At 42.3% G+C, this 116,405-nt stretch overlaps 7 protein-coding genes and 1 long non-coding RNA gene across 19 annotated transcripts in view; 2 read left to right on the top strand and 6 right to left on the bottom strand.

Annotated features, from left to right (window-relative positions):
* The first annotated feature begins 8,267 nt into the window (after positions 1–8,267).
* cirbpb (cold inducible RNA binding protein b) lies at positions 8,268–12,601 on the top strand. Of its 3 annotated transcripts, XM_029000458.1 has the most exons (8): positions 8,268–8,361; positions 9,132–9,252; positions 9,340–9,446; positions 9,539–9,659; positions 9,749–9,935; positions 10,034–10,095; positions 12,069–12,152; positions 12,267–12,601. In XM_029000458.1, exons 2-7 carry the CDS (start codon positions 9,153–9,155, stop codon positions 12,071–12,073), a joined length of 582 nt encoding a protein of 193 aa, XP_028856291.1. In that variant the 5' UTR covers positions 8,268–8,361; positions 9,132–9,152; the 3' UTR covers positions 12,074–12,152; positions 12,267–12,601. The 3 variants fall into 3 exon arrangements, with proteins under 3 accessions (XP_028856291.1, XP_028856290.1, XP_028856289.1); XM_029000457.1 differs by lacking the exons at positions 12,069–12,152; positions 12,267–12,601 and adding an exon at positions 10,366–11,271; XM_029000456.1 differs by lacking the exons at positions 12,069–12,152; positions 12,267–12,601 and having other exon boundaries at positions 10,034–10,359.
* Positions 12,602–15,841: 3,240 nt separating this feature from the next.
* Positions 15,842–18,306, bottom strand: LOC114802536 (mast cell protease 1A). The gene is made up of 5 exons (XM_029001542.1): positions 18,209–18,306; positions 17,815–17,977; positions 16,502–16,631; positions 16,155–16,373; positions 15,842–16,073 (listed from the first exon to the last, which is right to left on the bottom strand). The coding sequence occupies exons 1-5, from the start codon at positions 18,258–18,260 to the stop codon at positions 15,903–15,905; spliced, it is 735 nt and encodes a 244-aa protein (XP_028857375.1). The 5' UTR covers positions 18,261–18,306; the 3' UTR covers positions 15,842–15,902.
* Positions 18,307–27,656: 9,350 nt separating this feature from the next.
* On the top strand, positions 27,657–30,210 carry LOC114802417 (Rieske domain-containing protein). The gene is made up of 3 exons (XM_029001302.1): positions 27,657–28,075; positions 28,394–28,509; positions 29,344–30,210. Exons 1-3 carry the CDS (start codon positions 27,892–27,894, stop codon positions 29,440–29,442), a joined length of 399 nt encoding a protein of 132 aa, XP_028857135.1. The 5' UTR covers positions 27,657–27,891; the 3' UTR covers positions 29,443–30,210.
* Positions 30,211–30,264: 54 nt separating this feature from the next.
* Positions 30,265–43,535, bottom strand: cilp2 (cartilage intermediate layer protein 2). 2 transcript variants are annotated; one of them, XM_029001300.1, is made up of 10 exons: positions 43,329–43,535; positions 39,144–39,239; positions 38,376–38,645; positions 38,062–38,244; positions 37,573–37,728; positions 37,158–37,475; positions 36,752–36,860; positions 36,502–36,659; positions 33,198–35,620; positions 30,265–32,525 (listed from the first exon to the last, which is right to left on the bottom strand). In XM_029001300.1, the coding sequence occupies exons 1-9, from the start codon at positions 43,390–43,392 to the stop codon at positions 33,210–33,212; spliced, it is 3,765 nt and encodes a 1,254-aa protein (XP_028857133.1). In that variant the 5' UTR covers positions 43,393–43,535; the 3' UTR covers positions 30,265–32,525; positions 33,198–33,209. The 2 variants fall into 2 exon arrangements, with proteins under 2 accessions (XP_028857133.1, XP_028857134.1); XM_029001301.1 differs by lacking the exon at positions 39,144–39,239.
* Positions 43,536–44,688: 1,153 nt separating this feature from the next.
* Positions 44,689–63,713, bottom strand: yjefn3 (YjeF N-terminal domain containing 3). Its single transcript, XM_029001747.1, has 6 exons — positions 63,498–63,713; positions 49,650–49,758; positions 46,850–46,960; positions 46,038–46,151; positions 45,814–45,964; positions 44,689–45,734 (listed from the first exon to the last, which is right to left on the bottom strand). The coding sequence occupies exons 1-6, from the start codon at positions 63,554–63,556 to the stop codon at positions 45,538–45,540; spliced, it is 741 nt and encodes a 246-aa protein (XP_028857580.1). The 5' UTR covers positions 63,557–63,713; the 3' UTR covers positions 44,689–45,537.
* A 2,124-nt stretch (positions 63,714–65,837) lies between these two features.
* gatad2ab (GATA zinc finger domain containing 2Ab) lies at positions 65,838–83,253 on the bottom strand. 6 transcript variants are annotated; one of them, XM_029001642.1, is made up of 11 exons: positions 83,067–83,252; positions 72,624–72,882; positions 71,330–71,468; positions 71,088–71,219; positions 70,917–70,988; positions 69,844–69,966; positions 69,432–69,605; positions 68,963–69,233; positions 68,283–68,698; positions 67,984–68,194; positions 65,838–67,750 (listed from the first exon to the last, which is right to left on the bottom strand). In XM_029001642.1, the coding sequence occupies exons 2-11, from the start codon at positions 72,872–72,874 to the stop codon at positions 67,617–67,619; spliced, it is 1,923 nt and encodes a 640-aa protein (XP_028857475.1). In that variant the 5' UTR covers positions 72,875–72,882; positions 83,067–83,252; the 3' UTR covers positions 65,838–67,616. The 6 variants fall into 6 exon arrangements, with proteins under 6 accessions (XP_028857475.1, XP_028857476.1, XP_028857474.1 ...); XM_029001643.1 differs by having other exon boundaries at positions 69,432–69,602; XM_029001641.1 differs by having other exon boundaries at positions 69,432–69,626; positions 82,999–83,251.
* A 2,323-nt stretch (positions 83,254–85,576) lies between these two features.
* Positions 85,577–92,151, bottom strand: LOC114802084 (MAU2 chromatid cohesion factor homolog). The gene is made up of 19 exons (XM_029000735.1): positions 91,911–92,151; positions 91,526–91,543; positions 91,336–91,401; positions 91,136–91,231; positions 90,935–91,029; positions 90,468–90,495; positions 90,210–90,365; positions 89,985–90,131; positions 89,790–89,880; positions 89,607–89,710; positions 89,397–89,474; positions 88,577–88,642; positions 88,406–88,489; positions 88,136–88,185; positions 87,951–88,028; positions 87,492–87,603; positions 87,270–87,360; positions 87,055–87,182; positions 85,577–86,496 (listed from the first exon to the last, which is right to left on the bottom strand). Exons 1-19 carry the CDS (start codon positions 92,142–92,144, stop codon positions 86,422–86,424), a joined length of 1,797 nt encoding a protein of 598 aa, XP_028856568.1. The 5' UTR covers positions 92,145–92,151; the 3' UTR covers positions 85,577–86,421.
* Positions 92,152–96,641: 4,490 nt separating this feature from the next.
* Positions 96,642–116,405, bottom strand: part of LOC114802282 (uncharacterized) — a 30,568-nt gene continuing 10,804 nt past the window's right edge. For all 4 annotated transcript variants that reach the window (XR_003751703.1, XR_003751702.1, XR_003751701.1 and 1 more), the window contains exons 2-4: positions 114,075–114,121; positions 105,263–106,127; positions 96,642–97,069 (exon numbers count right to left, since the gene is read on the bottom strand). This is a non-coding gene — a long non-coding RNA (uncharacterized LOC114802282). The remainder of the gene's footprint in view (positions 97,070–105,262; positions 106,128–114,074; positions 114,122–116,405) is intronic.

Below are 116,405 nucleotides of genomic sequence, written 5' to 3'. Positions count from 1 at the left end.
GACGTGTCACATTTCAGATTCTGAACACCCTCTCCAATATTATGACTCACTACATTAAAGGATCCCCATTATGAAAATTTCACTTTGTGAGATTATTTAACCCCAGCCTGTCTACGGTCCTGCCGTGGCTAGAAATGGTCATAGGAGCGCTTTGGTATTTCTGCTTTACCGTTCAGAGGGCGGCAGCTCAGACAATCAGATCTGGAATGTGTCCCCTTATGTTGGGAAAGGTTTCATTTACATTTACATTTACATTTACGGCATTTATCCAGACGCCCTTATCCAGAGCAACTTACAATCAGTAGTTACAGGGACAGTCACGCAGGAGAAGGGACACAATGGTAGTAAGCGGGATTTGAACCTGGGTCTTCTGGTTCATAGGCGAGTAACTCCACTGACCGTCATGGCTTCCAAATGTGCAAAGCATTGCAGTTGCATGGTGATTGAATGTGAAAATGCACACAAATGTTTTTTTTCTTCCTGGTTGAGCCAGACATTGTGGTTGGTGAATGGCATTGGTGATGCCATTTTTGCAAATGCCCACTCACTTCTATAGGTCGCTCTCCTCCTCGTCCCGCCTCTCTCCTCCTCATTAGCATTTAAAGCTGCAGACACCGAAACGGCACGTCCTGGGAAATCCCATTGTGTGACTGGTTCAAAGTGGCTGTAATTCTGCACCACGGCTGAATTTTGGAAAGTAACTTCGGATATAGTACTTGGAGACCACGAAGACAGATATAAAAGTAAAAACAAATCATAATAGGGGACCTTTAAATGCAAATATAGTGTTGTAGCTGCAACTGACAGAAGAAGGGCATTTTTGTTTTTTGGGTTGTGGGTGTTCTTGACAGGGTCATTCACACTGAGCATGTTTTCCCAGGCTCTTACAGAGCGTTACCCCAGCAATAGCCTGCTCTTTGTCAGGGACAGCTCCTCTGCCTGTGACCTTGGGTCTTGCGAGGCCTCTGAAGGTCTGTTTAAATTATTTCCAGAAGCCCCTTGGACAGAAACTGCAACCTGAGTTCCAGAGGTCTGCCCTGCAGACCATGTGGCCTTTTTTTTAAGTTTATGACTCCCCCAACCTTAAGTCACAGGCCCACCATATTTCACTGTAGTTTTTACAAGTGAAGTCACCCTTCTCTGCCTCCTTCTGTTCTGTTCGAGGGCCCCTGCTCCCTTTGTCTACTCCCCTCACGAATCATCCCACTCTTCTGCTCCCCTCTGAACACCCCCAGCATGGCCCAGTCCCTGGGGCTCTGCCCACCTCAAACATTCTTCAGCACTGACTTGTTCTGTTTATACAGACACGGTTTTTGAAAAAACGTTCTAGGATTCTGCCCTGTCAAAATCTGAGAACGGTCGCACAGGCCTTAAGTTGTTCGTAAACTACTCTTTATGTTTCCTTTCTCCTATATGATGCATGTGGGAAGCATATGTATGTAAGGTTGGTAAAGCTTACCTATACCTTGATAAAAATACATCTAATAAAAATACAGGGAAATATAATGGTTGAATAATGTATTTTACAAGGAACCTGAATACTGCAAATGTGAATGCTTTAAACATTTTGAGGAGCTCAATAGAAAAATGAATTAATTTAACATTTTGATGAATGGAAATGGGGTACATGGTTGGTTAGCAGAAGAGAGTAAAATATAGGCCAAGATAAAATATGAGCCACCTCTGTATTGAGAAGGTCACCGTTTTCCACCATGTGTCACCTGCACGTTACCTTCAATAAGGGAGTCAGCACATTGAAATGTCATTGGGTGTTTACTTATTGCATAACTCTGTCTTGATGGAAAGGGCTGAGCTGAACACAGTGCTCTAATTCCCAGCCGAGATTTGTTGTGCAACAATTGTTCTAGTGTTCTTTGCTCCATTTTTAGGTATTATTTGTGCTACGGTGCCATTTTTTCTCAGTGGCGGTAGATTTAAGCTTACTGGCACAATTGATTTGTCATGGTTCTAACCTAATACACTAAATAGTCTTGCTCTCACTGTAGCCAAAACATGCACCTTCCATGCGCAAACTATTTTTATTGAATTTTTGTGGCAAGTACAAATTCTGTTAAAAAGGCTTTCTGTTGTATTGCTATTTTCACATATCAAAGTCATTCTCCATAGTCTTTATTAATTACACATTTATATTAAGTATTACCCTAAACTTTTTTTAATGTTATATACAGCCCATGCTGGACGATCTTTAACTGGTTGTAATATTGTGTTAATAAGGAGGCTGATGAGGACGCTGGGAACATCAGTGAATGCAGTGACGACCATGACTTCAGTGCGGCCGAAACAGATCCGAGGAGCGAGTAGGAGTCAATGAGGTCAGGAGTCTGGAATCAGGAAGAAGGCACATCTCTTTACACCATGCAGCCCACGCCTTCGCCCACACTTCATGCCCTTTGCTCTGGCTGGAACACCTGGTGCCTCTATATCTTCTGTGCTTAATTTTCCCATTTCTTTGTTGGGAATCTGGTACTTGTTTATTGAGGTTAGCTTACTGGTTTCAGGGTGAATATTTGGAATTACCTAAGGATTTCGTCTTAATTATTTAAAAATGGAGAGTGTTCTATTATGTGTTACTCTGTTTTGTCCTCACATGGAACATATTTCCCAACATTAACATCATTAACCAGGGAATAAAAGATTCAGGTTAGTCAGGTTAGTATTTGCATTTTAGACAGAACAACGGTAACTCTCCGATAGCAGGGAACTTTGGTTTTCCCGTAGACCTAAAATAGTGAGAACAGCTGAAGTGTGAGTGGGTCAGATTACCTTTGCAGCAAACCCGAGACAAGGGCATGTATACAATTCTTAATCTTAGTAAATTCTGATGCCATCTCTAAATTGTTATTGTCAACTGAAACCGATTCACTCCAATCCTGCTAATGATAATACTGGTATGAAGGGGGCATCTTGTTGGAACATTTTGTTTCAGTGTCACTCAAAATCTCATTAGGTTAGGTCGAACCCTCCCGTTGGTGGGGGATTAGTGAGGAGACGCTCCATATAGAAATACTGAGTCAGTATTGACAGAAAAAGAAAGCAGCGAATGACGCTTTTAGAAAGAACAATGAGAGGAGCTGACTAATGCGCAGCATGGAATGCAGTTTGGAAATATCAGTTCATCGCGTCCTCATCTCTAGATCAGGCACACAGTGTCCCACACTTTTTTTTACAGGATACTCTAAAGGCCGAATGCATGTGGGACAGCTGCCTCAAGGTGTGAATGCATTACTTCATTTGTGGGGGTGTCAAAATGTCAACACATTCATGTACGTAATCATCAATGTGGATGATTTCTGTATATAAAAACCTGCTCCATTACATTTGAACTGTGCACAATTTAATTTGTGCATGTTAATTTGAATGACAATTCAAATCATATGGCTATTGATGGCTATATGTCTATGTTTTTTTTTTTTGTTTTTTTTTACAGCCAATCTATGTGCAATTGGCTCAGCCATTCAGCATCCCTTCCAGGATCCACAGCAGATACTGAGATCTTGAAGCTTTCTGCCTCCCTTGCATGGCCCCATAGACAGTGCCGTTGAGTGGCTGTGGTATCTCTGAGAGTGTTTCACAAATCCTCTCTTTCCAGCTGCCTCCTTCTCCGCCCTCTCCCCTGCTTCCCTGACTCCCCTCTTTGCATTCCTCCTCGAGTGGGCGGAAGGTTCAATAGGAATGCTGAAGCCCAGAGAGCCAGGGGTCACCACTCACCACAGGGACACTGGACCCATCTTCTCCTGGGAAATACAGAAGAGCAAGAGGACAGAAAAGGCCCAGAGGCAGAACAAGGCTATAAAGCAGTCAGACTGTGTACTGAAAGGCTTCCTTTGCTGTGTGCTGTCAGGCACCCAGCTCTGTTACGCACATGAGTGAAGTAGCAGTCTGTGAGGGCCCTCTGCTGCTAGGTAACTGCAACATCCTGGGACTTCATGACGCTTACTCATTTCACTCATCTACACAGCTACAGCGTTTGACATTTTTTTCTTCTACATTTCTAACAGTCACCCTCAAGCAGCATTGGTTTTAAAGAATGTCCTGCAACAGGGTGGTGAAATAACAGCTGTTATGACGGTTCAGTTGGTTACAACTTTCCCCAATCATATTAGGGGGAAAGTAATAAATAATAAAAAAAGACTGTACATTTGTGTGCCACCACTTGAGTTTCCTTTCTTCGGACTGGCAGCACAGACTTCAGGAGCACTTCATCAACAGAATAGTGCATCCTGAAACTAGGCTGATTACCAAAACTATGGGCCTTTAGAATTGGGCCGTTAATAGGATTTGCTTGTGGGGGGGTTATAAGCTAGTCCTGCTATGGTGGTAGGTCCCTGAGAGGCCTATTAAACCTGAAAAGCCTCAGTCAGCAGAATTAGCATGACTGTTGTTGAAAACCATGAAACCATGTTCTTCAGAAAGTTTCTCCACACCCACGGTGTCATTACTATTTTAGAGATGCTCAGTATGGTTTTTCAGAGAATGACCAGTATTTGAGGATAGTTATATGCAGATTTTCGGTGTTGGGGACCAAGAGGGGGAATCCTCATTCCCATGCCCTGTGGTTCATCTGGATCTCCCACAACTGAATAGCCTTCACTCCCTGGTGTCTTTTGTGTAAGAGACAGGAAACATGATGAAGGGATGGAAGCAAGTGAAATTTTGTCTGCCAGAGAACTCCTTCAACAATAGGCTTCTACATTAAATGCTTTAGCTCATATTGTCCATCTGAATATTTTAAATCCCATGACTTGGGTGGAACTGCACAAGCCTAATGTCTGGTTAAACTATATTGGTGCACATAGTGTACTGATCAGCATTACATTTACACTGATCATAATTTTGCTACAGTACTATGAACAGATATATAAGACATGTCTTATTGCATTACCATTGAAGTTATAATATGTACACATTAGCTGCAGTTATTAGAAGAGGAAGGATCATTTGGGATTATATTTGTGATATTAGCATGCATGGTCTTTTCATGTGTCCAGCGTATAGTGTAAGTGAATTAATAACACCATGGCATTGTTTAACATATAGAGCTATTCCAGCTTTTAATGAATTTGCTTTAAATGCCTGTTAAAATCTTATTAGTCTAACAAGTTGCAGGGAAGTAAACATGTAGAAATAATTATCATATCAAATGCATAATCTGACAGGGAGATGATAAACTAATTTGATGAGTCCTTTGTTCCTGCTTTTCTCCCTGCCTTCCCTCTATCTCTGTCAAATAATTCTGTAGCTATTAACCCACAAAACAAAAAGATAGTGTCTCATCCATTATGAATTCAATACAATCTGATCTGAACTGTGATGAAGATAATTGTGTTTTGTTTAGTTTAAATATTTTAGTGACATTTAAGGTAAATTTTCTATCCACACTTGTATATAGAGATCTGATGCAATGTCTTTCATTGTCTTTCAAAGTCATTACTAATGCTACTAAAGTACTTGTAGCAAACATGCACAAATGTCCAGTGCACCTTGTCCACTATATTCACAATCACAGTATCAGCAACAACCAACATATCATGGGGGCCCTCTGTGTGTTCCATTTAAGTGTGCTATTGCTGTTCTTTGACTTGGAACCAAGCATATGCCAGAAATGCACAAAGAGTGACTTCACCGCCATGCATGCAGACACATGTCCATGTTGTCATGACAGTCTGCCTTGCTCAGCTTGCCTGATTGGAGCCCTGTGTGTATGGGATACGGATATGTGCCTTCAGCAAAAGGGGGTGGAGTGCGTGTGCGTCAGCAACTGAACAGCCAGCGCACACCCACGGCAACCAAAGCTGTTTGTATCTCCTGTGCCAGGATACAGGCGACCGCCGTCCTAGACATCCTTTGGCGACAACAGAACAGCAAAAACAAGGTCTTTCCTGCAAACTTCTTCGCTGGTCAGGCCCCTGCCAAACATTTCATACAGCTTCGGGCAAATGCTTTCAAGAATTCAGATTTGTGACTGATAAATCTACGTGTGACACACGTACCCCTATTTTTTTCTAGATAGATGTGAATTTTAGGGCAAAGACGATAGAGCTGGCCATTTATTCAAAATGATTTTAAAATGGGAACGTGAACAGACGGAGAAGTGCTCAGGTTAGCAGCATTCAGTGCAGATGCCCCAGCTCTTTGGAATACCCACCCTTCTGAACTAAATTCTCACCCCTCAAAGTGTTCTTATATAAGTTGTTATTGTCCTTGAAACACACTTTTCCACTTTTTTGCCCAAGGCTCTTTATTAAACTGTCTGCTGCCATCTCAGAGTAGTCATCTGTATTCCGTTTAACACTGGCATGCATATACCACCCCCTGCAGAGCCTGAGGCACTCAAAGCCATTGTCCTGTTAAGTCATAAGAGGTGTCTCTCACCTCTTTTTATATGTATGGACCAGGGTCAGACCAATGGCTGTGATGGGGAGATGGGTGTGGCTGAGGTGCAAGGACAATAGAGCCTGCTATGCTTCCTTTCAGACAGTATGCACAGCAGGCACACATTTTCAGGGCCTTGCACCTCCTTCACATAATCAAGTCTGTGGGAGTCTTGTAAGTCTCTTCAAGTGCAGCATCGCTGCTCATTTGTCACAGTATTTTCCTGAGCTCCTGCCAGTTGAGTAAGCCAACCCACTACAACGCTTTTTGCTTTTAACCCAGAGACATAATTTCTGAGAAGTGTTTTCGTTTTCTTGTGCAGAACAACGAGATCTGAAAGTTGCTATGGTCTGCAGAGATGATCCCCCCACAATGTACATCAGGAGCGGGTGTGAATGACATACTGCTGAATTACAGTGGGTTGCTCTGATTAGTCTAAACTAAAGCAAATTCAATCGATTCCAACAAAGCAGCCCCGAAAGTCGCAGGCCATTGACAGGCAAATGTTTAAAAAGTGACACCCAGCAGGTGACCCGCATTCGCATGTATGCAGCAGAAGGTGAAACTCAAGCTGTGAGCGCAGCAGCAGTAAATGGAAAACTGTGGTAATGAACAGGAAGCCATGGAGTGTGTGTGTGGGAGGTTAAGGCAGAGGTGTTCTCATAGTGGCCCACCGGCTCTGGTATTTTTAGCATATCCCTGCGATGCAGCGATGGCTCTGTTGGCTTTCTCTAGTCCAGTTTCTAAAAGCGGGACTCTATTTCTGGTGGGTTGCGCACATTGGTTTTGTACAGTAACCTAGAAATTCATGTGTTGGTGTTTTCAAAGTGAAAGTTAGGTACCAGTGTACCAATACATATTTCTTGATTCAAATGATCAAGAAAGCACTTATTCGTGTCATTATCACACCACATTTTTACAATGTGGCTACAATGGCAGATTGGCAAAACTCTCTGTAAAGACCAAACGTTTAGTATTATATGAAATTGATAATGATGAAGAACTGGGAGATTTATAAGAATAAACATTTTGAACTCCTGTGTGTCACATTGCACAAAAAATGATCTCGAATAAAATGCTTTTCCATTTTGCAACATAACATGCTAACGTGCATTTTTTTAGTCTAGGCATGAAAAGTAATGCGCTCTGAATTAATAGTCAGTCATCTTTCTCACATAAACCTGTACTTTCTTTGAGACAGACCGGTTTTGTGTTGGCATTAAAAGACCAATAGATGGCGCTGAAGTACTGTGAAACTGGACAACCAATAACCAGTGAAGATAGACTCTTCAATAGACTCTTCAACTCACCTTTTATTTCTATACCCTCCTTGCCAGTCTGCCTTCTTTTAAATCGAGGTCGGGTTTATGGGGAAACCATATTCCCGCATCTTTACTTCCGTAAATGTTGTGTTTTATAGCTTGCTGTACAAGAAGACATGTATTTATTCTAATTATGGGCTGTATGCGAAAGACCGTAGGGAAATCGAGCACAAAATAAACAGCAAAATAAACAGGGGGGGGCTGTCCCTGTAACTACTGATTGTAAGTCACTCTGGATAAGGACTCCACTTGATTTTATATTGTTAAGGACTGTAAATATAAATGCAAACATCCAGATTCTGCTGGTCTCGGCGCAGGCTCGACTTTGTGTCCACGTTTTAAAAAGTAGTTTTGCAGGTTAGCTGTTTGTTGCTTAGAATATTTTTTGCAAACCAAAACGTTCTTTTCTTTAGTAAACGATTGGGGGTGTCTTTGAGAAGAATCCTTGGCGCTTAAATCTTAATTTGATTAAATATTCTTTCCTTTCCTGCGAGACGGGGTGAGATTAAAAAAAAAGACTCAAATCTGAGTAGACACGCCCTTCCTATTCGTATTCATGAGGCGCAGCTGCTCATAAGGCGGCGCCATGTTGGCTCTTTCTCATTCTGCGCCACGCTGCTGCATCACGCGTTTCTTCTGTCTCGTGGTGAGTATTTGCTACATTTCAAGACGAAAAAAACTCCTGTAAAACACTGTTTTATACGACGTGTTATACTTACTGTTTCGTGCTGCTACCTTCAGACACGACCGAACTTATGTATTTTTAAAAATATATTTTCGCAAATGTCGATGTGTATAATATTTTACACGGAGTTGTTTTGTCGATCTAGTTGCGTAGAGAGTTATTTTTGTTTGAAAATGATTGGAGAATGTTCCTTTTTTTTTTTTTTTTAATCTGCGCGGTGCAGAAACCCTCTCGGGGAAAATGGCGGCAACGTGGAGACAAAGAGCTTTTCTGTTCGACCTGCCCGCCCGGTCGCGCCGGAACCGCAGCCGTGAAATTCACTGCCGGTTTTATTAATTTCACGATAGTTTAGCTATTGGGCAATTTTGAATGCTCCTTTTTTTGTGTAAAATGCGGGAATATAATGCTACTATGGAAACTGAATAGCAGTTTTTCCATTTTACCGAATCAATTTAGTTTTTTTTTTTCTACCGTATGTCGCACGTGCGTTTTAATTTAATTTTTTTATATATATTTTTTCGGTCGCAACGTGGTCGTTCTGCCCGGAGAAGTAGGTCAGGAAGATGGCCGCGCAGGCGGGAAGATGGCGTCCGCCATTATCACGAGGGGCGAAGCACGATGCCCGCGAAATGGCCGTGGCCTTTGTTCGCGGCAGGGTCGAAATAATCGTGGCTTCGTGGGCTTGAGTGTTCGCGTTGTATCAATTATTTAACCAAATGTTTCCTCGACAGTTTCAGAATTTCTGAGGAACCATGTCTGACGAAGGAAAGCTCTTTGTTGGCGGGCTCAGCTACGACACCAATGAACAGTCTTTGGAGGAAGCCTTCTCCAGATACGGAACCATCGCTAAAGGTATGATCGTCTCCACACGTTCGTGTAATGATTAATCTCATTTTATATATTTTTAATTTGTAATCGGATTTATTTTTATTTCCGTAGTCGACGTCATCAGAGACCGGGAGACTGACCGGTCCAGAGGCTTTGGCTTTGTGACTTTTGAGAACCCAGAAGATGCTAAGGATGCCATGGTTGCCATGAATGGCAAGGTAAATATTTTTTTGTCTGTTTTGTGAAAGTTGCTAATTCAAAAGTGCGTTTGCTGTATTTTTATGCCCTTTATTTTTTTATTTTTTTGTAGACCGTTGACGGCCGTATGATTCGGGTTGATGAAGCCGGAAAGTCTGGAGGACGGTCTGGCGGCAGCTTTAGGGGCGGTTCCGGAGGAGGTAGGGGATTCTTCAGAGGAGGCAGGGGAAGAGGTGCGTGTCTTCGTATGCTCTTTACCCAAAAAAAAACGGTTCCGTTTCTTGGCCCCTCCCAATGAGCCCTTTCCTGTCCTTTTGTCTAGGTGGTGGAGGGTACGGTGGGGGCGACCGAGGCTATGGGGGTGGAGACCGAGGCTATGGAGGGGGTGACCGTGGCTATGGAGGAGACCGCAGCTATGGTGGCGGTGGAGACAGGAGTTACAGCGGCGGCTACAGGAGTGGCGGCGGATACTCTGGTGGTGGTGGCGGCGGTGGCTACAGAGACAGCAGGTTTGTCCCTTTAACTCGTTGCCGTTTTTTGTGAACACTTTATTTAACCTGTGTTTGAGGTACGGCATGATTCCTGACTTTATTTTTTATTTTTTCAGTAGGAATCAGGGAGGATATGACCGTTCTGGCGGTTCCTACAGGGACAACTATGACAGTTATGGTAAGCATAGTATTTTTTTTATTTTAAGTTCCCCGAAGAGTGTTGGTCATTCCACCTGTCCAGTATTCCAATATGCCCTGTAATGTGCTAAAGTGTTAACTCTTTGACCATATTCACTTTACGATGACTGTCAGTATGCAACCCCAACAATGTTTGCCTCTATAAAGCTCCTTAGGCTCACTTTTATTCTCATTTGGTTAAGAGTTCATTTTGTGGAAGAATGTACATGCTGCAGTGCCTTTACACTTTTTGCCTACTTCTTGTCCTCAGCTACACACGAGTAAAAAAAACTTCCTGATTGCAAGATCCTTCCTTCGCTGGCTGTATTTAAAAGATGTGCTGTTCGAAGACTTTGGTTTTTCTTTTCTTTCTTTTTTTTTTTTTTTCTTTTTTTTGCTTTCTTTTGTATCCTGGTTCCAGTATTTGATCAAAAACATTTTTTTTTAAAACAGTGTATAAAGCAATACAGGGTTTCCCCTGAGACGTTATCTGAAATCCTGTAGAACTGAGTTAATGTAGGCTCTATTGCCAGTGAGAATTTCCTGTACATTTTAGATTTCATTTCCCCTGAATGGGACACAAACCATTTTAATGGCTTTTTTTGAAGAGATGTATGCTTATGAACCATCCAAAAAGCATAAGATTCGTAACTTCAGCACAGCCTGACAGCTTCTAAAACCTGAATTTAATTTGAACAAGTGAATTTCTCAAAGGTGATTCTTTCACGAAAACGTGTCATTTTGCGCATTTCTGCCTTGAGGGAAAATCAATTGAATAATTTTCATAAGAAGCCTGACGAGCTGTGGTGACCCTTTTCACCATCTGTAATGCATTCCTTTTGTTATGTGAATTTTCTGGGAGCACGTCTCCAACAGACCTCCTTAACCATGGCAAACCATTTGTAAATATTCAGTATACAAAGAGTGAACTCTCTCTGGTGAGATGAAAAACATGGGTTTGTTATTTCCCACCCACCACTGGTGGCCCGAGGCACTTTACTCTTTGTCGTATTGAATTATTATTTTTTAAATGTGCTCTTCTGTGATGTCTCATGATACTGTTCCTTCTGGGGCGGGGGGGACTGTGCTCTGTTCTGTAACAACACCTTTAAGACCATTTTTCTTTTTTGTAAAAATTGGCTTCATGAAGCCTATTAAACAAATCGTTTGAAAAGCCCTGACTGCTTGTGCCTCTAAACGAACATCTACCTGTGCTCTTTCTGCTTAAGACTTAGTTTAGTGGTGAGCTCAACATTTGTGTCTGGGGTGGGATTCTGGTACTGTTCATTAGAAATGCAAATCTCTTGTATGACAACGGGTGGGTTAACTTTGGAAGATTTACATAGTACAGTGTAACTGCCAGTGCTGGTTCTGTATAATGCCTCATTACATCCAAGAGTCCATCGCATTTTGGAAACGTCAAAGTCCTCGGAGAACTTAGTGTTGTGCTGACACGAGTCCTCTGAGATGAAAGCTGCTCCTCTAGTACATATGTGGAGATAATGTGAGGTAACCACTTTTGCTCTCCTGTTTGCATTCAAGTCCTCATTTTTAAGTGTCATTCACTCCTCAAATGCTCAAGTAACGCAGTATTTCCCAGTGCACTGGTCCGTTCTCATGGAATTTGCACCCTTTTTTGGAATTTCTGCTCTGCCTTTTGTTTAGAATCAACATAATGCTCATTTTTTCTTTGAGAAACGATGGCTAATTCAGTTTGACTGTCCTGTGCATGTACTATCATCTCCTAATGCTGGAGAATTTGCCATGCCTTTTTTGTTTTGGTCTCTTTTTCCAAATTTGCCCCAATATGTACATTAAGCCCATATATTTTATATTAGAAACCTTTTCTTTGCATCTTGATCATTGAGAGGGCTGACTTCAAAGCTCAAGTGAAAATACATTGACATTAATATATAATACAACCAAAACTTTGTAAGATCCATTGCTCAAAAAGATCTTTGTTTTTGCCTGCAGGTTAGCACATCCTGGAGTGCATACTGACTGGTATTCAAGAGTGTAGCTCAGTGCTGACCTCAGTTGCCTGTACCAGATGTAGTGGTGAGTTGATTTTGCATTTTGTGTTGCAAATGTCCAATGTATTTAAACTAATCATTTGTATGCATGCCAAAAAGTGAGCCTTTTGTATTCATGGCTTTTATTTACCTTCCCCAGGGCATCCATGAGTTCTGATTTTTGGAAGTTGCCCTACTGACACCTGAAATCACCACTAGGTGGTCATGCTGAGTGGTAAACCGATCAATACCGAAGATCCAGTGTCCCATAAATGGCACATGAGTAGAATGGCAGTGGTAATACCACCAAATAACAGCAGTTAGCATTTGTGGGAAATGCCATCCATTAATGGCTCAATTTTGTTGGTGGTAAAAGCAGATTTACTTACGATTTGATTATTTTTTTTTTATTTTTTTTTTTTCCCCTCTTCCTTAATGTGTTGTGATTTTACAGACCAATTCTTTTGTCTTTTTGAAATAAAGTTTTTATAGATATCCTTTTGCATTTATTCAGCGCTCAACAAGTTAGAAGCAACTGGAACATTCTTTTGCAGCCAAGTTTTCCGATATTTATTGGTCTTACTAAATAGTGGTCTATGTTTAAAAGTAGTCATTTTGTTATGCCACTGTGGCTTGGTTTCAAGTTCATATTGCAATATGATCAACTATCTAGGGTGGTAGTAGCCTGGTGGGTAATACACTTGCCTATGAACGAGAAGCTCCAGGTTCAAATCCCACTTACTGCCACTGTGTCCCTGAGCAAGACACTTAACCCTAAATTGCACTGGGGGGTGGTCCCTGTAACTACTAAGTCGCTCTAGATAAGGGCTTCTGACAATGCTGCAAATGTAAACTCTATAAAACCGAAATGTTAGTTCTTTATTCTGTTAAGCTTTGGTTTAAATCGAGTCTTAGGCTTATCAAAGCATTTAAATAGTTGCCTTCATATCTGTATACAAATATATTAATCACAGGTGAAATTCTTAAGCAGTGTTGTGCAGGCTTTTTCTTTGGTCCCCTGTATGGTGACTTATCCTCACTGCATGAGTGACGTTCTCTTGTCAGAATGCTAGTAAAACTGGAGGGTTTTGCTCAACACGTCAGCTATCTACCTCCCTGATACTAAACCACATCACTTCTTTTTGGAAAGGGATTTGTTTTTATTAAGTGTTAATGTTACAATTACAAATATTTAAGTGTATTAGTTGCATTGTTAACTGAATCAATCTGAAATAGGCGATCGAAGTTGGAACACCTTTTTGTTCCAGTGACATTTAATTGTTCTCAGCAGGTTATTGAGTCATAGCTTCATTCCTATTCCAGTAGGGGGCGCATTTGTACCACAATTCTGAAAGGCGTGCCTCACCACTGTGGTTTGTACGTGTCTTTCGTAAAGGAGATTATCTAAAAAAAGCAGAAGCAGCACTACATGATAAATACCACCGGAAAAACCATTTAACTTGAATGTCACACACCTATTCTCGCAGTTTTATCCACGTCTTAAGTGCCATACAGCAGCTCGACTGGTCTTTAATTGTCCCCAATTTCCCCACGCCACCCCTACTGCTACGTTCCCTCCACTGGCTCCCAGGAGCTGTCCGCATACAGATGCTGGCCTGCAATGCCATCCTACCTCACAGCCGTTGTTCTTCCTCGTCTGGTCCCTCCACCGCTGAAGGTGCGAAGAAGACACTCATCTAGATTCTGTCTTGGCCCCTAGGTGGTGGAATGAACACCCACTTCTGACCCAGAACTGACTACTCTGTAGATGGTCGCATGAAAGCATGTTGTAAGTTCGCTGGATGAGTCTGTCCGCCAAAATGCTGATAATGTAAATCCTGAGTGTGTTCTCCTGTCCTGTCTTTGTCCAGCGGACACTGTTGGACCCAGCTCTGTTCATGAGTGATACACGGCTCCATCATCAAGATAATGCATCACAATGCCAGAGTGGAACATTTGATGAAATTTTGAAATTTACTCACTCTTAACTGTTCCTAACCGCTCATCCAGGGTGGGGCACCTGCCCTCTACATGGTGTGCACACACACACATACACACACACACACACACCCCTTCACTCACACCGCCGGTGAATGTAGAGTTTCCAGTCTACCATGTGTACATGGCTTAAGACGGCAAGAGGAACCCGGAGAACCCAGATGTCACCCACGGCAACACGGGGAGAACATGCAAATTCCACTCGCACAATGTCCAAGGATTCACAAGCTATTTCATGTTCCTGTAGACAACAACATTTCTTGAGTGAAGAGTGGGTGGAGTCCAGTCCTTGTAGTAGTAACCTGGTGAGTAACACACTCGCCTATGAACCAGAAGACCCAGGTTCAAACCCCACTTACTACCATTGTGTCCCTGAGCAAGACATTTAACCCTAAGTTGCTCCAGGGGGAGACAGTCCCTGTAACTACTGATTGTAAGTCGCTCTGGATAAGGACGTCTGATAAATGCTGTAAATGTGATTCGAAATTTGGTCATAGCTTCCGTCTGTGGGCCTATCACTTAGAAGAGTCAGGAACCACCCTTAACGCCCCCATTACAGCATGATAAAGACCCTGCAACCTAAGTAAATAGTCTGTACCCATTTATAGCAATAGGTCTGCAATTCTGGTATATACATAAGTTAAATGAATCATTACATTTGAATGAATTTGGTGAAATGTGATTCAAGGTCAGCATCTGGGTGTGTTGTTATTTTCACTCATTAAGAATGAGCGTTGACATTTTATGAAGGCAGCTTCCAGGTTTATTGCTTCATTATTTCCGCAATAGGGGGCGCCATTGTACCACCTTTTAACTAAGGAGGAGTTGGTAATGATACACATATACTGTAGAAGTAGCAGTACACGAAGTAAATAAATACATGTATTTAGTGTGGCCATGTACCTTAAATTAAATGTTCTTCAACCTAATGAGCATGAACTGCACTGAAGCAACATCATTTTCTAACTTTATGAATGTGCAGTTTTTACTTGTTCTCCTGAGCAAAATACTGACACCAATTATATGTACAGTATATATGTACAGTATATATATCATTCAATGTGTTTTCTTTATTTTCAGGACCATTTACGTTGGTAGATTTTCACTGAAGGCATCAAAACTATGAATGAACACATGTGGAGTTATGTACTTAACAAAAAAAGGTGAAATAACTGAAAACATGTTTATATTCTAGTTTCTTTGCTCTGATTACTGCTTTACACACTCTTGGCATTCTCTCAATGAGCTTCAAGAGGTCGTCACCTGAAATGGTTTTCCAACAGTCTTGAAGGAGTTCCCAGAGGTGTTTAGCACTTGTTGGCCCCTTTGCCTTCACTCTGTGGTCCAGCTCACCCCAAACCATCTGGATTGGGTTCAGGTCCGGTGACTGTGGAGGCCAGAACTCCACTTTTTGTTAAGTACGTAACTCCACATGTGTTCATTAATAGTTTTGCTGCCTTCAGTGAGAATCTACCAACGTAAATGGTCATGAAAATAAAGAAAACACATTGAATGAGAAGGTGTGTCCAAACCTTTGACCTGTACTGTATGTTATGCTCTTATAAACATTTCGCAAAAAAAAAAGTCATGCTACTCTTACTGTTACTGTTCACTATTTGGTGATTCAGAGGCAGCAGACTGAACGGTTCAGTCCCCTGGTTCGTTCTTCAGGGTTCTGTGTTTGTTTGGGGACTCAGTGACAGTGGTGAGGAGGGAATTTGCACGAGTTGCTGAAGGTCAGTGTCAAAACAGAATTTTATTGTATTGACTGAAAGGTCAGGATAATTCAATTCCGGTTTTAGGTGTACACATTGGCTTGTGTTGAATGGTTCAGGAATTTATTGATCCAGGCGAGGTAGTGGGAGATTCGAGTGTAAGTAAAGAAGTAGTCCGTTTCATTTTCATCTCTGCGAGTTGACACCACCCCGTATGCTACACCATTGCAAACCAGTGGACCTCCAGAGTCTCCCTAAGAATGAGAAATAATATCTTATTAAAACACATATCAGAATATAGGGAGAGAATGGATATTGCACAACGGCGTTCTTACGTTTCCTGGTCCGTTTGGTCCGTCTGTAAGGATGAGGTCTGAATATATATCACTGACTGTAACATTGACCTCTTTGAGCACCTCGGGTGTGGGGAGTGTACAGTTGGTGTCTTCACATCCCCACCCAGCTACCAGACAGTGTTTTGGGACCCCTTCATCCTCTGTCTTAGGAAGGTTGATTGACTGAATGTATTTATTCAGGGTGATGTTTTTTTGCAGCTGTGTGGAAATTATTCATTATTGCCATTCAGCAATATTTTTAGGTCACTTAGGGTATATATATATATATATATATATACACACACACACACACACACACACACACAGAAGAGCTGCTGGCGGCTTACCTGGAGCAACATGATGTCATTGTCATAAAGGCTGTTAAAATCCGCATGTGGAAAGGTTTCTTCAACAGCAACACTCTGAATAGAAGAAAGGTCTGATACATCGTGGGCTCCAGAATAAGCTGTAATTGTGCTAAAAGTGTACAAGAGGCATTAGAGAATGCAAAAATGTTCAACTCAAATTGAGAACAGGTGTTTTTTTTCCCCATAGCTCAATAAACCCAATGTAAGTATTCATTATATTTTTCTGATTTTTGTTCAAAATCAGACAGTGTTAAGTTCACCTTAGTGGTAGCAGTACCCAGTAGTGGTAGTACTGGGTGGTAGTAGCCTAGTGGGTAACACACTCGCCTATGAACCAGAAGATCCAGGTTCAAATCCAACTTACTACCATTGTGTACCATTAACCCTGAGTGTCTCCAGGGGACTGTCCTTGTAACTGCTGATTGTAAGTCGCTCTGGATAAGGGCGTCTGATAAATGCAGCAAAATGTCAAAAAGTTAGGGGCCACTGTTGCACTAATATACCACTATACCCATGTATTTATGTACCAGCTGTAGCTGTACCAGTTGCACACAGCTAAAGCTTCAGGGATCTTCAAATGGACCAGTGGCATTATAATGGACACATAATGTACACCATGACACTGGACTAAAAATCTACTCTGCACTGTCCAGCACCTCCAAACATGGGCAGATGATCTATGCTGCACTTTGGACATTTCCATCTCTACAACTGTAGGACTTTTTCTCTTCTTGGACAAATCATCAGCAACCCTCCACTGACACCAATTGCAGGCTCACGCTACCCTGCAAGGGGGTCCTTTTTTCTCTCTCTTAGAGTTTTTTTTCTGTGGAGTTTTTCCTTGTGTGCAGAAGAGTCAAGTGTGGGGGGTGTCAACTGTAGGGCCTGTCAAAGCCGATTGAGACACACTGTATGTGATTACGGGTTATATAAGAAATAAATGTGGTGGGTGTTGTTAAGAATGATTAGTATTTGTAGATTGAGGGTGCATTTGGAAGTGTTCACTTTCAAAGCCACTAAGCCCAATCAGACATGCAGTGCCGATATGGCAGGGATTGTGGAGTGTCACAGTAACAACAGTCCAACAGTGTAGACTGATTTGCACCTCTCCAAAAAGCCACATGCTACCATGCAGTCCCTGGTTCCAGCTGATGTACATATTTAATTCACCAGACTGTGCATTATAGAATAAACTAAACAGACTAAGTAATATAATCTTAATGACAAAATTAAAATTCATTAACAATACGATGAGGTCGTAAAGCTGCAGAAAGGTTTCTAAGTGTGCATACCGTCCATCACAGTGGGCTGCAGTCATGACGTAATTCTCACTCACAAGAAAACCTTCACATGGTTTCCCATCAGGTGGGACGCCTTTCCACAGGTAGACCATGTACGGATGGCTATGTGGCACTGCCGCATGTCCACCAATGATCCCAGCTCTCATGCAAGCACCTTAACATGACAGCCACAGTTATAGCATGCATGATGCAAAAATGTCAATCTTGTACATGCAACAGTTCTAAGAAAACCTCACAATACATAAAATTAGTGGCAAATATGTTCTACTCAAGCGAAACCATTTTTCCTCTTGCAGTTTTATTTTAGGATAGTGCTGATACAGGAATTAAGCCACATTGCACTGATGTTAGATGATGAGAAACAGAAGAACCTAGCTGGATTTACCTTGAGTGAAGAGCAGGTACAGTGAAGCACTCATGATCAGTCGACCGGCCATGGCGAAGTGAACTCAGAATGGAACGAGCGGCGCTACCTTCCTGTTTGTGGGCTTGTAGCTTAGCAATATCAGGAACTTCTCTACACCCGGCTTATCACCTGTAGGAAACCCAAGATGTATTACAGCAGACCATCTGCAGCTTCCTAACTTAATAATGGTATAAACTCGTCTAATACGCCTTATATTAAGCATAGCATAATTTTGACTTAGATAACCGGACTATATACATGACAGTTTTAGAAAAGAAAACATTTTTCTGTAATGCAGACCATGGCATGAAGTTCATACAGCATTAGCCATGGGTCAAGATTTAGTTTGGCTCTAACCATGTATTTACTTTCAATATCCAAATGGACTAACCAACAGCACAGGCAATGTCTCTAAAATTCCTTTCAGAGTCTAGACGAAAATATGCCTCTTACATACCTGAACCCCAACCCTCTATTATAATTATTTTGAATAGTCTGCACCAGTGGTTTTTGTGAGGCAAGAGGAGGGAAAGCTGAATGGGTTCGGAGTAGGAAGCTGGATCCTGAACACTAATGGGAATCGCAGGAAAGGGCTTGGAGACGACGCATGTGTGTGCTGAAGGAGGCTGGTGGGAAGGCTGTCAGCTTTATGGTGACCAGGGGGTTTGAGCTAAGGATGGTTTAGTGATTGGATGTTTCAGCAGAAACTAATGTAACGATGACCATAAAATGTCCATCAATCCAGCCGAAATTACATATTTAATCTATAGAAAGGGTAATGACAACAATAAAAGGTCACATGCATGGCACACACTGCCATGACTTCACTGGAAGAGCTAAGAGTACTTCAAAAGTGCAGAGTGTCAAACTTCTTAACATTTATGGTTCAAAATACATTCTCTCAGCAGATCTTGAAGTGAGGTGGATTTTTGAGATCCTGTATCATTGTGATCAGCAACCAGACTCCTACTCACACAATGATTGGAATTTACTGATTACTGAAGTAAATAAATGTACTAAATGTAAGATATTGAAATCTTAATAGAAAAGTGTTTAAGAATTTTATTTCTATCCCACTCATCTTGAATCATCCCAATTAAATAATGAAAGTAATGAACTTCACTTCATTTAACATTATAATTATGGAGAAAAGGACAAATTGTCTCCCCACAGCTCCTGAGGCAGTTTCCTGAACTTTCCAGACTTATAGAAGAATGCACGTCCATTGTTTGGAAAGCAGTTATGACTATTATTTTCTAGACCTGTACATAGTCATTTTCAATTCAGTTTAAGACTTACTGCTAGGTTGATTAAAACGTTTAAACACTTTCTCAGGTACTCATACTTTAGCAAAGAAATGTATGTGCATTTTTAAGAGACCTGCTTAAGAAAGCAGCGGCCTGTCCTCAGCATGCCAAGAGGTGTGGATATGCACACAGCTCTGCCAGAAACAAGGAAGGCCAGAGAAAAAGAGAAGGGGACAGCAAAACAATGTCCCCTAACAGAGTTGGCCAGGCACACAATCCCCTTTATTATCTGGAATCTTTTTAATTTTTCATGCTTCTGTGCAGATTTAAGGTCTAGATTTAATTTCTCGCAGATTCTAATCCATTCTAACAAATTCACGGATGTTAGTGCTTTGGATTTCTGGATTTTCTGGCAATCCTTTAAGGTTGTCATATGTGCAGAATTCAAACGTAAGTATTCTTTATATACCCATCTTGACAGATTCTTCAACATAATACTTAAATAATAATATCATTTAGTAAAGTCTTAGGGATTCTCTTTACCTGGTAAATTGACATGTATTTGCACATGTGGCACAAAATATATACATCCCTCAAATCCCTAAAATGTTTAATGTCTTTTCACACTTGATGGCCATTTTCCATTTAAGCTTTCCATTGACACTCATGATCACTTAGATCTTTAAGTGCTGTTTTATAAAGTTTTATAAAAAACTTTATCAATTTAGTGACTGTGTTGTGCACATATTCCCAGATGCTCGAATCCACACTTGAGGAAAGGTGTACAGAGAGTACTGCACAGCCTCCCCAAAACTTTCAGAATGAGGCGAAATCTTAACTGATGGGCTGGACAGTTGCCTAACCCCTAACCTTTCCATCATGATAGAGTCTGGTATGGTCACTTTACTGACTGCACTGCATGCAGATTATTTTGGAAAATAAACCATTATGGTTACGTATTGCCATTTTTTTGTAATTTTGAAATACTAACTGCATTATCGTTCGATTCAATTCCCCAAAACATTGCAGCTTGTCTCCAAAATCTGTTTCAAATGGCTTAGAAAAAAAGAGCATCTGTTACAAATGATCTGTTATATAGACCTAGTCTACATGGGCTCTCACTTTCCGTAGCCGAGTTTGATTAGAATTTCTCCTTAACTTGCTACCTTGCATAATTGTTTGTCTCTTTGTTCCCATAATGGATGGTTTATACATTTTGACATGTTAATTGAGGAAGGTCTTGCATTTGAGAAAGATTCTCACAGCATGCATTTTTAGCATTTTTAGTTTTGTATCTATAGTTTAGATTCAAAGGAAGACTAAAAGCAAATGAAATGTAGCTTAAATCATGTAAACCTAGGTTTATATGAATAAATGTAATAACTGTATGATGCAAGGTTCCATCTCCATCAGGCTACTGTAATTCAATCTCAATTTTGCTGCAAATTAAAGTAGCATGTGGTGTTTACAGATCTTGTGCCCCTGTACATCCAACAATTTCTGCATGGCCCTGTTTCTGACCGAAATATACAAGACAGAGACTGAAGATTCTTTAAATAAACTTAAGTTTCTTGTCTCAAAGATGCAGTCACATGGACAGATGATAAAGATCTTTGAACCTTCCAAACCATTTCAGAAGCCAGGATGTTGCATCAAAATGAGAGATGGTGTGAAATGACAGTCAAAATGTGTTATGATAAACATAGTTGAGAAATGAAATGAAATATATTTTGTATTTAATTATTGCAATTTTATTATGAGCTTTTCTGGCATCATCTAACTGTATTTAAAGACATTTTAGTAAAGGTTAAATCGAGATATCTTCAAGTAAGAATATATAACAAGATATTTCATGTAATAATTCCATGTAACATCTAATAATGCCACTGAAAAAGATTAAATTATCAAGATGCATCTGTAATGTTTCTGATACTTATAACTTATAAATATGTTATTTCACTCTGTGACCAGAATAATTGAATCTAATTACAAATATATTCTGATCATTCAGCGATGGGGAGAATTTAGGATGGAATGGTGGCTAAAGGACAGAGGGAGGAACTGAGTGGGAAAAAAAATATCTTTAGAAAGGTCTTGTGAGGGGGCTTAAAGAAGCAGACAGCCTGTGTTGGTCATTAAAGGTCTGGGGAAGGATGGAGAAAACAGACCTGGGGTCTGAAGAGGTTGGCGGGTTTGTGGGAACACAGTGTACTTCGGTCTCTGTGCAATTCATTCCTCCCAATGTCCACTGCTACATGTGGCATCATAGCAGGGTCAAATGTATTGATTACATGTTGCATTGAACCTGGTCATTGCTGTAAAGGCATACGTTTCACATACATTTTAATCACAATGGTGTTCGTTTAATTAATTTCAATTCATTTTAGCCCAACAATTTTTATAAGTAAATTTATATAGTAAATTCTTAGGCATTTTATGTTTCATCGTATTAATACTGTATCATTATCAATTTGTACTGCACATGACCATTTGCACTGTGTCAATACTGTACAAATGGTCAAAATCAGCATTTGTGTGATATTCAGAAACTGTTGTTCTGCACGTCTGATGTCAATCATGTCAACCATCTAAATACGGTTGGATAGCCTGAGTGATTAGGACCCTTGCCGTTAATCGGCATTTGTTTCCACTGAGAATGACTGCACTTTTGTTTTCTGCACTTTTAAGTAAGAAGGAGAGACGGCATCCATACCTCAACCACTTTTCCATGCTCAACTGAACATGGCAATTTCCTTGGTAGCCCTTGCACATCAGGAGTGAATGAAGTAAAAACCCACGTAATTCTGCTGAGTTCAGGGAAAGCATTTTATTTGGGGAAATGAACAGTGATCAGGTATTGTTTGTGGAAGCAGGGTAATGTGAGGTAATGTTGTGGCTAGACTTTGGTCCGACTTACCGTCACCATATGAAAATGCTCCCATATTTTGTTTCACTGGGCCGGTTCCTATTCCTCAGATTCTTCCAGAGAACCCCCAAATCTTTGACCAAAATAATAACTGTAACTGAAATGGAAAGACAGTGGAGAATCCATTACTTTTTCACAGTATTGCTCTTGAGGGTCTAAAGGCTTATAAAACATGAACATCTTCTTTTCACTAACATAACAGGCCTCAAGTAATGCTGACAGATAATGAGTTAATGATGAAATGCTGCTGAGGGTTATGTTGGACCATCACAAGATTGATATCAGCATGCTGATCTAAAGATATGATTTGTGTGTAATACGCTGGATGTAGATTTCCTTGGTGGAAGTGCAGCTCTCTTTTCACTGCAAGTCACAGAGCACCATCTTCTTCATTGAATTTTTCATCAGTAGCGTCACGTCTGTTTCTATAATTTAAAAAGTTAAGCTTCAGAAAACACACATGAAACTGTTTATTCCATCCCAACAATGCTCCTGGAACACTGTCAAAGGTTTGAATGCCAGATGATTTGAAGCATTTAAGTGCCCTCACTGGTAATGAGGTAAGACATCAGTAATGAACGTTTATTTGCAAATTATTTCAGTACAGCATTCAGATTAAACAAGGTAATGGTAGTTACTACAGCATCCAGGTTTTAAACAAATCGGTGCTAGTGCAGTTATATGGATGTATGGAGAGGAAGCCGCTTAAGAACGTGCATTTGCATCTGACTGTAAGTCCTTTATGCCAGTCAAAAGTTTGGATGCAAATAACAAACAGAAAAAAGATGCATTGGATTCTTCAAAATGACCTTCATCTTAATCTCCTTAAATGCAACACAGCAGGTGTAACAAAATTTCATAAATACCAACATTTTCTAAATTAATTCACACCCGAATGACAGAAAGAAATGAACAGCTAGAAGGTTCAAATTTGATTAACTGAGATGTGGTGGCAGGAACACACTTGCCAATGAACCATAAGACCAAGTCAAAGGTTCAAACTTCACTTACTTCCGTTTTGTCCTTGAGTAAAATACTTAACCCTGAGTGTCTCCAGGGGGACTGTCCCTGTAATTACTGATTGTAAGTTAGTCTGGAAAACGGTGTCTGATAAACGGAAGAAATGTAAATGCGGTATAACTCAAACAGACTATACTTTCAGTTATATATTAAATGATAAAAATAGCAACTTTGACTTTTGTGAAATCGGCTGCATTGTCGTTTTGAGAATGCTTCCGGTGAAGAGGCTGCTGATGGCTGCTCACATCCTGCTGCAACACTTTTGCAAGGTTTGCATGTGTAAAATTAAGATTCTTTGACAAGATTAGCTCAAATTGAATCACGTACAACACTTGGGTCAACACATGGTCTTGACATGGCCTAATACAACTTAACATTTCTGAACATTATGAAAGCAAGACAAATGGGCAGCCCCTCTAAATGAATTAAACTAATCAGAGGACTGATGGAGGCCTTAATGAGTACGAGCTTTGGCAATCACAGGAAACAGAGGTGATTAATGCTCTCCTCCTACAGTATGGCCTCTGGAAATGACCTCAGCCATATTTGCTGTGTAGTAATGATCAGATGAGTAATCTTAGCCACTGTGCTTTGAGGTACAGTGTGGTACGGTGTGTATTTCAAATGCTTGATGTTCCCGAGGAAGACATCATAAGAGATTGAACCTTGGGGAGAGAGTAGGAATGTAGAATCCTAAAATGCAAAATGATACAAGTAAGATTCATCCCTCAACTTAGTGTTTTTCTTTACATAAATATACATAATAGGCATTCTTAATCTAAGTAGGGCCTAAAAAGGGAGGTTTTCAGCTTGCATTTGAAGAGCTTCAGTGACTCAGCTGTTCTAACATGTAGTGGAAGTTCATTCCGCCACTCTCCAAGAGAGAGAAGAGTCTAGATGAATGCTTTCCTAGTACCTTGAAAGATGTGGGTACCAGTCGGGCACTGCTGGAGGATCGGAGGGATTGAGGTGCAGAGCAAAGTGTGATGAGAGGTCTGAGGTAGGATGGTGCTGCTGACCCTTCCTTGGCTTTGTAGGCAAGCATCAGTATTTTAAATCTACATGCAGTGACAGAAGAATAGATTGGTTCAGGGAGATCTGAAGGTCCTGTTTTGGGGAGAAATCCGCTGGGATGTATAGCAGTTCAGATGATGAGCTGCCTCCAGGATGAGATGTCAGATGACAGGCAAGCAGAGATCTTGATGGATGCGTAGAAGAAGAATTGGGTGTATTATGAGTCTATTCCACTGGACCTGGGATATAGAGACCAGAGGGGTATCACATCTATAATAAATTAGCCAATATTACTTATCAGTGTCAAAAGAAGATCAAGCTCTCAGCATTTGCTGTGCCATAGTACTGTAATAAATACAACCTAACATTTCTGATTAATGCCGATCTGTCCCCAGAAGCTCTTCCAGACTTTTCAACTGACAGCCTAATGTTGTTTTGTGGACCACAAATCCCTGGTAAAAAAATGTCCCTGTCCTGTTCTGTCCATGCCGATGGGGCCTAAAAGCATTTCCCACAGTGAGGTCCACAGTGAAATGTACCAGCAGAAGTAACAGAGTGTAACATCTCATGCAGATATTGCTTGTGAGAATGATGACGTATCACTTTTGACACTGTGACCTACTGGCTACATTAAACTGAGAATGAAAATGAGAGATAACAAAGCACATTTTATATTATATGAATGATAATATCACAATAACAAAATGTTCTACATGAGAAAGTCAACATGAAGCAAATATACCTTTTGGACTGACATCTTGAACTGCCATGGTGGTCATGACCACCAATCAAATGGTGTACATGAGACAGGCTGCAGCTGACCCTGTGGAGCAGTAGACGGGAACCGGAGTAACACCCCTCAGTGGGACTATTTTCAAACCACTCTTTCGTATTTTATGGGGCTGCAGCACCAAACCGAGAACAATCCGGTTTTATGGTGGATCTCATTCCATACAATATCAGACATGTGAGGCTAGCGCTTCACATGTTAAATGCTTTTCTTGGCACCGCATCTGTGTTTTGAAACTGACAAGATCATCTTTACCAGAGAGTTTGTATTAACAAAAAATGTATATACTAGTCCCCATTCCGCAGCAGCGAGAGCTCAATCCATAACTCACATACACATGACAACATTTATTTACACAGATCCTTCTGAGCCTCGGGCACAATTTACAATTACAGTCCCAGCACTACGTTAACCTCGCATCAGGCGTGCCAGACACCGGCCTGGAAAACAAGCTCCATTGTGTCTGGATAGAATCACGAGCCATGAGAGGATGAGTCAAGAATGTTGCACAAGCAGCCCGGCTTCAGACGAAGGTCGCCGCAGCTTTTACCCTCGAACGTGAACTCCGCTTTACCGCGTTGTGCAGCAACCCCGCAGGAACCCCGTCTGAGGGACGGTCCCTGTGCTTCGACCCTGAAAACATCTTTGGGAGGTTGTCAGGAGGGCACTGCGTCTCATCACTCATGCGTGTAGGGGAAATGTCAGGCAATAAACGAGCGGGGGGAAGCAGAAGAAGGGAGTAAAAGAGTTTTATCTGAAAGATGAAAGGCTTGCAAAAAAAAACAAAGGGCGATTCATGCGAGGCGGAAAAACATGCGGGCGCATGACACGGAGTGTCCAGTTTTATTCAAATGCTACCTAATCAAATACATGTTGGAGATTCATCCAGTGTCCTTGTCTCTTGATTTTTTTAAAATCTTGTCAAGATTATGTGAATGATGTCAATGTTGTCAACTACCTACATAAATATAGAGAGGTCCATTATCAGCATTGTTATTTTTTTTGCTTGAAATATTCACTTTTAAATGTTTTCTATTCAGACTCCTTTCACACATTTTGAATGTTAGTACAGTAAGCACTCATAAATAGTACTCCGTAATAGTTCCCCCAGTCAGGGTTTTGTTGGAAATGACATATGGACCTTGCTATAAATAAAAAAAAAAAAAAAGTCTCCATTGATTTCATAGATTGGGTGTATGGTGTTCTGAAGGCATATTTTAGTTTTCTGAAGCCATATTTTAATAAGACCACCTGATCGGTGTTGGCCTGACGTTGAATAAAGTGTTTCAGGAAATGTTGACACTAATGATGGATGAGCCTGGGTCAAGCTGCCAGTCCCATATATTGTCCATGGGAGTTCTCATACTTTGTCATACAAAAAAGTGACTTTGCAGAGACCGAAGCACCCTCAGGGCAAAACAACAAGTAACAAGATCATGTCCGACCAAAAAAAAATGTTCACCATAAAATGTCCGTCTTGCTGTTTTTAAAAAATTCCCTTTGCAGTTACAAGCCCCACAAACAGCATGCATCCCATCCGTCATCGTGACATGCCATGAATGCTTTTGGCAAAATACAAAGCTGGGCAGCAGCCTATCATGATGTCATAAAGTTGTGGTGGTCCTGCATGCATAACTGAGATGTGAGGAAAAATCTGTGGTGAATGTCACATACGCTTGTCCAAGTTTAAATACCGAAATACTGAAAAAAAATACTGAAATAACAAAGTGTAAAAAAACAAAACATATATGTTAGAAACTAATGGTAATAATATGTAGCACTGGTAGTGGCCTAGTGGGTAACACACTCACCTATAAACCAGAAGACGCAGGTTCAAATCCCACTTACTACCATTGTGTCCCTGAGCAAGTGTGTGTGTGTGTGTGTGAGTGTGTAACTATTCAAAGGTTATATAATTATTCTCCAGAAGGTCCAGATGACATGCTGAAGCAGCCAGAAGGTCCAGATGTCTTGGTGGGCCTGTATGACTGGCTTCTTAGGACATGTTGACGTGTATTTGAATATGTCTCTATGGGTCAGTTTCTGGGATACGTCTTCTGGTCTGCGGAGTTCAGTTGATAGCAGCAACTTGGCTCCCGTGTCTGGAGTCTGATCCGTGCTTCTGGTAACAAGAGGATGTGTTCCTCTTTGTAGAACTGACCAGATCCGAAGTCCTCAGTGAACTTCAGATGTTCTATAGGCAGTTAAAGAACTGAAATACATCATCAAGATTGTCCTCAGACTTCTAATACCACACGCACTAGATGACAAACGGCGACAATGAGGAAATGTGAGTGAGGAGAAATATTTAATCACCCAAATTACTGAAACTGTTTTTTTTTTTTTTACTTGAAAGAGTGTCAAATGAAATAAAGGCAGTGTGATGACGAAGAATAATGAAGAATGTTCTAAATTATGCTAATAACACGTGGCAAAAGACTCCATGGGCACCAGTCCTGCCAAACACCAGACCTGGTTTATTTCAGACGGAGAAGGCGTCATTTTCTTAATCCTAGACGGATTATTAAGGGTTTTACTTGCCAAATGGTAAAACCCCGGCCGCCTCCAGAAGCCAGAATAATTTCCACATTTCTTGGATAGATTTCTGGTCCACGATCGCGTCGCCGACCCGGGGCGGGCGGAGGTGGCACCGCGGCACGCCGCCATGGCTTCGGCCGGGGAGGAGGACGGAGCCCGGCGCGCCGTGTGGAGGCTGGTGGGCCCGGCCTCCGAGCTCTCGCAGAAGCGCTGCCGCCTGCTCTACTCCTCCTTCGGCCGCGACTCGGACGTCTGCCTCTTCCACGCCGGCGGCGAGTTTTTCGCGCTGGACGCGCGATGCGCCCACTCGGGTGAGAACCATTCGGCACGTGGTTTACATGTTATATATATATATCTATGTATATGTATGTGTGTGTGTGTGGAGATATATTATATATATATATACGTATACAGGCCCTTGCATTAGAGTAATTCGGGGGCGAATTTCCAGGATCTGGTGTCGAACGTCGCCACTGGAACCAGAATGCTGCACGACGCACGTCCGGTTCGCGGGGACTCCCCGTTTCACGCGCGCGTCTCGACCTTCCCCGACAGGGGGCGCTGCGCCCAACGCGGCCGAACTTGCGGAACATTGTCTGGGTTTCTGCCACTGATGCATCTCCACACAGGTGGACCGCTTTGTGAAGGAGACATCGAGGACGCCGATGGGGCTCTGCAGGTCTTCTGTCCCTGGCACGATTATGACTTCAACCTGAGAACAGGACATTCAAGTACGGGCTTACAGGTCGGTATGAATGACACACTGGGACCATCTATATAATGCTGTAAATATAATTCTATAATTCTTCTGATTTACCGAGCCTCGTGTCAAATTGGAATTTGTGTAGTAGCCCAGCGGGTGCCACTGAGGTGCCACATTGCCCCCGGGTGCCCCTTACTAAGGGGTGATGGGTTAAAGACCCACCTTATGGTGCAGTTTATCACAATGACAATCACTTCACTCACCTGGAAAGCAGAAGACCACAAAGTCACAGGTTGAAAGCCCGCCGTGTACCAGAGCAAGACACGCTGAGATGATCCAGGAGGACTCTCACTCGGATAAGGGCGTCTGATAAATGTCGTATATGTAAATGAACCACATTCATCAGCCTTTCAGTCACACATTAATACTGCATCATACTACTCTTCATCTTCTGAATCTTCTTCATGAAGGAAGTGCTTCATTATCCTCTTTAATACACTTGGAGGTTAATGAAGGTCATTTTGCTTTTGCCCCTACTGATAATTATCTATCTCTATATCATATGCTGCATGGTGTTTTTCTTTTACTTATAATAGTCAGTTTCAGTCTTTTTATTAAGACTTCATGTCCATTGCATGATTCAAACACTAAAGAAATTTAATGTCTGGTGAATGAACTTTGTTGTCATGAACACCACAGTCTTCACTCGAATGTCTGGTTTATAAAAACAGTAAAGAAAACAAGGCAAGGCATGCATCTCAGCCAGACAGCTTTCCATCCTTCGTAATGGGCATTGCTCAACACTGAGTCAACATGCCACGCTCTTCCAGCTGGCTCAAAACAGTGTCTTATGTCTCCTCGGTTTGTCTGTTTTAGCAACAAGTGCATGGAGTGAAGTTGGAAGATGGCAGCGTCTACGTGAAACATGTTAGTGTTCTCTCGCTGCAGCCCTTCTCCTCGGCCCAAAACGGATGAATTACACCCGCAAGCTTGGGGGCTGCCTGTAAGCGGAGTATTGCCAGCGATTAACTACAGGCCGGAGGACACCAGTGACAAGCCCGAGTTGTTCAAGTACAGACATGTTGCCGTCTGGTCATCACTAGTTTAACTTTATGCAAGGAATGTCTGTCGTGTATCTTTTTTTTCTGTGAATGTTGTATTGTTCGCCAGCTTTATACAGTGACAGTTTATTGCTTTTTGGACATACCATTTATTAAGGGCACTGCGTCTGCATGGATAATTACTCTTCAAACTGAGTCAAAACTGATTCAAACTGAAAGAATATATATATATATATATATTCATTTTTTAACCTATATAAAAAATTTCCAGCAGTAGCAGTCGTTTGCTGGTTAACAAATGAACGCATCATTTGTACATTTATAGTTATAGTTTTATAGCCCAAATGCTCTTTCATCATCCATAAAAAGACCAATTGGAAATGAGTACGAAGAAGTAAAATTGTTTAACTGAGGGTTAGTTTGTGAATGAACTGCATCCTGCAGATAAAACGTTGGCCACCCAGTCCTGGCAAACTGAAAGTTCATGTCATCATTTCGAACTTTATTGCATCCATTTAACCATAATTTGACATTATCAGAAAGTCAACATCATTGTGATTTTGGTCATTTTTGTAAGTGCACTGTTTCATAATTTTCTGTTAATTGATCTATTTAAGTGAGCAATTTAACAAAAAACATATTTCTTGTAAATTAAATACAGAACCTTCTCATCTCCCATCAATAGAGATATTAATACAGTGTTGTTTTGTATGATTAAAAGATGGAGGTAATACACTTTTCAGAAAAGGGTTTATTTACAATTTCTTCAAACATAAGACAAAATCAGCTCAATGTTCAATTTATACATATAACTATCAAAATATTGAAGAAATGATCAATGTCATGCACTACATGTTACATAATGAGTTACACTGAATTCACAGAAATCGATTTATGGTTTACTTTTTAAGGCCCCAAGACGTCTTCCAGAGAACAGTGGCAGCTATACAACGTTCGTTTTATTGCCCGACAATGGTGGAATGGTCCAAGACTTGTTTTGCCAGAGGATATTCCTGAATAAGTTATAGTCTCCCTGAGACCAGTCAGGCAGCTGAAGAGTAGACAAATGCTTCTGCTGAGAGTAATGGCACAGATACGGTCAAAAACAAATGGGGGCCAAGTCGGATTCTGCATTTTGTAAGTCTGATAGCATAATATTACCTCACTATTCCAAGAGGCAGGTAACACACTGGAGCGTCTCCTTTCTCCTTATTCGAAAACAATCATTTCCATTTACAAAGTGTAATTAACAAGACGTGACCTGGCCAGTTTGCCCAAATACAGTACAATTTTTTCTAGATTTAATTTATAAACATTGAAAAATGAAGAGTGTCCCACACTGCTTTCTGGCACTAGTAACCAACATTAGTAACATATTCTGTACATTGAGGGATGTTGCATCCAGCAGGTGCTGAATTGGCTTGAAATTTTTGGAAATTTGAAGGCCAAGGCAACAGCTGTCATATTCCCTAAAAACCATTCCTGAACATTTCCCACTGGGGGAAACCCCCTCAGTACGTCCATTCTGTAAATGTCTGACCCTTGTCTCTCAGATACCGATGTCCATCCTACACATCAGCCTCAAAAAACAGATTATTTTCTGTTTGATTCCAGAGTATAAATATGTTATAATGTTATACATTTATCCCCTCAGGGGTTTTAATGTTATAGCTAATGCAGTTCAGAAAATATGCCTTTATTGATTTATAGATATTCCAGGGATACATGGACACATTCATAGACATTTTAAATGAAACATTTTAATTAGAAAGTTGTTTGTAAGGATTTTTTTTATCTTTAAATCTTTAAATTATATTCTAATTAATTTTATTTGTCTGCTCAAGTTTTGTCCCAAGGGGACCATATGTCCTCCTCAGTGTCCGGATTAGTTTAACATTGTGAACTTCTCCACGGTCCAATGAGGCATGAAACAATCCACTATAAAGGTAAACAGTTTTGCCCCATTATCTCTAATTAACTTGATCCTAATTGCTGGCCGCAATGTGTTTTCCTTCACTGAAAATCCACCTAAATTGTTGGGTACAAAGCTCTGGAGAGCTTATTAAAGTAAAGGGCAGTGGAAAGAGGACATTCTCATAACTATAACTTCTCTGCTATGTATCATCAAATGGCATGAATTAATAGGAAACAACAAAAAAAAGAAAAAGATTTTTTTTTGGCAATTTGTCAGTATGGCTTAACATTTGAATATTCCTTTACCAATGAGACTGAGACTGAAAGTAAAGAACATGCAACTGCAAATAGCATAGGATAAGATAAGTGTGCAGCAGCTGTGTTTTACATAAATTATGATTTCTACTAACATAAGAATATTGATACATTTCAAATATATTCTATTTTTAACAGGTTCTCAAGTCACAATTGGAAAACATGTATTGCACTTCACAAGACACAGAAATACATTATACATAAAAAAAAAAAAAAAATACAGTTTAGCCAGAGAATCAGACTGGCTAATTCTCTCTGATGGATTTCACACTTTTATAGGCTTGTTGTAAATCCCTGACAACAACAATTGAAAGCTGTCGTAGTGAACAAGCAATATTATATTATGCATTGTGGGTAGAATGAAAAGTCATTCATGAATGTTTTCTCATTTTCTTATTCTGTTTTGCAAGGCTTCCATTGGCTGAGGCTCTAGTGAAAGCTGAGGTTACATCAGACTGAGATTGTGGACTATGTCTATGATGGAGCCATGTTCTTTTTACTTAAAATGTGCTAGTGCTCTTTAAAAAATCATTTTGGGTCCGCTATTATGGAGCAATTGCAAATAAATAAATAAATACCAACTGTTACAATCCAATTTGATGACAAAACTACCATGATATGACAATGTTTGTAAGATGAATTTTATGTGGCCTTTATTTCCAGTAAATTAATCTGAACCAGGACTTTAGAAAAGATCCAACGTGACCAATCTTACAGAGTGGGATTTCCATATTTGCTATTTGTAACCGTCCTCATCATCCCATAAACCTAAAAAATGTGTAAAGACAAATTAAAATATGATATATGCAGACATAATAAAATACAGAATTATATTTCCTTAGTCTATGTTTCAATTCAATGCATCCTTCTGAGCCTGCAAATTTGTCAGCAGTTCTGTCACAGCAGGATGGTAAGGCTATCCCAATTCAAGCCAATTTTTCTTAAATTTGTCTGCACAAGCAATTTTTTTGGCCCAACCTGAAATGCCAAGATTGAATCCATTCCAGTGATGCAAAAAGTTAATTACTGTCTCTTTAGATAATGCTCTCTGCCAGTGACGTTTGCTAAACACAGTCCATGAAGGCCTAGGCCTCTTGGAGTGCATCCTCTAAAAGATCCAACTAATTATGTGGGACATATCTAACATAAATCCTGACTACAGAAAAGTCACAAAAAAGTCATTCTAAAGAAATGTCTCTGAGTGTTTCTGCTGTTTCTTCCACTATAATTATCTGTATGGCTGTATCTACTCTCAGTGTTCAGAGTACTATGCAACTTGTTTAATAATGACCGTGCAGAATTTATACATGTTCTAAATTTCAGTTGCAGTTCATGCCATGTTTACATGCTACAATTACTATAATTGCACCATCATTGCTGGATGCTGGTCTTTTTTCATTCACAGGTTTTATGAGTCTAACAGCTAAAAAATGTACTCACCCAGCAGCATATCTACAGCCTGGACCGAGTTCGACGCACAGGTCGCCTCCTGCTGCTGACTCTCCGGGGCCGAGCCCTTTCCTGTTGCCCTGAGGGATAAGGCACCACCTGGCTGGATCCCCTCCTGACCTGCAGCCCCTGTGATTCTCTCATGTCGCGGGCCATTTGTGTCAAGGTTTGACCTGGGTTTGTCTGCAGCCTCTGGAAAAGACTCTCACGACTTACAGTCCTCTTGGGACAGCTGAAGGTCAAGGCAACTCCAGCGTCTGACTTCATCTCTCTAGAGAAGCCATCAGAAGTCCCATCAAAGCAACGACCGATTGCAATTTCCTTTGCGACCCTTGGATTTTGGTCCGTTACTGTGTAGATGCCATAGTTATGGCCCAGAGGATCTACAGGTGCTAACATGTTAAAGGCATGGGAGTCATTGTTTTGGAGAGTAGGTGGGTGTTTGATGAGATATTCTTGCAGAAGACTGTTGATGCCAGTGCGGCGACAGTTGCCTTGGGGTAACACATTTATGAGTGATCTGTCCACAATGCTTTGGTCAAAAAGCATTCCACTGCATTTGAACTCCAGACAGGCAGACGAAGTGTTGGGATTGTGCACGTCACGAGTACTGCGGATGTCTCTGATACCATAGAGTTGGTCTTTTGTCTGTGGGTGTGTGCCACCAAAATTTCTGGACCTCACCATGACCTCATTAGCACCATTGATTTTTACTTTGATGTAGCAAGCCCTGAATTCCTGAGGGTTTGGCCACCAGGAAAGGTAGTCACCTGTCCAAGTGGTCAGGTCACTCTCCTGAAATGGCACAACATTGTACTCATATGTGTCCTTTTCCACACGAAAAAAACGGAAGTGATTGGCATCAACTGGTGCATTTTCACAAGCTATCAAGCTCTGAAATGGATAAATTGGTCCATTCGACTCATCTACATTGTTGGGGTTTGGTTTTGCTAAGTTTATTCTGAATGCAGTTTTTTTGAGTGCAGGATCTTCATGATCTGATCGTTGGTAGTCTATCTTATCTAAGTATGGCTGGGACACACCAATGATGTTTGGATTCATTTTGGGTGTCGATGGTGCTGCCTCTAGCTCCTCTCCACCCATAATAGCTGTGACATATGCTGTGTAAGCATCTGGCCTTTGAGCATCACAGAAGGCTGGCAAACAAGCCCCATTGGGTCCTGTTATCACACTGTCAAACCGACCCCAGGCCCTTGGGTTAGAGGTGTAGCCTGGTTTGGGCTCCAGATTGATCAGACTGATGACAACACCTTCCAACTGTTCGCTTGGCAAAAACTTGTCACTCATATATGCCCGCACCTTGACGTAGCAACGCCGGTTTTCAGGCACGTCTAGGTTAAAAAGTCTGCGCTCCCTTATCTCCATGTTTCCTATCAAGAACGTACGTTCTTCTCTTTTCTTTCTCCCATTTCCACCAGCAGCTGCTTGGGTGTAATGAAAAAGAGTCTCTTCTTCCCAGATCCCAGTGTCTGGATTAAGGGACCAAAGCTTCATTTTTGGGATATGCTCTGGCATTTTGACATGCTCTGTGTCTAGCAGCACTTGTACAGGCCCTGCTCCGAGAACCTCCTGATTTGCCTCATCTCTGAAGTCCACTGAAAACATCCCATATGTTCGCAACGGTTGAATGTCCCCTCCATCACTGACAAAGTTGAGGTCTCCGGGCGTTGCAGCTGCAGTGGTAATGTTCCTTGGGTCTAGAAATGTGACACTGGCCTTCACTGTCCCCTCGTATACCTCCCCACTGGATTTGTGGAAGGAGTTTGGAGGTATTACCAGTTGGCCTATGGGGTCCTCACCTTCCATTTCTCCCAAATAGATGGTATTAGTTTCCCTTGCATCGATATCAATTGCCTCTTGTTTTCGCATGACCTTCACATTGTGGTAGACACAGCCACCTTTTTTGTCAAAGATGAACACTTTAACAGTGTCAATAAACTTTTGTTTGGGATCTACAAAGTTCACAACCAACCTTTCTGTATCTGGGGACACATGAAGGGTGAAACCGCCTTGGAACCCAGTTGTTCCCACTCGTTCTTTTCCCATAAAGATGTGGCCAAAACGCAGCGGTTCATCATTATCTACAGCAACCACTCTGCCGCGAACTAAAATCTTTGGCTCCACACACTTCTGGCAGCCACACTCAGTCACAGCCTTGATAGGTAGGGAGTAACTGCCACAATTTATCATTCTGGTCTCCATGCTTTTAACTCCACAGCAGAATCCGCTTCCATCCCTGCAACGCATGTCAAATTCCAGGGGGCCGGCACACTTGTTATGAGGACATCGCCCAGCATCATAGAACTTGGAATTTGTTCCAGGCTGGAAACAATCCATTGGAAGTTTGACTAGGTGACTCTCGGGAAAGCTGGTACATGCTGGTGTTCCCTTAGCTGTGGAACAGAAAGGGACTGCTGTCATCATATTTGTGCATTTTTCCATTAATTTCTGACGTTACACCCAATACCCTGTTCACACAAGATGAGAAATCCCATGATATGTTGTCACTAATTCCGATGAGAGGTTATTAACCAAAGGTTACACAGATCGAAATGAATGGAAGTGAATCCTGGCAAAATGTTAAAAGCATATGATATCATTATAGACTTTACAGTTCAGTATTGCTGTAAAACTTTACCATCCCGCAAATTATGGATTACTGCACACAGATGGGAAGACCTACTTAGCACACTTTCAAATTTAAGAAAAAGACTGTATACGTATCATAATGAATCTCTGGTCTGAATGAGATTGGCGAACACATGAACCTCCGTGATTTTCTTGTTAAAATAGGCCCATCGTTTCCCGGTGATAACTGTTTTATTCACTTAAACAAATGTCTGGTGTTGCAATGATTCAAAGACGAACTGATCCCTCTGTGGAAACACGGGCCTGATTGCTTTACCACACATCTAAGCAGACTCTTTTTGTCAATCTATATTCTGAATAACAAGCATCTTGGGAAATTTCACAATGTGGTGTTATGCAGGATGGATGTGGAATGCATACTTCACCGAAAAAAAAAGAAAAGAATTTATTCACAAGCTAAGATTTCAGCTTCAGTAAAGTGCACTGAAGTAGATACTGGAACATTTTTTTTGTATTTAGTGGTAACTAAATGAATGGTTCAAACCAGTGTAAACATAATAAAGTGTCCTTTGTTCTCAGACCTGTCTTTTTTCCCTATGAACACAACAGATCCTCTGTTTTTGCCTCATTCAAGCAACCATGGCAGTCTTTGCAAGCATTTTGAAATGTGTGTTTTGGCACCCACCTATAACTGTAAGGGAAGCTAGAGCAGACTTGATGCTGCCAGTTTGACTGATGGCTCTGCAGTAATATTGTCCAGATTGCTCTGGCTTCAAGTCTCGCAGGACCAGGTCCTCTTCATACTTGTACACCTTCCAGTCTAGCAGAGATCCGTTGTGATACCTGGAAGACAAGAGCGCATGCGTGTCACTGCATTTTCCTCCGAGTGAAAGGGCCATGTGTTGTAATGGTAAATCCATCATCACCGAGTTTACCACTGATATTTCTCAGGTTTGGGACTTCCCGTGGCCTTGCAGCAGAGGATAGCACGTTGTCCTTCATATCTCACTTTGTCCTCTGGGTGCTTAACAATGTATGGCTTCTCTGCAGTACAGCAAGAAAAGAAGTTCCCAGCTTCTCAGTTTCATGAAACCCAGCCTGACTGATGGCAGTTTAAGCATTTTGGTTAAGTACTTATGAAATATTTTTGGTAAGGGAGTCTAGTTAAAATACAGCTGTTCTGTGTGTATATATATAGTTTCAATTTATGCATGTATTACAGTTCCAGCAGCTACTTACTTTTCTCTCGTGGCCAATTTGGTTGTGTTATTCATGGTTATTGCTGCCTGAATATTAAAGGCTGAGTGTGCTAAGTGAGAGTTTGGAATTTTGAGGGCTCACCTGATGACTGTAAGACAGCCCGTACCCAGGATTTGTGTGTGCCGTTGCTAACGCTGGAGGTGGTGACGGAGGCAAATTTCTCTTTAGTGATGATGAGTGTGGCTGTGGAGGTGGAACAGATCCCAGGGATTCTGAAGAGCCCTTTGTTGTTAGTGTGGGCTTGGGTGACCTTTGGCTGGTTGGCTAAAGACACTCTGGCTCCAGCCACCGGCACACCAGTCAAGCTGAGAACCTCTCCATGTAGAACATGGCCTTCACATACACAGCGACTGCAGTCTTGGCTGGGGTGTCCATCACTGCATACACGCTGACATGGCACTATACAGATATGCACACACACAAACATGAACAAATTCAGAATTTTCTGCATTACAGTGAATGATAAACCATCTTTTCTTGTTGTTATTTTACAGACCTGGACATGGTTTTTTGCCACATTTCTGAACCTCAGCAGGTCGTCCAACACATTGCATCGTTTCGGATGATCTGACGCATGTCCTCCTCCTGACCCTGCGACCTCCTCCACATGTCACTGAACAGGCTCCCCAAACACTCCAGGGACTCCATTTGGCTGCTCCATCACAGAAAGCATGCAGAGAAGGGAGTGAGTTTAGAAGTATGAGATGTAGTGCTTTTTACCTTGGATGCAGCATGTGTAAAACTTATAAAGCCGGGCTTTGGTAATGATGAAAGCCTTTTGAGTGCTTTACTCAAGGCTAAAGATGTGGGGGAAATACCTGTTGAAAAGAAAATTCTTTATGTATTAAAGAGTGATTTTGAGGCTCAAACAACCTCCCTCCCACGATTGAGAACTTGAACCAGACCTGGCTGTGCACCTATTACTCTGTGATTCACTGTTCTCACATCTTCCAGGAGAGTAAAAGCATCCATTGATTGACTGTACCTTGGCAAGGAGGTGTGGCACACTCTCTTCTCTCAATGTGGTGGCCCTGGCACGCTGGGCTGAACAGCAGTGGCACCGGGTCTTTGCTCACACATTTTCGCTGTCGCACTTGAATTCCAACATCGCTGCACACCGTGGCTGAGCAAGTACCCCAAGCTGACCAGTCTGACCAATAGGCCTGAACTAAGAACACATGTTTGAATTTGTGTGAATTTTCAGACTCACTCATGTCTTCGCAAACTCTCAACAACTGCACTGTGCCATGTCTAACACTACAGCATGACCATGATGGATTGTCTTATGATGAATGGTACCTGGAGGACACTGGAAGCGCACATGGTAGTTGGAGCAGCTACGTCCATATGGCTGTTCCTTATTGATGCACCAGAAGCCCTTGTCCAGGCTGGAATGCACCACCTCCCCAGTGTCTGCAGCTGCAACCCAGTCAGTGGTGCGGGCCTCAATGGCTACAGGCCGGGTACACACTCTCTCTCTGTAGTAGAAACGAATAGCCTCTAGGCGCTCATAGTCCCCGTTGCCTCCAGGATGGTCTATGTTGAACCAGGACGTCCACTCTGTCACGCCTGTGTTACACAAGAGTGGGAAGTGGGTCAGGCAGGAGGTAAAGTTTACTAAGTTTAAGAGCGGGCATCTGCTACTGCCGTTTCCATAAACGGTTCGGTCACCCATGGGAGGAAGTGGACAAAATACTTCTCAAGATGTTCTTAACAAGCACTTAATCATTTTTCTTATCAGGGTCGCATGTTTCAATAAACGCCCCCATATGTGAAAAGAACCTTTGATGCAAAACACTGTGCATCTTTTAGAAAATGACTGCTTCAAATACAATGCACCCCTGGGGCACATGATCTACATGACGTGATATACCAAGGGAAACACTTTGGCTGACACTATGGCTTCACTCTGACACAGTTTGCAGGTTGATTTTATGCTGAATAGAAGTTGTATAATTGTATGCTTTCTCCAGATCGACAGATTGAGAAAAGAGAAAATCCTGCTCCAATGAAAAAATTACAGCACCAAAAAAAGTCATTTCATGGTGGTATAGTCTGGAGACTGACCTGTGGTCTTTGGGTCAGTTAGGCTGTTATAGGTCAGTTTCCTGCTCCTGTCTGCCTGACTCCACTTCTCAAGTCCCACTGTGCTCCTTAAAGCACCTGCATGAATGAAACAAAGAAATCATATAAAGTTCAAAAGGAGCATGTTCTTTGAGGACGTTCCGTTAATTGGAAACGAAAGATTTATGGCTGCAGATGGATTAATGGTAGTCAGGCAGACTGACAAAATAGTCAGTCAGCGTTATGCATGATGAGGTTGCATGAGTGTCTGTGAATGTAAGCTGTCAGTGAGGGGAAGTCTGCGGAGGACACCCAATCCCCAGCTGATGCCCCTCGGGTGTCTACTCTTTCAGGGCTTTCTGTCAGGGTACCACCAGGATGCAAATTGAGAGACCTGGCCTACTGTAACCGCCCCCACGTCCAGAGGTGTCAGCCGACTGGAAGGTCTCCCAGTGGATTCCTGGACATTTCATCCCCAGTAACTGGGCACGTCCAGCACACGAGTCTGCATCGCTGACCGGTCTCATCAGCCGGCGCGGCACATGTGGAAAAGCTGTTCCGACTCCATTGAAACCGCAGGCGCTGCACACTGCGCTGGAAACGCTTGAAAGAAGGAGTGATGGAGCCGAGGGAGAGGAACGAGCTGAGGTGATTGGCCGTGCTCTCTAAATGAGCCATGTGCAAGACCACGAGTCTCCAGAGCTTGAGGGGAACCTGCTTAAGGATGCCGCCTCCAGTCCTCAAAGGTGGCTCTCCTGCTGCGAACAACATGGGCCACCGATACTTGTCCAAACCTGATAAAACATCTCAAGTCAAAGGAAGGTTCAGTGACTCATTCAAAGCTCCTGGTGTAACCGAATTTTTAATGTTTGATTTTTCGCCAAAAGGGTTCCTTGCCTACTAATAAAAATAGTAATACTCTGGAAATTTGAATGTTGCCAGGACTGTGCAAATTTTCCAGCCCAACTGCTTTCCCCCCGAAAAAGAAAAACCTCGAACACAATTGCCTGAAAAAAGGTCCCAAAAAATGTGTTGGTCGTCGCTGACCGTACCCTGAAAGTAGCTTCACTCAATATAAATTATTTACATGACAGTAAAAGTCCATGTACTGTTGGTAATTTATATGCAGCACAGATAAAAAAAAAAAGTTATTAAGTGCTAGCAAAGCCCAGAAATACTGATCTGCATACTCTATTTCTACACTCCTCGAGTCCTTTATCTATCTACCCACTGTAGTGTTATAAAAGTACACACATTTTGCATGAAAAGCACAACCGCACATGCGGTTCCGTCAGAGGGCACAAGTATGGTCACCTCGGTAAAGGCCATCAAGACTTTTTCTGTAACAGCTGATGTTCTGTGTGAAAACAGACTGGGCAAAGTATATTGAAACTGTGTTATAGCTATGCATGTGTACCATAACACAGACTGGTTTAGCTAAATCGTGAGATTTTTGGAAAGTAAACTGGAGGCAGTTCAGCCTTGTTTCTGATTCATTTACTTTACCATCTCCTCTGTTTAAGGCCTTCTTTTGGCTGATTTTTTCCCCTCTGACTTAAACCGACAACAGTGCTGAATGGAAAAAGAGATGAAGCCAGCAGTTGTCAGCTTCAAAGAAATTCTTCTCTACAATCTACCAAAGGCATTACACAATTTCCTTTAACGTCTGGTAAATTTCTCGGGATTCAAGAACTTGATTCAAAATGTAATGTTAAAAATGTGTCTGGTGTAATTGAGACTGGATGTGACGATGTGTGTCACCTACAGGGGAAGCTACTACAACATTGCATGGCCTTTCTTACACTGCACACACGTTGCGTGTGGGGATGCCTGACAGTGATGAGGACAGATTTTTGTTATGAGGAACAAGACTAAATATACTTGACTACTGTCTCCGCAGGCACGGTAACAGGACACTGCAGGTCAAAATACCCCATGCAATGGAAACAATAAATTAGCGCATGTGCATGAGTCCTAAAACAGCCTGTCTGCATCCTCGGTTTCTTCGTGATGTGATGGCTGCTTTTCTTTTTAAAGCTGAAAAGCCGAACATTGACCGCCAGGCATTCCTCAAAACCTCCCTTACTGCTTTATGCATGCGACTTCTTTTTGGCATCATTCTGCAGCCACTTTTGGCTTTTTTGGTTTGGTATGTTGGCTGCATCAACGTTCAAAATTTGTCGGCACTCAGTGAGGTAAACGAAGACAAACTGTCCATTCACGGTACCTTTAAAAAAACAGTCGTTTTTGTTTTAGTAGCACATTTTGTGAAGCAGACCGTGCACACGCTGCAGTAGTCAGCTGCTAATAAAAAACGGCATCGCGGTCAGAATGGGCTCGGTCAGATTAAACCGATATCACTGCCAGATTTTATTTGGCCAAGACGCAGCCTTTCAGCAGACCTGGAAGTCGTTTTTTTTCTCAATGCTCCAGACACGTACAAGAAGACGTTGTGCAAACATTTCTGTGTTACGTAACTCCTCGAATAAATGGTGGTCCATTGAGGGTTACAGTGTCGATGCAGTCTGTGGCTTTCTTGCCGACTTGAATGCAATCTACAGCGCAGTCAGCCTCGCTCTGCATGTCTGAATTATGCCGGGCTCTGAGAAACAAGCCAATATTTGTTCTGCTTTAGAGGTTTTTCATTTAAACAGGAGTTGTGATGTACTAGTCATCTGGAAACCACGTTCCACATCCCATTATGGATTAATGAAGGCAAATGACTGCCCAGACCTGTCTATGTGTGTGTGTGTGTGTGTGTGTGTGTGTGAGTGTGAGTGTGTGTGTGTATGCCATCAGATCACAGACATGTGGAAGCTGTTTTGAGCGCTTGGCGTCTCCCTGGGCTGAGGTGTGCTTTTATAGACATCTCTCAGATGCTTAGTCCTCTCTGATTGTGTCCAAGGCCAGATTAGCCACTGACTGAAAATTCCCCAACATTGTGCAGGGTCAAGCGCATCTGTGCCCCATTACCCTTAATGGAAATTCTCTGCTGACACTGAATAATGATGTAAATTACCCACTGTTTTGTTTTGTTTTTTGTGTTTCTGGCTAATTGTACCATTTAACCTTTATGGTCTTCAAAATGACATTATGTTGATCTTTTCTAATAACCTAAATGCTGTTTGTATTATTCTACACCATGTGAGGTGAACTTACTGTCGGGAATGTCTTTTTCAGATTGAGGTAAGCATCTGGACGGTTAGGAATGACAAAAGGGCAGATTCAAGATTGGCAGTATTTTGTCTGCTGGACTGAAATGGCTTCTTCATCTGTTTTGGACAAAAGTGGCATTGGCATGCTGGGATACAGCTCATTACCAGATGACTGAATGGCATCTGGCTATTTAAAACCCTTATTCAAAACCTTGACTTAACTAGAGCTGTGTCAGGCACTATTTTCCATTTCGCGTCAATGTGCAGCTGTCTCTGGGAAACATGTAAGAGTAATAAATTCTGCAAGAGAGAGAGTGAGGAGGACAGACAGAGGAGGAAGTGAAGAATGGAGATCGTAAGGACAAGTGTGAAAGGTGGAAGATGTGGCCGAAATCTGAGAAAGTGTGGCTCTTGCATTTTTTTTTCATTACTGACATTCCTGCTGAGTGAGTCCTTGGAGTCAAGTGGGGACAGAAGGGTTCTTTGTGGAGGAACCGGTTTCCATTGAAAAATGTATACACGTTAAATTTTTTCTTCAGTCCAGTTTGAGTGGCATTTGCATCTTAAGTACTGAAAATTCCAAAAATTCTGACTTAGAATTAGTATTTATGTATGAGGATACAACAACTGTACACATCATTTTCTGATACCTTGCTCAAAATAAAGAAACTGACATCTTAAAACAATATGAATTAATATGTTTAGAAATAGGAAGGAAAATACATCAAATTATCAAAAAATTCTAATAAGAATATGAATAGTCATGAGACGTGCCTGCTTGTACCTCTTTATACATAAAATGTGGTTAATGGTGTTTTTTTCCTTCATCTTTTGCCTTAATTTTTTTTATCAAATTACTATGAATCCTAAATGAACCAAAAATACAATCACAAATAAATAAAAATGAATAAAAGATCATAAAATCCAAAATATTTATTGCTGCTATAAAACTGTACAGTTGGACTGATTCTATCCAAATATGAATTTAATCTAGTTTAAAGTGTATATTGCATTTGGGGTGTAAATATCTTACCTTGTGCCAGGCTGACAGCAAAAAGCATAGGCATCAGTAAGGTCACCATATTTAAATCCCACATGGTGCCACTTAGACTAGGGCTGAAGCTTCCTCTTCTCACTCTCGCTGTCGTTTGTAAGTGACAACGGCGTATATATACACATATATTAAAGTATATACTATTCAATTCAGATGGAAGCGTCTAAGACTTGTGCTATGTTTTGACTATTGAGAGTTTCACTGAGTTGAGTTTTAAAAGATTGGACCTCTGGAGAATGGTCTAATCCAGCCCCCTTCTGCTTGCCATTGGTCAGCGCAGACTAAAAGCTGTATCCCCACTAAATTCACAACCCCCAAAACAGTTACCAGGATGTGGGTCACCTTCCTAAAAATAAGACAATACAACTCTTGGTTTATAACTCTAAAATTTAATTCGATTACAGTAACATTTATGACAACTAGGTTGATGGAGATAAAATGTTGCTTGGTTTCGATATTATTCAGCATTATTGTCTGATTTTGCATTACTTATAAGCATTAATCTGTGCAATGTGGTCAACAGTGTTCAGACTCTGATCTTCCCGGGAGACTGCCTGACTGAAATTGGCCATTTGAATGGAATGTGTGACAGCAGGACAATAGCGGACGGCTCTGCTTTTCAGCTTCCTTACTGCTGATTACAGGATCCCACAATGAAGGATCACACAAGATGTTTTTATTTCATTCCATTTTTTTTTTTTAAATCCACACAGACGTTGGAGCTGTGATGGTCTATATGAAGCCAGCAATTACTGGAAAATCAGGAACAGTGGTCATCTCCCCGGAGGAAAACACATGATGATGAACACTGACATGGCTCGAGTTAATTAAATACAGGGAGGGGGGAGACGTTCTCATCTGAGAAATATGTATGTAAGTGGTTTGAGTGAATTTTCATCTGTACTGCGCTACCAGCAGCACCAGGACATTTTTGTCAGCTCACGGTTAACATGTCCACCGCACACGGGATTCTTTGAGCCTTAATCCTGCCCAAAACCAGACTAAAAGGAAAATGGCTGTGAAGAGGAGCTGGCAGAACAAGTCTGAGTTAAGTCTGCAGCTCCAGCGTAGCTACTGAACTCATAAAGCCGTTTATGTTTTGAAGGACAATTTATTCATGAATTAAATAACAATTCTTTAAACTAACTGATGAAACCAAAACTGCCCTTTTCCATAATATTGAAGTTGCTTAAGTTGTTAACTTAAGACATCTAAAGAGGTGATGCATCTCTTAATAAAAAGAGTATTCGCTCTAATTGTTGCTTCTTGTTGTTTTTATTGAAAATGAAAATCTAACAAACTGCTTTTCAATAAACAATCAGCTTTTAAAATAAATGCATTCAACGTTTGATAAAAAAAATCTATCAAACCACAAAAAATGAAAACAGACAAACAGAGACAGCATTTAAAAGTCATTAAATAAGCCATTTAAAAGCAACAGTTCCATTAAATAACTGTGTCTGCATATCCAGTATGATATATACTTATTTGTCTACATGACACTGCAAATTTATAGCTCCACAAGTAACATCATCTGAAATATCAGCCATCAGAATACAGCAACTTACCTACATAAAGGCGCTAAAGAAACGTACCAAGTAGTTCATCAACACTGTAAACATTCGACTTCGTTATCTAAAGTAAATGTAAAAATTGTGATCACTTTTTAATTGGGGATTTGTGTGAATTTTCTGCTTTTATAAGCATGCTAAGGTCAACTGGCAGTAGAAGTGTAAAAGCATGCAGCAAATTGTCATTGGCCAAATGTGCACTCCATTTAACATTTACCTTATTGTACATAGTGATCAAGTCAACTGATTTCTGAACATGGCGGGTATGTGCAATCTGTGATTTCCAGCAGTACAGGGGCGGTAATACACACAGAGACAGTACTGCTGTGGCATGAGGCACAATAATAGCAAGAACTGAAGAAAAGAAATCAATGAATGTAGAGTTACATCAGTGCTGCCAGTCAGCATTTGACTGATGAGGAAGAAATCAATGCAGCAGTTTTCAAATAACATTAATATCCTCAGACAGGTTTCTAAATAGTACCTCTCTACATAGCAAAAAGATCACATTCTCACTAGGGCACCATTGTCTTGAAAGAAACAATATAACAGAGTAACAATCTATAAAGTATAAAATGTGTGTCTCAGAATTGTTCATTGAAAATAAAGTTGTGCATTCACAATTCGATAAGACACTCCGTGCCAGGGAACTCTGGTAGATTCAGTTCATATTTCTTCTGAATGTCATAAGGTAAGAAACGTCCTGCCAGAAAGTGCTTCCCAGAGAAATTGGTTGCGCACTTTTTGGGGGCCATCAGAGAGATGAGAACTTCTGGCTTAATCCCATCATTACTGGGCTCTTCGACATCCCAACCTGGAGGGAACGTGCATGATTGTCAAACACCTACCACACACACAACGCTGGAGAGTGACTGAGGTGTGTTTTACGTTACCTGAAGGCATGTCCACGCTCGCTACTGGTACCTTCACCTGTTTTAGGGTTATCAGGATACCAGAGTAAGGCTCCTTCACATCTTGAAGGTTTGTCTCAGGACCCAGAATGGCATCGATGACCAGGTTATAAGCGTCATTGATCAGCTGGACCTGTAAACACAACAGCGTTTAATTCCGCCGAGGAGGGACTTTTATGTGCTGAGAATTGCGCATGATTCCATACCTCCGTGGGCAGATAAGAGAGAAAGGGGATGTCCATTTTTTCACACTGAATGGTAAAGTCTTGATGTAGACCATGCGCGGAACGCTTCGGATAGAAAATAGTGGGCTCATATTCCTGCGAAAGGGAGGGTGAAAGGTTTAAAGAATGTGGCGATTTTCTGGACAAATGTGAAAGATATCAGCGAAAGTCTCGAAACTCTGGAAGGAGACACTGGTGTATGCTGAAAGGGCTGATTATTGCGGCCCGTGGGATACGGCTGATTAAAATTAATGTTCAAACAGGGCTGGCAAAACACGGCGCAGACGATCACACGCTCAGCTTCATGTCAGTCCAATCGCTGCGTAACTTACAGTGTTTTCGGAGAGTTTTGACAAACACTGCATAAAAGTTTTGATTTAACGAGGAGTCGGATTTATAACCAGTGCGCCAGTATGAAGAATGCCACAATCAGCAGGGATGATTTGCCGTCCCTGTAGATCAAAGCAAAGTGCAGCATGTGAAAGAGCTTAATCCGGTCAGACGACCGAACTGTTGTGGTGTGCCACAGTCCTGTAGATACTCCGCTTCTATATCTTTAACAGATTTCATCAATGGGGACGTTAATAGTTGATGTTCCATGCCTTTTAGGCACATATGGTGAAGTTATATGAACATTTTCTTTCAAAACAGACAGCAATCCCACAACTCAGACTGGCCCACTGTGGGGTTTCCACGGGTAGTTGACGTATTGTGGTATGAATTATGTTACGGAAAAGGGAATGTTATGAAAAGGTTTTCATAATGTTTTCGTAAGGTAGTGTGGTTGTACTTACAAATATACGCAGGTGTCGGGCACAAACTAGGCCGATGGAGCCGTTCTGCTCAGGCCCACAAATCACCAGGACAGTGGGCTGTTTTTTATTCAGAGAGCTCAGGGGGAAGGCCTGTAAGGAAGCGGGACAGAGAGAGAGACACGTCACCAACCCGCCTGGCACACAGAAACCTCCAGGGGCAAGTCAAACCCTTCATCACTGTCAAACAGCGGATCCCGCACAAGCCAGGGACGCCAGGAGACATGGCATCCATGGCTTTTTTAACACAAGTCCGAAGCCATTAAAATAACCTTAACATGAAACGGGGAAAAAATAGCAGAGACAAAGCCGTGGGGTGCGGACTTTAAATAACACACTTTCCACCGGGGCTCTAAAGCTGGGGTCGTGTGTCAGGGCTGTTCGAATGTCCCACTCGCCCTGGCATCTGAAGTCTTCTTTTTAACATGTCCCCAAAAGAAAGTGTTGTGATGCAAAGGAGAAACAAAGGAGGCATTTCGTTGATGTCTTTGTGGATGGTTTGACGCTGTCCATTGCCAGTACGGACTTCTTGTTTATGAGGGATGCAAAATCTGTACAAGTTTGTAAAAATAAACAACATTTAAGCGTAGAACAAGTAGATCAAGCATCGGTGTCTTCTTCATCACACTGTGTTTAGGATTTTTTTTTTTTTTTTGCAGTTGCTGAAGCAGGCGGTGACAACAGGAATAGAGAATGCATTGTTCCTTCGACGGCCATCAATGGGGCACTGGGCATACTACGGCCACCGAGGTTCCATTCCATCTACATCAGGGTACTTTGGAGGTGTTTCTTTTACCAAACTACATATTTCCAGAAGTGAAGAGGTGGAACTTTTTGTGTGCAACTCTCCATTAGCTCTTTAGACAGTAGAGGTAATGTTGACATGTTCAACTGTCTCAACCTGATGTATTTATTTATTTGCTTGCTTGCTTCATGAGACATTGCTCGGTGGTTTAAGTTCATGCAACGAGACGTCTTGAACTGTTGTTTGATCTTAGATCACTACGTGGTTCCCCGTGCTGTTTTTTCCAGACTCTCTCAGCATGCCGTTGACAGGTCAGGCTGTGTTCAGGCTGTGTACTCTTACTGGGACATTCCAGGACACTGATCCTGTCATGTCCAAAAGGTAAAATTCTTCGTTAATGTCAGCTTTTGGCAGAGGAGGTATTTTGCCCAAATGCCTTGGCATTTAAAGCTACTCATGATGCCTTTTTATGCATTTTGCACAGAGCTCCTGTCCCAGTTGAAGAAAAACAGCCCAATAACATGATTTAGCCAGTACCATACTTCACAGTAGGCACTGTGTTTTTTGGACAGTGAGCTGTGATTGTGTGTGTGCCAAAGATATATTTTGTAATTAAACCTTAGTCCCAGCAACCACAAGTCATTATCCTTCACGATTTTGGGAGCCGATTTTGCAAAACGTCACGGTTGAAAATTGTGGAGAACACACAAAACGATTACAATATATAGTGAATGGCAAGCTGCTGCCATAAATTACTATGGTTACCATTGACCTCTTTAAGGCCTTTCTCCCAGCCAAGTCATTTTTAGTTCTTGTATTTCCATGAAATTTATTATTTTAATTTAATTTCAACATCTTTACCTTCCAACAATAAGACCCGATATGATGATGACAGTTATTTCTGCATTTGGCAAATAATAACCCTTACAACTGATAGGAAATGTTTAATACCTACACTGTATAATATTTAGACGTGATAAAAGGGAGTGTATACGGTGGATTTTATTTGTTTTCTTATCTACACACCTTTAACTTCCAACGTGTAATAAAATACGAGACATTTTCACAAGCAGAAATGATGTTATATGTGGATTTTATTGTTAACCAAAGAAGCATGTCTTCAGACTAATTTTAAACCCAGTTAATGAGGAACCATCTTGTTCTGTCATTAAGGTTGCAATTTGTGTCCCGCAATGTGACGCTTCACTGTGACATGCTCAGACCCACTTCCTGGCAAAGGCGTGTGCTAATTAGGCCCAACCATCTGTAATTAATGAATGTGCTCTGCTTGGACAAATCTAGTGGGGGAAAAAACAGATTCTAGGTTTTTAAAAAATAAGCGTTTTTCCAAAGTTGCAAATACTTTTCCTGGCAAGCTGTTCTCTTCTTTTAAATAATAAGTTATCTTCTCTAAATAAGAATATGCACAGATGAGAGAGATGTTGAAACATAGACCAAGTGCAGATAAACACTCACTAGTTGGACCTGCATAATGGTGAAAATTTGTCATTCGCGGATGGCTTGTGCACATTTTAACAGCAACGATGATGTGTTGCTGTAAGCTACTGTCCATGTGTTTTTCTAGCAACTATTTCTGTAGCAGCGAGGCACTGCGTGGTGATGAATGTGACTGCTCGATGTGTCTGTGATGACCCGTGAGCCAGCGGGAGGCTCTGACAGGGACGCCTCTCACATAGATGGCAGCTGACAGCACGTCCATCATCCTCCTGTGTTTTCTCGCTGAGAAAGTGGCTAAGTCAACGTTCAAGTAGGCCAGAGGAAAGCAGGTCTCCCCAATGTGAACCAGATGGACATCCTGACCTCAGCCCTTGACAGTCCAGTGCTTCTAGACCACCCGAATGCTCTCCTCCAGGGAACTGAGCCGTCCTCTCGGAGGACTCACCACTAAAAGCCTGTTTACTCATGTCCCACGTTAAATAAGGCAGGCCGTGGAGCTGCTGGGCATCGCAGATAAAGGATGCTCTGTGTTGTGGGTGACAGATGGAGGGTAAAATAAACAAGGGACTGAAGACAAACCTTAGTTATGGCGATGGCACAGGCATGACCCCAAATCTCAATCAGCTGCTGCTGCCCAAAGCGGTAGTCCATCAACAGCTCCGTCTCGATGGCAGACACCTCTGTCTTGCTGGAAGATAAAAAGGAACATTCAAATCACACAGATTCTGATAAAGAAATGCGGATTCCTTATCGATAGATGGAGACCGCCTGCGGTCTAAGCACATCCCACACAAAGCGTTTGACATGTTTGCCGATCAACTGATGGGGAGTGACGGTTCCCCACTGGTGACTCTCTGTCTTCCATTGCTCCCATGCCAGCATGTCTCTCTGAGCCACAGACTGAAAGGAGGCCAGGACCAAGCTTGAGACCCTCCAAAAGCCGCGAACCCTGCGCTTACCAAGGGTCATTTTTATTACAACAGGGACCCCTTGTGGAATTCTAAAGTATGACTGCATCCTTGCTGATCAACTTTCATTAAAGCACTGGACCACTGGCATCCACAACACCAACATGAAGGTAGTATATATTACCACTTGCAACTGAAATATGTCTCAAAAAATGTAAGATTCATATCAAAGAGAGAGGAGAAAAACCTGATTGGGAAAAGCAGAAATTCCCTTCTGCTTTCTTATACTCCGACTGATGCCTGATTTCTGATGTAATACTGTGGTAAATGAGATTCCGTAGACCATTTTATACAGGGAGGTGTGAAGAGGAGTTTAAAAACTCTTCTGTAATCAGGAACGACATCCGCAAAATCAAATGAGTCGTTTGTCGGGGAGTCAAGACTGTATTGGAATTACAGTGTGCCGTTTTAAGATCACTTTGATTGCAGGACTGCTGAAGGTCAGCCACCATTTTTCCGCTCAGATTGTTGTGTTTGCCCATGGCAGCAGACAGACCTTTTGCCATTTACAGTCTGCAAACGAGTCACATGGAGTTTGCCTGGGGATATTTCCTGCCTTACTGAGGCAAGATGATATTTCCAAAGTTCACAGAGCCTGCTGCCTTTTTGCTTCCTGCTATCGCAGAGGACACTTCAAGCAGCTTTGCAGCCCGGCCCTGTTATTTGTGGATAATTTGTTGGCGGGACAGAGCTCCTTTAACATCAACTCTGAAGCACATGAACGAGAAGAGGCCGCAGTGCAGCTCATCTCATTTATATCTGATCGATATTTCAGTTTCACAGAATCTTATGCATTGAGGTCTTCAGATGTTCCTGACTCTGATGGCAAGGGTGCCCAGTTCACTCCAGTGGACTGCTGCTGGGAACGTGGGCATCATCTGAAAGGAGTGACAGTAACAAGCTGCAGGCTCTTGCTCAGCCTCCCTGGAGTCTCCGCTGATTTCCCCGGGCGAGGCCTGCTCACCCTGGCCGCCGCCGATCATGTGGTCATGTGGCCCTTAATGAGGCTGTCTCAGTGGATCAGCCTGCAGGGCCACACTGCCATGAATCAGGAGATGCATCTCCTCCTTCAGGGAGTGAAATAAACAAATAGTGAACACATTACTGCAAAAAACAATTCACAGTGATAGCCACCAAAGACCACACAAAAGACACCAAAAGTGTGAGAAAAGCTGTAGTGGAGTGTGGTTTGCAATTATAAGTTCTTCACAAGTTCTTTTCCTGGGGGAAATGTTTGGCAGGACTCGCTGCACCTCATTCTAGAAACAAGGATATCCAGCCCTCCTGCCCTCTTATCTTTGTGTAAGTACACAGCACCTAAATCTATATTGCCATGACAACGCGGTTTTAAGTAGGTCCACTGTAATTACCATGGTGTTGCCCTGGACAGCTAAATAACTGTGTTTCCAGCAATTATCAGTGCTGCCTGTGTTCCATGGCCCTCCACTCTCGGTAAACTTTCAAATTTCACAGCCTCCATCGATCAGAGCCACCATCCCCGCCCATCTTCTGTCTCATGTCCCCATTAACTTCACATATCACAAGAACCATCTCGTGAGAAAGTCAGAGAGAGAGAAGCCTTAGTAGAACATATTACTTCAGTTACCTCAAGGGTACAGGAATGAAAGCAACTATTGTAAGAAAATAAATTCTTACAATAGTTGCTTTCAGGACAGAACTTATATTTTGTAGTGAACCAGCATTTGTTCAAACTGTCCATTTGACACAAGCACAAATCTTTATCACCCATCACTTTGTCTGCTTCATGAAACAAAGCTTAACAACAGGAAGTGGGGGCAGTGGTGGCCTAGCGGTTAAGGAAGTTGCGATTCAAATCCCGAACCGCCAAGGTGCCACTGAGCAAAGCACCATCCCCACACACTGCTCCCCGGTCATGGCTGCCCACTGCTCACTCAGGGTGATGGGTTAAATGCAGAGGACAAATTTCACTGTGTGCACCGTGTGCAGTGCTGCTGTGTATCACAAGTTACAATCACTTCACACAAAAAAGAAGTGCATATGGCTGTTTAAGGACAAATTCAGATCACTCGTGCTGAGATGGAGGTCACAGGAAGCCCAATAAAAGCACAGACCGTGGATTTTACGACATTAGGAGAGATCTCAACATAACCGTAAAATTATACTTGAAATCCATTTCGGCTCCTTCCAGCTCAGCACCGCTGTCGGGGACAGTAGTTGTGATTTAATGATCTTTGGACGGGGTGGGTGAGGGGTTGGTGACAGGATGGCCCGAACAGAACGTGCTGGAGCCAGAGTTGGTTGCAAGTCTGGGTTGAATTTCTGCCTCTTAGTAGAGAATTCTAAGAATGAATGTGTATTCATGCATGCCACTAAAAATATTTCCAAGCATGGTGTGCATAATTTTTGGTGCCATCGGTGGAGCTGATGCGCATGAGGGGGTGATGAAATACTTCACAATAAGTGAAGATATAATGCTGTGTTGTCCTAGAATCACTTCAAATGAGACCAACGATCACAGAAAACAACATTTTGTCCTGACACATTTCCCCCAGGCTACAACCTCAGACACTCACATGTTATATCACCATATTTTTTTCTCCAAATGACTGAGGGCTCAGAAATCAATAAACTGCAGAGAAGGTCTGGCTTGTCAGCCTCTATTGGGTTTGAATGACCCTGGAACATATTCAGACACCTGAGGTCAGCATTGGCAATTCAATAGAAGTGGTCATTTGAAAGGACACCCAATTAATGCCCTTGGCCCCTCCCCCTGAAAAAGAATGGCAACAGTGAATCTTTTGTTCTGATCTCAGAGAAAAACATTCTGTGGTGCACAGGGCTTCTCGTGTCCAGATCTCCGAGCCAGATGCCCCTGGGCTTGCCGCCCATCTCCAGGACCTAAAGCAGGGGCAACACTTGTTTGGTTAAATACCGTCCCGATTTACACACAGTGCACTCATTACTCGGGTTTTCTCTGTGAAAAAAAGGCATTTTTACTAACACTATGTCTCTGAGTGAAACAGAAAAATGAGCTCAGATAAAGAGACAGAATTGTGTTCCCTGTATGACATACATTAATCAGTAGCCAACATTCATTGTGAACACATTTAGCTGAACACTTAAACTATTTCAAAGGACCGAATTCAGTGATTAATGCTATTTGAGATTAATAAAAATGAATCAGGGACTTGTGTGAATTGAATTAAATACAAAGGGAAAACTTCAAAAGACAAGGCATTAAAAACTGCCTCATTTCAGTAAAATATAATTAAAATCTAGGGCAGTGATCAGGAAAACGCAGAAGGGCTCTTATAACAGAGTGAAAGTGAATTGTATGCACCAAGGGGGACTTTGCAAGTACAGGAAACCATGGTAACAGGGAGTCAGCAGCAGAGCTGCTACTGGCTGCAGATTAAGTGAAGTAGGAAACGGCAGAAAACAGGTACAGGTCCTACAGGCCCAATTACAGCCAATGTCTGCCGGTGCCAGCCTCACAGCAGAAGCTCTGCATCTGACTTCTTGTGGCTGGTATTTTCCCAGCACTGTAAATGTGCATAATGTCATCGTGGTGCGCAGCATGTGTAATAAGTATTAGTGGAAATTTGTTGCACTTATGTGCAACACCTTAAGTGCAGTTGAGTAGAGTAAATACACATGTCTCCAATGCACAGATCGTGGTTACGGGTACCACTCCTGACCAATTGTCCTGGCCCACAGTTGGTTCTGTTAGGTACTGACCCTTGAAAAGCCTCATCATTTACATGCTCCCAGTAGAGGTGTGATTATTGTCTCTGAAAGCAAAGAGCAGGATTATATTCACAATCTGAAATTAAAATTATATGTGGAGCATCCCTCTTCTCAGCACACAGACTCTGGACATAATAACAAAACAACTAAGCGTGGCCACAGTCTATTACATTTACAGCATTTACCAGACGCCTTTATCCAGAGCGACTTACAGTCAGTTGTTGCAGGGACAGTCCCCCCTGGAGACACTCAGGGTTAAGTGCCTTGCTCAGGGACACAATGGTAGTAAGTGGGATTTGAACCTGGGTCTTCTGGTTCATAGTTCTGGTTCTGGGTCTTCTGGTTAGAGTGTGTTACCCACTAGGCTACTACCACCCTACTAGAGTTTACTTGGTAGCACAAATACTTCCACCTTATGACTTTATTTTTTTTATCATGCTTTGATGATTTATGCCTGTTGGCTTAATGTTAGGAGACAGTCAGGGGGACAGTCATCCTGCTATCGCCCCTTGTACAGTGCAGGACTCTAACCATTGAAATGAATTATGGACAAATATATAATCGACAAATGGATTCAGAATCCTAAATGTTCCAAAACCCTTTAACACAGATATTACATTATGTCATATCATGTAAAGGGATTTTGACACTATTAATTCTGTATTGTCTTGTGATTGTATTGTTATAAAAATAAAAATCCTAAAAATACATATATTTTTTTTTTCTGACGCAATGCGTCAAACATTTCGCAATGTTTTGTGTTAATGGTGAATCATTCGGCCACACCTGACTGTCCACTTTAATTGGCCAGGCCAATTTTGCTCCCATGTGCCCTTCGCCCGTGTCGTGTGCACTGCCATGTCACATTAAAGCAATATGTACTTTTTACTGTCCTTTGGTAGAGATCTGGGAGATCTTCAAGCATCGGCCCACAAATCAGTATCATGCTGTTTCATTACAGGGATATTGTGCTCCCCCAAAGCAGTCCATTAAAAGTAAGAATCCATGTAAGCATTCTTCTCCCATTCATTCATTCTGCTTATCCAGGTTTCTGGAGTGTATCACAGTCTACAAGGCAGGAACAGCCCCTGGACAGGGTGCCAGTCCATAACATGGTGATATAACACACATGGTTTAAATATTAAAACATTTGCTCTTTGATATTTTACTGTTCCCATGTGTCAGAAGCCAACATTTGCTGCTACATCGTGTAGGCATCCCTTCAGAAGGAAGGGTCAGTACCCTCCTACCTCTGATCTCGCATCACTCCTCGCTCTGCACCGAAATCTCTCCACCCCGCCTGCACTGCTAGACTGGTACCATCATCTCTCAAGGTTCTAGGAAAGCATTCATCCAGACTCTTCTCTGTCTTGGCTCCTAGGAGGTGGAATGAACTTTCACTAGATGTCAGAACAGCTGAGTCACAAAAGATCTTCAAACACAAGCTAAAAGTACTTAGATGAAATGGGGCACTTATGTGTATTTATATTTTTAAAAAAGTTATTAAACTAAAGGTATCTGCATTTGAAGCAGTTGCTCTGAATAAATGCACCAGACAAGGGCTGCAAAAATAAAATGTAAATTTCTTAAGCCACATATATCTGTCAGTTGCAATATGGATATCCTCCCCTTTGTGAATAGCTGCAGAATTTGAGTGATGTGATCATAGACCTGCCCATCAGTAGGACCAGAATGCATCTGAAAAACAATCATTTGAAATCATTATGAATAGATAGATAGAGATACTTTATTTATCCTGAAGGAGATTCAGATGTCCAGTAGCTATACAGACAACATGCATTCACATAGGCACACAGACACATACATACTACAAAATACAAAGGATGATAGGATACAGTTATATTATAAATATCTGAAATATTCACCAGTGTCAGTGTGGGTGAGCCTTGCCTAATGCAATACTACCTTCCAGATTTCTTGCTATTAGATTAGAGCCATGAGTAAGCTAGGAGAGTGTTCCTACACCCCTTCACCATTGGCTTATTTTGCTGGGGATCTGTAGGGCTGTCATCATCATGGAGATCCTTATTTAAAAGTGTTTTGGAAAGAAATGCATTTAGAATTCTGGATGCATTAGTACATAATTTGACTTCTATGGTTAGAGGAATGCACTCTAATAGGGCAGAATGCAGGATGACTGTCCCCTGAGTTTGCTTCCATTTCCTAGAGAAAAATTGAGCTGGCGGCATGATAATCAAATAGACTGCAAAAACAAAGTCACATGATGGAAGTATTTGTGGCATGAAGTATAAACTGAACCTGAAGACACACATTCTAATGTAGTGTAGTTATTGAGGTTATTTTGACCAGAGTCTGTAGGCTTTTCTATATTATGTGAAGATAGATTTTCAGTTTTTTTTATTGATAATAAATGCAAACACAGATATTATCATTATAACATATCATTTCTCAGCCCGTCCATTCATGATGATTGAGGGTTAAACCAGAGACACTGCTTTACTTGCTGTGTCCCTTTGAATGGAATACATGGATGCAATCAATACATGGATGCAATGCTAGCTCAAGAGAACTGTGACAGCTTTCAAGCACATGTTTAAGTTTAAAAGCTTAAATGCTGCATTGGTACTGTGTGTTATCTAAGTTACCGTTATGGAGACATGGCCAGATCTATTTTTAAAGGTGGATAGATGTTATCTTAGGGCCAATTTTCATCTATCAGAATAGCGCTGGCAGTCTGCCTTCTTAAAAAAACACTTACTGCATGTGGGTTTTGTTTCTATGACAACAAAATCTTGACAACATATCGCCATTCGCCCGCACCGGCGGCTTTCTGAGTTCAGAGATTGTCGGCTCTGTGTGAACACCTTTACATTTGGTGTTTTAAACAATTTCAGCATCACATTTTCCCGAGAGAACACAATGTTCTTGTTGACAGATGGCCTCTGGTGATGGTTAGTCTGTGAACCCACTGTTGTGACAGAAGATCATGCCACAGAAAGCTCTCGGAGGAGAAACACAAAGCTCTGTTTCCATTTCTTTCTTTGCTTTCTCCTACTTTAAGGAGAATTGGATGTTCCCATGGGAGTGGCAGGTAACTATTAGGTGCACCTACATTCGATGGAGCCTGACACAGAAATAGGCCACTGTGTTCTACCCAGGCATAATGTACAGATATCCGAGTGAAAGATGTAGAGAATATGCCGGAATTGTAACCAAATGCCAAACCAAAACGCCAGCTGGGTGTGTCATTCACCGGAAAATCAATCAGGAAACTGACTCCACAAAAACGGAGAGAGGAAAGCGTGGGAGGGAGTGGACAGGCCACGTGCGGTGCTGCCTCCACCCAGTCTGTTAATAATTAAGGAGAGTAACTGCAGGGGTGACGATGACAGACGCTGGTGCTGTGGATGTCAGGGCTGGAAATGGCTGACCTTTGACAGCCCGGGGGCAAATGGGGCTGGGTCCCGCAGCCACGGAACAGGAGGACACCCATATACACAGTTTGGGATTTAATAACCCCTCCACCCTGACAAAAGCAGAGAGAGGAATGGAGTGACAGAAAAGATGAAAATGAAACAATACAATGATTTTTCACAGCAGTCCGCGGTCTAGCAGATCTTCACTGTCCCAAAACATCTGATCCAGCTCACCATTATGAACATAGATGAAAGATCACGATGTCCAGGGCAGAATTTAGCATCAGACAACAGTCGATTAAAGAGACGAGTTAATAATCCCACTGAGAAACAGGCTAAATGAAATGAAGTTCTCCTTTTTAGGACGTTCCTTTCCAGCCCTTCGTCTTCTGGATCAGAAAATGAGAAAACCTAAAAGTGAACATTACAGTGGGTCCAAAGACAGAATTTTAGAATGACTTGTTAGTAGTAGTGTAGGGTAGGAACTCATTGGAAGCATTCCGCAAAACATGGGGCAGCCCTCACATTTTAGCTGAGACAGCCTATATTCGTCCTATATTAATTTTCATTGTATTATGATGAACTAATAATAAATAAATAGGCCATTCACTTTTCCATCAGAGCTTCATGAGTTTTAATTCAGAGCATCCGATTTTCAAAGGGCCCAGCAGGAACAACTACCCCTGTGATTAAACGTCTCTTTCATCTCTTCATCACACTGAATGTGTTCACAATGCATTCAAAATTCAAAGGGCGCTCCCTGGAACTGATTTGAAAACCCTTCAAAATGGTGCTGTCTCTCTGAGGACACTGAAAGGGCCGTCAGATGAGGCATATGAAGAGGATTAGGTCTTGCTGATACCCTGCTGACAATTAGGAGGATACACCGCAGGCAGCGGTGGCACCAGAATGTGTAAATCAGTCAGCAGGGTGGCACACCACAGTGATGCGGGAAGTCACGGTGTGAATGGTGGGGTGACACCTACTCCCCACATGGCCTGGATTCTCTGTGCGAGGATACAAAGGGGACATCAACTGTCCCATGCCTAAACTCCCTCTGATGCTATAACGCATGCATCCTGCGGGTCAGAATGTTAAACGCTGAAGCAGGGCGGTGGTGGAGCTGTAATTTATGTCCCCAATTCTGTCAGGGGACATCTGTCTGGGGACACCTGTCAGGGGACATGCTGCTGAACAAAATAAAGTTACGTCAAATATATGCACACAAGCACTGAGAAAATGGTTTTTTCATAATATATCAGATTAAATGGTAGTATATCATATCCAGATATCCAAGCTGTGTGAGAATGGGTGGTTTTTTTATTTCTTGCTCCTGGTTTTAAAGAGGATTACAATATGTTTATGAATTTCTGTAAATCTCAGAGGACCTTTTTCCTTTCAACCTAATTCCACATGCACCTGTTCTAAAGTCTTTAGTCGTGTTGGCATTGGCATGTTTTGTAGCTTGTAGGTGTAAACATCTGTGTTTGTGTGTGTGTGTGTGTGTGTGTGTGTGTGCATGTGTGTCGCTGCTATGACTAGAAAAAACATGAATGTAGTGCAATTGCAGTACAACCACTGATCCATTTTGGATCCGGAGCTCGGAAGCTGCGTACACACCCCCATGGCACATGGAAGAAGTGCTAGAGAGGGTAGAGGTGCGCAGTGACTCATTATGATAAGACACCAGACCCGGCTGCTCTACACAGGGGTGTTTATGCAGAGATATGATGTGGTGCGTGAACCTCGCACCAGCCGAACCAAAGCATGTCACAGACATTTCAATAACACCCTTGGGAACCATGAAAAAAATTTTTTTTAACAGGATAGAGGGTTCAGAAGACAATTGAGCCCAAGTGTCATGGTTGTCAGACATGACGAGGGAAAGAGGCACATATGCACGATGTCCCGAGACAAGGTATTTATTACAGGGAAACATCACCCAACAGCGACCCGATGATGAACCAACACAAACCGATAGTAACACAAGACAAACACAAAACTTTGGTCCGAACCCCGAACCTGGAGTATCACCTTCCAGAACGGATCCTGACACCAAGTGAAGCCGGTTCTCTCTGGTGTTCTACCACCCTCCACTAGGCCCTGCCTTGTTCAGAAAAACTCATCAACTCATCGAGCGTTAATAGCAACTAATTCTTTAGAGACTCATTCACTAATATCTCAAATCATTTGGATTCAAGCATGGCTGAGGTGACCATGCTGCTCTCTGAATGGACTGAAAATCAATCTCCAATCAGCCACTGTGCTAACAGGAGTGTACGTCCCAGTATCAAATGCATGTTGCACGATGACTCTTCATATAACAAAACTCATTCTGACTGAAGTAGTTTAAACATAACAACTTGCTTATGGACGTAAGTATTTCATCAAGGATGCTGCACCAGCAGTATATCAATTGGTTTACTGTAATACGCCATGCTGTGATGGATCGGTGAGGTTGCTGCATGTTACTGATTAATACCAGCAACAACAACTTTTTATTTTTTGTATTGGCCAGAAACACACTCAGATGGAGTGAAAAGTGTGATCATGCCGTTAGCCTTGTTGTGTACAGAGGGAAGAGATTCTGGGAAACCATCTTCTGTGCTCCTCAGAAGCCCTCTAGAATTCATGGAGCTGTTCACCATTGCCTAATTTAGGAACTATTTTTTTCTACAGATTTCTGCCCTTCAAAGCCACAGAGTCAGCATACATTTCCACTATAATAAATTCAATGAAAGCGATTTAATTTGGCTGCACAAACAACATGTCAGGCATGCAGGGCATGCATTTATATAATCAAGATTCAACATATTCCCTCATCTTAAAATTATGGTGAAAAAGCAACAGAGTGAACGCTGAACCCAATTTTTAAGTTTCCTCCTGTGATTCGGCAACTTGTGGGAATGAGACATCTAATTCAGAAAAATAAACATGCAGTCTTAGCCATCCCCCCCCAAAAATATATTTAGCTATTAATATGTATTAAATTACAAGCACAGATGTAATAAATAACACAGATGTAATAATAACAAATAACATTGCTTAATTTGTTTCTTAATTCTTTCCAAAAGTGAAGCTGTCTGAAGTAGCATGACATAATGGGAGACAACAATTTCAACATAAAGCGTGATTTCAGAAAGTGATCCCAGATCGGGAAGAATAGACAAAGGATGTCGTTGTTTTAGTCTCCCATTTCCACCATCATGTAATCTACTTCCTTGTCACTGGGGACCACTTATCACCAAGTTACACCAGTAAAGGTAATGTATTGTGAGCCAACAAAAGGAAATAACACATGAACACCCACTATTATTATGGTAGTTCTTTCTAGATTATTATGACCATTATGATGGTCAAAACACTTTTCAAATAACATTCATTTACAGATTAATTTAAAGTAAGTATAGCACACTTCGTCCATGTGACGTTAGGGAAAGGAAGTGGATGTGCGTTTATCAATGTTAATAACGAGAAAAAGCAGGTGAAATGCAATTGGCCTTATGGGGCGTGGCCAGAAAGGCCTATTACTCCTACCGGTGACAGTGACTGGTGAACAAGTCTCCAGGGCAATTTAAAATAAGAGCATCCTGCAGTGGTGGGTGTGATAGGATTCCTTTTTACTGGAGACTCATCACCAGGCAAAGCCTCAGGGCAAGGAGCTGAGAGTAAAGGCATCAAAGGGAAATGCTAACGAATGATCCGGTCCTCAACAGTCCTCAGCACAGTTCCATACATCACCAATGTGTGCCTTGATTTTCTGCAGAAATAATGAATGTGACTGGATGAACTATGACCAGGGGCTCCCTGTGCTCAGATTATGTACTTACATGTGTTGCTCATGCATATGTGTGTAACAGTCAACATGAATGGTTTGAATTTTGCGAATCATTTTGCCAACCACAAAACAAAGGGTTATGCTTCAATAGCAAGGAAGACTAGACCAAAAAAAGGGGTTGAAGATACTGCATACCCTACAAAGATGAAAGTGTGTTACTGTACAATCAAGTCTGCCTTCAGGACAAAGATGATAACTGTCCTGATGTTACGTTACCAACCCCTTGTCTGTCATGTTGAAATGACAACACAAATAAGGTTAAATGAATAGATAATAGACGCATTACACCTCTATTTTGCCTCACAAGTAAGAAATATACATCATCATGGCAGAAAGTGGACAGTTCAAGATAACAGCAGCAAAAAGTAAATATCATAAAGACTATGCCAACAGTATTAATATATTGTGGATGAGTGCATTAAATATACATACACACACACACACACATATAAATGTGTGTGTGTGTGTGTGTGTGTGTGTATATATATATATAGGTACAGGGATAATATAAGACTTTGGCATGGAAAGAGAATGAAAACAGAACAGACAAGAAGGAACAAAATAAAGATATTTTGAGAGAGAGAGATTGTTATGAATAATGCATTAGTCTATTAAGCATCCCTGCGCCTGATGCTAATTTATGTCATCATCTGTCCAAATGATCCAAATGATTATTCTGTGAAGTTCAACACATGCTGGCTACGCTTCTAAAGGCATTCAGAGGTTATCGGAGGCGGGAATGGAGCTTGAAAGTATTTTTTTTTTTTATATGGAGACACGTGTACTCTGTATATCTACATCGTAACAATTTAGTCACATTCTATTACTGCTGTCCTATGTTATGCCCCAAAAGGATAATTCAGAATAAATTTTTATAAATTGGTGTTTGCCTCCCCAAAGACCAAATATAAAAACAAAGGGAAGTCCAACGATCCTGGCTGACGTTCAGCAGTTCAAACATGAACACAACTGAGCTTCAGTTACTATTCACTGAATATGCATGGTGCACCTCCCCACAGCACTCCTCTGCCTTAATGAGAACCTGAGACACAGTCACCATCACCCTTGGGACCTTGACTGGCAGATACTCACATCCGACGGCTACTCATTAGGGAAACAGGAACTGAAAATACCTGAAGCCGTTCTAGTTATATTTGTAAAGAAATGCAGGATTGAGCCAAATTCCTTCCAAATGACCATGACTGACCATGTGGGCAGACACTGGATGTTTTAATTCATTCAATTCATTCAATATTTGTTTTTTATTACTAGATGGTTCTTACGCTTGCTAGAGGTTCAGCAACAGATGACGGAGACTGCTGCTGTCACATGATTCTCAAGAATTATGTTAATAATTAGAATACGTTAAAATGCTTATGTTAAAATGCTTTTATTGACAATGTTAGGTTGTGACCTCTCACTTTTGATGCTAGACAATCTTTGTGAGAAATTTACCCACCTGAGCCCTATTTTACACATAATCTTGTCAACCTGAAAAATCACTTCCCATTCACCCACATCCGCAAAACCGAACAAATACTTTAATGTCTAATCCCAAATCTTCCATCATCATCAGCCTCTCACATGGCTGAGATTATTACATTTGGAACCTATGCCTATAAATAAAGTGCCGGCTGTCAAAATGGAAATTGAACTCTGTAAAGTCTGGGAAAATAAAAAATAAGCCTAATGAATATCACTAATGCAAGAAAACCTATTTCATATTCTCTGTATTCCTTCAGAATACGTTTCTGTGTTGAATAGTACCCAGGAACTAAAAATATTCATGTTAACGCTAATTTAAACTCTACGGGTGCAAATCATTTATATTTAACTCAGCAAGCATCACACATATAGTTCATTAACCAAAGGCAATTTTGTGAAACGAATTGCAAAGAAACAGACCTATAAAGGGAAATCATATTTATGCAATATAATGCACAAGCCATGTTGTTTGCCATATATGATAAGCCATGAAGAGATGACAGTGTTTGCATTGTACAGCCAAATCCTTTAATCTTGTCATGTTATGACAGACCATAATAAGCATATGTCAGGAGGAACCTGACGGCAGTTCTCTGCTGTCAGCCTTCCTGGACACGGAATTGTAAAGCAGATTTAATCAGAAGGAATCTGAAGCTTTCTCATATTAGGAGAAGCTGATGATGTAACTGGTGCACCAGCAGATCAAATTCACAGCAGCGTTTTTCCTCCATCCACCAATTTCCCACACAGTCTGACAGTTGAACTGTATTCCTCAGGTGAAAGGGACTCAGTTGAGCCCTCCACACAGCAGCTCATCAGTCACAAACTTTGAGCATAGACATACGCATGAAATATGCATCCGTTAACCCTGGGTGTGATGCAGTTCTGAAACATGAAGGTAATCTCAGGGATGAAAATCTCTTTCTTTCTCTGCATGTGAGTTATTATTTCCTCAGCACATGAAGAAACTGGCAGCAGGGTCCCTCCGGCTCGCCTCTCCCGGACTTACCTGAGGTAGCGAAGCGGCTCAATGGTCTCCGGATCTGGTTCATTGGAGCTGTGGTTCATCTTGCTGGCGTGTGATGGGCGAGGTGTGACCAATCAGGAACGTCCTTCCTCCTCACAGCCGGTTTATATCTCAGCGCCTCACCTGCACTGTCTCCTGCACTGGCCTGGGTAAGCTCAGCTCAGTGATAAAGCCAGCTCTGTGTGTCTGTGTGGGCATCAGCTGCTGTGACTGCTTCTCGCAGCCAATTAAGATGCAGGCGGCTGCAGAGAGCGTCCTCTGATTGGCTGAAACTGGAGAGCCAGCAGCTCAGCCAGCCAGAAACTGCACCCACCCCACAAAGCAGCATCTTTAGTTGAAAGAATGCAGACTGGGTATGTAATGGTGATGGTAATTTCATACCTTGCCCATAGTAAAATCTATAAAGGAACAAATAAATGAATGAACTGAATGAATGAATGACGTCATATTACCGGAGATATTATAATTTGTGGAAAAAAAAGATTGGCACAGCATTAGCTTGGTGAAGTCTGTCACCAGCAGGTTGTGTAATGCCACTACAGTGAATAAAAACAGCCCTTCTCTGGATGAATTAAAATGAAAGATACAATAAAAGACCTAAAAGGCAATTATCAGAACACACATCGAACCTTATCATTTTTACTTAATAAAAACAAAGAATAAGATTAAAAAAAATAATTAAATAAATAAAAAAAATGAACATATAGCAACTGTAACCAAAACATATAGGAGCACCTTAGAATTATAATGGGTGACATTGTGCTTTTCTTTATATGAAGTCATTGACAAACATCAGTACATTTACATTTATGGCATTTATCAGACGCCCTTATCCAGGGCGACTTACAATCAGTATTTACAGGGACAGTCACCCTGGAGCAACTTAGGGTTAAGTGTCTTGCTCAGAGACACAATGGTAGTAAGTGGGACCTGGGTCTTCTGGTTCATAGGCGAGTGTGTTACCCACTAGGCTACTACCACCATCAGTAGTCAGTAGCTGGTTGTGGTGTGAGTGACTGACGGAATGAAGAAATTGAATACGCAAACTCATAATCAGATGGTTGTGGGTTCAAATCCCAAACCGCCAAGGTGCCACTGAGATCCTCTTGAGGAAGGTACAAGGTACTGTGTGAAGTGTCACTGTGTGACATTTTAACTACTTAAAGGGATGCAAATAAATAACATTCTTAAGTGTTACTATGTAGCGGATGGAGGTCAAAAATCTCTATATTTTGTTATTAAATATTTCACTGAACCTCCAAACAATCCAAATACTATTTTCTTTAATAATCAATGAAAATTTCCAGATAATAACTAGGGTTCCCTAGTTTTTTGTTGTTAGGACTAAACCAACAGCACCATCTACTGATGAAGCTCAACCAGAATAAATACAACAGATCAAAATCATCTAGATATTTACAGCTGTGCAGTTCTTCAAAGTCAGAAAAACTTATCAGAGCAAATTAAACTTGAACGTGAAAGTGTTCCTTAACAGTTGCCTTTGGAACCTCCTCCAACCTCTTTGGGAACCTTTGGCTCCTCTGAAGTGTAATTTTAGCCCATTCTTCCTGCATTATTTGTTCAAAGTGAGTGCACCATATTCCTTGACATCCACATATTGGCTTCAAATATATCTATAATACTCATGTTTGGAGACTGAGAAGGCCATGGCAAATCGTTCACATTGTTCTTTTTCAAATATTTCACCTTTGCGCTTTGGATCACAGCCTTCACTCTTGAGCTTTTTGACTGGGAGAAGGCTTTGTTTCAAACTCCATTAATGTTGTTCCATACTCATTCTTCTTTCTCCAGTGACTGAAGCAGATATACACGGGGCGCCTTTCATGGCTGCCCACTGCTCACCAAGGGTGATGGTTAAGTGCAGAGGAAACATTTCATTGTGTCACCATGTACTGTGCTGTGTTTCACAATCACTTCACTTTTAAAACGTCAGTGAGTCTCCACTACATACAAGGGTGAGACCAGCGAACCAATTTTTGACCCCCCCCTCAATTCATTTAGTATATTCCAACCATGTGTCTAGAAGTAAGTGATTGCTTCATGCATATTTGCAGACTGCTTTTCACTGTGAACTTTTATTCCAGCTGCCTATAGAGGCATTTTCACATGCCCCGCTGCTTGGTTTTATATATATATATATATATCTGTTGTTCAGTTAACATGGAAATATTTTTTGAAGACCACGCATAACAAATGTAAATAGTTTCAAGTTTGCAGCTGAGGGCTAAGGGGGATGCTCGGAATTCAGAATGCGTTTGAAAAAAACAATTTTAGAGGCAAAGTAATAACACAAAACAAATATAAAAGGAGTTAAAATTAATTTTATTATAATTAATAATAGAGCAAGGGAAAAATAGTTAAATTTCTTGTACAATTCTTCATGGGGATGCAGTGTAATAAAGAGTACAGGCATCCTTGAGAATGGAATGGTGTTAGTTCTCCAACAGCAGGCAGTGGTGTGGACCATAGAGCCAGCAGTCAAAAGCCCAGGCCTTCATCTCCACACACATCCACAGCTCTAAGAGTGATTCAATGGCAATACAGTAATGGGGGTATTAAACAAATGCTAACAGCAGATTTACTGAACCAAAAACGTAATAAAACCAGTGCCAGAAAGCTGTGCAATGCATGGCTAATGACTGATAAAGTACCAGTATCTACGCATTTTTGTCTCAAGCGTGTGAAACTGAAAACCAGAAGTGCAGCAGTGTGCACTAATCAGTCATACCAACATTCTGCTGAGAAAGAGAACTAAGGACTGGCTTCTTGAAAGACTTTAATAATTAAGCACTGTTTTGGGCCACCCAAACAACCTGTACAGAATTTAACTTGCACATTACTACACCCGACCACACATGGTCTCAAGTTCTGACAAATCTTATAAGTGTCTTCTTAATCAAAACAAAACCACTTGAAGATTCAGTTGCATGTCGGAGGCTAATATTAACCTGTGCCAGCAAACAGGTCAGCGTTCATATTAATCCTTGAATTTCTAAGTGTTTCTAAATGTGCAAGCTCTGGTCACCCCTAAAACAAATATTCTGAATAGAGGACGACTAAAGGTTTTCCAGTATGTATCAGTGGAGCAGATTAAGCCATTGGACAGTATGGAATTTCCTCAACAGAATGGGAAATGAAAGGGGGGAAAAAATTGAATATCCTTCATCTGAAGTGACCTTTTAAATACTCCCTCGTACAGCACTTACCCAAAACGGGGAATCAAACACCACAACCTAGAGCTAAAAGCATAACTGGAAGGAGACACCCTGCCCCTTCAAATTAAATGAAACGTACATAACCTTCAGTATCTCCTTGGAAAATAAAAGATATTGTCACTCCACTTTGGTTCCACTTCCTTTAAGAGGTTTACACCAGTTTCAAGACAGTGTATTGGTTACCCTTTAGTTTAAAAAATAAACGCTATACAAGCAGATGTAAAACCACCTCAGTGTAACCAGACATTACAAAAACTTTTCCTACAGTCAACTCTCAAAACAAGGGGTTTTGCCTACAATATGCTGCAGGTTCAAAAAAATATTAAAAACAAAACCCTGTTCTTTCACATCATCGAGAAATGCTCAAGATATGAAGATTTCTGTCTTTATACATATAAAACAAGTCAGACTTTGTATTTCTGCCAACAGTTAAAGTGATCTAGTATCAGGCGGCTGGTCCACTACACGCAGGCCTGGCTATAATGGATGTAGTCTCCTCCACTTAGCAGAGAGATGCAGAAATGGTGGGTCAGATGAGCCAAAAGGGCCAGAAGGGGTCGCTCTGAGACTCCTTATAACATCATCCATTCTCGCTGCACCTGCATGCAGATCAGTTATTGCCAAGCGGTGTCCGAGGGTCCTCAAATCTTCAACCCCACACTGGAGGGGTTTATATCAGGAACTCCACAAGCTCAAAAGCAAAATGAAAAATAAGGGTAGGGAAAAATGTCTCTCTTTATTATAATTGGTCAATAGCTATCCCATAGCTATCCCATGTAAGATAACCAACACATGTCCACTGTTAATTCAAAACTCAATACGATTATTACTAGGATTTCATTTACAGCAGAGGGCCATTCCATTATTATTTCCATGTGTTAGCCGTTTGGGAGATTGAACGGGAGGGAATCATGTCCAGCAAGTACTCGCGCTGGCGATCCACTGCAGAGCTGCTCTTGTGCACGGGCAGGTTGGGGTTCACATAGGCCATGGTGACACCTGTAAGGAAAAGACTGCATCAGCAGCTGCATATCTTGCATAGGTAAACAACATAATTAGCACTTACATACATTAAACTTCGAAAAAAAATAAAAATAAAACTAAAAACCAGACATTGTTCAATATGAATTGCTGTGATGCACACAAGGGCCACTCCCACCATAGAGAGAAAGGTGTTAAAGAAGATACAGGGCACAGCAGTCAGTTTGGATCAGAGGGGGGACAAAATCTACCTGAAGTCAGAGCGTTGTGCTTCTTCCAGGCCCTGGCGGCGGGATCACTGCTGCTGCTGCTGCTGACCTTTGCCCCTGCGCGCACTGCATGCTTACCTGGCCTGCTGACCAGCGCTGCAGCAGCACTCTGCAGCTGCGAGGACGTGGTGAAGTTGCGACTCACGCCCCGTACCCCCACGGGCTGGACAGTACGTGACAACTGACCTGGACTCTGAGAGCATAGGAACAAGAAGGTCAGAGATGTGAGACTTTGTACACTACTTGCCACAGGAAGAACCAGCAACACTTCCACTTCATACCTGTTTGATGGTGCCGTGGTGCCGGTTGACGGGCATTGCCCGGGTGCCCTGAGAGTGCTGGGTCAGGGAGGTGGCGTGGCCTTGCTTGTACTGCGCAGACACCAGCAGGTGCTGCTCCGTCTTCACGACAGGTGAAGAAAGGGAGGATGAAGACGAGGAGGACTTTGAGACGGGCGAGGCAGTCTGCTGAAGGATGCTCTGTTCGATCTCCTGCTCCTGCTGCAGCGCCTTAACAAAAGCAGCCTTCAGACGGGTTGTGTGCTCTGCCTTGAGGGCCTTCTTCTGGTTGGAGGTCATGCACTGCTCGCACATGGTTGTGCCACTCTTCTCTTGTCGCCACCGTGAAGTGAAGTCCGTCTTGCACTGGGCACAGGTGAACGGGTCCTTTGGCGCTTTAGGACCAGAGTTTGGCTTTCCTGTTAAGCAGAGAGACTTGGTGAGCACTATCATTTAACCTATAAATATCAAATTCAGCCAATGACTCACTGAAGCTACCACCATGTAAAATTGTATAAACATGATCATGTCTATCTGCTGGACGTCATAGCTTAATCTTACTATAATTTTAGGACTATATTTCTGTTCTAACAGCGTCTCACAGAGTGACATTTTTAGAACTTCAATAAATAAGGTTCCATAAATAACCACTACGAAGCCTGACCAATCCAACCGGTGCCCACCTCTGCCCAATGTGTCCAGCAGGTTGTGCACCACCTCCTCCAGACCGACAAGGTAAATGAACTCGTTGTTAGCAGCAGAAGGTAGGAAGTTGAGTTCGGGTGCAGGAGGTTTGGGCGGGGGAATCTCCAGCAAGGTTTTCTCCAGCTGCTTGCGGAGTGCCAGTTTTGCTGCTGCCTGGCGGCTGGCAGGCGAGTCGCTGGCACTGGCTGCTGAGATAGTGCTAAGACCACTTTGTGAAGTCACAGAGGATCCTTTCAGACTGGCTGAAGTCTAAAAACAACAAGTTGCGTGTAAAAATACTACAAAGTCTAATTCCATTTGTTCCAATTCATGTTTTACCATCTAAAAGGTATCCATCCACATGAACATGAAAAGTCAATCATTTGTTTAATGCACCTCAATCTAAAATATGGAAATACACTGATATGTTTTTAAGATGTCCAAAGCATTCCTGTAATGCAGACTGACCTGTGGGATGTTGACCAGGACATTTGTATTTGCCACACGGATCAGGCCCTGCTGGATGATCCTCTGCCCTTGGATCTGCACGTTGGGAACGGAGGCACGGGGGGCTAGCAGGAGTGGGGGAGGACCAGAGGCCGAATGAGCCACCTGCTGTTGGTGTCGCAAGCTCTGGATCTGCTGAGGGGTCACCGAGATGGACTATGGGACAAATTTGACCATTTATCAATTTTTGAAATAAGATATACTATACATTTGGCTTGCAGGTAAAAGCAATGTTTTCAATGTAGTTTGACCTCCAGCACAGACCTCCACCCCCAGCTCCAACCAATGTACCACATGCCACTATGTACATAGTAAACTAGACATTGTGTGGATATTCCAAAATAACCCCACTGTAACACAACACACGATTTACCTGAGCACCTCGGACTAAAGGCGGCATGACGATCTGTGTATTCTGGGAGCCTAGTTTGACCTGCTGACCTCCACGCACAAGAGGAGGGGGTATAACTGTGCCTGAGCTCCGAGCTGAGGACACCTGCCACAGAACACAGAGGTACTCATGCAATTACTATTTGTATTCCAAAAAAGTACAAAGTATTAAAGAAAAAGGCCACTGTTGGCCTTTTTCACAATCTTTCCACACAGATCCAATGTCACCTGCTGCCTAATAAACTGCACCCCTCGACAGGCATAACAATATCAATTGAACAGTTTTAACAGTGGTTTTAATAAAGGCCTACGCTGGTGTAGATTGAGAGTTGGGCCAGCCCTTGCTAATCAGTATGACAAAATCAAACAAGATTCTACCTAGGTTCATGCAGTGATTATTATATTGAAGGTTTTTACACATTTTTATAAAAATAATTTCCATTACTTTTCAATTACTGTAAGGCTAATTTCCATGATGTGTTCTCAGAAATTTCTGTGCAAATGTGAAAAAGTCTAATTAACCAGAAAATTGTTAAACTAAAGTTATGACAACTTAAACAACGGTGTTTCTTTCTTCCTAAAGTGAGCCTCATCAGGTTCGAGCCTAGATCGTCAGCTGTACATGACTTAAAAAGGAGACACGCTGCTGCAGAGGTGCTGGAATATGTAAGCAACACACGCATATTCACTATGTAAAGCCAGCAAAGATACTATAGAAATGCGATAGAAAAACGCTCACACAGTATTACAAGAACTATGAACTTCATTATACATTCAGGTGTCAATCAGATTTCAATTACTTTTGTTCATTTTGAATTCCAAAACTTTAAGGCCTAGAAAAATCTATTTTCCCCAAATTCCATGATTTTTCCAGGTTTTAATGGCAGTAGGAAGCCTGTATATTAAAAGCTAAGTAATGCCTAATAACCCATGGGTAATCTCATATAACTACATAATCAAGTCCAAATGCATGGCACTGATATTACTCCAGGTGCTGCCTAAATTTGTAAATATGCTAAAATTTGTAAAGGTTAAAAACGGTTCTAATGTATTTACCAGCAGGGGACCTTTACTGGGAGTACCACTGCCCCTGACCAGGGGAGGCGGGGTCACCACGGAGTTGGCTGGCTGTAGGACAGAGAAAGAGCATGCTGAGTGACATGCATTTACGCATAATACTACCACTGAGAAGTATATTCAATTTTTTGAAATTATATATAAATATACCTTTTGAACGACACTGTCCTTCTGGACCTGGCTCTGTCTCAATTTCTTCAACAGCACCAACTTTGCCTCCTGCAGCCGAAGTTCCTCTTTCAATTGCTTTATAATGCGCTCCCTCTCTTCAGGGCAACTCTTCTGCATGTACACACACACACACACAAACACACACAAACAGGACAATGTGCATGAGTATTGAGATGTAGAAATGCAATTTGTGTTGGGATTTGTGCAGGGTCTCTTGTTACCATAAGCATGTCTGTGTCTGTCTTCTTGATGCAGTTTCCAAGGCCATTCATACAAGGACTAGAGGGATTGGAGGCCTCATTGTCTGACAGCACAATGACATCATCTGGTGATGAGGGTCTGCACTCTTTCTTAATATCACTTGAGAGAAAAACACGGAATAAGAAACTCAGTTTCAGCCACACTAGTCCCATCTTCAGCATTGCTAAAGATAAACTAGTAGAGGGCAGAAATAATGACAAGCAGCAACGAAGTAAACAAAATGTAACTTGTCTCATTTTATCTTGCAGCTAATAAAGCTAAAAGTCAAAAGGATAAGTATGTATGCTCTCCATGGCATGAATGTATGAATGAGGAGGAAATACACCACACCTACCACACAGATGTTCAGCTTCTCCACAACAGGGTTAAATGGGCCACCAAGGCTTTATGTGGACCTCCACTCTGTGTGGAGTGATGGCCTAGCCCCTCCCTGACACTGGTAGCTGCCTCAGAGGCTTATGGGGAGGTGGTGTAGGCAATGGGTAGAACTTCCAAAATAGCAGAACTTCTAGAAGTTCAAAGCTAAATTACACCGACATCAAGCACAACAAAACACCAGATTTGTGACACCTTTTGGGGGAGGAAGAGGAAACTGCATCTGTGGGACGAGGTACAGAGGTGAGCCGGGGGGGGGGGTCTTAGGGGAGTGGCCTGTCAAACAGTGAGAGCCTGTGGTTGGGGGGAATGGGGTTACCTCAACTACACAAGAGAAAATCACTTCCTGTGTATTAATCACTACTAAAGAGATCACATGAATGAAGAATTTCCCTCAGTGGTCACGTGACCCACTCCCTCCCTTTTCTTTTAACTGATCCTTCTAATGGAAACCATGGCAACTGCTGGTTGGAACCAGTTTGTGGTGACATCCAGCCTTCATTTTGTGAAGTAAGGCACAGCTCAGGTGCAGAAGAAGATGGAACCACCAGGACCTGATACTTTCAAAGTAATGGGAGGCAACCTGAGCAGAGAGCAACAGGAACATTGAGGGGCAGATGAACAAAACAAAATGTTAATTAAAGCCTCAGTAAATTGGCTTTACATAGTCCCCTTTAAGAAACTAGGAAACAAGTGGTAAAACCTACTGCCCAGACCGCCACCGGTGACTGGTTCAAAGCCCACGCCACGCCAAAATCTGTAACTACCATCAGTATTTTTATCAGCACATCAGCGTTGCTCGGGTTGGATCTGTAGCGAGTGAATGCAAGACACTGAATATAACAGTAGACCAGAGTGAAGAACTATAAAGGGGTTTACCTTTTGGACGTGCTCATGTCCACAGGCTCATCCCCAGCCTGCAGCTCCACTTTGATGGTGGCCTTAACTTCACCGGCTTTCAGAATGCGGTTCACCTTGCTGACCGCCTCGTTTTTCACCTTCAGCCCATCCAATGGCACCAGATCTCCCTTTTCGAGCTTCAACCTCTTGGGGTCAGCCTCGGCCGGGGCGGTGTCTCGCTCCTGTGCCCGCTTCTGGCTACGGGTCTGAGGCCCCGCCTCCTCTGACATTTTGTCACCTGAGTAAGTGGTGAAATAAAAGTATGGAGTTATTTCATAAGACAGAAACTCTTAAGTGGAAGTGGACAGCACATACGCTCACTGGCCACTTCATTAGAGATGCTGTGAGAAGGTGTCATAAGTAGAGAAAGTAACCAAACTTTAAAAGCCCTTCATCAGTGGAGATCAAAGGTGCGTTTACCACCATCAACACAACAGCAAGAGTGATCTTGAAGGACCCCCATCAACAGTGCACATGATTACCCGTATCAACACGGTGACAATAGTATAGTAATAATAATTCTATCCTGTTCATTCTATACCACCAAGTCAGAGACTGACCAGTGGTGAAATTGGGAAGCTGACTGAAAAACCTCTATGGCTGGACGATAGGTGTCTGGTGTAAGTCAGACTAATTGAACTCGTTTATTGCAGAGGGAGTTTTAGTTACTCAGAAAATAAATAAATAAATAAAACTAAATGCTCTTGGGTCACACGTATTATTTTATATATTTTACTGGGACAGCACTGAAGATATGACACTTTGATACAATGTTAAGTAGTCTGTGTACAGCTTGTATAACAGTGTAGCCTGTCTAAACTGCTGGCAACAAAATTGAGTACACCCCTACGTGAAACGTCCACATTGTGCCCAATTAGCCATTTTCCCTTCCTGGGGTCACATGACTCGGTAGTGTTACAAGGTCGCCCCCCCAGGTGTGACCGGGGAGCAGGTGTTTTAAACTTGCTGTTGTCGCTCTCAGACGCTCACTGTAGTTCAACATGGCACCTCATGCAGTGTTGTCCCATCTATAGCTGTTTTTGGGGGCCTGTCTAAATTTTAGTTTTAATCTGTCCAATCTTTGCATCGAGCCGTAATTTTATACTTTATTAGTCTTAGTCACGTCCATACTCATTTTAGTTCACTCAAGTTTAAAGTCTGAGCATGTCATATTTTAGTCAGAATTACCCATTAATATTTTAGTCTAGTAATGTAATTTTATTTAAACCAGTCAACATAGAACAAGGACCTTAGTACAAAAACAACATATTAGGCAAAACCATTTCATTATTATATTATTGTTGCCTTATAGACTAGTGAATACTCTATATCCATTCCAGACACATAAGACTGATTTGTTCCATGTTTTGACCACAACCATAAATCACATTATCAGTCAAAAATATGACATGATGCATTTTGTTAGTTATTTTCACAACAAGCATTTAATTCTCATCCTTTTAAAGTAAACCTTTAATAAAAAGGTTTGTTGACAAAGATATTTATTCATAAATTTAGTTGATTAAAACACTACTCCCAAGATATAATAAAATAGTTACAAAAACGAGAGGAGCGTACTCACTGTTGTACTGTAATCCTCTGTAAATTACAATGTGTTTAATGAGAAGAACGATAGCAGAAATATCAATGTATAAATATTATGAAGCTGAAAGTCTTGAGTTGTCATAGAAGCTCTCTTCAAAAAAGGTCATCAGTGAGAGTTAAATCTTCCCAAAGCACAATGTATTTGGACATTTTCAACCGAGTTCAGAGAACCTTTCAGTCAGCTCACCCTAGTATGGATAAATGCCCAGGAAGGACTCCTGGAGAGATGTGTGCACAGATCTATTTCACAGGATGACTAAACGGCAAAACCAAGTGGAAATATACCTGATGGAAGCCTGTCTTAAAGGGGCGCACAATTCATGAACTCAAAAATCTATGTTAATGCATGTTTTCACAATTGGATTCAAAACCGATTCTCAATGTCAGAATACATGTCAAGAAAATTATTTGTGCACACAAGACAATTTAGCATGCTTGATATCTGGTCAGAGTCAACAAGTTTGACCATGTTCACACATAGCAACTGACCATTTACCTCCAAAGCATGTCAGCAATATTAGTCTGAGCTAAAATACAGTAGCGAGAACAAGGCTTAAGATGGAAGTGGAGATCAAGTCACTGCAAGTTGTCAGCTTTCATTAGAAATATGATTGTCAAACGGTCTTTCAGGGTGGTTTTATTTGGCAGACTTTTATAACTGATCAATTATAATGATCAGTACATAAATATATGTATTGAAAGAAGTTTGATAGGATATGTATCAAAGTACATCTTCCCAACACTGTTAGTACAGTAACAGGGGCTGGACAATCTGTGATTGTCGATTGAGTTGGTGCAGGACAATAAAAGGTGTCCATACAGCAAGATTTCCTCCAGCTTTGTGCATTCAGCTTGGCCATTAACATTTTAAATCTTTCTCGGGGCCCTTTCTCTCAGTCAAACCGTCCTGTACCTGTGTCGCTCTCACACACAGCCCCACCATCTGATAAAGCTGACTCAAGGTCTTTCATCCCCGTGACATCACTCAGATCCACATGACCCTTCCCAAGATTCCATGGGACACACAAAGCACTTTCCTAAGAACCGGTTTGAACCGGTCTGAGGGCGAGAGACACCGAGGCAGGTTTTAACCCCTGGAGAGAAGTGTTCCTAGCAAGCACGTTGAGACACACACACACACACACACACACATACACACACACACACACATACACACGTTCCACAGAAAGGAGGTTCTAAAGTATTTGTTTTAAACAGAAGCCACTGGACAACTTCACACTGGTTAAAACATGAACAATCTGATCTAAAATTGATGAGAAGTGAGGACATGTTTATTTGTTAATTTACTGAAAGTACACTTTTGGACAAACATTGTTGTTGAGTCCAGTTATGGATACAGGCTGCACTGTCAAGAAACATGATCCCAATAACATTGGCCAAAGTCCAACCGCACATGCTGACTTAAAGGACTTTTGTTCAGAAAGCTGAGAAGAGATGGCAATAGTGCAACACATCTGGCTGATGAAAGAGACTCATTAAGATTCACCACGTCTCAATTATACACAAGCTGTCTGCTCCTGAGTACAGCACAGGACACCCTGATTTCGTTCCTCAAAATCACCACCGAGGACAGATGTGCACGTCCACTGGCACCTCGATATAGAGCAATTCTCTGGGAATCTTGATTAATATTATGGTAGACAAGGTGACAGTGTATACACAACCCTACATAGTCCGCCTTATGCAAAATGAAATTACATTTTCTGTCATTTAAGTTCACCGATATATTCATTTTCCGTCATTGCCAGAGCACAAAATAAATCGCACAACCTTAAATCTGAGCTTTAAGGGTGCTTCAGTTAAACAGGCTGTGTACAACCCTGATACCGGTGCTAATATGATAATACATGGACTGACTAATCAAACGAAGCCTTAAGGCAAAGAATTTGCCTTGAAATGTATTTATTTATTTAATCGTATCAGTTGTGTTACTCTAATAATAATTTAAGCCCTAGTAGTGCTGGCACCAAATAAGATATGCAGCTTTACGGTAACTAGAGTAACAAATCCATTTAGTCTGTCTGCAAATAAGAATTGTTCAGCATTCAATGCTACAGCACCTGAAATGAAAGAACACTCACGTAAACCGCACTTCTCCAGGCAGACTACAAGCTTCTGCAAAGTATTGTATTTGTATGATTGCTAACTGAAACGAACACCACCGCTTGTTAGAACGTACAGTATTTGAAATTATTTATAGCCTGTGTTATAGGGCTGCACATTTACATGATCTCGATGGATAAAGATGCTAATCTCTGCCATTTTGTGTTACTTTACAATGTAGACATGCGGGTGCAAAATATTCCAAGACTTCTGGAGGTTCCGGGACTTTTTTCTCCACAGGGTACCAAACTGGATAGGACTACCTGGGTCCAGGTCATTTCCACGCACACTGTCAGTGCCTAATCACAGAACCAAACGGGCAAATAGTAAGAATTGGGCACTGACACGCATGCTGCATTTAGTGAACCTGGAAGTGTGCAGCGACCGGCAGATTACTGACAGATTGAAGGCTTGTTTTATTTATTGGGTCTGCAGTATTTTTCAAAGTCTATATTTAAGGATTACTGAGTGATGGGTTAAATGGAGAGGACACATTTTGTTATGCGCACCGTGCGCAGCACGTGCTGTACCATGACTCATCACTTTCACTAATGCTTAATAAAATATGCAACGCATTTAAATCACATTAAGAAAAATCTATCAGAAAACTTTGGGGAACTTTGAAAACTTTGGGGTCTGGGGAAAACAATACAGATAAACCAGGTCTAGGATATGTTGCTCAAAATGTATTGCACAACTAAAATCTTGGGATGAAGTAATCATACTGAATACAAATGAACAGAATCCGTGTTTTAAAACCAGGGGCACTGTTTTCTCAGATGGTGCAGACAAAACAATGTTCAGTTACTAAGAACTGAAAATCCAGCTGCATGCGTCAAAATAAGTCGGGCTCTAGAATGAGACCAATTTGGTTACCAAATCTCTAAACGGAACTAGTTGCATTTTATTTAAAAATGAACATTTAATAAAACTAAATGTACAACATGTGACACACTTTTACCAATCACCGAAACTAATTTACAAGCAGTAAATCATATGGAAAGGATAGGTACTATAGACCAAAAGTTCGTGTTTGTGGACCGATCATTTACCGAGCGAGCTCATCCGGACCCAAAATTTACAGCTTGTGCGCTGGACCAGTCAGATAGATAAGGTAAATTTAGTCATAGATTAGAACTTTAATCAGTTAGACCCAAGCCCGACAAGGACAACTTTTTAAATGCCAGAACATTATTGTGGCGGTAGATGCAGACCAAAATTGCTGTACCAACATGCTTTGCGCGCATTATGAGTCATCTATTTTTAATGTAAGCATCCATTTTCACGCTAAACCAAATAAGTCACCTGACTGCTGATTTACTACATGAGCCCAAGTAATTTGACAGAAATTAAATGCTGAAAAAGAACAATCTACAAGCATCTAAAACAAATAATTACATGCACTGATAAATGTACTGGCCTCTCCACACTGACTTTCAGCAAGCAGGTTATCAGGCCAAGAAGCCCTTAAAACACTTGTACCTTTTTATTTCATCTATCTTGTTTCAATTTAAGCTCAATTAAGCACTTTAATGGTTCCCTATCATGAAAATTTCACTGTGAGATGATTTAACATTAATACGAGTTCCCCTAGGCTGTCTACGGTCCTGCAGTGGCAAGAAATATGTATAAAGAGTGCTTTGGCAGCTCAGATAGCTGGATCTGGAATGTCTCCCTTTATGTGGTCATAAGGGGAAAGGTTACCTCCCATTTCTCATGCTTTGTCCGCCCAGAGCATTTCCCACCTCTCGCCTAAAACATTCTCTCAACCGACTGCCATGGCTTCCAATTTAGCATTTAGCATTCCTATTGTAAGTCGCTTTGGATAAAAGCGTCTGCTAAATAAAGTAAAGTAAAGTAAAGCTACAGACACTGAAATGGCGCATCCTGGGGAAATCTCATTGTGGCACTTGTTCAAACCAGCTGTAATTCTGCACCAAGGCTGAATTTCAGAAAGAGATACAGACACAGTATTAAAAAGGACCGATATAAAAGCAAAAAATAAATTGTCAGTGTACCTTTAAGCACCAACACATTTTTAGTAAGTTACCTTTCTTGTAGAATATGTCTATATGAATTGTTAGCCGCACCAGTGCAAGAACTCTGTTAAACTTAATTTAAGCTCAATTTAGAATCACATGATTTAGCATGGCAATAATTTTTTAGTGGTATTTTACATAGTTCTACAGGTCAGCACTGCATCCCCACAGCAGACAGGCATATATCCTCTCAGGTGGGACCATGTGGCAGCAGATGCCATCGATCGAGTCACTGAAGACAAAGGTCTCTCAGTTAAGGGTCTCCAGACATGTGCCCGTTGCCATTGCTCTCCCAGCACAGAGGGCTGTACATTTACTGCTTAGCAACACAGGAGAAAAAAAGGGAATGGGCTAAACTAAGGTTGAGCAAAATTGGCCTGAAACAAACATGTGCCTCAACTGCTTGTTGGGCAGCTTTTATCAGAGATCAGCAAGGTTTTCATAGAAGTGTCAATGCGTTAATGATTTTGCATTTTTCGGACTCAGGTCACATGACCAGGGGTGCAGCCAAATAGGCAAATATACTGATTTCAAGTGCATGATGCTACACACCTTGGTATCATAACTGAAACCAGGACTTTCTCGTTTGCATTTGGTGACTGTACATGTATACCAGAGCTCACATAACACTCACAAGAAAACAACGCAAGATGCAAATTAATCTACATTTTAATGTCTTAAAAAGTCTTTGTAAAGCACCCATATCTCACACTTCAGCACTAGCTGAGAAATGCACAGTTCTAACTGGCAGCTCGAAAAATAAACCTGTAGCGCAAAAACATAAAATCAAATGTGTAATTAACAACAGTTTTTTCGCTCTCTCATTATGGCACATTTACTTTTGAATTAATTAGCTTTGGCATTATTTCACACATCAGATTAAATCACAGGATCCCTTCTTGGCAAATTTGTGCAGACCTAGTTTTAGTTTTGCATGTTAGTCCATGGTGGTAAACACGTAAAGTACATCTAACATTACACCGGGTGAAGTGCTCTGTTTTTTCACTGTGCCTCCAGAGGACAGTGGGGCTGATGCAACAAGCACACAATGGAAGTCTTCAACAACAGTCAGTCAACAGACATAAACTGTGACGCTGCATTCAAAGATTATCATGAAAACGCTCAAATCTCTCTTTGGACAATGTGACAGAGGAGCTTAGCAGGCTCCCTACGGGTCGCACTTTAATGAATTACATAATGCATCTATGAGACAGACTGTGTCCACATGAATAATGCCAGGTTGTATGGATGAGCATTCGGACTGTCTGGTTTGCAAGCGTGTCTGCTCTACAGACGCACTTCCTCTTCTTTGTTCCCGATCGCTATTGGCTCTGGCACACTGGAGGGTAATGGTGCCCCTAATGGCTCAGTCTTGCACATCAAGGGTTAAGCCCTGCCATTTTGACACCACTGACAGATCAGGCCATTAGGGTGTTACCTAACAAAATGGCTGTAGCTGCTGGCAGTTTCACCTGGAAGCCAAGCCTCCTAGCAACATGACGGCGAGCGCAGGGCCAGGAAGTGCAGCCTGGCGTTCACACGTGAGCACAAAAGAATGCTCACGCCGACGAAGAACCAAACACGCACAGGCACCCCTCCCCCACCACACACACACACCCTTCTTACTGCACGGTGTGTGTATACGATTCCTGCCCATGACTAGATCACTCTTCACTGATGCACAGCTTGATGCACAATTACAAGCATAACTTCTGCAAGATCAGTTGCTAATATCACATAAAAAAATAACCTTACATAGACTTCATTAGCATTACATGGGCCAAAATTCTTTCCACTTATTACATAAAATGTTAGAGAGCACCTTTGATGCACCTCCCACACAGTGACACATCGACCTTTGTGATGAAACAGTGTCCATCATATCTCAGATGACCCTGTGACAGCTAAATACAAGGCATGAGCAAGCAAATTCCCATTTAAATCAGACATCAGTCAACATCCTACATGCATCCAACCACTCTCTCCCGGGTGAATGCCTTCATGGTGCATTCATGTTGCTGCAGCAGTGAGAGTTCCAGATGTGCCACATCAGCACCCCGGTACAACAGACCCTGACAACTATTGTTTTCTAACAGAAAAGCACACCATTGTGTTTAAGATTCTTCCTAAACTTGGAAGCTGAATATCTTAAAAGGGCTAAAACAATCTTACGCTCATGCTCAACAAGAGCAGTTTAGGAAAAAAAGGGTCGGAATGTTGAGCCCATAAACCACTCTGAGGCTTCAGGCCGCCATCACTGAGAAGTCTGTGAAACTTCTCTCAAAGCCAGTCCACTACATACATCTAGTCCAGTCAAACCATTCTGTGGGGGACTCAATGACCACACAGCACCATTCAACACACTAAAATCATCTTTAGCGCTGGTCCACAGAAGCACACCAAGATCTACTCCATCCTTGCTGGTACATTTGGTACGTTGCCTTTCTCTGAGGTCAGGAAGTTGGGCAGGGAGAGCCACATGTCAATCTCGCGCATTTCCTGTTTACTGCTCTTACAACTCTGGGTGTTCTGGGCCTGCTTTTCCTGAGTATTCCAACATGCAAGTCACAGTGTACCACAGTCAAAGCCTCAGCTAATAATCTAGCTGGCCACTGTGACGATGCCTCACAGTTGGGCTTGCTCAAGTGATCGTATCGCAACAGTGCAGCAATGAACAGCATAAAGATCATCCTAATGTTTAGCCTAAAAATGAAGACTGTTGCAGCACATGAAAATAATTACCCAACACAAAGTAATCCCTTAGATTTGAATAAGTAGCTGGCTTATTGACCAGAAAGCAACAAAAGTCTTTACTTGCAAAATGTTCGGCAGCAGGAGCTGTGGCAATTCAGTCAAGCAACATAGCACAGGAGTGGGTCTCGAGCTGACCGAGTCATGCCTGTCCGACTGCATTACTCTCAAAAGGTTTTCCCATCAGCAGCACTGCTCCTGAGGCAGGTCGGTGGCTTGCCATGACATTCAAAGCGACGTGTCCCTTCCAGTCGCCAAGGGGTGTCAGTCCCTCTGTTGGAGGCTTAACTGAGACCAGCTCTGATTGAGCACTTGCTAGTCCCAGACACACTAGACCTCGTACTTTTAGGGTGTCAAAACACGTACATTATGCACATCACACGAGACATGAGCGTTTTGAAGTGATCGTTCATACACGCTAGCGCTGGAAGGGAAGTTTGCATGGTCCAAAGTTCAAGATACTGACAAGCACTATAAAGGGTTAAGAAAGTGCAACTAATGCAAAACTGCTGTATTTAGACTACAGTAGTTTGTAGGTCAATGCACAACAACTGCATTGCTTAGACAGTTTCTTTCCTCTGTGCTTAAACAACCTACATGAACATATAATAAAACAGACACAAACACTCCTAAGAAGTCTTCAAGCCTACAAAACCAAATGGTCAACCATTTAAATGACTAGTTACAATAAATAGAACTGTGTGTCATCACTTAAATATGCCACCCCTGTATCAAGCCATTCTAGTGGTGGGTAAATAGAGAAAAGTTCAAGGCAAAGAAAGACCTGTTCACTTGTTGATCGCTTGTGTGAAATAAAAAGTGTCTTGTGTGTGTGTGAAGTGCGATCCTCTTATCAGTAGCTGCCAGTGAGTGAAGATATATTTAAAAAAATAAAAATAAAAGATTTCCATATTGATTAGACACTGTTCGAATTTGTTCAAGGAAAAAGGGCAGACTTTTATTATGACACGAAAACCGGTAAGAACTTCTGCATAAAACGCTCTTCCTAAACAGCCCCTACTTAGAATTAAAAAAAATAATAATCTGAGATACATAGTGACAGAATTTAAAGTACAAAGTAATGACGTTACAGAGGTTAACAAAACCAAAACAATTAAAGACCGCGGGATCCAAAACATGATTATAATAAAAACAAGAGTCATGTTAATTTTTTACTTTTATGACAATACCTAGGGGCTTTTTTTTTTTTTTTCTAAAGAAATAGCAAATAAAATCGTTAAGCAGCTCCGCTGCTAACTAGCAAGACGACTGGCTAATGTAAGCTAATTAGCTAGTTAGCTGAACCACAGATAAACTACAGTCGCGAACTTCTTCTCCCTGCGCGACAGAAGCGTGTTCAAATTCGTGTACCGATGAACACCGAAGCCCGCGTTCGCGTTTTTTCTTTCGCCTCGGCCACGAGTTAAAGCGGCACCGAAGGCAACTAGCCGGCGAGCTAACGCCAACTCTTGGGGACTCGTTGGTCTTCGCCAGGCGGGCGGACGGACGGACACTGCGAGGCTGAGTCACAAACAATCGTTGGGATTCGTAGTAGGGTTGGCTTAAAAAAAATAAATAAAATAAAATAAAAAGTCAACTCTGCGTGTTTCATTGTGCCTCGCGCGAACACAAACTCACTTCGCCTCGCCGGAGCCGACGGGTTAAGTTTATTTCACGCCGTTCTTTTTGGAAAGAAACGTCGGTCTCGGCGTTGGCCATTAGTAGGCTAGCGCTTAGGTGTGCGGCTAATTACCCGGAGAGCCGCGGACCAACCAGCGGCGGGTTAGCCTGCTAGCTAGCCTCGTCAAGTAAAAGGCGCAGGGAAAACTTCTCACCTCCGGGCTCAATTAATTCACACGCGGACCGCTCCTGCCAAGACGCAGCGCGCCCAGGAACAACTTACGGGGAAGGAGTGATGCCGCGCCGCCTTCCCTCGAGACTTTCCCGGGCGCTCCGAGTTACTATTTACTCCCTTTAATTCGGTGTAAAAAATCCCGGGGATCCCCTTTCAGCCCTGCCCGCCGCCTCTCCGGTTGCCAAATAATGAGCAGTTTACACATGGAGACACGGCGTCACAGGACTAAGCATGCGCGGTTAGGCGCCCCGGGGGGCGGTAGGCAGATACGGACATGGCTGCGCATCATAATCCTGAAGGGGTTCTTAAAAGAGAGAAAAAAAAAAAAAAGTTATGAAGGTTATGTAGCCGCCCGGTCACGCCAAGTCTCTCGTTGAAGACGACATTTCACAAAACTTTGAAGCGGGCGATATGAATGACAGGTTCACCGGTGACCTTTGTCAACAATTTGTATTTCTTTGTTTACACCAAAGTCCAGACGCTGCACGTAGTTCCCGTTTTCTCGAACCCCAGTTGGGTCTCCTGTTGGTATCTGTTTGATTATTCGGGGGTTATTGTGGGGCAGCGGTTGGCCTAGCGGGCAAAGAAACGCCTGTCATGGCCGCCCACTGCTCACCGAGGGTGGTGGGTTCAGTGCACGCAACACATGGCGCTGTGCGCACCGTGCGCTGTGCTGCAGCTGTTTCAATCCCGGGTGGGCCTTTATCAATTTATGTAATTCACGTATAGTTCACATGAAATCAAGAAATAACCCAGGAACCACTGGAAGAAGAGAACACGAGTTGAAGAGCTGGGGAAGACACAGCACCTGGATGCACTATGGTAAGGAGGCCAGTCAGTGGGGCATGTTCTGCTGGGACACCTCAGGTCCTGCATTCGTGTGAAAGCTACTTTTACATGTCGCACCTAAACATTGTTACTAACCAAGTCCATCACTTTGTAGAAAGTGCATGTCCCCTGATGTCATTGTCATTTTTCTTTTTGCATTTTTGCATCCATGCTTTAATGGGTCGGGTCTGTTTTGTCATAAAAAAAGAGGTGTGTGTGTGTGTGTATTTGATGAGCCTATTTGATGTAAAGTTGGAGTCTCTTTTGATTCTGTCGATGAATGTTTTGAACAGATTATGCACAGATGACAGAGCATACATTTGTATATTGCATAAGTATCATAGTAGTAGATCACTTAATTCTGCAGGTTTAAGGAAGACATTTTAAGACCTTTTATAAGGCCTTACATCAGGATCAACTACATTTGTCCAAGGGCCAGAGTTTTTCTCAGCAGACACTCTGAGGGCCAAAATACAAAACTATTACCATTTGTAAGTCATTTCTGGTGGATTTTGATATGGGTGAAACGAGCAGAATCATGGATGGAGGTGGCCTCATGTGCATCAGCGAAAAAATAATAATTTCATAGTAATAAATAAAAAATGCTGAGCCTTAACTCCCCCCCCCCCCCCCATGTTAAGGAGGTGAGCAGCAACACAGATATATAAACAGCCTGATATATAATAACTCTGATTATCATTTTTGTCAAGCGGGGTCCATGGGGTGCTCCCCTGTGTAAATTTCTTTTTAAAACTAGACCCTATAATGATCCCCGAAACTAGGAATTGATTAGTAGTCATTGACTAAAGGACACTAAAACTTATTCAAAACTAAAAAAAAGCTATTAAATAAATGATCAAATGTAAATAATGAATTACTTTAAATTACTTTAGCTTCTCAGACAGGAATTTTCAAATGCTGGTGAGATGCTGTGTTTAATAAGATAGCTCACATGCTGCCTGGAGACGGACGGATGTGTGAGGGTGGGTTTAAATTAGCAACGTGATCGGTCATTGAGGGTGGAATATCTTCGGTGGCTGTCGCCCCTTCAGCAAATGTGAGGCAGAAGTTTTTTGGCCTGACCCGGCCCGAGACCCACACGCTACAAGCACTAGATTAAGAGGGAAATTAAATGTGCTGGGAAATGAGCAGGTTTAAAACATAAATCTCCAGAGACTAACCCGTTTCCCCTCAACATCCATTTTCACAGCTCTCTTGTGATAATTAAAAACACATCACCTGACAGTGGTGGCTGAGATGTTTGCAAATCAAACATTTAATAAAACTAATTTACAACATGCAAAAATTTTATCAATCACTGAAACAACTTTAAGCAGCGAATCACATGGAAAAGATAGCTACTATAGACCGGAAGTTTGTGTTTTCTGACCAGCAGTGTTGCAAGACATATGATAGTATAGTACTTGTACCATAATTTTACCTTCCATATGATGTATGTTCAATAATTCCAGTTCTCACACAGGGCAACAGACAGTCTACGCCATTCCCATGCGCGCGCTGCACTTAGTAAACCCAGAAGTGCGTGGCGTACAGTACCGCAGATTACCGACAGATTGAAGCCTTGTTTCATTTGAATTACTGACCTTTAAACTTAAGGAATTTTAGGATTACTAGTAATTTATAATGATATTTAAGGCCTTAATTTGGGAAAATCCAATTTAAGACTTTTTAAAGATTGGCAGAAACCCAGTAATAAAGTATACTTAATGTTCATCTTGAAGATGTAACATTTTAATGGGCATACATCCAGGAAATTCTACATATACACTTTATTTAGGTTTTAGAAATAGTGGAAAACTCCGGTGAATATATGGAAACAAATATGATGCATATTAAAATGGTAATCACAACTCATAGAATAGTAAAGAAGAGTAAGGCCTGCATATATTTTTCCACTTTGTCCAGTTTTCCACCACAGTGTGTTTGATCCAGGGTAAGCGGACTTCAAAATGCAACTATTAAAAACACAGGGCAAGTCATATGAAAAAATGTTAACAGCTGAGGTAGACAAATTCAAAATATCAATTTTCACCAAAAGCATTACCCCCCAACTACTTAAAAAAGGTTAATAGTTAATGTCTTAAAAGTGAAATGAATACTCTGTACATCTGAATAGAAGTTACTACATTTAAAACCAAAATCAATTGAAAGGAGACCAAAAATGGCTTTTGACCTTTAGATCGACCAAAATCTGGTATTTAAATCGAAAGCTAAGGTGTCCCTCGTAGAGTAATTACTAAAATAAGTAAAGGATAGGACTGCCAAGCCCTGCCCTATATATCGCAGTCAAGATTATATTTACATGTCTCAGAAGAGGATCTTTAACATAAACACTGTATCAAAGATAATGCAAACTGGTTTAATGACATTACTAAATCTTACTAAACTTTATCCATGCATTGAAGTTAAACAAGGTTGTAAAATATCTATAGATTAAAAAAATAAACATTAATAAATAAATTAATTATTTACAAGGGCAGACTTGCTCCTTGTTGCACCAGTCTACATAAATGATGACTGAATACAGATTTAACAACAACAGTTATCTCGGTCCCTATAGCAGGCTGGCCAGGCTGGTGGTTGGTCCATTCTGGGCTTGGAACTGGACGGGTGGTGGCCCATCAGTCCACTGTTCCAAAGACAATTAACAGAAAATTAGAATCTTGTTTATTATTTCACAATGAAAACATGATCTGCATCTGTGTGTAAACATAGTTTAAGATTCAATTGTTTATTTCAACATCTTCATGAAACAGTTTTAAAAATCTATCATGTAAATAGCACTATAACTGTAGTAAACAATAAAAATAAGCAAAATTGCACCTATACTTATAGATAGATATGGATAAGGACCAATTAGTGCTATTACTCTTTATGAATCCTTATTGTTAAGATATAATGTTTATAGTAAACCCTACTAATGGACTTACAGTATTTCACAAAAGTTAGTACACCCCTCACATGTATGTATGACACTTTGATACAATGTAAATTAGTCAGTGTACAGCTTGTATAACAGTGTAAATTTGCTGTCCCCTCAAAATAACTAAACACACAGCCATTAATGTCCACTTGGTACCAAAGGGAATACACCTCTGAGTAAAAAAAATATCAAAATTGTGCCCAATTAGCCCTTTTCCCTTCCCCGGTGACATTTGTTCTTTGACAGAGATTTATGGTTACTCACACTGATGAGGTTGTGCTCTGGCAGGCTGCAGGCTGCGATGTGATCTTGAAGCAGTTGCTGGGAAAAGTTCTGGTGCATTTGAGCTGCCTCATGGGCATCCATGGTGTTCCCACAAGCCTTGTTCAAATCTGGACAAAACAAGCAAAGTATGTCACTTACAACTGTTCAAGTAGTTATATTGGTAAAATGGACTAAATTAATTGCATCAAATTCACCTTTCAGCAGTGCTGAAGACCATAGCTGTACAGACATGTCTGGGATCTTACTGGCCAACTGCATGGCAGGTACCACCATGTTATTGCTTTCCTATGGAAACATGGTTTTATCTGTCTTAATTATTTACTTTACTAATTAAATTATTTCATAAAAGACAACTTCAACATGTAAAATTTACAAATCCATTTTAATCGGTAATAAAATCTAACCAGAAAACTTACTCTATGGTTTCCCAGCACATAGAAAATGTGCCCAAGTAGCACAAGGGAGCACGCAGTCAATCGGTTCAAGTCTTCTGCATTAGACATCTTCAGAGTCTCTCTTAAGAACCGCCTGTAAAGACAATACTTAATTAATTAAATCATGCTTGCTTTCAACGCTGATTGGTTAATTGCTGTAGTGTGTTTTGAAAGCAAATATTCACATGGTGCTAACCAGCCCATTTTTACTATATTCGATATAAAGCAAGCCTAAACATGTATTTTATATTCCAAAATGTACCAAAAGCTACTAAATCATTGCTGCAACTATTGGGAAGAAGTTCAGGAAAATGTTCCATAAATCCTGGGGGGCTTGGATAAGGGCATCTGATAAATGCCATAAAATAAATTATTTTAGAGTGGATTTCTAGACCCAAAAACTTCAGAATGGAAGTAACATGTGACTACTGAAGTGCTTACTTGGCTTCATTGTAACGTCCTTGGAAAAAAGACAGCAGACCTCGAATATAAAAGGCGGCTGCTCTGAGACAATGTGAGCTGTGAAATAGCAAAAAAATTAATTAATAAACCACATGCGCTAATTTGGTAAAACACATTTATGAAACTGCAACATTGTTGCAGTTATGATTATTAGATTGACTAACCTCACTGGAAAATTGTGATCTGGGTTGATCCTTTCCAAGAGGCTGTAAAGCTTCCAAGAAAATAAGGATTTTAAGATCCATGTTGTGTAATTTGCATAGGATAATGTAAGGGAAGAGTGTGTAAATCAAATGTATTTAGAAATTATGCAGTTTGTATTTACATATATTTACTCTAGAGGGGGGATGAAACACAAAAGCTTTTAATCAGTGGCTACTAGGTTACCTTCTTCATGCACAAATTCATCTACAACGATAACAGAATTAACTCACCTCCTGCTGCCTGTTACCCTCCCTAATATAGACACTTGCCAAGTTTGTCACAATAAATGTCCATAGCTCTTGATGTGTGGTCAGCTACAATAGACATATTTTACATTATAATATTTACATTATAATATTAATAAACAACTTTGGAAAAGACATGTACAAAGTCACACCTACCCTTAGGGCTGCAGTGAACTGAGCCTCTGCGTTGTCCATACAGTTCACAGAGATGCAGTACAAGCCCTGAAAGTGAGCATCATGCTTTAGGTGAGGTGTGCAAGTGAATACCTCCACTGCACTCACTTTCAGTAACTGCTTAATGCAAACTATGGTTGCAGGTGACTATCCCAGGTCATCGAGCACACGGCAGGGACACCAGCCCACTATAGAGCGCACACACAGTCAAACATATACTGCCAGTTCACTGAGTGTACATGGGCAGGAGGAGGAAACCAGAACACCCAGTGAGGTGATCCAAGGACACTGTGTCCAGTGTCACCCTACCACTAGGGCTGCAACTATCGAATATTTTTGGAAAATTTTTCATCGATTAATCGAGTAAAGCTTAAAACCTTTGGGTTACTGGCTCTAGAACTAAGCCCATTTAATCAACCTTTCTGTGAAACATTCCTGATGTACATGAAAAAAAACTATAGGTTAGCTTATTTGTCCTTAGTTTTATTTTAATTTAAAAAAGGAAAAAGGGGTGTGTCCCCTGCTATAGCACATCTGAGAATAAAGAGGAAAAAAAGTATAAAGGTACAAAATAGTAAAAAGAAAATATAAATAAACAATTCAAGTATTGTTCAAGCACTGCGTAGGTCCGCGGGCGTGATACGATAATAGATGGACTTTGATTACTTAAACGAAGCCTCGAGGCAAAGAATTTTCCTCGAACATTTTTTGTAATCGAATCTTTTGAGTTATTCGAATAATCATTTCAGCCCTACCTACCACCTCCTCCTGTTAATTGGAATTAGCTACAGCGGCTCCTTACCAACAGAGTGTGAAGTTGGGCTGCATGGTTGGAAAATATCCTTGGAGACTGGTGACACAGCTGGCAGATCTGGGAGATCTAGAACAAAATAATTATGTAAAGGAGCATAATAGGAAAAATTACTCAAAATGTAAATAACCTTAGATCAGATAAACACATGGCAAACCACATGTCCAAAAGACTAATTATCGGGGAAAGGCTCAGACAGACCTCTTGCAATGCAGTTGCTTTGTGACCTGTGACAAGACGACACATGATGATGTGCTCAAGAAGGATGACTTGGAAGGATGACAGGATGGGGCTGGAGTCAAGCACTAAGAGAAAAAGAAAAATGAGCAACGTTAAGAAACCGCACAAATCCTCAAACTGAAGGCAGCCTGGTAACTGACTTACTTTTGAGCTTTTCAAGCTGCATCAGTGCTTTGTCTGTGTACTTCTGTGCTTTCTCCAAATACCCTGCCTGCATGGAGTGCATGACTGTAACCTGTAAAATAAAATGTACGCCTGATGTTTTCCTATAGTTTAACAACAAACTACTGCTTATAAGTTGACTGGTGCCAGGTTTAAGCCAACCACCACAGAGCTTACCAGGTAGACCAGCACACACATGTGTTCCTTGGGTAACCAATGGAAAAGGTCTGCAGGGTTGCTGGGTAGAATTTCATCATCATGAAGTGTCGAGATGGTCTGAATGCACTGCTGGAGTTGTTTTAAACATGGCTTTACACTCTTCACCTGTATATTACACATGAAGACCAGTCAAAACCACTGCTGCAAAACATCCATTAACACTCAAAATACAAGAGTCTTTACCTGACCAGCATCCAAGTAGTGTGTCACCTGCAGCACCAGGAAGAAAACCCTCAGAGATTCTTTCTGTATTGGGTTTCCTTGCCAGTTTTCGACAATCTGCCCACATAGTGTAAGCAGTGGGTGCACCTCCTGTAGCTTCCTCTCCATCAGTAAGAGCTATCGTGAATGAATAATCAATGCACCAATTATTGAACCCCAATGTGTTTAACAAACAATCATTCAATATAAAATACTTTTTGGGCAACTCCGTCCACTTACCATTCCTTTACTCAGTAGGAAAAGGGCTCTGAAAGAAACAAACCGTGTCAATATTACAGCACTTCAAGCCCTGAAATTTTTATACAAAGATTTTTCGATGACATCTGTCTAAATGAAGCAAAAATGACAAATTAACTAATGGTAGTAAAGGTCCCTTCATCATCAGAAATTATTTATAGCTAGCATATTATGTAGGACAACGTACAATTTATAAAAAGTAACATCATTTGAATAAATGATTAGGAAAATCATTATTAATAATCATTAAAAGTGAGCAGGTATAAAGAAATAATCTTCTCTATAAAAGTAAAATACCAGTGATGGACAATTCTAGCAAAATACAATTCACAGGTCACTTGGATCATTATTGGTGCATTACTGACACCTTCTGATGGTAGCAATACATTAAAAAAAATCGCATAACCTGTTTATGATAGAAATTGAAAAAAGGCATTGGTAACATGTACCTGGTGTACTCTGATCCCACCACTCGAGCATATTCTGCCCCAACACCTAGCAGGTCACAGGCTGACACAAGGTCCTTTTCTAGTGTGTGCAATTGCTGAAGAAATGGGGGTGGGGGTTTGTGTAAAAATCAAACAAATGATTATAGTTCATTGAATCAGATTTTTCTTTTTTTGTGTGTTCACAAAATTTCTGTAACTCACAGCGAGCTGAAAGAGAAGCCGACAGTGCCAGTAGGGAGTCTGCTGAGAGATTTGAATGGCTTTCCGCAATAAAGGCTTAGCAGAGTCCACGAGATTCTGAAAAAAAGACAAAAATAACCCCCACACATACCAAACACACACACAATAAAACAAATGCAATGTACAAATCCATAAACTAAATAGAAATTTGACTTTCATACCTGTTGGCAGTAGAGCTCAGACAGAAGACTGGCAGCTTCAAATTTAACATCCTCGAATTGTGAAATCTTAATGCTTGGTTAAAGGAATAAAGTATGTACATTCAAGTTCAACAGTAACATGCAATTTAGCTCCCTGGGTTTCTATTTTTCTCACGCGCTTTGCAACCATAAGCATTCTGCAAAAGGATACTTGCTGAGAAATGTACCACTGAAAAAAAAGAAAGAAAATAAGTTATTAACAGTCCTTACAACTGTAGCCAGCTTGACCATCTGGAATAGTTTTGAGACGCTCCAATTTGATTAATGACAACATGGAAGAAAAACACTTTGCAGGTTTACTGTGGATACGCGTCTCTTTGTGTTAAGGTATCTGCACAACTAAACCATGTAAAACATAAATCACATTTCCTGAAGTTAATTCCCAATTCCACGGGTTCCTAAAGGGGAGTTGCCATGCTGCAACGCTAAACATGCATACGTTCTCCCGGGATATTAAAACCCTGCTGGTCTGGCGTCTGACACTATTTATCTCTACGCGTCGTGCAGCCCCGCGTTCCACAAAACATTCTCAGTACCGCTTTCTCCAGGTGGTTCCGGGCGAGCTCACTGTTCTTCGTGTGATGGTACAGCACCGAACCGAGCTGGAGGTGGGTCCTCGCTTCAATCCGCTGCGGCGGCTTAAACTGGAAGACTGCTTGTAGGCAGTGTACACAAAGGCGAATTTTCGGCGGACTTGACGTACGAAAGTGTTCTGCAAAGCCCAGCAAAGCCAAATACCACGGTTCCGGAGACTCCCCACTAGACGCCATTTTGATGTCAATAATAACAACAGTGCGAGCGCGCCGTGCTCGCGTGGTTTGACGAGAGCTGCGTCACGGGAACGGGATTGGAAAAGGATTGTGGGAGTTGTATTTTAATAGATTTCTCTGGGTGTCTTACTCATATAATCGACTTTAAAAAGTACTCACTCTATCTAAACATAAACACAAGTAAACTTAAACATCCACACAATTAACAACATGTGTGGATTTAAAGGACTTAACAATTTGTTAACATCCACAATGGTTTTAATCTGCTTTATTGTCCCAAAAATATATACACAATAGTAAAAATATTCAAACAAGATTTATTGTATGAAATCATTTTTGTACATTTGCTGAAATGTAAGCAGCAGACGTCTATAATGATTTTGAGTTTCAACGCGCTAAATGCGTTCATCTGCTTAACCACAAGGTGGAGCCAAAGCCTAACTAATGCAGCTGTGTGCGACGTTTCACGTAAACAAAATTAAAATATTCCAATGCAAGAGGTGGATGTACTAATTATGACTTTAGGTCGAATGTAAATTTAAAAGGGTTTGCCCCACAAAATATTATAAAGGGACACTGCAGTCGAGTTCAGATTCTCACGATTATGACCTGTCCTGAACTTGACCTTGACTTATTGTGCCACATGGTCTGGTCTATATTATACTTTTTGTATGATAAACAAACCCTCACATTCGATTCGATCTTTATTTAGCCTTTGTTACATTTACTGTATAGATCATGAGCTTTACACCAGTCTCATATCGGTCCTTTTAAACCAGTCTCATGTCCTTTTAAACAAAACACATTTTCTATTTCTGTGACTCCTCTACGAAGATTTTTTTTAATATATAATTTTCAGCTTTGTTATTCTGTTACATGGATGTGTCCTTTTTTTATTCTGTGACTTACCATTTTGTTTTTGCTGCTTTTCTTTTCAAGAATTTGTTAATGAAATTGAAAACTATTAATTGTATTAATTCCTTCTCAGAATGGGGAAGTATGACTGAACAATGGTGTGTCTTCTTCAGTGTGCTCAGGTGATTAAACAGTAGGTGAAGGTCTGAGAGTCTTATGACAATCTTTAGCTTTTGACTTCCGTCCTGCCACCTCCGCCAGAGCCACCTTACTGCTTCCATAGAAACAAAAGCTCCGTGTGAGGACATGAGCTTGGTGTGTAGCGGGGCGGGGCTATTCTGAGAGGCTTCAGGCTGGGAAGCCTCTCGGATGCGTGGTTGCCATAGGTACCTGGAGCTGTGCCAGGAGAAGAATAAATCATTTGCATGTATTCAAATGATGCATGAATAATTTACTACAGCAGCCCGCAACGTGGCGAACAACCGTTGTTCACACATAGACAACCCATTCGGTTCATTCTCCAATTCGCTGACTGTGTGAGAAAAGGTGAGGAGGTTACAAGAGCCAGGCGAAGGAATAAAAGCAGCTTTCATAAATTCATGCCACATTAAAATGGCTGGAAAGACATTATGGTGAACATAAAAGGCCTTGTTGAAGCACGTAAAAATAAATAAATAAATAAAACAGACAATAATGTCTTTCTCAAAAAGGAAATGGAAGTGATTTTGCATACACAAACGCACACACATTGTTTTCCCACTCCACCTTGCTCTGTCACAGTGGCACCCTTGCTCCGTGTTCTGTCTCCCCAGTTCATTTTCTAAAGCCCGGCGTATTGCCACTTATCAGCCAGCATGGTGGTAAAGGGACTGAGGTCCCACTTTGTTTCTGAACTGCTGAGCTCCCTGCTTCCATTAGAGGGGGCATCAGGCCAGCCAATCGTGGCCCCTGGTCCACATGAAGGTGCCTTCTGTGATTTGAAAGTAAATTATACATAATGTCAGGCACCGTTCATTGTCCTTTTAAAACTTGCTTCGTCAATTTAAAAAGTACAAATGCTGAAAGACATTAATTTCTTGGATAAGAATAAAATACTTCAGTTTAATTGTTATTGGGATGTTGGTTTGAAATATCCCTGTGTGTGTGTGTGTGTGTGTGTGTATATATATATATATATATATATAACCACTGTCTAGAGTTGTTTTTGAAAAATAAAAAAACAAATACTGACTTGATAATTATACATTATGATATTAATGTGTATTACTGTATACATAAATAAAATGTGAAATAATGTAATAAAATACAATATATATTATAATACAATAACACAAAATGTTGATTGTTAAATTTCAACACATGATTCTTGAGAACAATGAAGACCTAAATCCATCTGTAAATTTCTAAACAATTCCTCATTCCTCTGACTGTAAAATTCAGAGTTGCGAATTCAAAAGATCTACACATATCTGTACTTCCTGCATCATATAATCTGAATAATTGCTATCAAATGCATTTATGCTTAATCTGATATAAACGATTTATCTTTTTTTATTAACAGCCATCCTGGGGCTTCGTAAAATAGAGCCACACTGTAAAATACAGCAGCAGTGTAATCGGGCTGTTAAGCAGTGTGTGCAGATCATCAGAATGCCTGAAAATGTGAGATCGAGGAGCAGGTCATTTATAAACATGCATGTGTGTTTAATGGGGGCTGTGCTGCGTGTCCAGCGGACTTTGCATGAGAAAAGCAGGGGTCCTGTGAACCCCCTGCTCCCTGGGTCTGAATTCAATAGCCGCAGCATGGTTAGCATGACAAACTGCACACCAAGTTCTCTTGAGTTCCCCCCCTCCCCTCCTCTCAGCCTAATAATAATAATAAAAAAAAAGAAAACACCCACGCCCGTCCGTCTCTCACAGTCCCCTGTGCAGTTCCCGCTCTGAGCCTGCTCCTTGCTTGTTTGGTCTAAAAAGGCCAAGGGCTTTCTGCAGAGCTCCAACTCTGAACATCCACTGTGGCAAATGAGTCACAGCATTAAAACCAGACTACAGAAAGGTTCTCTTGTCACATCTCCAATACGAACATGTTGAATTTTAATATTTAAAAATTGCCTTGAGCAATTTTTTTTTTCTTCGCATAATTCAGGACAAAAATAAAACATGTATTTTGCCCAACATGGCACATATGTGACATTTGAATCAGCTATAGGACAGAACAGCACACAAGATAACTATAAACATTTAATTCCAATTTAAAAGATTAGTAAATTGATCATCGTGTCATCTTTTCAAGAGTTATTATCTTATTCTGACAGTAAGTAGCAAAAAAGCAGGGCGAAGAGGTGACAAAAAGACACAACACATTTTCACTCTTTAGGTCAGTTAAAAAATGTAAAAGATGTACTGTAAATTTCTGCTGTACTGTAAATTTTCCACAACTGAAACAGGACCAAAATACAGTTGACAGTTGTAATTAAGGAATACATAATGATCATTTTTAAAACCACTCATTAAACGTCACAAACCATCAGAAATCTGCAAAAAACATAATTTTTTTTATTGTGATAAAAATCAGACCCAGCGTAAAATATTTTTGATGACCACCTATGCAATACTTAATAGATAATACTTTATAGATTCTCCTTGATTTCAAGTGTTTTTATTTTCATTGTTAATAAAAAAAAGAATTATGCCATTTAAATGACATCCAGTAGCATTTCAATAACCATAAGCAACCACACAATGAAACAGAAAAAATAAATAAAAACAATGAAACAAGTTTGATTTTTAAAATATATTAGTATGCTATAAATTACGTGTTGTATTTGCGTCCAATAATTTCAGCTACGCAAATGCTTTGTCATCTGATGGTACAACACGGTGCATTACAATGTATTACTTGTTTACTGTTGGTCAATACGCTCAGTAATTTGTTGCACAATCGGTGCAAAAATAATTACCTTGCTCTAATCACCAGTTTTATTAAACCTCAAAAGGCCATTAGAGAGAAGGAAACCTCTGCCAAAGCACTAATATCGTTTTTCACAGAGAACCCAGGCTTAAGACGGGGTCTGCAGAGGAGGGATCTTGTAACCCGAAGTTGATCCCCGGTGAGAGTGGAAGAATCTGCCATGCTCTGTAAGCATGTATATCAGGCCATCTCACGGCTCGCTGGACTCTTCATGGGTGGCCCGTGGTCAATACCACACTCTTCGCCAGCCGGGCAGAGGAGGATAATCTCCCCCGCTTTCAGGCCAGGCCACGACCACGGCAGGCTGGCCCTAATTTCAGGTCAGGCGGTTCTGGGAGGAGGCCGGCGCTCAGGAGCCTATTTCACCCGGAGCACTGGAGCGCACTGGGGGGCACTGGGCCGTCGCATGAACCCACTGTTGAGGGAAAACAATGGGAAGTGTGATCACCACCAAACAGGGGTGGTGTGTGTCTTTGTGCAGCATTTTATTCAGCTCCAGCAGCTCGCCTCAACACCCGGCTCACGGGGACACCTAATTGCCGGCAGATATTTAGGACACTGGGTTAGCTGTCTTCTCTCAGCTGTACATTCAACGAATCTGTTCTGGCCATTTTTTCAATGCTTATTGTTCATACCAACTGATGTGAAATAAATAAAATCACACAAAAGACAATCGTTTATCAGCTTTTATTTTTTAAAAAAGCATTAATATTCATACATATCCTCCATCATAATAACACAGCATAGAATAATACCACAAATACATACACCTCATGGCTAAAGCAGCAATACAACAACTAAACAGTAAAAAAAAATTCCCTGTGTTTTTCCAATGTTGTTTTTCCATAATTTAATATAGCAATATTGAAATACTGATTATGTTCTAAAATACTGAATATGTTATAGTAATTTTACCGTGAAGTACATCAGAAAACCCAATCCTACAAATCCTGCCCCAACTTACCTCCAAACCTCTACTTACCTGCACTTAAACTTTATTATACCATAAATCTCCATCTATTCTATCCATGTTGCCTCGCAGAGGATGTGATATGGACTTCTGGACTTCCTCTCAGCTCCTCCCTCAATAAGAAACTGTCTGAAACCACGAGACAGAACAAAACATAATGAATTTCATGTGCATAATGGACTAGAGCGATAACGACACAGTCTGAGCTGCCGTTGCGGTTTTGCATTCATGATGCTTTGTCTGGGCAGATGTGACGCGGCGCCGTAAATATGTTACGGTGCAGCGGCGCCGGGAAGGACAGTAGCATCCCTGCTCTGCCGTAATGATGCTCCGTCAGCGTCAGGCCGGATGACGTGGCGCGTGTCTGCCCCTCTGCACTGGCCCAGCCACGCCATCCTGTTTACCAACAGGCTCAGGGGCGGAGCCCAGACGTTATCAGCTGAAGGGGTGACCCCGCAGCCTCCAGACAGACATGGGTCACAACGAGGCTGTCTGGGCACTCTGCTTGACCCCAGGCCCTGCAGCCAGGAAAGGGGGGTAGTGCAGGACCGGGGCCAGACAAATATCACCTCTGGGATTAGGATGGAGACACAAACGACTGACCCCGTTAATTCTCAAGAGCAAGGCACCGGCTCGTGCCCCGTCACCGCTGCAATCCATGCAAGATTTAAAAATTGCTGTCCCCCAAAATAAAAAAGGCATTTGGAGCATCGTTAAACAAAATCATGAATGCAAATATAATGTGAGATACCACAAACAGAGAATTCTCATTGTGTCTGTACACACACCAAAAAAAAAAAATCTGACAATTCTTAAGAAAAATAGTAAGGAAGAGACGATTATTTGTGTTTGAGCTGGACAAGTTAGACCGTAGAGCATGTTTAAGAAGAAAACCCAGACGGATGATGATAATATTCTACTGAGGATGTTGCATCAGGCTCCGGAGGCAGCAGCTTGGGAGGCAGCGTACCCCGACCTGCTGACTGGAGGCCCAGGGAGCAGCTTAATTTATTCCAGTTCAGCTGGGGGTGGCTTGTGTCTGGGACCCCTTCAATAGCCCTGGGAGACGGCTAAGGGTGCCTATATGTACGAGGGGGGTGTTTTTTTTTTTTTTTTTTGGAGGGGTTGCTAGGTTCCTTGTTCAATTCAGACTGTCTGATGTCCTATTATTATTTGGGACAGGTTGGAGGGGGACGGAGCTGTTTAACCCCTGCTAGACTGCTGCTCTTGGGCCCTATTATTTAGAGGGCGCAGTCTGACGCATACTAATTCTGCATCACTCAGACAAGAATTGGGGCTTGCATGAGAAGCAGAGCGCTTCGTGTGAAAGGGGCACTGTGGGGAGGCTGCATTGAAACACAGTGGCATATGCTTAATATGTGCAAACCCTGGCCAGTGTCCAGTGGCTGGACATAATTCTGCTTTTTAAGAGCAGATGACGGCTTAGACTGGTGACTCTTGCACGAAATGCATGCACAACTCTGATCAAATGACAGCTAATGTTGAAAGTTTAGGGATATTTAGAGATTATCCATGAAAAAAACATGAAATGGATTTGAATAGAAAAATATACTGAAAGAATAATTAATAATCATTGTCAAAGTCAAATGATGCACTAGATACTCTACTAGTCTGAATTTGGCCAATTTTATTTAATCACTGCAGCTGTTTTTAAATTGAAAAATATTTTCTATAAATGAATAAAGACTTAAAAATGACAGACTTGGGTTAATGAACATAACCTTCCATTGAAAGTCAAGGCCCTCTTTGCATGCAGATATTCCATCATCATTTACAACATGGACAAGGTCTGGACTGGAGTTTTAATAAACCAAATGTTTCCCATCAAAAATGAGGATATATACACACACATATGTGTTTAAATTAGTTTATTTATGTGTGTCTTCATGTATGGATATATGAAACATACATATAAATTATATGTTTCTAAGATTCCACTAATCTGACGACCTTATCATGGTAACTAAGAGAACCTCCATGATGCATTTTTCACTAGGGGAATGGTATTGGGGGGCTTTTGTCTGTGTTCCTGGTGGCCTTTGGGGTCCTGAGAAGGACAGTTAGGCTGTCAGGGGGTTATTCGGTTCTCTCAGCCTCGATTTTGTGTCCGACCGACAAAGACGTACGCCGGGCCTCATTAAAAATACATGCCATTGGATCACACCTCGCATGAATCAAGTGATTTTCCTACGCCATAAGTGACCATGACTGAGTTGTGAATGGGGGGTTGAGAACAGCTATGCCAATAGAGCGCCGCGCTGAGTCCCCATGGGAACCACCCCTTCATCGAGGGGGGCTCATTTAGCCATTGTTCATCTGTTAACACTGCTGGGATAAAACTTTTTTATGGACTCAGTAAAGCAAACTTCAGTCCACTTTAACACAAGAGAGTCGGGGAGGGGTCAGGAAAGGAAAATATCAAGCAAAAGAAACTAGCTTTGATTCTTAAATGTTTCTAATATGAATATAGCATATGTATTATTATCATACACATGAATCGGCATATTGAAGCTGTCCTGACTGGCATACGAAAAAAGGAAAAAATGTACTGACACGTTCCCTGTGGGTACAGATCACTAAGCCGCCTCCTTGGCGAGTAGGGTGGACAGTAGGAACATAAAGGAAGATATAGGTGTTGCTATGGAGCTGTGGGGTGAGGGTGGACAGCGATATGCCGGCATGGGTCTGCACCGGGGTTCAGGTCACTGCGATGCGTTATACCTCAACATGGAGGAGTCACAAAGATGGGAGTCCACACAGCTCCCTCCCATTCCTCCCTCCCTCGCCGTACGCTCACGCAGCAAGGACCCCGCGATTCTTCCCTGCAGCTGTCTAGAACGTGCCTGATAGAAAACATGCCACGTACAGCACGCTGCTGCCCGCCCACCCGGTACACCACAACGACTTACGGACGTCACCGCTTCGTCCAATTACCTTTTCTCCCGATTTTCTGACACAGGTCCTCCTCTTTCCGCCAACATCGTGTCCAACAGTCTTTGTGAGCCTCAGACCCTATTCTTCGCCCTATGCTCCCACAGCCCACGAGATTCGACAGAGCTGATGGCTTTTCAGCCCAGAATGAATCTGAATACATTTACATAGAGATTATGCTACAATTGCGAATCCTTAATGCCAGCAAGGATCTGTCATGCTAGTCATTGTCCAAGAATATGTAGATGTGCGATGGGGGAAATGCACAGCACAGAAATCTTCCTCAGATTAGTCTATGCTGACAATTGTCCTTCAATTTTAGTGTAGCTGATTTGAATATGCGAACTGTGTTTACCACATGGGATTAATATTAGACAGTTACCCTTATTATTTTAATTATTTTTAATAGCATCATTATTATGAGTAGGGGTCGTGTTCAGAGGCACATCACAGCTCCAAAGAAAAAACAACATTTATATATACTGTCACACCAGAAACAATAACCACAGACTGCAGGCCACTGTATATTATTTACTATCTTGTTAAAGCCGCTACTTTGCTGCACAATATCGTGAGCCTCCCCGTGCAGCCAAAGTGCACTCCGGCCAGAGGGAGTGAGCGAGGGAAGGAGGTCAGCAGGGAGGAGGTTAAAACCCAGAGGCAAGTGTGTATCCACCCCAGCTGAGCAGACATTTTGTTGACACGCTGATAGGGATTTAAGCAGTGGGTGGGTGGGTGTTGGCTGCTAGGTGAGAGAATGAGCTCACAGGGAAAGCGAGGGGCTCACAAAAGTGCCGTTACTAAGCTTGATTTCAGCGCAAGTTGAGACGATTAGGCCCTGAGAGGTGGAGGGGTGGGGGCGCAAGCAGGCCAGGGACAGGTCCATTGAGGTGAAGGGGGTGTGGGGGGTGTGGGGTGTCATTCAGCCGAGGTAATGAAGCATAAGCTGAGATGAATACGGGAATCAACCAGAGGCTCGCCATGGGTTTGCATCTTCCAGGCCTTTTCAATCACTTCCTTTCTTCTGAAAAAAAACCCCCTCAAAAACATGCTGGTCCCTTTACTTAAAGAGACAACATTTCCACAGTTGTGTGCCAGACTAACATTATTAACATTGTCCGATTAACTGGGTCAATTTGAGAAAGTTATAATCAACTATGAAACAAATCTGATTTCAACTGGCATTTTCTGAAAGAACAAAATAAATGATATCAACATTCTTGTTTTATATATTTAAATTGATCCCTCACATTCTTTTTTTAAATATAACCAAAGGTGCAATATGAACAATATGATCAAAGCCGCAACCCGCAACATTATTTAAAAAAAATCTTTTGTCGACAAAGCTTAGGAAGTCCCCCCAGTTTAAAATATGGGGCCACTGGGCCTTTAAAAACCCTCTAATTTCAGACTGAACCCAGAAAGCCAGAACTGTTCATCAGACAAGAACCCCCCTGACCTTGACCTCTGGGGTCCTCCTTCACCTGCTGCTGAATGGAAGTCAGTGCAGCTGGGCTGTCTAGCGCCTGCCTGTCTGCCTGGGTGCGGCGCGCCCGTCCGTTCCCACGCTTAGTTAGCAGCAATTTACATTCAGCCTGGTCTCTGTGGCATATTTTACTACCCTGGCAGGACAAAAAAAAAAACAAAAACACGTTATCTGCCCATCCGTGTCTCTGCTTAGCTGTAGGTCAACACAAGACAAGCAAGCAGCTCCTCCAAGTCCACTGTCACGTTTCGGAACCTCGATTCTTTTTCTCTTTTTTTTTTTTCATCATGGAAGGACACCAGCCTCCTGTGGTCCTTAAGCTTCCGCTCCCATCCGGTGAGCAAACGAGCCTTTCTCCCTGGGTGGGCCGGGCAGCAGAATGGCTGTCACCCCGCTCACATTTTCATTACAGTCAAATCTCAGCCGCGGAACTCCGGTGTGCCCCCTTGCTACAGTGGCGACAGTTTAATCACACAAACAGCACTCCATTTTCATTTCCCTTTTCATACACCAGGCCGGCCCGCTCCCCAACGCACAGATTTCGGTTCGCAGGACCGTCGGCACCGCTGAGCGCTTGTGGGCTTTAAAATGACATAATCAGTGACTTGGATAAATGCCTGAATGTTTTTCCTCAACGCCGGTCCTCCGTGTAGCATGTTAAATGACTAGCTGCTTCGCCCCTCCAAGTATCAACTCTTCCTGCAGCCTTCCTGCCTCTGAGGTTAGTGATAGTCCAAAATACATTTATTTCACAAATAGCACTTCATACGGACATTTCGGCATATGCCAGAACAAAATTAGGCCATCGGATACAGACGACACAAAGTCATCTATAGCAGTGTTCAATAAATGCCACAATTATAAATATTGCATGCATAAATGTAAATGTTAAAAAAATATATTGTATGGCTACATGTTATAGGACATTTCATGCTGAGGTTCCAAATAAAGCTACAACTTACAGCGAATACTATAGAAAGAACCCTTTCATTCAATATCAATGCCGAAATGCAACTTCACTACATCACTGAACATCCAAAGCCCCAATGCCCTGCAGCGGCCGTTCATCCACAACCACTGCACATCTATAAAAAATATTATAATTAAAAAATAATAATAATAATTACATAGAATGGCTAGGCAGTCAATAGGCATTCGTTTAAAAAAATTAACCAGCAGAAGCATTTTTTTTCTGAAACCGCTGCATGTGTATTAGCATCACGCATTTTTATAAAGCTAATTTAATTTAGTTTTTTCCCAGTCATATTAAATGGTTATATTGCTTTAATTTAAAAGCATGCAAAATCAATAGCATTTGTTTTATGAAACAGCCCTGATATAAATTTCTCAAAAAGTCAACACCACATTATTCTCCCAGCCAAATCAACAGAGCTATAATCATAATGAATGAAACATATTCCATTTCTTTGCTAAAGTGATATCCATTTGGCTTATGGCACAAACCCTGACTTCCTCCCAGATACTAAATCCTGATTAAAATCAGCAAAGGCAGGAAATTCTCATCGAGACAGAATGGAATGGCTGGCAAGTTTCTGGCCCGTTTACGAATGACGCATGGACGAATGTGGATGGGGACGTCCACTGCTCGGCCGTCTGCCCGTTTCCTGAGGGATCCATCACTGGCATCTAACGGGTGGAGAGCGCTGCTCCCTTCCCCGTATTCCTCCCACTTCAGGCCGCCATGGCTTCTGCTCTAACAGGATTTACTGTACTCATGTTCTCCTGCCCTTTTGTGTTGAATCACGCACCATTTCACAAGGCCACTGGCGGACATATTTGTTAATTTAATTGAGGTTGGTAATCATCGCCATTAAGCCTGTTTCTAATATTATGGGTTTCTGCATTGCACCACCTCTCTGTATGCTTGCCAAGGAGGTGTGGGGCGTATTGGTGGTATTGTGTGTGTGTGTTTGTTTGCTGGGAAATAATTCTGTCTGGCGCGGCAGCAGAAAACATATGGGCTCCCAGCTGTTCTAAATATGCAAATGAGAGACAAGCACACCCGGGCTGACCCAGACGAGTGATTGGCCCCTGTGATTTCTCCTGTCTAAAGGCCCCAGACAGACAAGTGCCCAACCCCCACCCCAGCCCACACCTCATATGTCACCCAAAGGGGGGAAAATTAACAACGCAGCACCTAAGAAAAAACGAACAGCGCCTATATACAGACCCAGTACCTTCCATCCCATCCTGTAAATCATGCAAACAAGCAAACATCTCACGGCTCTTTACTCTGTACGTTTCTGACAGATATTACACTCTTTGTTGATATAAATATGACTAGAATAAATTCAAATACAAAACTAATAAAGAGAACAAACTGTTTAATCCATATTACATGTGAGTGTCGTGTTTTCCCTTCGCACGTTATGCAAGAGTATTAAAAAAAATTACAACTTATAAAAAGACCACACACACACGCACACAACATATAGTGCAATTCATGTCCAGATACAGGCTTCTTCATACATTGTTTCTGCTCAGGGTATTTTAAGCTCTTTTTATTAAATATTTTTGTATAAAGCTACAATTACAAATTTGTGTACTTTTATTGGAGGATATGATTAGATATGAGTAGCGAGGCCAAAAAAAAAGGCTGCAGCTCACATAGCAGAACATGGTGCGAAATTCTAGGTTCAAATGTTCCAGTGAATTTTAACCACCAACAACCATACAGGCTCAAGAATCTCTGGCATTTGTTAGCAAAGGATTATGCAAATTTTTACACTGTCAACAGGACACATTTCCTAGTTCATGACTAGGAAATGTATGATGGTTCCGTGACAGAAGTCTGCATTAGAAGACCATCCACTCAGCTGAAACAACACCACCGGACATAATCGCAAATACAGTCTAATCTTCCCCAGCCTATTGCAACGATCACATGGCCTTTCATATTGTACGTTTTACATAAACAAGACGTGAAAACGAATGATTTTTTTCAAAAAGTATTTGGGATCTGGCCGCTCTGGCAGCTCTGCCACAACCCAGCGTCCACTGCATTCCTTGGGTACATTATTCCTTCGAGTGACCCCCATAAGACAAGTCCAGCCTTTCCACGTCTTATTCCCTCAAACACAAGATGCACTTTGCCGGAGTCACCCTGCGCCTCGGCTCCGGCGCTTTGTCCCTCGCAGCCCGCTGTGCGGCGGGGGCCGACGTGAGCGTAAGAAAATGAATATGAAGTGGCGCATTGTGTGGCGCCGCACAATGTCGCCCGGTGAGCGCTGTGTGAAGGGCGCGCGCTGACGGGTCGCACGGCGCTGCAGCGCGCCAGGCCCTACAGTGGGGAGTGCCGCGCATGATAATCAGGTCATTATGGGATGGCTGTCTGGAGGTAGGCCCTTCTCGCAGGCTTACAGTCGTCCACCCAACGCACGCGGTCACAGATGTGGCATATGGCGCCATGGCGGGGACGCTTTGTGAGCGCAGAGCCATATTTCTTTTCACGTTTAAAGCCACGGTGGCACCAACGCCTGCACGCGGGAGAGGATCGGATGACAGGGAAACAAAAGGGACGGTTTCGACGCGCTTTTTTTTGCGTGCAGGTGACGGCTTGCTGGCATTACGCTCGGCACGGGATGATAAAACAAACGCATGCAAATGAAATTATCGCTTATTTGCATTTGCGCACTGATTAAGCAGATGGCCAACATTAAAGGCAGCGCCATCTTGAGTAATGAGACAGCTGGCAGGCGGCGGCAGCCATTTTGTCAACGGCGCTGCCCGGCATCGACACAGCGTGGCGCCAGCTCGTATACAGGATGGCAGCGGAGGGCAGAGGGGGTTCGCCACGTTTCACCACGCAGCCATCGCAACGCCACTCCTATACATGCACAGTAGGCGAAGGTGCGGACACTTACCGCGTGAAAACGCGCTGCCATTAACCCAGGTGCATCATGGTCTTGCGCAGTCACCCTCAGGCTTCATCAGAATCTTTCGGTGGAGGATTGAGAAGGAATAAAAAATATGTGCATGTCCAGCATTGATGTTCATCAGAGTTATCCAGTCTGAAGTGTTGAATTCATCTTGAAAATGGGAACCGAATTGTAATTGTCCCTTTTATCCTGGTTCATCTGATTTAAATGGCACCATGCATGATGGGACGGTATATAAAAAGAAAAGAAATAAGAAAGGCCTTTCAACACGAGTGGGATCCTCGGCAAATGTTCATTCAAACAGTCACGGGGAATGCATGTTCACAGCAAGGAATAAAAAAAAAAAAAAAGACCTTTGACATCCTTTTTCTATTCCTTCACTGGCAGACAAAGTTTTATCAAATGGTCTTGGGTCAGTAGAGTCCCTCCGGCAGAACCACACACACACACACACACACACACACACACACGCCGATCAGGTTTTAGCCCTTGCCTGATGTTCGCTGGCTGGGAATGGGCTGGGAGAAAGCCGAGCGCTGCCGCTCCCTCGGCGCCCTGGCCGGGGGCTGTGTTGGGCGACCCCTGGCAGCCTCTCTCCTCCGTATTGATTTCTTCTGCTCCTTGCTGCCGAGGCGCCGGTTGCCAGCGGGGATGGCGGCCCACCTCGCCTGCCCACTCCGTCGCTCCCTGGCTGGCCCGAGCCATCTCCGGGAGACCCGAAGACGGAAGGAGAAGCCACCGGGGGGAGAGGAAGAAGAGCGCCCATGGCGATGAACAGCTGTGTTCACCTGCTCCGAGTTCATTCCTCCAACCGAACTTCATCCTCCAACAACTCCCACTCGCCCTCCTCCTTCACACAAACAACAAGAGAGACAGACGAGAGAGAGAGAGAGAAGTTCAGTCTAACTTCCAGCATTTCGCCCATTCCGGGTGTCAATTCGCGCCTTTGATCACGGAGATGTGGAAGGTGAACGTTTTGGCATCCTCTTGCTGTTTGTAATGTGCACTTGATAACCTTGAAACAAGAGAGGCTGAAACTCAAGATTTTTTGAGCTAAGTGTGTCAGAAACTTCCTGCCAAGTACACTTACTGCCACTACCCTGACGTCACTGCAGCCGGTCCCATTACTGAGTCAGGACTGGGTGCTCTCAGCTGTGAAGTATCAATGAAAAGAAGCACAATTCCAATTTTGGGGGAGCTAAGGGGAGCCCAGCTCGCCCCAAATTTAAAAAAAAACTTAATATGGCAATTCTGTGCGTTTATTTGCCCATTTTACATTCCATTTTCTGAACAACCGTTTTGACAAATCAACACCATTCACTGTCAGCGCAGCGCTGCACTCGATTTAAACTTCTTGTTGTGTTGCCATCATAATACATGAATTACACCGGATAACAGAGCTCCCCTGAAAGTCCTTGTGTAATTATTTTAATAGAACTTATTGAAAGAGAAGGTTGTGTATCTCTGTATTTTTTTGCACACGTTTCTTTTCATCGCTGGAAGTAAAATGTTAAAGAAAAAAAAAAAAAAAAAAAACTTCAGCTCTCATAAAGCACATTATTCTAATGATTTCAGGTCTCTCTTATCATGGTAATGTCAGAGAGGGACATTCCTTTAGGAATCTCTGTCCCATTGAGGCCCCAACCGGTGAAAGAACTGTTCCCGTCGCCCTTTTTCCTCCACCCTCACCAGCAAAGCCAGCCTCTCCTCGCCAAAAGGACGGGAGAGCAGACATGCAAAGAAGCTGCCGCGAAGAGGTGAAGATCAGGAAGTTCGTGGCGACGTATAAAAACGCTGCGTTGTCCAGAGGACTGGGATGATGGGGCAGCGCCCGCCCGGGGACTGGTTTTGGGCCGGGATGGGGGTGCTGGATGGGGGCAGGAGAAAGCCGAGGGTGAGGTTCACATCTCAGACACAATAATACTATTCATTGGGCTCAGACATGGGTGTTAACTCCCCCCGACAAGACACAATGGGGGCTCCCTGGCATTCAGACAGCCCTGGTGATATTGTTAGTTCAGGGCGGCATTCTCGCGGCCGCGGGATAAAGCGGCTGCATTGTGCCACGCCGGCAGGATGGATGGAGGGAGGCTTGAGTGGTGAAAGGCAAAAAGAGAGAGAACAGTGCGTTTGTCTATCTGTCAGCTCTGAAGGAGAGGGCAGAGGCGGTGGGGGGGGGTTCGCCCCATGGCATTGGACTTGTTGAAAAAAAAAAAATTTGTTTTTTTTTTAAAAAAAAGAGAGTGTGAGAGAACGAGATGACGCTATAAATATTATTGAAGCGGCCAAGTGCAGAACTAAAGAGTCACAGGAGGGGGTGGGGAAGAGGAGGGAACGACTTTACTTTATGGATACGAGCTTCGTCCCAGTTCACGTCCTTCGTGTTGGCTTCACGCAAGGGCGGCATGCGGAATGAGCGGAGGGCAGCGGGAACGTGCGCGCAGATACGACCCCAACCGGGCAGCCGGCGAGACAAAAGCCGGAGCTGCCGCAGATGCCGCGTGATTCGAGCTGAGCTGACGTCCAAGTACCGCGAGACGTCCCCCTCTCCTGCTCCGCGCCCCCGCTTCCCCCCGTCCTTTATTCCAGGGTGCCCTGAAAACGCTTCTGCAGCCTCGGATGAAAGGTGCCGTCACTGGGTTCCCTCATCCGGCTGCCATCTGACATCACCAGCATCTTCTGAGGCTGGGAGATATGAGAGGGTGTGCTGCCGTGGCTTGGGTCGAGATTCCTCCATGTTCCACTAGGACAACAATTATAATATTCATACGTTTACCTTTTAAATAAAATTGATGGATTGGATTCAAAACCTTCACATTGCCCTCCCGCATGCTCACAAACACAGGAATACATTACAGGCAAATACACACACACACACACACACACACACACATCCTGTTGCACAATGCCCCTTCGTCCGCGTACACAATCCGCTTTTACAAAGAGTACTTTGTTTCTCCTCTGGTTAACTCCAACCATTAGTTCCCATGGCAACCCTGCCTCCTCTTCCGTCTGTGACTGACACCGGACCAGCGGAGGTATGGCTTGCTCTCTCGCTCCGGATAGGCTCCTCACTCTCGCCCGTGGCCAATGGGGGCTTGAGCCTCTGTACCCGCTGTACCATTCACACCCCTTTATATCTGTAGGGTTTCTATAAAGTAAATATCTTCGAACACCGCGTTATTATTTTTTGATAATTCTCGACATTCGAATGATCACGATGTGCCTTTTCAGACGACACTAACAGAACCCTGAAAGATGGAAGCAGAAGCCTCCCCGCAGGCCTTGTCCGGTTTGATTATATAATGCGCCCCCCCACACCGCTGCCACGTAAATAGGTCACACTGTGAGGATTTTCCAGATGTTGGATGCACACACAGATGTGATAAGAGTGCTCGCTGAGGGACCGACTCGCTCTCCATATCTGTGCTCGAGCAGGACGCCCGGCTCGGCGTCTCCGGCCTTCGTTGGACGCGCTGAACGTTCCCCTCAAACGCGGTGCTCCTCAGTAATTAGACTCTAAAGGCACCCGCGGGCGTCCTCATTGTCTGGGTGGCGCTGTTTGCGCTGGCAGCACAATGCAGACAATGGCCGCCGCGCGTGTGGGGAGGGCCACCAACCTGCCGGCAGTAAACCGGCGTTTACCTTCACAAAGGCGCAAACAAGCCGGACACAGCGGCGCGGAACGGGAGGGCAAATGGGAAAAATGAGGTGGGGTCTCAGCGTGGGGGCGATGATAAGTTCAACGTGTCCGACAGCCTGGAGTCTGGAGGGGAGCGGGGTCGGGCAGAGCGGGAAAAGGCCGGGAGAGGGTGGTCATTATGTCGGGAAGTTTGTTGTATTCAACCGGATCTGGTTAAACTGTGGAAGGGGAACGCAGGTAAGACCCCCGGTTCGCTGGGCTCTTTAAAACCGGCGACTTGGCAGTTCTGTTGATTGAACATGCCAAATCCCATTTGTTCGGAGGGGTGCGTGCCCGCGTATTGACATGCCGTAACCCTGAGCTTCTGCGGAAGGAGGCCTCAGATGTGCACTGCCGGCGGCTCCCCTCCCCTTCGTCCGCAGGCCTCGGAGGGAACCCCCCCCCGCCCGCCCGCCCGCAACCGCGCAGCCCCTTCCCCGGTGCACGGCTGCCAGACACTAACGCTCAGCAGCTCTCCAAGCATTATTGATCCTGAGTGGAAGTGGACTGGAGAGCGGGCACTCCGGCACTGCCTCTCAACGCTCTCCATCCTCAACTTTTTCCTCTCTGCCCCCCACTCCATTTATCAAGGTTAAAGAACTCTTATAAAAAGGGAAGGAGGGGGGGGTCACTGGAATGTTATCTGACTTCATGAAAGAAAAGGCCCTCCAGGCACTACAGTAAAAAGAGGCCGTTTCTTTTTTTTTTTTTAACTCAACCCTCTGGCCCACTCAAATGAGCAGAAATTGTGCTTTCATAAAAAGACCATAATGTGGCATTTAATAAAACGTTATGGCAAATATTGAAAATAGTACGTAGAACGCGGTTCTGTTTGTCCGACTGGCAAACGAGAAAAATACAGCATGTGAAATGTATATATCTTTAATACACAGTCTTCATAAAGGAGTCTTGCCAGGGAGGGGAAAATGCACCAACAGGCCGCTGAGTTTCCTCTCGCTCCGTGCTCAGTTATGGCCACAATGAATCTTCATGTCAAGCTAATTAAGTGAGTCTCCTTTTTGTCTCCATCTTGTCCAGCGCAACTATGACTGGAGGTAGAGAAGAGGATGAGGGCGTCCGTCCCTGTTCCTCTGAAAGAAAATGAACCTACCGCCGGTGCTCTGGAGCAGAGATCGTGTGGGTCTGCATCTGCATCGAGAGCTACAATAATGCAAATATGTTCAAATCGATACGAACATGTCAAAAATACTCATCTATCGCACCAATTTAAAACCAGAATAAATATTTTCCACATACGAGCCGAGAACTATGGCAAGTTCAACTCTTTGTAGTCCGTTGCCAAAACACATATTGAATCGCTCACTTTGAGTGTTTTTTTTTTTTCAGAGCCCCACAGCTCCATAACTCCTCCAGGATTGGCTCTCAGGCAGCCTAAGCTGTAGCAAATGCAACTCTCCTCTATGATCTGCACCTAAAGCAAAAGTCTCATTTAAATTCTTCTCTTTGGACGTTGCCTGGGAAGCCATCACTCTCCGCTCCATTGTCTAAAGTAGCTGTCCTTCACAATTAAGCATGAGCAGGCTGCCTAGTATCAGCAAGGCATGGCAATTTGGATGTTCACTCATTTCATAGGGAAGTGTGTGTTGAGGAAGATTTCGCATCCCAATACCTCAGCTGAATTGTTGAATTTTTCTGTTCAATCATTTAAATAAAATCCATTTAAATGACTTTAGTCCAGGAAAATAAATCCAAGATTATTTTGTGAATGTGATGTTCTGTGCATTGAAATTAAATGTTAATGAAACGCCCAAAATCAAGGATTTTTTTCAATTTTGAATACTGTATATGCATTTTGTTCATTCCATTAATAATAAAATACAGCAAAAAAACACATTCAGATTATCATTATTACTTTTATATCCCCTGAAGACTGAAGTCTCCTCAAATCTAGGCATAAGGGTGTCAGACAAACACCTCCTGCTCAACCCCCACCCAACCCACACCCCAATTTCATCCCCATCCCATAGTCAAGTTCCTGCCAAGGGTCTGATCGACACGCTAGCATCACAGCTGACAGCCTCATCCCCCACATCCAACACAGACTGGGGCATCTGGCTCTGAGGGGTCAGAACAGAGATCTAGCTCAGCCCACAGTCTACCACATGGTCAAGGTTATAACACAACAGAAAACAAAATGTATGATGTCCCTTTAGCAAATAATTGTGTACAACATGATACGAATAGAATTGATCACTAAAATTAACATGGATAAAAAGACCGAATAAAATTGACCTGAATAAATCTATTCAGATTATTTATTATCCTCACATTTTTTGTATTCAAATGCAGTTTTATGTTCCAATTTCATTTTCCCGCTATATGTAAGAAATACACATTATATTTATATTTATTTATTTATTTTTTGCAACCAGCTCTCAGCAGCCAAAGTCAAAGTTAATCTGAGTGTGCCATTGAGATTCAGTGGCAGAGGCACCTTATTAATTTGCAGAGACAGTCTAGAACTAGACAATGGCTCCAATGTGCTTGAAATAAGTGTCAGGGTGCATCCACTCCCCCACCTGCTAGTATGATGTGCCTCTGCGTGTGTGTGTGTGTGTGTGTGCGTGTCTGCGTGCATGCAAAATAAACGAGCTACGCATATGCATTGTATAAGTACGCAGGCCCAGTGTATATATTAGCAATGTGACTTGACCCTGGCCGACTCAGCCACTGTTTTGCGTCGCGCCGGGCGTGGGAAAAAGAAGAGACCTCTTTTCACAGCTGCTCCGGCCGTTGCATTGAACCAGTGAAGGCCTGCGCCCCGGACCACCCCCCACTCCCATTCACTCAGCAGCCTGCTGCCATTCAGAGCTCTGCCCCCCCCCCCCCGCCCTCCCTCCATCTCCCCCATCCATCCTTAATAAACACACTTTGCCTTTCATTGTGCGCCACACACCAGTTCCACTACTAGACTCGGTACTCCCTCAACAGAGACCTTCTTTCTGTTTTTCTTTACAGTTTTCTCACAGGATGACGTGAGAAATCAGTCATTGGCGAGGAACACACCTCAAGCGTCACCCAAAATAAGCCCTGCTGCTGTCATTTGTGCAATGACAGTCAAAGCTGTCACCCAATAATAAGCCAAGACTTTCCCAACCAATGTGCCTTAATATATGCAAACACATGCAAGTAGTCGCCACACACTCCACCTCTCCAAACACACAAGAATAAAGAGGATGCTTAAAATAAAAGCCAACTTGTGTTCATCGCTTCATATTCATTAATTACTGAGATAACAGAAGTGTATATGCAATGCATGCAAAATATTTAAAGTGAGGCAGTGGTGGTCTAGCGGGTAAGGAAGCGGGCCCTTAATCAGAAAGTTCGAATCCCGATCTGCCAAGGTGCCACTGAGGTGCCACTGAGCAAAGTACCGTCCCCACACACTGCTCCGCGGGCACCTGTCATGGCTGCCCACTGCACACCAAGGGTGATGGTTAAATGCAGAGGACACATTTCGTTGTGTCACCGTGTGCTGTGCTGCAGCGTTTCACAATGACAATCACTTCACTTTCATATTTCCCCAATAGACGTAGAAGGGAGGATCAAACTGCAGCATGTCCCATTAGCCGAGCCAGGAAAGATGGCGTCTCCCCCAGCCCAACATGCCACACAGGCCTGCCAAAGCCATGAACAGGGGAGTGGGGCTGCCCTGAGCGTAGGCTGAAATTAGAGATAGGGTGGAAATGAGGGGATTACAGCCTCCGTCTCCCACTGCTTATCCATAAACATAGGAAAATTGCAAGGAAGCCGGGCGGTGTGTGAAATCGCAAATCCACCGCGTGCCCATTTTACATAGAATAAAGCGGAAATTCGAATAGGCGTTTAAGAGCGCACTGGCAGCTTAAAATAAAACTCGTCCAATGTGCTGCATGAGTAACGAGTATTAAAATGATATGCTTTTATCTTGTGTATTTGTGTAGCTGCACCCACAGACACCCCCCAGCTCACGACGCCGCTCGGCAGGGCCCACGTTTTTTTCCCATTGATCTATCTACTTTGCAAACATAATTTTCAACACTTCCATAAGTCTTGCGACTCCAGTGCGCAGCAGATAAAAAGAAGAACGGGGGCCTGGAAGTTTGTTAGATGGGGTGGGGGATAGCTGCAGGGTTTTTTTAAGTCTGCTCTGATCTGCTGATTCTCAAATGCAATTTCTCCTTTGGGCCACACTGATACAGAACTAGGCCAGTGTCACCAACACATTTTTTTCCCTGTCCAGAAAGTAGAAGATTGTCTGGGGTTTCCATATATATACTCTCCTGCTCGCTCGGCCCTGTGACTTCATGTGCAGGTGCAGTGACCTCAGTACACACACACACTCACACTCACACACACACACACACACACACACACACACAATATGCAGCACTGCAGCCAAGAGGAAGGGAGAAAGGAAAAACATGCTCATTTCTTTACAATCTGTGTGTCACAATGCATGTGTGACAGGAGAATAACGGCGAAAGTTCACATGAGGAGGGAGTGGCCCTGCCCCCATCTTGCAAAAAAAAAAAAAAAAAAAAACTGCCATTGAACTCCGACTTGAGAGAGGCAGAAAGGAGGGGGAGGAGAGGGCCTGGAGTGGGTCAGGGAGAGAGGGCTTAGGGGGGAGGGGAGGAAGGATGGATGGACGATTCAGCTCGCAGAGGAGGGGACAGTAAAGGAATTAGAGGGGTGAGGGACTGAGCCACCCTCGCAGCCTTTCCACATGAGTACACCTTATGCCATCTCCCTGCCAAGGTCCCCCACGGATCTTAAAAGGATAAGGGTCCGGACAAAGGAATTAAAGTGTAGATTACACAAATGACCACCTTTCACGTTATCTGCCAAAACGGAGGAGCCATGCAAATTGGATAATAAAGCGTACGGCTCCCGGAGAAGTTCAGCCAAGGAGAAGGACTGGGGCTTGAAATACGGGACTGGCAGGGAAGGGGGTGACCTGATGCGATGATATGGTGGAGGGGGGGGGGGGGGGGGGGGGGCAAAGTAGACTTCTACTTTTTCTCAAACGATGTTTTACAATCTGAGCCGACCTCGGAAGGTGTGTTTTGCAGCTTGAAAAGTGGCTGTAATTGATAGCAGCGTTGCGCTCACCTCTGATCACGTGACCCCGGGAGGATCCTCGCTGCCGTCACGGCTCCCTGTACAGAAAACAGAAGGAACAGGGTGCTATCTTGAGGTGTTTCAGTTCTGCACACTGACAACCAGTCAGCTGCGATAGTGAACAACACAACAACAACAACAACACGTCGTCGTCGTCGCGCCTTGAACAGCAGATCCGGGGAATCGCGATACACGCCAGAAATCTGCCACTGAACTCAGCCGCGATCGTATAAAAATAAAAGTGATCGGGGTGGAACACGCGATTCTGGGTGTGCTCGGGCAAAATACGGGGTTCATTTAGGCTGAGACAAAAACGGACACGACGAAACTTGAATGAAAAAAAATTACTTTATTGTTTGCGCGTTATTCACTTATTTTACACCAGAATCTATCCTTTCGTCTCTGCAAAGGTCAGAGCAGAATTAACCACAGAAACATAACTATAAACCCTGGTTTCCAATCGGACGCGCAATGGCGGCCAAATGCAACATTGTTCACCTTTTTTTCGACATCTTAAAAAAAAAAAATATATATATATATATATATTTAAATGTGTAAAATTAAATTAGTTATATTATTTTAATTGGATGTGGAAAGAACCGGAAGCAATCTTAATCCCTGACGCCTACGTCCATCCATCCATCCTTCCATTTGCCTTTCTGTTCAGCTCAACACGAGTCCTGTGCGTCAACGCGACTCGTTTTTTTTTTTTTTTTTTTTTTGTTCCATTCCTCCCATTTTATTCCATGGGCCAGGGGCGGTTGCTAAGCTACCGCACTCAGAATTCATAAGTTCAGAGTGAGAGACGGGGTGATTGACATTTGCTTTCTGGAGAGTAAAAATAGAATAGTGTTTATAAATTAATAAAACCAGATTAACTAAATTAATTCCAAGCCCTTTTAAGACCGGTCTGGGCCCGACTGCAATCTGGTAGTGCTCTGCTGTGCATGCTGGCCAAAAATAAAAATCCTAAAATTAGTGGTGATTATGAGGAGTGTAGGTCTGGGTCCCGTTATTATTCCTCTTAATAAAAAGGCGAGCGTCACCGCTGTGTCTGAATAAACAAGGTCAAGTTGACATTATGACCGATGAACAAACAGAGCTGCAAAATCACGCAGTAAACGACGCAGCGATTTCAGCTCGGATCAAGTGACACCGATAAGAAATAAACGAGTAAATGTAACAGAAAGCAAAGTAGAGTCTTATCCTGGAAGATGGGTCGGTTGCAAGACACTACAGTCTCAGAAAACACACACACACACACACACACACACACACACACAGCCATGCACCTTTTACACGAGACCCGAGAACCTGGATGTGGGGAATGTTTATCACTGAAGGCACATGAAGCGTTTGCTCGACAGATTTTACTTAACTGCTGCTCCCCCAGTCGCACCTTATCTCGCAAAAAAGCGACGCGGATAAATATTCAAACCCGGAGCTATAAACCATGTAAATATCACAGCGATTCAGGCTCCAGTATTCTCTAAATCGACTTGGCTGCGAATGTGGGAAGCGGCACGGGCCTTCAAAACCAAAGCCGCTTGGTAAGCCAATAAAAAAAAAAAAAACAGAAGGTTCATTAACAGTCACAATTAACTCCATTCATTTGTATAATATTTTAAAACATTTTTCCTGTTCAGAACGTGGGGAGGCATTTTTTTTTTGGTACTTTCTATAATACGATCAGCACTGTTTTCTTTTTGATTCCATGTATTTTATTTTTTTTGCTTTCCCATCTGTGTAATGTAATACCAAAGTATTACTTCTGTTGAGATTAAAAAATAAGGTCACAGAGCAAGACAATGGATTTGGATGCATATGCCAGGTGCCGAGACAAGGCTCCATCTGCTGGGGCGCTCATGGCAGACCAGACACATATTAATGTGGGAAAATGTCTGGTCCGGTCCCAGACAGGCCGCTGATTGCATTTCAATCTCAAAGGATTGTGTTGGCATGATCCCTTTGTTATTCATTTATTACTGCTCAGCAGCGCTACATAAAATATTGCAGACTTGCAGTGGTTTTCTTTTTTTTATATCATGCTTTGTCCATGTGTGGGTTTAAAATGAGAAATATTCACAAACGGTTAAAACCAAATCTGAAATGTGTGTGTTTGAGAAATATGTTTTTGTTCCATACTTTGGCCTATTGTATCATGTTCTACACAAATATAATATATAATATTTGTACTGCATGTACCTCATATATTTTCTACTTGCGAGAACACCCGCGTTTTTAAAAATGATCAATTTTCACACGTGTGTAACAAATGAGGAAATGGTCTATTTAACAAGCATGTCATTTATACTGACGGCA

The sequence above is a fragment of the Denticeps clupeoides genome, chromosome 13 (genome assembly GCF_900700375.1).
Source record: "Denticeps clupeoides chromosome 13, fDenClu1.1, whole genome shotgun sequence".
NCBI lineage: Eukaryota > Metazoa > Chordata > Actinopteri > Clupeiformes > Denticipitidae > Denticeps > Denticeps clupeoides.
This window is presented reverse-complemented; position numbering and strand designations above follow the sequence as displayed.

Bases quoted from the DNA above. Each gene is read 5' to 3' on its own strand.
- cirbpb (XM_029000456.1), top strand. From the start codon at position 9,153: ATGTCTGACGAAGGAAAGCTCTTTGTTGGCGGGCTCAGCTACGACACC. The intron at 9,447-9,538 runs GTAAATATTTTT...ATTTTTTTGTAG, and splicing joins TGGTTGCCATGAATGGCAAG to ACCGTTGACGGCCGTATGAT. The intron at 9,660-9,748 runs GTGCGTGTCTTC...CCTTTTGTCTAG, and splicing joins CAGAGGAGGCAGGGGAAGAG to GTGGTGGAGGGTACGGTGGG.
- LOC114802536 (XM_029001542.1), bottom strand. From the start codon at position 18,260: ATGGCCGGTCGACTGATCATGAGTGCTTCACTGTACCTGCTCTTCACT. The intron at 17,978-18,208 runs GTAAATCCAGCT...TGTCATGTTAAG, and splicing joins GTACCTGCTCTTCACTCAAG to GTGCTTGCATGAGAGCTGGG. The intron at 16,632-17,814 runs GTATGCACACTT...GTACACTTTTAG, and splicing joins GCAGCCCACTGTGATGGACG to CACAATTACAGCTTATTCTG.
- LOC114802417 (XM_029001302.1), top strand. From the start codon at position 27,892: ATGGCTTCGGCCGGGGAGGAGGACGGAGCCCGGCGCGCCGTGTGGAGG. The intron at 28,076-28,393 runs GTGAGAACCATT...ATCTCCACACAG, and splicing joins CGCGCGATGCGCCCACTCGG to GTGGACCGCTTTGTGAAGGA. The intron at 28,510-29,343 runs GTCGGTATGAAT...TGTCTGTTTTAG, and splicing joins ATTCAAGTACGGGCTTACAG to CAACAAGTGCATGGAGTGAA.
- cilp2 (XM_029001300.1), bottom strand. From the start codon at position 43,392: ATGTGGGATTTAAATATGGTGACCTTACTGATGCCTATGCTTTTTGCT. The intron at 39,240-43,328 runs GTAAGATATTTA...TCATTCATGCAG, and splicing joins TGCTGTCAGCCTGGCACAAG to GTGCTTTAAGGAGCACAGTG. The intron at 36,861-37,157 runs GTGAGCCCTCAA...GCTGTACTGCAG, and splicing joins GGCTGTCTTACAGTCATCAG to AGAAGCCATACATTGTTAAG.
- yjefn3 (XM_029001747.1), bottom strand. From the start codon at position 63,556: ATGAACCACAGCTCCAATGAACCAGATCCGGAGACCATTGAGCCGCTT. The intron at 49,759-63,497 runs GTAAGTCCGGGA...TTTATCTTCCAG, and splicing joins GAGCCGCTTCGCTACCTCAG to CAAGACAGAGGTGTCTGCCA. The intron at 46,961-49,649 runs GTTTGTCTTCAG...GCTTCCTTACAG, and splicing joins GTGCCATCGCCATAACTAAG to GCCTTCCCCCTGAGCTCTCT.
- gatad2ab (XM_029001641.1), bottom strand. From the start codon at position 72,874: ATGTCAGAGGAGGCGGGGCCTCAGACCCGTAGCCAGAAGCGGGCACAG. The intron at 69,627-69,843 runs GTAAATCGTGTG...TTTGTCCCATAG, and splicing joins CTTTAGTCCGAGGTGCTCAG to TCCATCTCGGTGACCCCTCA. The intron at 68,699-68,962 runs GTGGGCACCGGT...TCTGCTTAACAG, and splicing joins GCTGGACACATTGGGCAGAG to GAAAGCCAAACTCTGGTCCT.
- LOC114802084 (XM_029000735.1), bottom strand. From the start codon at position 92,144: ATGGCGTCTAGTGGGGAGTCTCCGGAACCGTGGTATTTGGCTTTGCTG. The intron at 90,496-90,934 runs GTACATGTTACC...TGTTTCTTTCAG, and splicing joins GTGGGATCAGAGTACACCAG to AGCCCTTTTCCTACTGAGTA. The intron at 88,186-88,405 runs GTGAGTTAATTC...TTTTCTTGGAAG, and splicing joins AGGGTAACAGGCAGCAGGAG to CTTTACAGCCTCTTGGAAAG.